General features: G+C 40.8%; 4 protein-coding genes across 5 annotated transcripts; 1 reads left to right on the top strand and 3 right to left on the bottom strand.

The window, feature by feature from the left end:
* The first annotated feature begins 15,009 nt into the window (after positions 1-15,009).
* Positions 15,010-71,643, top strand: slc1a7a (solute carrier family 1 member 7a). The gene is made up of 11 exons (XM_012861087.3): positions 15,010-15,601; positions 27,143-27,222; positions 49,557-49,772; positions 53,661-53,703; positions 54,975-55,206; positions 55,442-55,541; positions 58,682-58,915; positions 62,700-62,894; positions 66,173-66,307; positions 68,206-68,305; positions 70,359-71,643. The coding sequence occupies exons 1-11, from the start codon at positions 15,467-15,469 to the stop codon at positions 70,620-70,622; spliced, it is 1,734 nt and encodes a 577-aa protein (XP_012716541.2). The 5' UTR covers positions 15,010-15,466; the 3' UTR covers positions 70,623-71,643.
* A 10,056-nt stretch (positions 71,644-81,699) lies between these two features.
* On the bottom strand, positions 81,700-110,919 carry scp2a (sterol carrier protein 2a). The gene is made up of 16 exons (XM_012861016.3): positions 110,778-110,919; positions 106,888-106,945; positions 105,113-105,184; positions 104,789-104,920; positions 104,544-104,608; positions 101,320-101,446; positions 99,195-99,258; positions 98,997-99,083; positions 98,704-98,854; positions 98,477-98,624; positions 97,521-97,628; positions 93,426-93,579; positions 91,361-91,460; positions 87,900-88,029; positions 83,717-83,796; positions 81,700-82,163 (listed from the first exon to the last, which is right to left on the bottom strand). The coding sequence occupies exons 1-16, from the start codon at positions 110,829-110,831 to the stop codon at positions 82,068-82,070; spliced, it is 1,626 nt and encodes a 541-aa protein (XP_012716470.2). The 5' UTR covers positions 110,832-110,919; the 3' UTR covers positions 81,700-82,067.
* A 1,430-nt stretch (positions 110,920-112,349) lies between these two features.
* On the bottom strand, positions 112,350-119,071 carry czib (CXXC motif containing zinc binding protein). Its single transcript, XM_012861089.3, has 8 exons — positions 118,930-119,071; positions 118,747-118,830; positions 115,750-115,806; positions 115,586-115,667; positions 115,471-115,502; positions 114,210-114,287; positions 112,854-112,919; positions 112,350-112,670 (listed from the first exon to the last, which is right to left on the bottom strand). Exons 1-8 carry the CDS (start codon positions 118,933-118,935, stop codon positions 112,593-112,595), a joined length of 483 nt encoding a protein of 160 aa, XP_012716543.1. The 5' UTR covers positions 118,936-119,071; the 3' UTR covers positions 112,350-112,592.
* A 431-nt stretch (positions 119,072-119,502) lies between these two features.
* Positions 119,503-124,907, bottom strand: uck2b (uridine-cytidine kinase 2b). Of its 2 annotated transcripts, none has more exons than XM_012861062.3 (7): positions 124,768-124,907; positions 123,319-123,478; positions 123,064-123,160; positions 122,740-122,882; positions 122,454-122,551; positions 121,966-122,014; positions 119,503-120,685 (listed from the first exon to the last, which is right to left on the bottom strand). In XM_012861062.3, exons 1-7 carry the CDS (start codon positions 124,867-124,869, stop codon positions 120,549-120,551), a joined length of 786 nt encoding a protein of 261 aa, XP_012716516.2. In that variant the 5' UTR covers positions 124,870-124,907; the 3' UTR covers positions 119,503-120,548. The 2 variants fall into 2 exon arrangements, with proteins under 2 accessions (XP_012716516.2, XP_021171313.2); XM_021315638.2 differs by having other exon boundaries at positions 123,319-123,481.
* Between the last annotated feature and the right edge of the window lie 3,610 nt (positions 124,908-128,517).

The following is a 128,517-nucleotide window of genomic DNA, read 5'->3' on the forward strand; positions in this document are numbered from 1 at the left end:
AGATCATTTACGAGCCCACGGTGAGTTTTGTTCCAGTGTTCCTTTTCTGATTGACCTGTAGATGCAAACCCGAGTGCCTTTTGATTCTGAGCCAGCCTGATCCCTGAACCTGTTTTTCCTGCTCTGTCTGACTGATTTAGCCCTATCGGTACCTCTGCCTGTTTTGGACTGCTTTACCGGTTTTTGGACTGCCATTTTTGACCATTGAGCCTGCTTGTCCCTGTCTTGCTTGTCTGAAAGCAATAAAACGTCTGAACCTGAAGCCTCTGCTTGTTAGCCTGAATACTGAGTCCACCCGTTCAGTTCCCTTCATGACAATTCTTCTGTTGACCAGTAAGAAACATTAAATTGTATCAGGTAAAAACATCAAATATGTTGGTCAATGTTCCTGTTATTTTTGGCTGAAAGCAACTCTAAACAGGTGCGTTTTCAGTCTTGATTTAAAGGAGATCAGTGTTTTGGCCTATCTGCAGTTTTCTGGAAGTTTGTTCCAGATTTGTGGAGCATAGGACCAAACGCTGCTTCTCCATGTTTAGTTCTGGTTCTGGGTGTGCAGAGTCGACCAGAACCAGAAGATCACAAGTGGTCTGGAGGATTGATACAGCAACAACAGGTCTTTAAACCTTTCAGTGATTTATAGACCAACAGATATTTTTTAAGCTTAATCAAATGACATGTGCACCAAAAAAAAACAGCTTTGTAAAATTGACACCGATATGGAGGACAAACACTGACATATTAATTAAATACTTTAATAAATAAATGCTCAGCAAATAAATAAGCATGCAATTAAATGCACAAAAACTCAGCCAATAAATAAATCTAAGCGTTAGTTAAAGTATACAATGAGAATGTACATATCTCTTTTAATTAGGTTATTTAATCACCTTCGTAATAATTACCTTATTTAGAATCTGTTATAATTTTCAACTTTATTTAGTAATTGCTTATTTCTAAATCTATTTCTTTCTGTGCTTTAATATTTTTGTCAGTTTTATTTTTCCTTTGTATTTTTAATTCTATTTATTTCATCAACAATATTTCTACCTGTTCTTTTTACATTTCTGTATGCCATTCTGTCTGATTATGCAAATGCAGTGGGGCTGGACCAATGACACGGGTGACATTATCATCTTTGTGGACTGTTTCCACTGTTTCTAATGTGGGTATACAGGTGTGAAGTGATGTCAAAAAATACCAGGGTTTCTCCTGGAACCAGCTTCAATTTTTGAATTTTATTAGCGAAGTCCATGGAGTTCTGTATGAGATGTGGTGTGTTTCAAAAAAGACATGCTAAAACACCTGCAAGATGTTTTGCAGTCTTATATGTCACTGAGTCTATGGTGCTGAAAATGGGTCTGAGTTGTGTTCCTTCTTTGTGTATTGTGTGTAGTCCATATAGGCATGGAATATACAAACAGAAACATTCTGGACCTTACTTTACCAACATTACTTCACCCAGCTTACACCCAGGTACCCCTGTGCTTGTGTTGTTCCAGACTAAGTCCCCATGTCCCTTGGCTAATATCACTGAATTCTGAGTGTTTGTTGGTGAGGCTTCATTTTCCACCGAGCAGATGGCTGGTGAATAAGCTGCTAGACTTTTTATTATTTAAACTTTTCCAGTTAATAATAACGGAGGTGATTTGCACTTCAAGGCTGACAAGCAGCAGTCTGCTGATACACGAGCCCACATTTACAGACAGTGGTACGTTTGGAAACACCACTTACAGATTAAAAGCAGCTTACAGCAGATGTGCCAGCTGGGACTATAATTAGAGTAATATCTCCCATCATGTTAAAGCTTGTTATGATATCACGACTGAAGGGCTTCTGGTTCTCCTCATGTTGGGAATTATTACTTATGAAATGAGGCAGCTTCACTGCAAAGGAGTTCACTATAATTTCAGTGTTGGAAAATCTTTTTTTCTCAGCTGTAGTTGATTTCCATCCATCCATCCATCCATTTTCTGACTCGCTTATACCTCATGGGGTCGCAAGTGATTTCCAACAAGAGGTGAAATTAGTCTAATTTATTCATGGCTGTCATATTGTTTTTTCAATTAAATCAGATGTATATTTCCGTTACTTTCTGATTTCTTCTAAGTCTCGAGTTTGTGCCCTTTACACAGTCCTTTTTTACTGACAACAATACAAATCCTTTACTATTATTGGCATCCTACTAATGACAAGTACACAATTGTGGTTACAAATGACTGAAGATGCTAAATGAATCCAACACTGAGCAGGTTCTGCCTACCTCGTAATTATCCTTTCTGTGTGTGGCAAACAATGCTGATCAAAAGTCCAATCTTTTTTCAGGTTGGAATTAAAAAAACAATATACGACTCCTATGCAGTGTGTGTGTGTGTGTGTGTGTGTGTGTGAGAGAGAGAGAGAGTTCACATGCACCCTTACAGATGTTTTAATAAATATCCCTTTAGCTAGTCGTTTATAGATCGCTCACTTAAAAAGGTGAACACATGTTCACACATTGTTGAAATGGCACATTGTTGTGCCATTATGCTTGTTTTAAAGTTATTTAATGGTTATCAAATAACTCTCAGTCCAGTGAATATCAGCCCAATCAGCTAAAATTAGAACAATCGTTGAAAGGATGCTTTGAGCACTATCGTTCTTTTAACAGCTTTTAACTCTGCACACATGAAATAAACACACACTTGAATTTTCCTCCTTTTTTTTGAAAGAACTAGCAGCAATATCTTTGACCCGAGGACAGTAATTCAGGGTTCCCAGTCAGCAGGTGTGGTTATATTGGCCGACACCGAGCAGTTTATAGGCTGATGTGATAATGGTGTGTTTGTCTGTGTACTTTTCTAATTCTGTTAGTCCAGTATATAAAGTAATCTTGGTTTTATAAAAATCCCTCTCTGCACTATCATCTCCAGAGGTTCCTCAGTCGTCCCCAGAACAAAGCCTGCCTTTATCAGGTTGTTGAGCCTTTTTAGGTCCCTGGCTCTGACGCTGCTGCCCCAACGGATGAGGGCAGAAGAGATGAAGCTCTCAACAACAGAATTATAGAAAATATGCAGCACTTTGCTTCAAACCTTGAAGGACCTAAGCTTCCTCAAGAAGTACAGTAAAATCAACTCCTTTGTTTTGTTCACATTGTTTCCACACCATGCCACAAAGCAATCCACTAGATCTCTGTACTCAGCTTCTAGTCCATCTCTGATATACCCGACAAATGCAGAATCATCTGAGTGTTTCTTGTGCTGGAAATACTGAAGTGTACGGAGTGAAAAGGAACAGTGCGAGTACAGTCCTCTGTGGTGCTCCTGTGCTGCTGACCACCTGGTCAGACACACAGTCCTTCTGTCTCACAAACTGTGGTGTGTCAGCTCCATTGTCAGGTAGTCATTGCAGGTGATTGTTGAGTGACTGTCTTCTGGAGTTTCTGACAAAGCAAATGGAGAAAGAACATGATCCTCACAGTGCTGCCTGCTTTGTCCAGGTCACAGTGGGTTTGTTGAAGGAGGTGTATAACGGCGTCTTCAACAGTGTCTGAGCTCCATACAATTGTGGCAAGACAGGATGACGGACTGGACCAGTGACTCATTGAAAATCTTGGTGAATACCCCGGCCAGATGGTCTGTGCACTCTCTGAGGACCCTTCCTGTCACTCCATCTGGTTCGGCTGCCTTTCTTGGGTTCCCTGCTCTCAGTGTGTACCGTATGTCATGTTCCTTCACTGTGAGGTGTGGCTGCCTTGGGTTATTCCCTCAACCTTTCTTTTGTATGCTACCTTGACCCCTCTGATGCCAGTCAGAGGGGTCAAGAGCCTATTAAGGTCGGCTCTTGCTGCATTGTGTTGTACTCCATCCTCAGACCTGAAACTGACATAGCATTGCCTCTGCAGTAGCTTGACCTCTTTAGTCATCTAGACTTGCTGGTTGGACAACACAAAGAGACAGTTTATCAGCAGTGACGTTGATATAGGAGGGCACACATGTAGTATATTCCTCCAGGTCCTGCTGTTCCAACACTCTAATCTGTGCTCTCGAAACAGGCCTGCAGCTGGTGTAGCTGTTGATATAGACTTTCTTTGCAGTGTTTACACCCCATATTGCACATTTAACATGCTAAATAAATTTGAGGAGTACTGACTGCAGTTCAGCATGGCTCCTCTGGCTTTGTGCGGTTTCATCCTTACGCTCAAACATTTCTGCATGGATACAGTGTTCAGCTCCATGTGGCTACAACCTGAAGTGAAGGGTTTCTGAAGCCACATTTAGAGAATAACAATAAAGATAATTTTATTCAAATATTGACAAATTTGTCAGTTTCATTCAGTTCATGAAGAATTGCAAATGATTGATTTAAATGTTTTCCCAATCCTCTCTGCTAATGGCAAACGCTTTACTCTGTTGTTCATTGTTGTTTGCTGTCATTTAACGGATTGGGTGGTTGAAGTTGAAAGAGACAAGACGTTTTGACAGTTTAACAAGTATTTACTAATCATCAGGGGCCTCAGTAGTGTCTGAGACAACTGTACATCACGATGAGTCAACCAGTGTGGTATTGTTGGTCACTTTGGTACAAACAGCTGATCCCACAAGTGTTCAAAGGCTTTAAGTCCAGTTCTGCAGGCAGGTCATTCTGACCTCTTTGCTCCAAAATCCTCGAAGTAGTCTCACATAACCCCACCTTGGATAGAAGATAAAGTTTGGTCCCTAAAAGTGTTGATGTTGGTTTGCCATTGGTTACAGAATCTGATCCGCATAGCTCCCCTCACTGAGCTCCCCTGCATTCTTTGTTGTTTAAGCAAGCCTTGTTTTAACTAACTTTTATGTGCTACCTTATGTAGCGTTTTCCTGGTTTTATATCTTTATCTTCACACTTGCTGATGATCAGATGGTCAGTTGTATTAGATCAGCTGTAATGGGCTCCTGCTTGCCCCCTAACAACCTGTGGGAGCAGCAAGTGTAGAGAGTTTTATAGTATTTTATGTGGTTTTGTAAAACTCTTACTGTTTACAGAGTAAAGATACATCCCATTTCAAGTTTAAAGCCCTTGTATCTTTTTCAATACTAGTTGAAATTTAGGCTTTAGTGTGTCTATTGTACCTCCAGAGAGGAAAACCTTTATTGTAGTCATATTTGTCTTTGTTATTACATTTAAACTCTCAGGTTGCCCTTCCAGGATGACTTCAGAAAGAAAGTTCTGTCATAATTTTCATCACTGTCTGAGTTATGTTTTTATCCTAACTTGTAGATTGAAATATAGAGGTATTGTTTAGATAAGTAATAGCAGTCAGCGTAATTAAAATAAACAATAAAAAATATTTTAATCAGATCATGTTTGAAGCAGTTCTAATTAGCTTCTAATAACCTGACCCCAAGAGGAATAGATGCACTGTGAAAATCTAGGGGATATAAAGGTTCATAAATAAGCTTTGGGGAAATTTCGACTTTGTAATTTACTTTGTCTGCTCTGTATTTTTCTAAATGTTGTGTCTCCAGGGCTTTTTTTTTTTTGTTTACCATGGCCGGTTAATTTATTGGCTTGCATAACAGGTGGAACTGTATCAACATCCATCATCAGACAAATGGGAGTCTTTGAGAACAAAATAACTTTTGCCTAACGCTTTGCTTGTTGCCAGTTTACACTCTTTTAATTACTTCCTCTCTTCAGTTCTGCCCAAACTGTCTTATTCGTGATTTTATTAACATTTTAACCGTGATTTAAGAAGTAATGAGCTGCTAAGAGACTACCATTGTAAATGTATTCAGCACATTGTAGCGCTTCTGTAGTATTTTGGAATGTCTGATTTTTTGCTATCTTGTTTAATTCTAAGTTGAAATCAGGTATTTTTACCCAAGACTTGGCAAGTTGTTGTTCAATTTAACAAGCGATACACCTGACAGACGCTGTCAGACCGGGCCTGGAGTGTACAGGAGCACAGCAGTGCCGTGTGGCCATGCATAACCAACATGATTCAGAGCGGGAACAAAACAGCTCATTAGCTGCACATAAACAGTAAAGTTGAAGAAAGTGTGGTAAACAACCACGATGGTCCTGGAGGGCTTTTTCTTTGATTTAGTTCATGTCAGCAAGGGTGAGATAAATTGTATTTGTCTGTTTTATAGTCACATGTTGTTCATGGCAATCAATGCTGGCACTGTTTTACTAATGAAAACTTGTCTAAATAACACTATCATGCTAAAGACTTTACTTTAGCACACCAAAAGTTATGAACTCAATATTTTTTCTATATTTTGCATCTAAAGCAGTCACACTTTCTTGTAATCATTAGATTTGGCCTTTATCAGTAGTTCTCTTTGCTCTCTTGATGTCTAAAATATTGCATTTGACACAGCTGATCATTACACGCTGATCGCACCTCGCAAAACTGGCCTCATTTTTAACTCATATGTGTTATTTGTCAATTATCTATCTAACCAAACAAATCACATGAGGGGTTCCTCAAGGCTCCATTCTCGAGCCACTTTTAACCCTGATCTGTGTGATCCCACTCGGCCGGATTATGGAGTACTATCGTGTTTCCTGCATATCTACTTTAATGACATATACTTTGTATTTTTGTGTCACCACTTACCACATTGAGTCAATGTGTCCAAAATATCCATGAGTAGATGGGTCCGAATTTACTCCTGCTCATCGCAAAAAAAATAAACTGTTTCAAAAATGCACCGATGTTATGAGATGAGCCAAGATGAGCCGAGGCTCCGAAGCGTGTCTCAAGCAATTAAGGTTTGCTTCAATTAGGGGAGGAGCCAGAGTTGATGACGTCGAAGCCTCGCTACCCAGCAGTACCGTGTGACTGCTTCAGGAAGCGGCTCAGATTGCCTGCGAGTTTTGACAGGCATTTAATCGCCTCAGTATTCAGTCGAAATGTGGGTGTTTGTTGGAGAGTTCCCGTCAGTTCAGGTTTTGGATGGAGTTTTGATAGTTTGGAGATAGTTTAAACATTTTAGGTGAGGGAAGGAAGGACAGTTTGGAGAGCGAGGTGAGGATAGAGGAGGGGGGGGGGAGCCAGCTAGGAAGAGGAGGACTATGTGGGAATATTTTACTTGATTTACCCAATAAGGTAAGGTAAGTTTAAAACAGGGCTCCACAGTGGTGCAGTGGGTAACACTGCTGCCTTGGGTTCAAATCCAACCCTGGGCCTTTCTGCATGGAGTTTGCATGTCCTCCATGGGTTCTCTCTGGGTACTCCGGCTTCCTCCCACAGTCCAAAAACATGACTGTTAGATTAATTAGCTTCTCCAAATTGTCCTTAGGTGTGAATGGTTGTTTGTCCTGTCTGTCTCCGTGTTGCCCTGCGACAGACTAGCAACCTGTCCAGGGTGTACCCTACCTCTTGCCCAGTGAACGCTGGAGATAGGCACCAGCAACCCCCGTGATCCCATGAGGGACTAAGCGGGTCAGAAAATGGATGGACGGAAATCTAACATTCTCAGGATTCATTACATTTGCTTATCAAGAACTGTATTTTTCACTGATTCTTAATTAACTAATCTATTTATACGTGAGGGGTATGCAAGCTCTTTCCACATCAATTCAAAAAAAGTAAAAAACAAAGCAACTGGACTTGTTTTCCGTAGTTGAAGACGTTTCGCTTCCTCTCCCGGAAGCTTTCTCAATTCAAAAAGTCTGGAGTAATGATGAGTAACAAGCTTTATACCATTCCAAACAAAGGCCTGTAATGGCTTAGATAACATGCAAATTCAACCGAAACAGGACCACCCCTTAGTAATGGGCGGTCGTTAAAACCATTAAGCCAGCGGAATGGACCGAAACTGGTCCACTCCTCTGTAACGAGGAGTCGTTAGAGTTGTTATTGGCTTGGCTTAAAGGAACAATGTTTTAATCACCTGAATGAGGGTGAGAGTTAAGTTGACGATTGGCTGGAATTAATCCTATAGCTGTGTTGTAAGTTTTTGAGAGTTGGAACCTAAGGCCTCCTCCTCTGTTTAAGGTTGGTCTTTCTCTCTTGACGTAGATGGCTTCCTTCACACCCCTTTCAAACCATCTGTCTTCTTTGTCCAAAATGTGAACATTTTGGTCCTCAAAAGAGTGTCCTTTGTCCTTTAGGTGTAAGTGGACAGCAGAGTCTTGACCTGAGGAGGTAGCTCTCCTGTGTTGAGCCATGCGTCTGTGGAGAGGTTGTTTGGTTTCTCCAATATAAAGATCAGAACATTCCTCACTGCACTGAACTGCATACACCACTCCGCTCATCTTAGGTTTGGGGGTTTTGTCCTTGGGATGCACCAGCCTCTGTCTGAGGGTCCTGTTTGGTTTGAAATGTACTGGGATTTTATGTTTGGAGAAAATCCTCTTGAGTTTTTCAGAGACTCCAGCAACATATGGGATGACGATGTTTTTGCGTTTATTCTTCTCACCATTATGTTCTGCAGCGGGTCTTTTGGATTTTCTTGCTGATTTGACAAAAGCCCAGTTAGGGTACCCACAGGTTTGGAGGGCATCTCTGATGTGTTTCTGTTCCTTGTGCTTCCCTTCGGAACAGAAACACATCAGAGATGCCCTCCAAACCTGTGGGTACCCTAACTGGGCTTTTGTCAAATCAGCAAGAAAATCCAAAAGACCCGCTGCAGAACATAATGGTGAGAAGAATAAACGCAAAAACATCGTCATCCCATATGTTGCTGGAGTCTCTGAAAAACTCAAGAGGATTTTCTCCAAACATAAAATCCCAGTACATTTCAAACCAAACAGGACCCTCAGACAGAGGCTGGTGCATCCCAAGGACAAAACCCCCAAACCTAAGATGAGCGGAGTGGTGTATGCAGTTCAGTGCAGTGAGGAATGTTCTGATCTTTATATTGGAGAAACCAAACAACCTCTCCACAGACGCATGGCTCAACACAGGAGAGCTACCTCCTCAGGTCAAGACTCTGCTGTCCACTTACACCTAAAGGACAAAGGACACTCTTTTGAGGACCAAAATGTTCACATTTTGGACAAAGAAGACAGATGGTTTGAAAGGGGTGTGAAGGAAGCCATCTACGTCAAGAGAGAAAGACCAACCTTAAACAGAGGAGGAGGCCTTAGGTTCCAACTCTCAAAAACTTACAACACAGCTATAGGATTAATTCCAGCCAATCGTCAACTTAACTCTCACCCTCATTCAGGTGATTAAAACATTGTTCCTTTAAGCCAAGCCAATAACAACTCTAACGACTCCTCGTTACAGAGGAGTGGACCAGTTTCGGTCCATTCCGCTGGCTTAATGGTTTTAACGACCGCCCATTACTAAGGGGTGGTCCTGTTTCGGTTGAATTTGCATGTTATCTAAGCCATTACAGGCCTTTGTTTGGAATGGTATAAAGCTTGTTACTCATCATTACTCCAGACTTTTTGAATTGAGAAAGCTTCCGGGAGAGGAAGCGAAACGTCTTCAACTACGGAAAACAAGTCCAGTTGCTTTGTTTTTTACTTTTTTTGGAATGACCATGACCTGGATGACTGAGAATCTTCACCAACTTTCCACATCAACCACAACGGTGACCAACGTGCTTCACAAAATATAGTCACAGCCACAAAAAAATGCTCAATCACCTGTTTAGTGCAACTTTCCCATAAGATTACTTTATCAATTCATCAGTTCATATCTTGGCAATTTATTTGTTTTAAATAAGCAATTTCTTTTTTCTTTTTTTCTTTTTGCCTAAATTTTATTATTTTAATATATTCCTTCGGTTAATGTAATTGTTGTGATTTGTGGTCTCTAGTGCGGTACTGTCTCTGTTACGGAGGACCTGGTGTTTCATCCAGGTTGTGTCAAGAAGGGCATCTAACGTAAAATCTCTGCCAAGGGTGTGTGCAAATCAAAATGACTTGTTGTGGTGACCCCTGAATAATGGGGGCAGTCAAAAGGACTCACATAACATAATTGTGATGATTTGTGAGGTAGGAGCTGGACCAAAACACAGAGTGAAGAACGGAAGCAGTGGAAAAACTCTAAATTGACAAAAAATACACAAAGGAACTTGGGAGCTATGCACACTCAAAAAAAAAAAACATCTGGGGATTGTGATGGTAATTTTAATTATCTCTGTTGTTTGTTTTTTCCCTCTGTAAAGCAATCCAAATAACTTCTGTACAAGGCTCTATTTACATGTCAACGATCCACTGAAACTGGGATTTTTGTTGCTTTTCAGTTAAGACACGCACAGAGCTCTCGAGTTATAGTTCAGAGTGAGAATAATTATAAAATAATAGAGGAAAACAATTAAGAGAATCTCTATTTACATTTTGACTATTTGAATGATAGAAAACGTGGAATTTCTTAAGTAAATAGAGATCCAAATTTGCCATTTGTCATCTGCCCTGATAAATGCTGGTAAAATCCCCATATTCCCTATAGATCAGCGGCCTGATGAGGCACTGCTGAGGATGTGTCGGGTTGTGCTGAGTAACGCAATGACAAATGTTTAACTCCATCCACTTCATCAAGTAAGGTAAAAGCCAAATCAGCTAAAATTAGGGAGTATGACAACAGTTACATGAAGTTTGGCTTTATCGAGAATAAGGATCTAATCCCCACCAAATCTCTAATATGTGTATTTATATACATTTTTTAAAAACGTACATAATTCCTTATGTATTTAACAGTACAAAAGGATGTTTAAAAAATACTATCAGCATGAGGAATCTAAAGGGGTCCTTGGAAAAAGTTTAGCGCTGCTAAGGAGTCCTTGGCCACGAAAGGTTTGTTTTGTCTGCCAGCAGCAATTCAATTGTACACTGCTCCAAAAAATAAAGGGAACACTTCAACAACACAATGTAACTCTTAAGTCAATCAGACTTCTGTGAAATCAAACTGTCCACTTAAGAAGCAAAGCTGATTGACCATCAGTTTCACTGCTGTAGTGCAGATGGAATAGACACCAGGTGGAAACTAGAGGCAATTATCAAGACCCCCCCCCCCCAATAATAAAGGAGTGGTTCTGCAGGTTGTGACCACAGACCACTTCTCAGTTCCTCTGCTTTCTGCCTGATGAATGCGGTTCAGTGGTAGCATGAGACGGAGTCTACAACCCACACAAGTGGCTCAGGTAGTGCAGCTCATCCAGGATGGCACATCAATGAGAGCTGTGGCAAGAAGGTTTGCTGTGTCTGTCAGCATGGTGTCGCTACGAGGACACAGGCCAGTACATCAGGAGACGTGGAGGAGGCTGTAGGAGGACAACAACCCTGTAGCAGGACCACTACCTCTGCCTTTGTGCAAAGAGAACCAGGAGGAGCTCTGCCAGAGCCCTGCAATGACCTCCAGCACATGTCTGCTCAGACAATCAGAAACAGACTCTATGAGGGTGGTATGAGGGCCCAACGTCCACAGGTGAGGGTTATGCTCACAGCCCAACACCATGCAGGACGTTTGCCATTTACCAGAGAACACCAAGATTAGCAAATCCACCACTGGCTCCCTGTGATCTTCACAGATGATAGCAGGTTCACACTGAGCACATGTGACAGAGTCTGGAGATGCTGTGGAGAACGTTCTGCTGCCTGCAGCATCCTCCAGCATGACCGGTTTAGCAGTGGGTCAGTGATGGGGGTGCATACGTACAGCCCTCCATGAGCTCACCAGAGGTAGTCTGACTGCCATTAGGAACAGAGAGGAGATCCTCAGAGCCATTGTGAGACCATATGCTGGTGTGGTTGGCCCTGGGTTCCTCCTAATGCAGACAATTCTAGACCTCATGTGGCTGGAGTGAGTCAGCAGTTCCTGCTGAGGCATTGATGCTGTGGACCATCCCACCCGTTCCCCAGACCTGAATGCACCTGAGCACATCTGGGACAACTGAGCACATCTGGGACACCGTGTCTCCCTCCATCCACCAACGCCACGTTGCACCACAGACTGTCCAGGAGTTGGTGGATGTGTTAGTCCAGATCTGGGAGGAGATCCCTCAGGAGACCATCCACCACCTCATCAGGAGCATGACCAGGTGTTGTAGGTCACAGACGCTACTGAGCCTCATTTTGACTTGTTTTAAGGACATTACATCAAAGGTGGATCCACCTGTAGTGTGTATTTTCCACTTTAATAATGAGTGTGGCTCCCAATCCAGACCTCCATGGGTTAATAAATTTAATTTCCATTGATAATTGTTGTGTAATTTTGTTGTCAGCACATTCAACTATGCAAAGAACAAAGTATTTAATAAGAATATTTGATTCATTCAGATCTAGGATGTGTTATTTTAGTGTTCCCTTTATTTTTGAGCAGTTTATTATTACTTTGAATTTCTGTGGTGTGGCGTTATATAACACCCTCATACAATTAGACTTACCAACAATTATCAGCCTGATCTTCCTTTACCAATCACTCTTCCGTTGGCTTTCTCCAGGCACACAAGCACAACCCCTGAATAAGGCTCACTGCTTTAATTATTGGCAAAACATATGCTCATCTTACCAGATCTCCTTTAACGTACCTCTGTCTCCCAACAAACACAAACAATCACACGAGTCATGCAGTGAGTCACACACACTGCGGGTTTCATGTTACTCACTTCACCAATGCACAGTAAAGTCTCTCTATCACTCTTACCTGTTTGTAAAGGTGGAAATTTAAAATGTTTCACAGGTTTACAAAAAAAGATGGAAACAACTAGTTTATTTATGGCTGTTTTCAGTAACAAAGTGGCAACGACTCTACTTTAATGTTTCCAGAGTCCAGTGGTCTTCATTCACTTGAATGATTTATAGTTCAGCTATAACTGACTTTCACAAAACAAAAGTGTAAGACCTCCAGCCACAGAAATATTGCTTAAAGACACTTAAATATTACAAGCAAGTCTTTCAGTTTAAAAGCATCATCTATACTATATATGTTGCTTTTATTATATATTATTATATATTATATAGTGTCCCTGAAATTTATGGCCTCATGCTGGGAACCTGGGATTTGTGTAATAAATCAACACAAAGTTGTGCATAATTGTGAAGTTAGAGGAAAATAATGAACTGCGTTAAAAGTTTTACAATAAAAATCCAAAAAAAGCTGACAGTCATTGGTAGTCAGCTCCCCTGAGTCACCACTTCATAGGACCTTTTGTTGCAATCACAGGTGTAAGTATTTTGAGTTTGAAATTACATTATTTTCCTTTAATTTTCATTTCTCAGCAAAAATAACTCTAGCTTAATTAATTTAAATGATGAGCATCTTTCAATCTGATTTTTGATTCTCAATTGGACTTTGGTTTGGACTTGAAACAGACCAATTGAAACCATGAATGTGCTGAGATGTAAACAATCCCATGGCTGATCTGGCTGTACGTTAGTGTTGTAATGCTGGAAGGTGAACCTCGGCCGCAGTCTAAAGACTTTTGCAGCTACTTGCCCAGTATTTTAGCTCCATCCATGTTCTCATCAACTCTGACCAGTTTGCATTAGTGCTGGACAACATAGAAAAAGAGCATATTGATAACATAGAAACCATATTGCTTTATACCTAGAATTATCAAAAAATTCAAAACATATATATTTCAAGTGCAGCCCTGACCAGTTTATGCTGTTGCTTAATGACCTATCTTTAGACAAAGAACACACAAACACTGAATTTAAACTAAACTCTTTATTCAACCAACTTTTTACCAAAACTGCTAAATAAAAATAAAATAAAAAAGAATATGTGCTTTTTGAATTCTTTGAAGGCCCTTCATTGACCCATTTTTTCCTATCACACTACAGGTGTATCAGTCGATATGTATTGTTATTGAATTATTGTCCTGCTCTAGTTTTTTGTGAACCTTGTTAAAAAAAAAACATTCCCACAGGATGGTGAATTTATGGTGTATGATTCCTGGTGCCGTGCAGTGTTGTTACTTTTGGCACCAAGCCAAGCGGATATCAGTTTTGGTCTCTTCTGACCTCAGCATCTTCTTCCACGTGTTTGGTATGTCCTCTTCATTGCTTGTGACAAAGCGCCAACAGAACCTCTAACAGATTTCTTCTTTGCCACTCTGCTGTTAGTGTCCTATTTGCGGAGCGCTCAACCAATACTTGTACTGCTGACAGATTTTAACACCTAAACTGTGGATGTCAACAGCTCCTCCAGAGCTGTCATGTGCCCTTGAGGGTTATTTATTTTGTTTGGGTTTATACGATTATATGAGCTATAAGAAAATAGACAACACACATTTCTGTAAAAACGTTTGTCATTTGATTGGGACTTGCCGTTTATCTTTTACTTCAATATTTTGCAGTATTTCCGGTTGGTCTGTTACATAAACTACCATCACAAAACAATTTTCTGACTAATGTGAAAAACTTCCAATGGTATTAATACTTTTACAAGGCTAAGTGAAGACTAAGGTCTATAAATAAATATAGCTGGAACACATTTACAATCCCACTTGCATGTTTGGGCATAGTTACTTATTTCTCTGGTTTTACTGCTATATTTAGACCATCTAACCAACTTACCTTTAATACTCTTATGATAAACAAGAAAACGAAGTGAAAAAAATGACCCTTTTGTTGTTGCTGGGGTTGTAAGCAATGTTGCAATATGCCCAGTGGTGTTGCTGCCTAATGTACTGTGACTGTAATTATAGCTCTATAGCTGTACAGCCGACATCACATGTGTGAAGTATACTTCACACAGTACAAGCTGTGAGACTGGGGACTTAATGGACTGCTACCTACACAGTTCTGAGACAAATCCATACAATCTAAGTGCTTCTTATTTTGTTCATGTAGCTTCAGGTGTCTTTAAAATGTTCACTCTGCAAATGATCATTTGCCTTCCTTCCATCCCCCCCCCCCCCCCCCCCTTCAATATTTGGTGGCCTGGACCAATCTGCTGTCCAATTGTTCAGAGAGCTCTCTAATCCAGCCTTAGATCTGAGTTGTACTGCACGGTGCCTAATAGGATCGTAGTATTAACCCTAATGACAATACCACCAGCTGTCGCAGGGCCCTCTGTTGGCCGTCGGCAGAAATGTGGCCTGTGGGGGGGGGAGGGAGGGAGGGGAGAGGGCAGATGGATTGGAGGCAGACTCGGGCTGAGAGAGGGAGGATGTCTGTGGGATGCTGCTAGTTTGATTTTAAAGAATTGGAGGACGAAGCCCGGAGGGGGATGCACTCCTGAGCAGTTTTACTTTTGGATCTCTACCTTGTTCATTCACCTTTTTAATTGTTTTCCGTTGCTGAAATCACTTCTGTTTTTATTTTTATTTTCTAATTTTATTTTTCCGTTTTTTTTTTTCTGTCTCCTAAGCCCATTTTCTCCTTGATCAGTCTTCGTCCAACTAGTCCCCCCCCCACCCACCCGCTGCATCCACCCTCTGTTACGTCCTCCAGTGCATCAGCAGTCGTTGGTTGTCGACAGGATGCATTTGGCCGAATAGCAGATTAAAGACGGGTTCTTGCTCCGGTGGTTTTCTCTGAGGGTTGCAAAGTTGCAGTCAGGACCGGGACGAACAGCGGGAGGAGGCGGTGGATTAGGATGGCTCTGGAAGAAGTGTGGGGCCGAGTGAAGAATGTCTGCAAGCAGAACGGACTGCTCATCCTGTCTGTGCTGGCCGTGGTCATCGGCTGCCTGCTGGGCTTCTTCCTCAGAGGCAAGCAGCTCTCCGAGCAGGTCAGTTGGTCAGGACACCCCGTTCAGTGACGACTGTGACCCCCAACCGCCCACCTCCCCAATGCACAGACTCCATTTTCCTACCAGTCTACTGTTCCCCTTTCAGATGTGCCTCAGTGATGCCCCCATATCACTAAAGCATGGATTCAAACAAAACCACACTTCTGTAAAAGTTTCCATTACTTGGGCTCCAAATTTTTCTAAACACGAATATATGATAGAAATCCCTGAGGTCTGAGATCTACATCCAGTTCCCTCAGGCTTAACCACGCTGATTACAAGCCTAACCCTAATCTTTGCCCCAGTCTAAACAATCAACCTTTCCAGCACATTTTACCCTATAAGTTACTTAACAGATTTTTAGACTTAATTATCTTTTGTATCACACACGCATAAAGACAGGCAATAGGTCCGATACGACGATTTGGCGAGTTTGTTTTGGGCAGATGGAAATCGGGGCAGCGCTGGGATGATTGCTGATCTGTTTTGTTCAAGTGACTGACACTCGGCTCACTTGGCAATTGCGAAAGCATTTGAAAGCATTTATGTGTTACTTTGAGTCAGTGCATTTCCCAAAAGTCCCCGGGGGGTTGCTTGTTTTGATGGCGCTGGGAATAATAGCACCGTGATTGTTGTGAGCTGGCCCCTCAAACATCATTCAACTTCTGACTGATTTAAAATCCAATCTGTGTGCGGCAGCAGAGAGTGTCGCGATTGCAAAACAAATTCAACCCGTGAGAGGCATGTTTTCTGTTTTTTTTTTTTTTTTCTGAAACGTCAACTTGTCAATCCTTCGGAGGACATGGGTAGCTTAAAGAGAGATTATACCCACAGATACGTTAAGTCAGCCTTAACCATTTTGTTCTCACTGGATAAATTCTCACAAATGCTGCAACTAAAGACTTGTAATTGGACATGACTCCATTGACGGACAGTGCCTTGCAAGCATAGGATTTATTATGATTGTGCAGCATAAAGTCGCGCATAACTGCGAAGCAGACAGAGAAAGATTCATTGCTTTGATAAACCACTGGGCTGGGACCGAAACTTTTGTTATTTATCGCAACGACAAGCACTATAAGATCGGGATGGAGACACTTTGTGAACACCAATGCTCTGGTCGCATACTGCCATCACCCAGTTTTATTGTGTGGATAGTCTGTTGTAGATGAATATGGCCCACAATTATCAATTTTCATCTCATCTTCTCAAGAATCTATTCATTAATGTTATCTATTAGTGTTCTCCTTGTCTGGCCTGTAAATGCGGGTGGATGACCATGCCCTGCTAGCCTTGCTGCACCCTCTACTTTTGAATGAAATATTGAACAGTTCTCTATTAAAGTTCAAAACTTGGGATATTGCTTTGCAACCTAATCCTGCTTTCAACATCTCACTTTTCCCTTTGTGTTGTGATTCTAAACTTTCATATTGCTTGTTTGTTCATTAATGTTCTCTAAGAATTCACTTCGACCCTTCTAGAACAGCTACAGCTACAACAACAGGGTTTTTACACTGCAAAAAGGGAAAAATTTTCCTTTGATTTGAGCAGATAAATAAGACTATTGTCAATGGAATGAGAGTTTCGACCCCTAAAATTAGATAATTAGACATCCTGCACTTCAAATAAGATGATGGAGATGAATTGTTCTTGTTTTAAGTGCAAAAATCTTGTGCCATTGGCAAATAGTCAGATTTACCAGCTCAAATTAATGTAAAATGCACTAATTTCAAGAGGATTTTACCAACTTTTAGTTCCCTTTTTGCAGTGTACTGAAACCAAAGGCAGGTGGTTGCGTTGAAGTTTGTTGGGTGGTATTAAAGTAAAGGGAACAGAATACAAATTTATTCTACACGTCATAATTCTGCATTACTCTGTCACATAAAATCCGACCAAAGCACAGTGAGCTTTGTGGTTGGATCGTGGCAAAATGTGGTAAGGCTCAAGGGGTGCGAATACTTTAGCAAGGAACTGTAAATCGTCACTGCTGGGAAATTTCCGACCATTTGTTTCATCCTCTCACAAGGATTTGCACAGGAGTGTGTAGCAGTGAGGACGTCCGACAGTGGAGATGCGAATGACAGGGGTCTCAGTAGATGCTGCTTATTTTAGGTCACATAGGATGCTCTGCAGACGTCACCACAATAAGCTGCCATGGTGTTCTATGTTGCTGTGCGTTTAGTGGCTGTTACATGCACATTAAAAAAATCTATATCGGCATAGCAAATAAGAATGGATGCAAAGACCAAAACTTGCTTCACAGATCAGTGTTATTTTTTTATTTTAATCAAAAACAGCTTTCCAAAGAGGTCAGTGGAAAGATCAGACAATGATGTAAAAAAAAACTTTTGACAAAGTTTCAGGGATCCTGTGGAGCCACCTCTCAAAGGCATTTATGTTAGACAAGTATCTGACAGCATGATGCAGGTTGTTAGAGTAAAAAACAAGTTACTCAAGAGACTGTGCATTGAAAAACAAGGAATGGGAAGATATTGGTCTGACAGTGACTAACTGCACTTTACAAAGTAACAGAAAAAAGGTTGAAACAATTACTGTACATTATATGGCAAGAGAATAATATAGGAGGAACAGGCTTGTTCTATCTATGTTCAACACAGCTGATTCTGCTGGTGAATTCCACTCCTTAACATCTCATCCAGAGGTGCAGGAGTCTGCTCATAACCACTTCATTTGATTCAACTGTGCTGAACCAGGCAAACATGAAAACCTCACAGAAAATGGAACAGCTTGGGCGTGCTGCTCATTCCTGGACAAAGTCTGTCCAAAGAAATACCATTTGTTAACAAGAAGCATTGGTATAACAAAGGAAATGATCAAAAATACAAATTACATTTTTGTGCTATGTATAATACTTTAGAGTGATACGTAAGAGGTTAAAAACAGCTTGAAAGTCTTTTTTGGGAAAAAAAATGTGTGCTCAAGAAAATCCTTGTTTATGGTCTAGTTTCATAATCATTTGTTTGTATAATCGTAAAATGATGCAGGATTGATTTGGATCTAGTCCAATCAAATCATCTCTCTACCAACTTCTCATTAGCTGGCCTTTCACATTTAATACCAAACCCTGGATGGACATCCAGATGTACATAAAAGCCGGTCCCTTAAATCTGGTAAGGTTGAGGTCAGCAGAACCGACGCCGGCCCTGAGATCGCTGCCATGCGTTTTGTTCTCTGATGTGCTGGTCACAACTGTACCATACCTTTTGGCTCTAGATTGTAATGACACAAAGCTGGGGTTGTAAGCAATGTCAAACAGAGTTGTAATTTAGCTAAATTTTAGTTAGGTAGAACAAAATAAAAATTCATTTATTGGGATTTATTGGGATGCACTATATATATATATATATGTATATATATATATATATATATAATATAATATATAATATACATATAAAATATATATATCTATCTATCTATCTATCTATATATATATATATATATATATATATATATATTGTTTCAATTATTTATTTATCTGTCTTAAAGTAGGTAAGAACAGTGAACATTAAACAAGACACTACGGGAGAGAATGGAGTGGACACAAACAGATAAGATGCCAATAACAAAAAATCACAATAAAATTAGGTTAACAGGCCCATGGAAACAGATGAATTTACCTGTGAACACGTCTGGTTAGTTTTTAACCAATGTTTCCAGAAGATTTTAAAACTTATGTAGGCTGCACAGCCCCTAACATGAGCTGGCAGTGTGTTCCATAACTGTGCTCCTCTAATGGATGCAACCATTTGCCCAAATTTGGTCCTACGCCGCTGAACAGTACAGTCTCCTCTGGTTAAAGCTCTGGTGTTTATTCTAGTAATGTTTTTTTGCTTATAAAATCTGTTAGAGGCGGAGGAGCAAGTCCATTTAAAACTTTAAAAACAAGACACTCATCCAAAAATATCTGATGACGTTCAAAGTCTAAAATGCTGTACAATGTTACAATAATGATAATATAAAGGCTTTTTATCAAGAACATTCAGATTTTTCTTGAAGAGAGACTGTAGGGGTTTCAGAATGGCCTCTGAAGTGTGAGACCATGTGGTATGGCAGTAGTTTATATGGCTAAATATCATGGCATGCACTTAGGTTTTAGCTGATTCAGAAGTCAGAGAGGGTCTTATATGATTAAAGTTTGAACGATTAAACCTAATTATATTTGAGATTCTCTTTACATGCTGCTTGAAATTTAAATTAAAAGATAGACAGACAGACAGACAGACAGACAGACAGACAGACAGACAGACGATAGATAGATAGATAGATAGATAGATAGATAGATAGATAGATAGATAGATAGATAGATAGATAGATAGATAGATAGATAGATAGATAGATAGATAGATAGATAGATAGATAGATAGATAGATAGATAGATAGATAGATAGATAGATAGATAGATAGATAGATAGATAGATAGATAGATTACCCTACCCTTTTGACAGCATGAAACAATGACCACATGGCTGTTTGGTTTGGCTATGAACAACTATTGATATAAGCCAAGGACTATTATTAATATAGTTTGTACTTTTATTCAAATTACCAAGTCAAACCACCTCCTGATTAACAAAATCAATAGTCAACTATTTCTCAGCCTCTATCAGCCATTGCTTTATGAATACCTGCCTGGTGAGGTGTGGTAGTAGAGAACAACAGAGGAAGGACTACATTTGCATGCTGGCATTCTCAAACAGCAATAACTGCATATACAGAATAAACACAAGCAACCTCTCTCCAAAATAAAAGGATTTATTGAAAGAAAACTTCCCCTTCTGGTTGAAATACTTTGGGCTACAAATTGTTTAACTAGTATAGTAACCAACTAAACTGCAACGCATAAATGATAAGGAACAAATAAAACAAACTAATAACCAATTAACTGTTATGGTGATATCACAGTCTAAGTTTAAGAACCAAGCTTTTTGTTTTAAGGAGTTTGGATTAAGGCCAGGCTAGCTTTAAGAGATAACAGAGAGCAGCCGCTGCTATAGTTGCTCAAACAAGCAGTTCATGATGCAAAGAAGAAGGGAATAGAAAACACGGACTTGATCAAATAATAATAAAAAAAATGTTTTTTTGCTGAATTAGGAATCAATAACATTTTGAACAAGTGGATTCTGCTTCAGTTAAACACCCCACCACCCTCTGTCACTGTCGCGAGCCCAAACAAATATCATGTGGCCAACCCTTCCAGTAACACATAGACAAATGGCAGTGAGATGAAAATAAACAGAGGTTATTAATATTGGCCCAGTTTTCGTTATGGGACCAACTCTATGGGACTATGCTCATATATCTAGCATCCCCACCTATTAGTATCTGTTTTAAAAGTACAATTCTGTATTGCTAAATAGCAGCCAAGTGCTTCTCCTACAATCTCATTTGATGATAAAGTTCAGTTACTCTTCTAAAGTAAGTCATTTAAAGTTTGCCATAATGTGTAAAGTATTAGCAGTCCTGCCAAATTTCTTAATGAGCAAGCAACTTCATGATTGTGAGGACGTAGTCCTTGAGCACAAAAGAGTTTTGTTTCTGGATCTGCTAGTTAGTGCACAGTTTCAAGTCTAGGTTTTTTCAGGATAGTTTATCCACATATGTCAAAAAAATATTAACAGTGTACAAAGGAAGGAAAAGTAAAAGCATGCCATTTAAAAAGTAAACTTTTTTCTGTTTGAGGCACAGGTTCTTTTGAAACTGTCATTACGGTCCCTGCTGATGGAAATTTCAAAAATAACAAGACTGTACGCCGGCAGCTGCGTACCTGAGGCATGACGGCGCAGGAGACTATAAAGATTAGTGTCTTTAACAGCCATCCTGCTGATCTATCAACACAAAAGAAGATTAGTTTAGTCAATTTCAGCTCAATGCACAATTACTTCACAGGAATCTGTCAAAAAACAAACCGGCTGTAATTTGTGGACAAATCGTCACACAATCAACACCAGGCAGTGTTTTAACAAAAACTTTAACGCAACCTTTCAAAGAGAGACTTTAAGAATTGATATGTCTGCTGAGATGCTTTCCTGCTTTCCTCCTGTCCAGTTTGTCAGAACGTGTGGGACTACTGATCATCTGACACTGTTTGTTCCACTGGTGAACAGATGCCATGATATGTTGACAGCTGTGTCCTACACACACACATGCACGCACACACACAAACACACTTGTTTTATTTTTCAACCCTTTCTAAGGCCTATCTCTAACCTATTTGACACCTTAGTCTAGTCCTTAACCTAACCCCCAGACCATAAAGAAAGCAAGGACCAAAAAAGGTCTTCTGTTTACAAAAAAAGTCCTCACTTTAAAAGTGAAATGTGCTAAAACTGTTCTCACACAACTACAAGTACGACCACACACACATATACACATTAGAATATGCACACTCATTTTGCCCTAAAAGCTCTGCCACTCCGAAACACAAGCAGAAAGCTTTCATTGCTCCATCATCTCTTTGCACAGATGTCATGTTCTTACATTTCTGTTTTTGGCCCAAGCTTTAAGCTTTTAGTCTTCCTGACATCCATTAAAAAATATGTTTATGTTGCCCATTATCTAAAAGATAGAAGTGGTTTGCGTAGTTGCCGCAAAGCCCACTGTTGCCCGTAACGACTAAAACATCCTGTGAATCTTTTTTCAAGGTGAACAAATTCATTTGATTTTGGAATAAAGAGCAAGCCAAACTTCCCGAAGAGAACGCTGCGATTGTGGTAGTTTACCCTGAACAAGGACGCGTTCTAAACACGGTTCATCCAAGGCTAAAATTAATGGGATCATATTCGTAGCTCGAACCCTGAACAGTCTTAGCTGAGTTTGCAGCTCCATCATGAACTTGTTCTTGTTCAGTCGCCATATTTGTATCACAGCGCTGATGAGGAGAGCTGCACCGTGGCACTGCCTTGCAGCAAAAGGGTCCTGGGTTCAAACCCCAGCCTAGGGTCTTTCTGCATGCAGTTTGCATCTTCATCTTGTGCACGTGTCTCTCCAGGTACTCCAGCTTCCCCCTACAGTCTAAAAACATAAACAGATGAGGCATTCCCCAAAACACTGAGAACATAATCTGAATAGAGGAATAACATAAGAACGGTGGTTCCAAAAAGGTGATCCTGTAGATTGTGCGACGATGAAGTGATGTTTACCTTCAACTAATTCATTTAGAGGTGGGGAAAACTGACTAAAATGTTTACTGTATAAAATTTTGACAATTATGTTACATAGGCTAGACAAGAATAAAAAGAATAAAATCATAATATCTAAGACTAAAAAGAAATCATTGCACCCTTATAATTTCCCCTTATATCTTCAGGGAGAGGAAACCTCTGTTTACTTGTCTCAATTTTCTCAAAAAATAATCAGTTTAAACTGGACTGTGGCAAGTTCCATTGGATGCCTACCTTTGCACTGGCCTTTTTCTATTTTGTTTGTCGATTAAAAGCTCCAGCGATTGTAGTCTGTCTAGAAGACAGAGACGGCCCATTGGTGGTTGTTGCTTTCCCCAGCTGGGAACTGATGATTATGTTTTTGGTGCTGATGTTGAGAAATGTCCCTCAACATACATCCAGAACTGGAAGGGAATACTTTGGGTCAAAACATGTTCATTCTGTTAGACTTGCTGGCCTAGTTAAAGTACATGCCTACAGCAGCAAGAGGTGTTTTAAACGCCATTTATTACGGCTGCTCAAAGCTGCTGTAGTTAACTCTTGTAAGAACGTATTTTTGACAAATTTGTTAAAATGGTCCATATTTCCAGACAGTAAATATGGTACAGATAATCTGAGAAAAAATCAAGCTCGTCTTGTTCCTCCCAGTGGTCCTGCTGCCATTTGCAGAAACCGCTCCCGGTCAGAAACAACCAATCAGAGTCAGGAGGAATGTCTGGCTCTGATTGGTTGTTGGCAGTATCTATCACACTCGGATATGCTTTACAGGAAAACTGCCACTTTCTAGAGATTCACCTGCTCAGAAAACAGACAGGTAAACATTAAAGCAGCACAGCGAGCTCCACTGTGGGGGAGGAGCTGTGGAGGGAGGGCTGCAGTGCAGCAAAAAGCAAGGGGGAGGAACCTGGAAGGTGTGCTTGTTCAAAATTTCAGGCCAAGTCTACGCAGAATTCCCTACTGCAGCTTTAATGCAGTAACCCTTTTCTAAATTTTATCTGTAAAAGAAAATTAAAGACCATGTAACATTTTCACTTCAGTGCAAAATGATGCACTTCTTTGTCTTGGTCAAACACATAAAACTCCAAATACGACACTTTATAATTCAACATGTAACGTGACAGCATGAAAAATAAAAGTTCAAAGGCTATGCATGCAGTTATGTAATGAATACGCTATTATTTGCTGGGGTAACATTTATATTTTGTAAGGTCTACTCCATTTCGAACGTGAGTTTGAGTTTTCCAATAAAAGCACTATGCACATCTACAGACAAATGATTTTACCTTTCTATTTATTTATGAATGGTTGTTGTTGTTTTTTTTTTTTTTTACTATTACTATTAAATATTACTAACAATTAGTTTTGCTGACCCAAGATATTTGGACAGATTTAAAAAATTCAATGAGCTATATTTTATTCTCACATAGTAATGTAACTGCAAAAAAGAAGAAGAATGTGGTCTTTGTTGTATGTTTGGATAAAAAAACAAATAATAGCCTTTAGAAAATTCCATTACCTAAAATGTACTGCTTTGAATGAACTCAAAGGGATGAATTCAACAACTTACAATGAACATGTCCTTGCTGGTGTCAAGAGACCATGTAAAGGCATCCAGCTGATTGCATTCTGTAAACATGTGAACAATAACAAATGACTCACAGAAGTGGGATAGTTTCATCCAACTTACTCTAATTGCGGTTTTATAGCTGCACGATTTTCCTTCGAAAAAGGCGCTACTGGCAAAATATTGCAAGGAGAAATTTGGTGACCCCTTGTTTCAGTTTTCCCTGAATAAATATGCTTTAGTCTCTTTATTTTAATGTTTTAAAGCACTTATACAGTAGGAAGAAAGAACCAAGGGACATGACAGGTCAGTGTTCTCAGCAAGTTCTCAAAACGCAGCAAAAAAAAAGGGCTTTTTTATTTGCATCACATGTTGGTGTTTCACAACAGAAGCTCAAAGAATTGTACATTGACTCCACCCCCACCCCCTCCGTAAACTTTTCTGTCACAATCTACTGAATATATCATTTAGTTTTGAAAGGACCTAAATTCAAGGCTGGAACCATTTTTTGTGTTTGTCAGAACACACAGCTTAGCAAGGAATCATATTTTATTTGAATTTTTGTAGGTTTTTGTAGCTGTCCTTGGACAAGAGGCAGAGTGAACACTGGACAGTTTCCCGCTCTGAGACACACACTGCAAAAACAACCATGCACACAGACACTCACATATAAGGTGATTTAAAGAGACCAAATAACCTAACATGTTTCTGGACTGTGGGGGGAAGCCGGAATGCCTGGAGAGAAACTCCATGAGAAAATAAACCCAGGTGGGGATTCCAACCCAGGACCTTCTTCTTGCAACTGTTCTGTTGTGCAGTTCACATCATTTTAATTTACGGCTTCGTCAGGGTTTGGGCTAACATCCTACTTTTTATGGTTCTGAGGTCACATCGTTTTGGGATTTGCATATGAGGCAGCTGGCTATACTTTAAAACCTCCTATCTTCGAAACCCGGATTGATACACTGTAAATGACCGCATATTAACAGTGTGAAGAAAACCAACTATAATGCTGATTTAAAAAAAAAAAAAGACTCACCTGGCTTCACGGCAAATCTATTTAGTAGCAGGGTCAGTCTTCAACAAATAGATTAGAACAATCGCTGTATATGTTAGTTTTATTTTAGTCACTCTATGAATATGTCTCTGGGAAAGCTTTGTTTGGTGTTTAATGCCTTTAATTAGGTTTAAAATTTCACAACCTTTTAGATTCCCCTGTGAGACTAGTTTTTGTTTTGTTTTTACTCTGGAGGCTCTGTGGTGAATTTGCTGCCAGTTGCTTTTTCGGTGGAACAAGGGTTTGGGTAAAGAAACTACAGTATAGTATATTAAAATACATTTAGAAATTATTATGGATTATTATGTACTGTGTTTTACTATGAACCCCACCTGTGGCATAATAACCGCTGAGGATACACACCAGCAATAAACTGGATCAGCTGGTATAGAGTAGGATGGATGGATGGATGGATGGATGGATGGATGGATGGATGGATGGATGGATGGATGGATGGATGGATGGATGGATGGTCTCCCTCCACAAAGCTCTACACCAAAACTTTAAAGGGATTTTAAAAGTCCTTTATTCTAGTTTTCAAAATATTCACAATTTATCAGAGATTTGAATATATCATGATAAAATTGCTTGTTAATATTGTGAGTCGTTGCAAAGTGACGTCCAAAAATAGTCTTCCATTTGTCCATGGATTTGTCTTCATAAAGCTCGTATTTGGTAGTAGATGGAAATGGCAATTTAGAGAACAGTGTTACACAGGAAATACTCATTATTTGTCATTTGTTGTTCTGGTTTCTTGAATCCAAGCAGCCTTATTATCTCCAGGCCCACTCTTGTTTGCCTTGTGTCCTCGAAGAACTTCTTGATGATATACCCAATCTTCTTCCAGGAAAGTGTGCAGCCAGGACAGCGAAGGAACTGGTGTTCCTGAGTGTCGGGGTCTGAGAGAAAAGCTTCTCTGCCATTCTTTTCTGTTTTTCTATGTTTATTTTGGTGGAGAATGATGCCCGTAAAAATCCTCCTACATGGAAACTCAGTATTACCTGCCTGCTGGTGATTGAACTTAAATTGCCAGCTTTTCCACTGTTCAATAACCTGTTTGTTAGGAATGATTTGCAACGACTGTTTATGTTGTTATGGTTCATTTATATTTGATGAAATTAAAATATTATACCAGATTTAGTTTTTTTGTCTGTGTTTTTTACCCAGTGTAAGGTGGAAAATTGAAGGGTGTTGAGGAACAACCCCAGAAAAAGAACATGGTTTCTGCAAAATGTTTCAGTGTCTAAATCGTTTCCAGAAAAGTCACGAGAATTGTAGCTCAAGATTACTTTAACAGAATACAAAGTATGCTCCTTGGAAACAAAACAGGAAGTGAGGGTTCATCAAAACATTCATCAAAAGTATTGTCCTCAGAATTGTCTCTTATAAGTAAATGCGGTTGCCACCCAGGTTATTTAGTTGGGATTTCCTAGTTTTTTGTGAATGTCACTGAAAAACATTCGCTTAAGCTTCCTTGGTGGTCTTTCAATCTCAAACCGATAATAAAGAGATGCCAGTTAGAACTGAAAGGTAATAAGCCATGTGCTCTGAGAGAAGACGTCAGCCTATCAGCACTGCCATTGAGTCCATTCAGTGAGAAACACAGGAGAAAATGAGCCTCTCTGACTCAGATTCACTGAAGAAAACATTCTGTGGTATTTTGAATTTCTCAAACATAAGCACTGTGATTGGTCGTTATTGAATATCTACAAAAAAAAGATCCTTTTTCTTGCTTACAGGAGGTGAAGTACTTCCAGTTTCCCGGAGAGCTGCTAATGAGGATGCTGAAAATGTTGATCTTGCCTCTCGTTGTGTCAAGGTAAGAGAAGCAGCTCTGTGAGACAGTGACACGTAAACACACACACACCAGGCCCGACTGACTGGCATTGAACAGGATGGAAGAGTTACTCAGATGCACATATGGCTAGAAGTTTACTTACACTCATCCTGTTACATCAATTCTGGGTTTTAAATTATGTGACAGTGGCGTATGTCTGGCAGCACCGCTTCTGCCATCCCGCCCCAGATGTGGCTTTAATGTCGCTTACCACCGGCAGCATGTGGATGAATGCAGTATAAAGCGCTTTAAAGTCATAAGCTAAACAAGTACAGGCTTTTTACCATTTGAAATGTTTGTTTTTCAAGGTGAAGTGCTTGTTCAATTTAATTCTGTATAATGATCATAATAATTCCCAAAGGTCTCCTTATTTAAGTTCATTAAAAAGTCATTGAAGATGCGTGTCCACGTGAAGGAAATGTGAACATTAATCTAAATCACGTTGTTGCCTTACACAGACCCAGCTTTTAAGCATAAATTTCCCCTAGGACTGAGCAAAGGGCTTTGAGGGAAGCATTCAGAAAGCTAAGTTTAAGCCGTTCAAAACTAGTTTTGATGTGTTTTTCTTGGGATTTTGATCGTGGCGACCCAACCAGCTGTGTCAGAATAAAAGGAAATTGGTGAGGATGTTCAGGCACAACCAGTAGCCACGAAGTCTCAAGCCTATCATAATGTAACACTACTGAAAACCCTGTGGCACCGTCCACGGTGAAGCCTCTTTGGAATTAATTTGGTCTGAGAAGTGCAAAACAACAAACCGTTGCTCCAAATAAGTCAATTAACTGCCTGATCATTTAAAATGAGCTCCATATTTTCCCTTTGCATGCTTGTTTGTTTTCCTTGTGTCTCCCTCTCTTTCTACTAAAGAGACTGGATGACAAAAGGTTTCCCTCCGGTGCATCGTGTCACCTCCCCCCTCCCCTTCTAGTTTCCTTGGAAGTGTGGGGAGGAGTGCGGTCTTGGGTCAGGCACTTGGCCAGACGCATGGTTTTGTTTCGTACCTCAGAGTGCAGCATTAGAGCCTCTTGAGGAGTAACAAGCCAAAGAAACACTAGTTGAGATTTGGAAAAACAGAGAGGTAGTTGGTTTTTAAACCTGAATGCAACAGCTGCCACGTAGGAGAACTTTGGGCTCCAACAATATGGCCGTGGTGAACCGTTTCACCTGCGTGAGTCAGTATGTCGCATTTGTCTCAAAACTGTTGCAACTAAATGCGACAACGCAACAAACATGCATCAGCACCAAAAACATAATCACCAGTTCCCAGCTGGGGAAAACAACTGCAACAACTGTCTTCCAGACAGACGACAATCATTGGAGCTTTTAATCGACAAGCACCAGTGCAAAATGGTGCACACTCGCAGGTGGTGTAGTTTACGGATTCCCGACCTCTGGGTTGGAAAATCTTACTGGAACAATCCCTAAAGTCAGTATTACGAGTCGGAAACTTGGTGCAACAGGGTGATACCTGACTTCTGTATTCATGATAACTGCTACCTGCAGAAACATTGAGTAAAACCTCATACTTTCACTGTTTCTAGCAGTTCTCTATTATTTATGGAACATTTAGTCAGTCGTACAGGTGCTGCATTTCAGTGGTCCTCAGACGGGATGTTTAAGCTCATGTTTTAGTTTATTTGCACAAAATAACGGCTAGAACAGCTTTATTGTCAATGTTATTGTTTTTTTTTGCTACTGTCCGACAAGAGACACTGGAACGTAAAAAGGCATAGATGCAGTAATCTGCGACTCGTTAGTTCCGACCTCCGAGGCAAAAGGAACGCACCATTAGGGTGACCACTTGTCCCAGATTTCCGGGGACAGTCCCTGTTTTAGATGACTTGTCCCCTGCAAAAGCTGTCCCAATAAATATTCCAGATTTTAGAGTCTTATAATTGAGAGTAAAATGTTATTGTGGTAGCTGGTTGTGGTGTTGTTAGCCTTACAGACAGAGTAGTAGAAGAAGAGGCGAGCTCACTATTATTCCTGACATCTGTTTTTAGTTTAATAGTTTACAAAGGCATAAAACGAGTTAAGTGAGTTTACATAAATTAGTCAGATAGCAGAGACTGATCTTTTTTTAAAATCAAGGAACAAGACAATAGTTTGATAGCCCATTTCTAAAGCTGGGAGAGCAGTTGCTCCCCATTCAAATGATATATTTGAGCCTATTGGTGTCAATTTGACTCTGGAATCCACTGTAAATTCCAACTTGTGCACCCAGTTCTTACTTCTAAAAACAAATACTGAAGTTGTGTTTTCTAATCAGTTCACCACATAAAATAATATTTTAAAACACACATTAAAACACCAACTTAAACAAGATTTTCATTCCAATAATGACTAGATGTAAATTTTTGAGTAGAACCTTACGTGTAATTTTCTTAGTATTTCGAAAATAAATGAATGAAAGATTAAATGCAGAAAATCAAATAGGTATAGACTATTGCTTACTGCCCTAAAAGATGGTAATGCGTTATTAAAATGAAGCAGACTAAACTGATCTGTAAAGGATCCTGCCTCCGGATAAATAATGTTGTTGCTGCATTGTATTCCTATCAACACTTATACATATAAGAATAGAATAAGAGGAATAGAAAGATCATTTTCAAACGCGTTTCAGCTGTTCATTATGCTGCTTTTGCTTCGCTGCCTCTGGCAGTGATCATTATTGCCTCCGAGAAATCCGCTCAGCAGGTCTCCCTTCTTCCTCCAACTCAATGAAATATAAAAAGCTGTGCATTCTGGGAGGGAATATAGCCATTCTACTGTGAGCACATGTGCTGTATCAGGATGTGGTGTTTAACATTTAATTTGAGGTGGCTTCTTAGTTTTATTATTAACTATGATCTACTGAGAACAGCTGTTTATGGAAGCCATGTGTAAATTCATATGTGCTCATGAGAGTTACCTCTGCCTCTTTCCTGTACAAAACAGAGGAACAATCTTAACAATGCAGCCACGTCGCGCTGCAAACACCCAGTGCTTTGCAGAAGAATGCCCACCCCTTGAACCTCTGCACATCTTGTCACCTTAAAACCAAAAATATCAATGGATTTTATTAGGATTTTGCACCAAATAGTTCGTATTTGTGAAGTGGAAGGGAAAGGATGTGCGGTTTTCTAAATTTTTATTATTTGTATTCTGACATGTGTGTTATGTCTTGATGGAGTTTAAAAATGTGCTGTTCTGATAAATAAAGTCTGCGTGTACATAGTTTAGTCTCTTAGAGAACATAAGTGCACAAACAGCGTCATGATGAACGGTGATTGCCTCTGTTCAACCCATCATCCGAAAACACAAAGCATATGCAAATCTACCAAGCGATGGTGGTGAACAAGGACCAGAGCAGACAGAACATTGTGGAGAGGTGCGAGGCAGGGATGGGTTCTGAAACAGAATCCCATCTTACAGCTACATGGGATTCATTACCAAGAAAGAGCCACTGCACTACTACAAATGACAAGCTGGGAAAGCCTGAACTAGGGAGCAGCTCACACCCACAGCTTAGATGAGAATATCAGTTGACATGACGTTATAAGTCATGCACTCCATAGATCTAGTCTTTATAGACAAGTGGCAAGAAGAAAGCCATTGTTGAAAGAAAACTATCAGAAGGTTCTCAGGTCAGATGAGACCAGAATGTAACTTTTTTTTATTATGTGCTACGCTATGTGGGAGATGATTGCACATGGCCCTGACCACACCTGATGGAGGTGGAAGCACATTGCTGTGACGTTTCGACAGCAAAGAGCTGTCAAGAGTTAATAACAAAAGGAATTACGGTGAGTTCTAGGCCATCTGGGAAGATAAAAATCCAGGTGGAGGCTGATAAAGACAGGAGGCTGGGGTGGAGCAAGACAACAGCCCTAAACCCTCAGCCAGAGCTACTGTGGAATGGTTTTAATCAAAGGTTGCTCTAGGCTCAAACTCCACGCTGAAATCAAATTGATCATTTTTGGCCAAACTCCAAAAACTGATGCTCCCAAACTCTCCTTCCCAACTGTGATCTGGCAGTCTCTAAACTATTGACTCAGGGTTGCCGAATACAAATGCGTGCCACACTATTCAGATGTTTTACTCTTAAAGTAAAATATCTTAAGAATAATTTTAGAAAAAACATTTTTCCTTCCACTTAACAATTATGCACTATACATTGGTTTATCACATGCAATTTCAACAAAATACATTCAAGTTTTTGGTTTAACATGACTTATATTATGTTGCAGAGTTGCAAAGTAGTCTTCTAACTTTTTAAAGCTTCAGGGAAAGAAAAGTAACAGAGAGGGCTTCAGAGCAGCCAAAGCAGTCAGGGGTAAAAATACCAAATAACTCTGCAAAACCATGTTGCCGCAATAATATGAGATTCCGTGAACATCCAGCACGTAATTTTTCTTTCTAATTCTAATCCCTTTGTTGTGCTGGGCCTCCCGGGGTCTTTGTGCATGTCTGAATGATGATTAGGGTGGATGAGAAGCACAGACCTGTTGAGATTGTTCCTCTGCTCAATTACGTTTTGAAAAATACAGGATTAAAAAGTAATGTTTCTCTGAATGCGTATCGTGTGCCGGTTTCACGTGCATTTAATGCACAGGACAGCCTGCAAGACTCTCCGGTTTGATTATTCGGAGTCCAAAGCTCTTAGTTGCCTGCATGAGATCAGTGGTGTCTATCACATGCACACTCAAAACAAATCATGCAGGCGCATGGGTAACATGCAGACTGCTTTTTGCAATAAGCTACTTACAATCTATGCAAAAGCAAAGACTGGATGAGAAGTTAATCCCTCCCCCATCTCTCCCTCCCTCTCTCTCCCTGCCTCTCGCTGTCTGTCTCCCTCTTTGTCTTTATATCTGTCTGTTGCTATTTATGCACATGTCATTTAAATACTTGTAGTTTTTCCAACGTTGTGGAGCTCTGAAAAGAAACAGACCGGAGCATTGGTGTTCTACACATTGATGCATAGTTATCCATTCCCCCTAGTGTCATTCTTTTTCATCTGGTTGTTACTTTAGGGCATTTTTTTTGTGCCAAACATGGATCATGCGATAGAAAGAGACATTAACTACAACTAATCTAAAGCAGCCTCAGCAGGCAGCGGTGGGGGCAGCAACAGCAAGTTCAACAAATCAGTCCAACACATGGAAATGTATAAGCAATCAGGGTGATTATTTAACTCAACAAGTTGGAGCTGATGCTTTGAGTCTGCAGCGCTCCTAATGTCCCCTGTGCCTGCCAGCTTCATGATAGAGGCAATGAGGCATAATCAGGCTGGAAGGCGTTTCCGGTTTATGCAAAGTTGTTGTGCTTCGGCTAATCAGCCCACTCCACTTTGAGATTTATTTATGGAACATGTGTGAATATATCATTTTGTCAGACAACATGCATGCCAGTCCAGCTGCAGGCCCAGAAAGACGGAGGATATTCACCTTCTCTCCTCTGGAGGAGCATCCTGCTGGGATCCACAGACCGGCTGCTTGACATGATGCGCAGTACAGTAGGGCTTATCCAGGGGTGAATATCCTCTCTGGCCCTACGACATGTCTGTCCCCGTTTTCCCAATGCCATCTGTGCACCGACCAAAGCGGAAACCAGATTATCCAATGAATGTGTTATGCTGAATCAATGGCCACCATGCTTGGAGCCTTCTCATGCTTTCATTTTGCATGGAAGGCCTTTAAAAATTGTGTTTTGACATAGACAATTACTGAAAATAAATTAACAATAATGAGGTTTATTTTATATATATATATATATATATATATATATATATATATATATATATATATATATATATATATATATATATACACACACACACATATATACACATACACACACACACATAGATAGATAGATAGATAGATAGATAGATAGATAGATAGATAGATAGATAGATAGATAGATAGATAGATAGATAGATAGATAGATAGATAGATAGATAGATAGATAGATAGATAGATAGATAGATAGATAGATAGATAGATAGATAGATAGATAGATAGATAGATAGATAGATAGATAGAGAGTCATATTATGACTGACTTTATATATAGATATAAAGTCAGTCATAATATGACCTCCAGCAGACAGGGCCGTAAAGTCAGCATTGGGCTGGCCAGAGGTTGCCCCTCTTCCTGCCAAAAATATCTCACCACCACTGATTGCATTTCAATACAGATTTGGTGGAATCTGTGAGAGTGCAATTAAGTTTAATAGAATGAAGAGCATCAGTTGATAATAGGTTATTATTTGTTGAGATTTATTGCTGAACAAACACAAGCTCAAACACAACAAAGATTAAACTTGTGGTATCAGATTGTAACTATGTTATCAAGCAGTGAATATTATGGTTTGCACTTTGGCAAAGTAAACTCTCAAATTCCTTTAAATCTTAAATTAAAATGTTAAATATTTTTGTTTACCCATGCAGAATATGTCAAATCCAATTTAGTAGCATTCACATTCTCAATAAATAATTCTGGTGTGTTTATATCTATGGCCTGTCTTAAAAGTCAAGCATTTATTCGCCTCTCCTACTCGGCGCGCTCAGAGGAGCTGTGGATGGCCCTCAGTAGTGGCTGTCAAAAAGAACCTTTGGAGGTTTTTACTGTTGTGGACAAATAAAAACACAGGAAAGCACCATTTCACATGGAGTTACTGTATTCACTAGTAAAATGACACTGAACCTTTGAGCAAATGAAAAACAGCTCCACTTTGTCCCGTTTTCTGTCTCTCCTATTTGGAGCAGCTGTGGGCAGCGTCGCCCCTCAGTAGCGGCTAACAGGGAGAGAAACAAGGAATCTACAGAACCTATGGAGTTTATTTTGCTGTTGTTGATAAAAAAAAATGACGTAGCAAAGCATTGGAGTATTCACTACTGAAGCTAGACTTCAGGAAAAACATGAAAAATAATGCAAAAATGAAGCGCAACAGCAACAAGGCATGAAAACGATCCCATGTTCAGCCTTTTACCTCTGTCCTAATTTAAAGATTGTTTAGTCTTAACAGCGCTGTTTAGGTCTGTGAATCTGAAATAATATAAGGTGTATGCAAAACAAAGGATTTTTGGTTTTGATACATTTTTGCTCATGAATATTCCTCAGGAAAACAAAACTCGTCATGATCATCTGGGTCAGTCTCCTCTGTACAGTCAGGCCTTTTTGATGTTTTTGGGGTTTTGCATCAAACAAATAGAACATGTGAAAACAGAATAAAAATATGCATTTTTCTAACAGCTAATTTTAGGGAGTCCTGGTTCTTTATTGCACTACCCAAAATTGTTACATTTCATTTATTGTACTTTATTTATTTCCTTGTTTTAATCCTTCTTAAAATCTGCTGTCTGTTAATTTTCCCAATAGGCATTACAAAGACCGACAGATAGATAAATAGGTACTAGAGATGAAGGTTATCGATTAATAAGTTAATATAAAGTTCATTGATCTTATCGGTTGACTAACAATTAATTGATAAGTGGCCATTTTCTTAAAAAACCTAGTTTTCTCTAGTATCAAATTTAAAAGAAATTTAAAACAGGCACATCATTGTATTTTAACAGCTTATTGTGCTCCGTGTATTAAATGCTGACTGAATACACAAAAATTGGGAAATTGTTTGCGTAATCCCCTTGTAACGATTACGCACATGGTGAACCTGATAATTCATTTAAGAGTTTTATTTAAAACAGGTGATGGTGGCAGACGGGAGAGGCAGGGCAGGGCAGGAGACCAGGTGAATATTGACTTAACCAAGTAATGCAGGCAGGTGATGTTTGGCAGAACCAGACTTGACCAGGAGATGCAGGTAGTGTCTGATTTGACCAGGCGATGCATGCAAAACCAGGCTTGATGAGAAGCTGCATCATGAGTTTCCCAGTGAGGCAGAGCAAGACACAGAGAATCCAGGAGAAACCTTTACCAGGCGGTGTGCAAAAGCACTAGTAAAACAAACTAGTGAGGACAGGCGAGAGCAGGTCCAAGGAATAAACAGGCAGCGCGACAAGAAGACACTGGGGAACGACACATGCAGGCAGCGGGACAAGACGAGACGTTCTGGCAGGGAGATGATGATTGAGGCAGGTACATGTAGACAGAGCAACAGGTGGAATAACTTGAAGATGATTGGTATCAGCAGGTGGATCTGATTATGGCGCTGACTGGTGGCTGGGAGGGGACTGAGCTGAGTGCAGCATGGAGTGAATGGAGATAATCAGTCCAGAGTAGTCCCAACACAAACAAAAACCCAAAATCATGACACCCCCTGCTTTTCTTTCATCACATCCTTGCCTTCTGAGCAAATCTGTGAATTTTGGTTGAGAAGCAAACTCTGCTCCGCCAGGCAGCCTGGCCAAATGAGAGCTATTTAGCTGACACCGGACTCCGCTTGGACTGCTTCATGTGGTGTCCACCATTCTTTTTTTTCTTTTAATCAAGAAGGAATAAATAAATACTGTATTAATGTTCTCATTCTCTCTGTGTGGTTGGGGGGGGGGGGGGTACCACAAAGCATTTGCACTTAGGGCACGCAAATGGCTAGCACCGCCCCTGAGTTAATGTTATTTTGACTAGAGCACAATGCCTTGATTTTATTTAAGTTTTTTAATGTGATACAATATTTATTTGTGTGACTAAATATTTGCAAGACTGTCCTACTAAAATAGTGGTGTTATAAAAACACCCTGTGCCCTTGTAATCAGTTTTGTAAAGGGATTAAATATCCAATTCCCATTCATACATGCTTTTTACTAAAACTGCAGCAGAAGCTCACTGATGACCTCAATCAAGTTTACTTCACTCAATTTGATGAAAAAATACTTCACAGCTGGTTTGGATTGTATTTCCCATTTTTTTTTTTTTGCCGCCAGCTTTTTTTCAATAGCTCTGTTTAAAAACAAGGTTAAATCAGGCCGAACACACAGCTGTCTTTATATTTTACATTAACCTGTTCTGAAATCCCCAATCCCTCCTTATTGATCACTGTATTCCCATGACCTTTTAGTTGATCCAGAGGTGTAACAACATGTTGATCATCGAACAAAAGCAATATCTGTCTGAAAAGAATTATAATGATGGCTTTGGAACTCCACGTAGCCACTTGTTCTCTCCATTCTTTCAAATACAGCCACAGTTAAAGAATGCAGAAAACCTTCTCAGAAATAATGCATTGACAAGTCACCTATGAAGTCACAACTGAACCCATAATGACATCTACAGCACAGCAGGTGTCATATTTTCCTGTTAAGATCAGTGTTTGTGATGCAGCGATAAGAAAGATACTGGGGAAACAGTCCTTGGTGGGAAAGCTCCATTTTGTGCATCTCACATTTGACAACAAACATAATGATGATCCTCAATACATTTGGGAAGTTTTGGAGTGGCCTAGTCAAAGTCCGGGCTTCAATTTGACTGAACAGGCATGCTATGCACTTAAAAGGTCTGCCGTGCTAGGTATGGTTGGGTAAATTAGCACATGGGATTAGAGACCTAGAAGTAAGCACATCCACATGGATCGTAGTTTTCGCCTTGCTTTCATTAACCAAAAACCTCATAAAATCAAGTTATATCAAACTAACAAAGACAAAGGTGTTTCATAAGACTAAAGTAGCACCAAGTGCCCTCAAAATCTTTTAAGCATAATGTTTATTTGTTAATTAGGCACATATGGTTAAGACGAAAACCCCACATGGTTAGACACCCTAATGCCAAAGGTAAACTACTTCTCCTGGTCTAGACCTTCTTATCATTAATTGAAATCTTTCTCGTTGAGACCCCCTAACCCCTGCACTTAAAATGAACCCCTTTCCCCCTGCAATCCTCTCCAGCTCATATTGGCTGATTTTGGGGAACCTCGCTACTCTGCAAAGGACGTTCATTTCAGCTGCTTGTAAACAGACGTGTTATCCTGCATTAGAGTTTGCGTCATGTGTTTCTGTATGGGTCCTGTTGCCAGGCAACTATTGAAAGTGTCATCTCTGTTGACTGTTGAGATAGGCATGAAGCCCGCCTTGCAAACCTAGTAAGCCTACATGAACAACTGGCTACAACAGCAAAAAGTGACAAGGAGACAAAAAAATAGTAGAATTAGATGTATTGATGTAAGTGAGGAACCTGCCCAAGGCTCTCACCCAGGGCCTAAAGATTTAAACCATATGCTAAGGCTTATATAAAAAGGGATCATAGCGTGGTTTCAGGTTGCTTCGAGACCTTTTGTAAAAAAACAGCTTGCAAAGAGAATTCTTACCACCATACTACTCCTATGCTTCCTAGGGATTCCTATAGATCTGTGGACAAATAAACCAAGTTCACATTGTGTTGGTGAAACTAGCTTAGCAAATCAAAGGTAAGGTAAATGGTCACATTTCTTCAACATTAACTCCACCGGAGCTAAAAGTCACTTTAGCTGGCTTTAACAGGGTTTCTTAGCTGAGAATAGCCATTCTTGGTATAACTTTGGAGTCAGTGGAACTATACTTCAAAGGGACATGTGCTTTTCAATGCCTTCCTTTTCCCATTGAAATGTTATCCAGTTGTGGTCTATATAAAGTGCAACTGCAATGCTGTGGTCTGAATGCCTCGGTGTTGTTGACCCACAGCCCCTCTTTGTGTGGTCTCTTTAAATCTAAACGAGGCACTTCACACTCTGCCCCCCCCTCCAGGTGGCAAAGCGTTCCACCCATCCTGTTCGGCTGAAGGACATGTAATGAATTGTGTTGGTTAATACATCCGAAAACTGAAGATTTTCACTTATCCACTTGTAGCTTCGGCGACCTTGAGCTTGGACAACAAAATTTAACCAAAAACATTGAAAGAGCAGATTTGCAAAATTGTTAAGCAGGAAATCCATAACCTTATTTAGAACTTCAGCAGTAAGTACTGTGAAATTATTATTCTAAAAACATAACACATGAAAAATGTGAACCAAACAGAATGTAAAAATACCTAATCTTCTAATTTTCTGCATTCTCAGAGACTCAAAATGCACAAATGTATTTAAGTGCCAAAAAAAAGTGGATTTTGCAACATATTTCCCCCTTTATTATAGTTCAGATTACTTGAAGTGAGCTTCTTTTAAACAAACAGTATCTTACCTGCCCTCTTTTACTCTTCAGTTTGATGGGACTGGTTTTTCACGTATCAGCCGTGCCTCAGCCTAGCTTAAAGCATATTTCTGCAACTTTAAACAAGTCCACAGCAGTTTAAAGTAACACTACTGTTTAAACCTCTGAGTTTCCCTGAGGTTTATGATGAAATGTTTACTCTACCAACCTGTTTTGATTACTGCACTCTTGGCCTTCTCACGATCACGAGGTTGGTCACCTGAAATGGTTTTCCAACAGTCTTGAAGGAGTTCCCAGAGGTAGTAATAAAAGACAGACCTTTGAATGACAAGGCGAGTCCAAACTCTTGACTGGTAGTGTATGTACTGTACAATGAAAATTTTGGTAGGTCACAGTCAGTAGCAACGACCTTCCGAAGTAAAATTGCATTGCAAAGCCGGACATGTTGAGCAGATCCAGAAAAAGGCTACAATTTATTGACAAAGGTAGTCAGTGTAAAAGATAAACATAGTGACTTTCAGTCGCTCTAATATTTTATATATGTTTTTTAAAGGCTTTCATTATTTAGCAGATAGTTACTCAGTCCAGATTCATGTTCAGGTTTTGTTTGACAGTACACAATTTTCATTACGCAGGTTACTGTTATGGACCATGAAAATGTCTTGTTTGCATTTAACTACAGATGTCTGTATTATAACCATTTAATACACACAAGACAGAGGCTAAGGGGTTAGTAAAATTGTATTTACATTATACTGTGACCTTTTGAAACAAGAGTTGTTTTAACATGGTAGATGTCTGCTTTTGTCTTAAGCCCTGCTTTAAAAAGCTGTAGCTACTATAAGTAAACTCTTTCATGAAAGAGAAGTGTAAACCGTGCTCTCATTGTGGGCTCAGAAGTTGGATTTGCAGAGTTCACTGTTGAAAGTATATCATGAATGATCTTTAAAGTAAGAGTTCTGAACAGAAAAGTGAGTTTATTTTAAAATATGGCCGCCATGCATGTAGAACATAGTTATAGTGGCCCATGAAAACGGTTTATCAGCTCTTCAAACCGCGATTGGTTGTACCTCTCTCTAGCAGTGGCACACATGGTGTTGTAAAAATATGTATTTGTTTACACTTTTTCTGTGTTTGAACATATAAAGAATAGAGAGAAATATATTGTTTGCCTCGTGTCGCTAGTAATAGGAGTTTGCAAATAGACAAAAAGCAGTGTTTTTTCCTGCTAGAAAACACTCAACTCAGGCGTGACATAAATGACAAACAACCATGTATGCACACAGTCCTGTTTTATGACAGTGGGAGGAAGCTGGAGTACCCGGAGAGAAGGCATGCATTCAGAGGGAGAACATGCAAACTCCATGCAGAAAGACCCCAGGCTGGGATTCAAACCTAGGACCATATTCCTGCATGGAAATCATGCCACCAACTGTGCAGTTATTACATAGTCATATACATTTTAAAAATCATGTTTTGTCTTGCAAAAGACGTATTTTATCTCAACACGGGCTCCTAACAACGATATGGTGATAAATTTGAGTTATTTTGATAATTTTTTTTCAGCAGGCCGTGTGATAGACCTTATCTCTGCAGCCCAAAGATCACCTATTTTATGCTCTAAAAACTTGTCATAGACTTTTCTAGCCAAGCTTTACGGGGAGAATTCCCCTATAGCTCCAGCTCCAGCCCTTGGTCCTGATCAGCAGAGAAAAGTAAATCTACAGCTAAGACCTCAGCTGCATGATTCATACAGCAATTGGTTTGCTTGGTAGGTCAGGAAGCAGAGTTGGATGAACAAGAGGTTTATTGAAAATTGGTTTTCTTAATCTCAGCGTACAGAGAGACCGGATAAACAGCATGAGAATTCCTCTTCCTGACTCAGCCCGCTGCTCAGAAACCTGCCGTTCCCCCAGCGAAGGTCGAAGAACATCTGATAAACAAGGACAAAAACGGAGCCAGAATTAAACTTGATCTATCTTCCCCAAAAGCGGAACACACTTATTTTATTGATGGGCACGAAGCAACCAGGTTTGCGTCAGGAGGGGAGTGTGTCATGAGGCTCTTTACTCCATTATGCTATTATGTCAATTTTAATGAATGCTGGCAAAACCTGAAATAGACTGTATTCAAACAGTAGTCTTTTCCACGAGGGTGTTTTTGTGGACTGCCGTACTTCTTTGTACGAGGTTTGTGATGAGTCACAGTGTGGCATAGACCTGTTTGAAAAGGCAATAGCTACATGGTTTTCATCACCTAATGATGACATACAGTGGATGTGAGTGAGGCCCCTTCAGCTGTGGGAACTCCTGTGAATTTCCCCATCTGATAAATTGTTACGGTGTTCCAACTAGGAACCTGAAATAAAACCGCGAGACCAAATTTAGAAGCAGGCACTAAGTAGAGCGTTCGTGTGACCTATAATTATCAGAGCTGCTAAAGCAAAGGCCAGGGGTGTCAAGGCTGGATGTCAAGGATGACCCTCTTCCAAGGAGCGGCGGCTGTCTCTCTTTCATCTGGATGTGGGATTACTCTAATGCTCTTGCTCGGCAAAGGTGGAGCAGGGAGGGCTCTAAGCTCCATATGGCCCTGAACTCTTGTGGCAGATCGGCCGTGCATGTGCCCCGCACGGCGCGGTCAAGGAGGCTGGCCGTGGCAGGTGACACGCTGTAATCCCGCCCGGCTTCAGGGCTCCCGGCTGCAGGTATTCTTGGTCACAGAGCCTTGCCAAAGGAATTAGGATATTTGAACGTATTTGGTGATATAAGATTGTGAAAGGGAAATTATAACTGTTTTTTTGTGGTAAATGCGCTCACCGTTTGTCCCGGTGTGAAACCCAGTCCAAAGTCACATAATTACCGTCCACCTATTTGCAGTTTGATCTCCATATAAATAAGTAAATACAGCTGTTATGGGGGGTCACGATCCTCAGTCCTTTGCCTATTTCTAGATTTCTGGGGGTCGTGCAGCCTGTAAGTCTTTCACTTTCTAGTGTTGTCTATTTAGTCTGCAGATTCAGCCTCCTCCTTCTTGTTTCTTATCTTAGTTTAGTGTTCTGATGATTATGGATTTTGTTAGTTCATTCTTGTTTCTGTAAAATCTTTATTTTCTGCCTGCTTGTCATCTGTCTTCAGTTCAGACAATTGTGGGCTCATTTAGTCATAGAGGCTCTCTGTTGTGGTTTTCATACTCTTGTTTGGTTCTGTTTTCCTCCTGTCTCTGTCACATCATTGTCCTCCCTCGTCTAAGTCACCGTCATGTCGGCCACCTGTTAACGTCTCTCCCCTGCCTTCTCCTCTGTTTCCTCCCCTATACTGCTGGTGTCCTCTCCCTCCTTAGCAGATTCTCTGCTGCCACTGCTCTCGTCTGCTGCTTGTCATGTTCCCATCCCTGTTTTGCCAATAAATTATAATTTGCAGGGAATTTTGGCTATTTTTAGAGGGTGTGTTAAAAACAGCTCTCTTGGCTCCCAAGCGAGTGTGTCTTAAAATCAATAATCAAAAAATCAACCATAACTGTAACAACCAGAAGGTGAACGTGACTTGCTGTCAAAAGTGCACACATCCCTGATAAAGTGCCAGGTTTTTACCCCTGAAAGGGAAAAGCCCACACAGCGAGTCATGTGTCTCCCTCTCACCCTGTCTTCTGCTCCTTCTTCTTCTTCTCTCACCCCAGCTATCTTCATGGCGGTGTGGGAGGAAAATCAGACTCTGATTAAGCATTACAAACTTGTTTCCAAAATCAATTTGACATAATTACAATAATGTGTTCTTAGCTTGTGCAGTTCGGGGGAAAAACAAACAATTCTGTAGATGAAAATAAAGAAAGGAATAAAAAAAAACACCAATAACCTGGTTGCAAAGACAATCACTTTGTTGGAGCACGTTTGGATTCATTTTCCACAATCAGTCTTCTGGTTTTTACACCTCACATAAATTATAACATGACTTAGATTTGATTTGACATAACGTATCAGACAGACGCAAACTAAAGTTCAGCTCATATGCTTTCTTGACACTCATTTGCATACTTTAGCTAAATCCACAGTTTGTAGACTGGTTAGAAATATTTAAAGCGTACCTAGTACAAATGTACCACAGTGTGTGGTATCACATACATCGTGGTACCATGAGAGCAGCCACAAACACCTGTGAGTCAAGAAAATAGTATATAAATAAGTACATAAAGAAAGATACTAGATTTTTACCAATAGGCATTTTAAATGAAAATTTGACTGCATGTAAGTGAGTTTTAATCTGTCTTAATATTTGGATTTTGTAGCTTGAAGCTGATTATACATCCCTGTGTATGTATTGGGTCAGTCTGCCTTGTGTTGCGTTGACATGATGACGCTTGCTGTGATTTTTAACACCATGAGTTGAAATGTTCAGACAAAATCTAATGTATGTAGAACCTGCTTAGTAGGATCGGGTCACAGCGAGGACCAGATGACTTTTATTATGATCAAATGCGCAAAAGTTCATACATTTGACTTCACATTCAGACTGTGCATAGTGCTGTGCTGTTGATGCTGTTGGGCTCAGTGAGGTAATTAGGAGGACATGAATGCAGCAATTCGTTAATTAACTTTGGTTCATAATTCTCCACTTTATTCACTGCCGGGGGGCTACACTGCCTCTCATTAGTTGATCCGCTGCTCCACCTTTTCTTGCCCCCCTTTATTTGGTTAAAAAGTTAATATGTCACCTGTGCTCGATAGAAATCTGATCCAGATCATTTGGGTGTGTTACGTCACATTTTACGGCTGCGTTGGTCGCCTCAGTCTGACCTACAGCAGAACGGTGGAGTTTTTCTGCCGGAGCTTATCTTACCCGGCCAGGCTGAGGGAGAGTGCCATGGCTGTTGCCGCTGCCCCTCTTGTTGTCCAGAATACCAGAGGGCGAAAAGGTTATTCTCACAATCTGTGCATCAATCTATGATTATATGTAAATCCTGTCTGATCCTAACGTTCAGCCCAGGACATTTTAATTGTGTCTGGATGATACAGCAAGTCATCATGTTCAATTCTGTGTTTTATATGAGCAGTGTTGACAATGATTTTGCTGTTGGCTGCGTTCGAGTGACAGCCAAACCCCGGAGTTCTGAAAGAATGAGAACGTTTTAGCCCGAAATGTAAAACGCAAAACTTAAATGATGAAAAAAATTGTTTTAAACCTCCAAAAGGCAAAATTCTGTCAAAAAGTATTTGCCTCGTAACAAATTTCTTCTGTTTTCGTTCTTTAAACTTCAATGTTTCGGATAATCACAAAACTTAATGTCAGACTGGAGAACCAGAACAATAAGTAATTATTTATTTATTTAGGAAGGAAAGCTCTCCAAACCGATCAGGCCCTGTGTGAAAAGATGGATGCCAGCCTTGTTAAATCAGAAGTCACCAGGGTTTACCACATTTTTGGTTCAATTCCCCAAGCCACACTCAGGGCCTAATTACTGCCCGACCTGTGGAATCAAGAAATCACCTAAACAGAAACAATCGGACCACCTGAGCAAGGCTAAAAGATTTCACGGAGCAACAAATCATGCCCTGATCCAAAGAAATTAAAGAACAAACGAGAAAGCTATGTTTTACACTTTGTCAGAATCAAATATTTATTTGAGCATTGCAAAGTCTCAACTCGAGGTACATTTCTTAGGCAACTTTTCATTGTAGCAACCCTTCCCAGACTGATTGACGGTAATAATTGCTACGTTAAGGTCATCCTTGATGTTGTCTAAACTGCCAAAGCTCCTGCTTTTAAGAAGAGGTGGTCACATCTATTGATGACAAATTAATCAGATGCATTTAGCAGTTAACTACATTTCTGCTGAAATGCTATGGAAGCAGCGATGGTACAACCAAAATTCAAGTAAAGCCAGGTCAATATTTAATATACGTCACTGAGACTAGATAGAAATTTACTTATGTTCATCAGGGCTAACAAATATGCTTTAGCAATCTTGTTTTAATTGTTTATCTGGATGTTCCATGTGACTGGCCCAAATATCACAGGTCATCACTGAATGGATCACAGGCGGACACAACATGGATAAAACGTTCTGAGCGTTCCAGGACAGCACAGCTAACAGATACGGAGCAAGCTTTTGTAGAATGGGCTTTGGGAGTCAATAAGTGTTTTCTTCTTTAAGAGCACGTTGAACAGTTTTTACATAATACACAGCAGACAAAGCTTAAACAGAGTGATACACAACATCTGGAGGTTAGAATCAGCTGATCTCCCGTGAATGACATCACCACAGTCTAAGACAGAGGAGGAAATAGATTAGGACCAGTTAGGACTGGTTTTCTTGTAAAGAGAGAATGCAATTACTGTATCAGTATTGAAAATTTAATATAGTAGATTGAACTCCTCTCAACTGAAAGGATACCTCTACTTTTAAAATGAATGTTCCTACATTTGTAAACAACAACCATCAGGTCTTAAAACAATTTAGAGCCAGATTTAAATCATGGAAGCATCATGAAGAGTAATTAATGATGTCTGTAGACTTTGAACGGGAGAATAAATGAAGTCTTTATACTGTGTCATCAGTATAAAGACTTCATTTTGCACCTTTCTAATGAAGGTTTAATATACAGTGCCTTGCAAATGTATTTACCCCTTGGCTTTTAACCTATTTAGTTACATTCCAACATGTAACTTAAATCTTTTAAATCTCATTTTATGTGATGGATCTACACAACATAGTCAAACTTGATAATATGAAAGAAGAAAAAAAAATTTTTTAATTAAAAACTGAAAATTGCCATATAGCCCGCGTCCTCACTAAGACTAAGAAAGTAGAGCACATCACACCAGTTCTAAAGTCCTTACACTGGCTCCCTGTATCTCAGAGAATAGACTTTAAAATACTTCTGTTAGTCTAAAAAAATATAAAATGGTTTAGCACCTAAATACATCACGGACTTGTTATCAGTGTATCAACCATCCAGACCACTCAGGTCTTCTGGCTCCAGCCTGCTCTGCATACCTAGAACCAGAACCAAACACGGAGAAGCAGCATTTAGTTCCTATGCTCCACTTATCTGGAACAAACTTCCAGAAAACTGTAAAAGTGCTCAAAGCCTGAGTTCCTTTAAATTAAGATTAATAACACATTTGTTTAGGACTAATTGTTCTAGTTAAACTGTTTTACTGAAACATCACTAGTTCAACTTTGTAGTCCAGCTGTTTTTAATGTTCTATTTTTGTTTCTACATTTTATTCCTACTTGCTTTTATTTGGTTTTATTTTCCTATATTTTAATCATGTAAAGCACTTTGCATTGTCTCTGTACTAAATTGTGCTATATAAATAAATTTGCCTTGCCTTGCCTTGCCTTGCCTTGTAGCCTGCATCACAAAAAAAAGTTCTGGGCATGTTCCATGAATGAAACTGTGCACACACTCTTTAATTCCAGGCAACAAATCATGAAAAAGTTGCCAACTGAGTGAATATATTTGCAGCAGTAGGATGTTACCAGTGGGGTGACAGTGACACAAAGAGCTAGGAGTTTGTCCACCCAACAGGTGGGTTGCCGGTTCAAGCCCCTGTTATGAGCACAATGCAGAATTTTCAGAACTATGAGGAGATTGTGGTTTGTTATGAATTATCTGATGCATCATTGTTGCATTTCTTTAACAATAATTATCTATCTTCAGTGGTAATTGGACCTGAATGACTGACATTGCTTTCAGTACTGATGTTTCTATGTTGGAAAAATGTCAGTGTAGAAGCTAGTTACGCTGTGATAAGGTTACATATTTGCCTTTGATTGGTGTGTAACCTCCTTACTCTGTGAAAACCCATAAAGTCCTGACCCAGTGAACATATTCATGAGAATACTTGCCAAGTGGAAGCAGATTATGCTCTGATGGATAGATAATCTTGTCACACCAGCTCAACAGACGGCGCATGGATACAGTTGTGGACAAATTTGGTGGGACCCTCCCACAAAAAAACAGATGTATCTTTGGAATAACTTGGAACTAACATAAGTTTTATGGTACCTTTGCTGTTTAATCCATGTTGCCAATAAATCAGGCTTCGCTTGTCATTATTGCTTCAGCTGAATATTACGTAGAGTTGAAACAATTGCAGCTAGAAGGTCCTGGGTTCAATTTCCAGCCTGGGGTATGTCTGCTTTGAGTTTGCATATGTGGGTTCTTTCTGGTTACTGTGACTTTCCCCCCAAAACCAATCCAAAACCATGACTGTTGGGTTAACTAGTCTCTCCACATTTCCCTACGTGTGAGTGTGTGCATGCATGCTAGGCCTGTGTGTCTTTCTGTTTCTTTGTGATGGACTGGTGATGGGTGTACCCTGCCTTTTGCCCAATAACCGTGGAAGATAGGCTGCATATACTTTGGTCCATTGTCATCTGGTCAAGCTGTGTTAGATTTGACTGGTAGTCTTTCCACACTTTAATTTTTTTCCAGATCTTTTTGTTAAAAGGGTTTTTGCATCTTTTTTTAGCCTGTAAATAGAGGAGCTCTCCTTGGTTTAAATGTTTGTTTTTTTGTTTGTTTGTTTGTTTTTTTTAAATAAGAATCAGCGTTATTAGGCCATGATTATGTGCACAATCAAGGAATTTCACTTTGGTTTCAACATATATAGCGTTACAGACATTTGGTATACAATATAAAAACAGAATGTTTTTATTTTTTTATGTAGAAAGAAAGAAAAGGGGGAGGTTATGAGTTGTAGACGTACAGTACACTTACAAGGGCTTAAACAATTAATCGAATTAATAGTAATTAATTGATTACTGAAATAATTGCCAACTAATTTATTAATTGAATCAAATTAACTGGAGTCCACAGACTTTCTAATATGTAATTTGCTGAAAGAGCCACTCACTCAGAGCAGTAATTAAGCTAGGACTATACTATCTATCTATCTATCTATCTATCTATCTATCTATCTATCTATCTATCTATCTATCTATCTATCTATCTATCTATCTATCTATCTATCTATCTATCTGTCTGTCTGTCTGTCTGTCTGTCTGTCTGTCTGTCTGTCTGTCTGTCTGTCTGTCTGTCTGTCCTTCCTAAGATGTAAACCCATCTATGTTTGTAAATATGCTTTACACAGAACTCTTCAAGTGGTATAGTTTAAGGCTTCATCTGGTTGTGTAATAAAAAAATCCCTTTTTTGCTGTTTGATTATTAATCAGTTAATCAAAAAATAGTACAGAGATTAAACAATTGGCTAAATAATGGTTGCAGTCCTATTTATAATTGTCTACTGTTTTGCCAAGCATGGATAGGTAGAAAAGTACCCCTAATGCCTATTCTGTTCCTCAGCATTGTAGCTGGCATGTTGTGTTCATCAGGTTGACAGTCTGGGGGGCAAAACTGTCTCTGTGGCCTCTGGATTTTGCAAATATCATCCTGTAGGGTCAGCCTGAAGGTAAATGTCTGTGTGCAGTCTGTGTGCAGGATGTGTGGGGTCTACAGAGATGATGGCGGTCTTTTTCCTGACCCTAGACCTGTACAAGTCCCTGACAGTCTTGAGAGAGTTAGGCCCCCGGTGGTTCTGACTGCAGCAGTGGACCACCTGATACACTTCCTGTCTGTATGCCAACTCGTCACCATCAGTCAGGTTTCCTTGCTCACCACAGTACTAAGACTGCACTTGTCCAGGTGTTCAATGAAACTCCGGACAAATTAAGACCGTAGAAGAATCACAGTGCTGGTATTATTGGACCTCAGCAAAGCAATCGACACTGTTCATCATGGTTTATTACTGGACTGACTGGAGAACTGCGTGGATCTGTCTTGACCGCTTTGAGCCTCTCTTGAAAGGCAGATAATCATGTGTGTCAGTAGCTAACTTTACATCAGAGCAGATAAAACTCACTTGTGGGGTTGCCAAAGGTTCCATATTGGAGCCCCTCCTATTTAATATCTACCTGCTCCCCCTGCCTCAAATTATAACAAGATGAATTGGATAACTGTGTAGGTGCTGAGTAGATGCATTCAAGAGATGAATGTGTGGATGTGCCATCAGTTTCTTCAGTTGAAAACAAAACTTAAGTCGCTATTTTTGACCAAATGAGGAGCAATCAAGAGTCTTCAGGTATTACAGCAGGAAACCTGAGATATGTGTGTAGTGATGGAGCTTAACATTCAGAGGCACATATAGACAATTACAAAGTCGGCCTTCTATCACCTGATTAAAGGACCAATGTCCAAGCAATACCTTGAAAAACTCATTCTTGCCTATATCGTTAGTCAAATTGAGTATTGCAACTGTGTTTTCACAGGTCTGCCAAAAATGTCAATCAGACAGCCTCAGGTTGATCTAGAACGCTACTCCAACCGTCCTCACTAAGACTAAGAAAGTAGAGAACATCACTCCAGTTCTAAAGTACTTACACTGACTCCCTGTATCTCACAGAATAGACTTTAAAATACTTCTGTTAGTTCATAAATCCATGAATGGCTTAGCACCTAAATACATCACAGACTTGTTATCAGTGTATCAACCCTTCAGACCACTCAGGTCTTCTGGCTCAGGTTTACTCTGCAGACCTAGAACCAGAACTAAACACAAAGAAGCAGCATTTAGGTTTAGGTTTAGCACTTATGTTCCACTTATCTGGAACAATCTGCCTAAAAACTGAAAGAATGCTACCCAAAGTCCTTTTAAATCAAGGTTAGAAACCTTAACTAAAACGTAATTTATTTCAGTCTGTAGTCCAACTTTTCTTTCCTTTCTTTCATTATTCCAATTCAATATATACTTCTTTTTATGTTTTGATCATGTAAAGGACTTTGTACTGTCATGTTGCTGAAATGTGCTATACAAATAAATCTAACTTGCTTTGCCTTTCAAAGAGGCACATTCAGTTTTGTTAAGTGCTGCAATCATTTCTAAGTTGCACAGTCAGACGCTGAAAGTGGTTATGAAAGGCCTGCCTTTAGGAACGCATCAAGTATGTAGCATAATTATGGTGGAAATGTAACGTTGTTAAATACCAGCATGTGTGAACGGTTTTGTCACAGGACACAATGAGTTAGTTGAACATTTCAAACATAACTGAGCTTTCTTGCTTCTGCTTATCTCTCTTTGCAGGAAAACTCATTTTATTTCAAAGTATTCTCTTTGACAGTGAAGAAAAAAGTGCATAGCTCCTGGGAAAGCAGTTTATTCCAAGCTTGCCATGTGTAATAACTTTCTCCTCTTTTCTGTTTCCCTCTCTCTCTTTCTCTCTTGACCTTTTGTGCCCCCGTTTTCCCCCTGCACTTCAGTTTGATGTCAGGTCTGGCTGCCCTGGACGCCAAGTGCTCAAGTCGCTTGGGCATCATGACCATTTCCTACTACTTGTGGACCACCTTTGTTGCCGTGGTAGTAGGCATCCTCATGGTTTACATCATACATCCGGGCGGTGCCGCCCAGAAGGAGGACTCTGAGGACAGCAAGAAGCCGATGACCAGTTCTGCCGATGCTCTGCTGGACCTCATACGGTAAAAGGCTGTCATCGTGAAATGGTCATGTCATGTGGTTGACGTGAGACTTCATCATCACAGCAGGAGATAACACGGCATGTTGTAGAACTATAGATACTGCCTTAACTTTGGGAGCTTTTTCACACTCGATGTGGCCATCCACTTAAAGTGACAGGCCTTGCAGGGAGAGCCTTGATCAAAAAGTCAGCCAAGAGAACGATGGAAACCCTGGAACCGCAGAGAGCCACAGCTGGGACAATTTCTCGACAGGACTAGTGTTAAGTTGTTCATCTCACAAATCTGGCCTTTCTGGAAGAAGAAAATTAACACTCCACAACCCCAGACACCTCTCCCCCACTGCGAAACAAGGCGGTGGCAGCACCACGCTGTGCGTGTGATTTTCTTCAGAAGACAGTGAAGTTTGTTACACTTGGTGGAGCTGGATCTTCTATAAAGTCTTGTGCATTTTTAAATACAAACTAAACATTTAGGAATAAATTACATTTGAATGAGTAGTTGGGCACATGGAAAAATATATATCTAAAAAAAAAAAAGAAAACTGCATTTTGCTCTCATGAGAACCATCCTGCTCTGTTAGGACTGGAGTGGGCCTGTAGCCTTACGTGCTACTGGGTTACTGTGCCAAGCTAATTAGTGATGTTGAAGTCTGGCGGTTGTCTTGGAGGTAAACCTGGGTCAGGCCGGCTGAGAAAAAACACGGGCCATGTCATTCAGACAGTGGACTAAAGCCAACAGCCCGCAAAGCACATTTGTGATCTGGAGATCTGAAGGAATTGAAATAAAATTGTTGAAAATGTTCACAAAAACAGATAGCAGTTTAAGATAAGATAAGATAGGCTTTATTGATCTCACAATGGAGAAATTCACTTGCCACATCGGTTCATACAAGAAGGTGCAGAGTAGGAAAGGTGCATTCAGTTATATACAGTGAATCCTCATATATACAATGGATCAAAAAGGATACGAAAAAATACAAAAAGAAATAGGAATAAGCATATGATGTCTTATTTACATACATAGTGATCTATATGTAAATATAAACATATATACATATATACATATATATATGCCTACATACATACGTACCTACACGTATATATGTGCATATACATACATGCATACATTTGTACATACATACATACATACATACATGTGTACTGACATATGTTCAGGTGGTGATAGCAGCAGAAGTCACAACTTCAGGATTATTGCACGGCTTGTGGCCCAGTGTATTAATTAGATTATTTATGTTTTTATTTTTATTATTTATTATGTTTTATTTATGTTTATGTCATAAAAAGAGATTAATGGTTATTTAGGAATTTTAGCTTCAAGGTGTTTTTCTACACAAACCAGAATAAAAATACATTTTATTTGGACTTGCATTCGGCAGGAATTAAAAAAAAAAGAGGGTTATAAACTGGCCAAGCTCATAAATCCAGCTATGTACTGATCATGTGCAGTGGTGAAGCTTGGTCTATAACAGGCAGGAAGCTCCGTGTGTGTATGTGAGTGTGTGTGTGTTTACAGAGCACAGCTGTGCTTTGGATTTATTGTGCAAAGCTTCTTTACTGCTTTCATCTAACGTGCAGGCATGGTCCGCTATATCTGTACTCTCACAGAAGTGCCTGACCCTCTGCACTCGTGTGTTTGAATGTGAGCTGCGACATTATATAAATGAGCATGAATGGAAATGTGCAGTCATCATTCCAAACCCTGAGCTCACAGTGGCTTATTACCCAGCTTCCCTCTGTCTTAAACACAGGAGAGGCTACTGTTTTGCTTAGCGATTAAATCAGTTCAGAGGACTTTATGATGACTTTTTCAGAACCCCTTAATTTTCTCCGCCCTTTCTGTTCACTAAGCTTTCTGTACACTATGTCTCAGTCATGTTGCATTTTAAAAGATCAGATGATTTAAGCCCTCATTGGTGTGGGACATACAACCAGTTCTAATTATTCAGTTCAATTCAGTTTATTTACAGCACTGATGTACAATAAATGTTGTTTTGTTGGATGTACAAATGAGTTTACGTTGAAAAATGGGTTAGTTGTACTTAAACACAGGTGAAGAAAGTCAGATGGTTATAAATTGTTAGTCAAGATTTGCTTTGTTTCAGTAATTAAATTTTTTTATCTCTATATGAAGCTTCTATTTGATGCTTCATTTATTGTAATTACACAGAGTAATTACGCACGGTTATATTTTTCACATATTAATTTGTTGGTCATTTGATTATTACAGCTTAAAGCTAATGAAAATCCAAAAATTCAGTTTCTTAGACAATATGAGTATTATATAACATCCATAAATGGGCTTATCCCTTTTAAATGTGCATCTTCTATTAGAACATCTTTTTCTTCCACTCAACTTCTCAAGAATCAATGCAGTACTCTGTAAACAGCTAACGTCTTAAGCAATTACCAATTGGGGCTTATCTTTCTTGCAGTGGATGTCAGTGACTGTCTGCAAGACTCCCCAAGATTGTTTAGGCCTTAAAATAATGTTTCGTCATTAAAAATAATCTTCAATTTGCTCTTATTCTTATTCCAGTTTTATTATGTTGAGCTTCTCTGTGGCTGTAGATTCATTACTTGTTCAAGAGGAACAGATGAGGTTGTTTATTGGGCCACATACCAAATGTCTAACCCTACCAGTACCTCTTATCTGGACATAAGACCGGTGTCTTAAAAAAGACTAAATATGATTTATAGCAAAGTTTCAGAAATTGAAGCAATAATTGGCAAATTGCTAGGGAGTCTAGGTGCATCCTGAATCAGGGCTTACTGAGATATAGGGTACAGAAGAGTTCTGCATCCTCAAATTCAATCAACATCTTGACAGGTAACCCCTAGCAATAAATAAAACCACAAAATGTTCACGTTTCTAACCCAACCACAGTTAAGGCCAAAATTATTCATATCCCTGACAGATCATTGACCCCTCACACTGTCTGTTAGTAATGAGATAGACATCTCTATAAAGACAAAACAATTTAAAAGATGTATGAATATTAAAATGATAATTACTCTTTTGTTATTTAAATTTTTTATTATATATATCCTTCCTAATAACCTTTGAAAACGTTTTTGCTGGCATCACAGCATTGAAACCCTACTTATAAATGTTTTGCAGAGGTTGGCTTCTTTCCACTGGTATTTTAACTATTTATCTTTCACGGTAGTCTGTGTGGTTGGAAGGTCTACTTTTCATCACCCTAATTTCTAGCTCCCTTTACACATTCATGTCTGGATTAATATTCCAGACATGAATCTGACTCTCGCCAGATGGATGTAGTTCTGCCGAGCTCCACACGGCTCCACACATCCGGCTCTGAAGGCTTTTGTTTGTGGAAACGATGGTTTAATTTTTTTATGTGAGTGGCTGAAGTAGCAGATCAGTAAAGATGACAAACACGTGGTTTATCCAATCATATGTTAGGATTTTTTTTATTAACCCACTTCCGTTTGAGATCCATCTCCAATGGAGCAATCCCAGATGGATGTGTGCAGCATCTGGCGAGGCTAGTCAGGTTAAACAAAAAGTGGGTTAAATTAAACTATTACTTTATGAATAACGTTGAGCTTAATTTGCTGTGCACTCAAAATTTGATATACATTTTCTCTTTTGGCGTCTGGTATGGGTCTCGTCCTTTGATACACTTTAAGCTTTTTTTTAATAAACCTTCCCATTTTCTCTCAGTTACTGCTTTTAAAGTATGCATCCCCAGAAGTGTTGCTGTAGACAAGCTAGCTGGCTGTCCTTCCACATGAACTCAGCTACATTTTGTGACATCAAGTATTTTGTGACATTTCATTGTGAAATGAAACCAAATAATATGTGACCTGCCTCTCACTGATCAGTTATTACCATTTTTTCCCGCAGCAACATGTTTCCAGCCAACTTGGTCCAAGCTACATTTCAACAGGTAAGCTAAAGTTTTGAACACAAAGAACCAATAAACATATTTCTATCATCTGGAAAAAAATATTTTAAAAATTAGATCATACATCTTTAGTTTTAAGCTTTGGTCTAAACTATTCACCTTTTTTCAACAAAATGCAAGGCAGGAGATCAGATACTACAATGTTTGTGCTGAGGGAGCAGACAGTTAGATTACATCAAGATAACAAAATTACCATCCATCCATCCATCCATCCATTTTCCAAACCGCTTTATCCCTCATGGGGTCGCGGGGGTTGCTGGTGCCTATCTCCAGCGTTCACTGGGCGAGAGGCGGGGTACACCCTGGACAGTTCGCCAGTCTGTCGCAGGGCAACACAGAGACAAACAGGACAAACAACCATTCACGCACACACTCACACCTAAGGACAATTTGGAGAAGCCAATTAACCTAACAGTCATGTTTTTGGTCTGTGGGAGGAAGCCGGAGTACCCAGAGAGAACCCACGCATGCACAGGGAGAACATGCAAACTCCATGCAGAAAGACCCAGGGGTCAAAATTACCATATAAAACAAAATGCAAAGTTCTCTTATTAATATGTCTTGCCTTCAAAATTACATTAAAGACTAGACATTTCGAGAATAAGGCAAGCTTGTTTATTTGTTTTGCTTTTGTTTCATCCTATAATGAGCTCAGCTAACTAGCTGGTGGCTGTTTCCACCCCTGTGAAATGATGCATTAGTTCACACAGCTACAGTCTCATATCTGCCATAAACTGCAGAGGCCAAAAAATAAGTCAGCTGTCCTACCTCATCATTTGGTTGATCCATTTTAATTCCTCCTTTATGTCACACACACACACCTTGCTGATTGTTTCCCATGATTAGTGGATACTTATGTCTCTGCAAATTCTCAGTTATCCAGGTCACATCAACAGCAAACAGGCTTCAATTGGAGGCAATCAGTCATCCGCTCAGTTTTTCTGAGGCTCAGCTTTAAGCCTGTTTGTACTGGATGCCTATCTTGAACTGGAATGTCTGTTTCATTTGACTGCAAATAAGTTGAGGTGATGTTAGAAAACAAAACAGAGCTGGCTACATCCCAGTGTTACTTCTGACACCGGGTCACCTCTATTTGACGACGCAGTTGTTGCTGTTGTAGGTTATCATGAATTAGAAGCATTCCAGCGATGACGCACTGCCTGCTGCTTTAAAATGAGCCCACCTATTACTTTTTCGTCTTCGCCTCATTATTGTGCTGATGTAGAGGCCTCTGCTCTGTTTTTGGGTTCAAGTATCGAACACAGAGAGTGGCAGAGCTGATTCCCAAACCGACAGTGGCCCAGCTCCTGGATGAGACCACCACACGCCGGGTCTACATCTACGGCGTGCAGGATGACAACGGCACGGACATCCAGAACTTCTCCTTGGATCTCACGCCGCCTCCTGACGTCATCGTGAAAACCTCGCCCGGTACCAGCGAGGGCATGAACGTGCTGGGGATTGTTATTTTTTCTGCGACCATGGGTGAGCGCTTTGCAGGCGTCCTGCAAGCATGTGAAAACATGACACCCAGGCAACAGTTCTTATTGCCACCCTGGCGTGCTCACATTTCTAAATTATTCATTTAGAAATATGTGGTTCTCCCAGGAGAGCAATTATCACAGTTTGAAAGCTTTCCTGTAGTTGTGCCCAGGTAATTATAACATTTTCCCTGTCCACAGGCAACATAGTGATGTTCCTTTTATACCCCTCATTCCAGGAATAATGCTGGGAAGAATGGGACCCAACGGGAGCGCTCTGGTCAACTTTTGCCAGAGTTTGAATGAGGCGGTTCTGAAGATTGTTGCCATTGTCATTTGGTAAGAGTCAGAGTGCATCGCCATGTAAACTTCACATACAGTAACAGTACTTCTTACTCAGCCCAGTACAACACTGATGCTAACGTTTTTAGGAATTCTGAATTTTCAAAAGCAACAACTCAATGACTGAAGCATTTCAATGTGTATAAAGTGTGTATCTATCTAATCCACAGGGATGTGTGAAAAGCCTAAGAATACAAATCGAGTACCATAGATTACAGAGAAATGTTTAGCATAACCCAACCTTAGATTATAGTGCATTAATTAAGGAGGAAGGAGTTCTTTTATAAAGGAAAAAATATCATGGAACAAATATTGGGTACCTGTGCTGACAATGCTTTTTACAGCCTGCTATTGCCAATGGGTCAACCCTTTGGTCTTTTCCTATATGTTTCAGAAGGTTGGATCATACAGAGTAAGGGATACTTACACAGTCTCTCTACCATCCCAGCATGCTTGATTCCTCTTATGCCCTCTATGTTTTGGACTATCCTGCTCAAAGTCCCAATGATGACCAATTTTGCCTTTACTGCTATGCAGTTCGACAGTTCAATTCAATTAAATTTTATTTATATACCACCAATTCACAACACATGTCATCTCAAGGCACATTGCCAAGTCAAATACAAACAAATCATACAGACACATTGGTTAAACATTTTCTGTCTAAGGAAAGCCAGCAGATCAAGTCTCTCCAAGCAGCATTCATTCCTCCTGAAAGAGCGTAGAGCCACAGTGGACAGTCGTCTGCATTGTTGATGGCTTTGCAGCAATCCCTCATACCGAGCATGCATGTAGTGATGGTGGAGAGGAAAACTCCCCTTTAACAGGAAAGAAAACCTCCAGCAGAACAAAGCTCTATGTGACTGGCCATCTGCCATGACCGACATGAATCCTACAACCTTTGGAAAAAACAGGGGCACAGCATCACTACTCTTCCATCCTACCTAACAATGGTCATGAGTTGCTTTTCAGCACATTCATCTTTGTTTTACACCAAACCTGGAGTGTTTGTTGATGAAAAGCTCAGTCTTTTCACACCAGTAGCAGTTTTCTCCACTTTAACCCGACCAGACCAGAGATGGTTTGCTTTCACACCTGCTCATGTGTGAAGCCTAATTCAAACTCTGGTACGGACTGGACAAATAAACACTGATCTACCTGCGTCTTGGTTTCCTCGTAAGTGAATCATGTTGCATTTTTCTTACTAAAGGCAGGCAAACTGAGGATCCAGCAGACCAGGGACAGGAAGTGGTACCAGTTATACGTAGGATTTACAGACCTACATGGTGAAGGGAAAACTTTTAAGCTCATGTAACCATGGCAGCATTGTGTTTTTTCTCTCTCTACTGGATTCTTTTACCGATAGATTTGTCTCTAATACAGAGTAACGTGCAGAACAGCTCTCTGCCTCCCCTGCTCCTCATACAGGACAGCTTCCGGTGACCGCTGTTCTAACTGATCTGCTGTTAAAAGCGTTGTGTGAAAATGACCCGATTCAAATATAAATGTGAGAATTTCTGCCATTACTCATCCAGTTGAACCAAGTCCCGCAATCCATTTAGGAGTGAAAGGGCTTTTAGTCTCATCTGACCAGAGCACATGGTTCTAGGTAAAGTCCAAAGGGCATTTGGTAAACTGCAATTTCCTGTGTGAGGGAAGGACAGAAAAGACACTTTCTGACCTGGCTCCTAAACAACCTGTTTGCAGATAATGGCTGTTATTAAGACCTGGTGAGCCCAAGATGACCCTTTCTACTGCAGTTATCTAACAGAAGGACATGTAAACTCAGAGCCACTTTGTGCATGTGTACAACAGTGCTGGGCTTCAGCGCATAGCATCACCCGAACAATGCTGTCACTACAATAACAAAGCTAAAGGACTTTTCATCACATTTTCAAGAGCAGGCAATAGTAAAGAGTTTTGTATTGAGTTTTGAACCCAGTGCTGAATCCTCTAGGGTGAAGAAAATGCTATAATATAATTCTTTTTAGAAATGAAAAAAGAAATAAACAAAAACAACAATCTCAATAATCTCCATCATGTAAAACAGGAGGGTATCCTAGAGAAACCTTATTTTTACTCCGTATTATTTATTGTTTCATTATCATTGCACAGTACAGTGCTTCCAGCAATATTACAATATAGGATTATTACTTACATGCGCTTAAAATACTGGTGATTTGTAATACTTGGTTATTTTTTGGAGGATGTGGGTAGGTGGGATTGTTGAAACCAGTTATCTCAATTTCCATTATTTTCAATGAGGCGACATGTTTTCAAATATAAATTTCCATCAAAATGACGTCATATTAATTGTATATCTCAGGAAAATGGAAAGTTCTGGATTACTGATTAGAAGTTCCAAGGAACTGATCAACTTCAAAAAGTTACATATGCATTTAAAAAAGGCTTCAATCACATGAACAGCAAATTTATTGTTAGGTTCACCACTAATTGTCTCACCAGGGATTTTGGTGAAAACAATTATTTTCTCAAATGAAATGTCTTCCAAAGTGGGTCCAGGCCACTAATGGGTGTTTCAACAATGAAACAAATGTTGCCATCTTGCAGATGGATACTTTTTGTACTTTTCTATGATGAGATTTTTAATGATAAATTTCTTAAATGTAACATTTTAGGTAAAACACAGCATATTATTATGCTATTGGTTTATTTTTGTCACAAGAATTCAGACACACTTGATAACGATCGTTTACCTTATATTCAAATGATTCATTGAACAATAATCACACAAGAAAGGGGAACTCAATATAAAAAGGTGAAACACCTTGTGGCCAGTGGAAGCATATTGTACTTCTCTATTTTACTTAGATTTTGACCAATTAACTCTACAGATTGTACAATCATAAATTATCTGTTTGAACCGGTAGAAGGTTTGCAAATTGTAGTTTGTTTGTTTTTTTGTTTTGTTTTTTTGCATTACCACTTTATAAGGGGGATGATAGATTTTGGTAAATGTTAGGATGCTAAGATGCTAATTAAGTATAGTAAATGGGATTTTTGGATTTTGAGCATGATAACATGCAGACAAAAAAGATTTTTTGGGGGGGGGGGGGATTCCTTATTTTTTCAATCCAAGTGTCCAACCTTCCTTTTGTCTTTCCTCCTTTGCCCAGGTATTTTCCCTTTGGCATTGTTTTCCTTGTTGCCGGTAAGATCTTGGAGATGGATGACCCTTCAGCCATGGGGAAGAAATTGGGCTTTTACGCCATCACTGTGGTAATGGGCTTAGTGCTTCATGGCCTATTCATCCTCCCTGCCATGTACTTTTTCATCACCAAGAAGAGTCCCATTGTGTACATCAGAGGCATTCTGCAGGCTCTGCTCATCTCCTTAGCCACTTCCTCCAGGTAAACTGAAAAAAACAAATACTAATAATATATAGCATAACCCAACCTTAGTATATATATATATATATATATATATGTATGTATATATATATATATATATATATATATATATATATGTATGTATGTATGTATGTATATATATATATATATATATATATATATATATGTATGTATGTATGTATGTATGTATGTATATATATATATATATATATATATATATATATATATATATATATATATATATATATATATATATATATATATATATATATATATATATAGTTCAACAGGATTAGATACTGTCCTTAATTTATATTTGTTATCTACACTTTTTTATTTATCATTTTGTGAAGATATTGTCTTCTTGAATGCACCTGATATTGTGGATGTCCACCAAAAAAATTTACATTTTTGTTGTCCTTTATCCTGCCTACCGGTTTTTGTGTAATTTTAGCTCAGAATAGCACATTAATCACTAAAATAAACAAATCAAACTTCAGTAACAAAACAGCTTCAGTATATCTAAGTGTAACACTAATGGCTTTACATGGTTTAAAATTAACAGATATAAAACAACTAAGGAGGCATACACTAGAAATAATCAGACTAAGTAAACAGAAAATATTAAATATAATAAATAAATCAACTAATTATAATCAAGCTAATAAATCAATCATTTCTGGGGGATGAGAAAGTGAAGAAACCTAATGGTGAATGTTAAGTGTACTGTAAAAAAAAAGACATAAAATTTACAGACGCATTAGAATTATAGTAAAGACATAAATAGTAAATATACAACGAGCAAACAATTTGTAAGAAAATCTAAACTAATTCTTTTAAAAATCAATATTATCAAAATATATAGTACTTCCCAAAACTACACATTACTATGTAATGAAATGAAATAAGACATTCTAAAAAATAAATACCAATCAATTTCAATTAAAAGCTAAACTGAACGCCTTTCTTTTTCCAATTACATCCAAAACTTTAGCTGCCCTCAAGTCATTAGGAAGGCTGTTCCACGGTCACCGTACCATGTTTAATTACCAACAGGACATGAAGGAAAAACAGATTGGGTCAAGACTATTTAGAGTTTTAATTACTTAAGAGGTGCTTAAAATGAATTCTAAAATGGAAAAATAGCAATACAGAGACTTTAAGATTGATGTGATGGGAAACCTGGCCTTCTGGACCTCGTCAACTTTCTTGCACCTGGATTCTGAAATGCAGTAGCTGTAATGGACTTAGTGGAATAATGTGATGCAGAATACTTTATCTAGCATTCTTTATGTAGTTTGTGAAGTCTATTTGTTAATCAAATGTTAGTGTTTGAGGCTATGAGTTTCTCTCTCTGGATATTAGTGACAATATCTAAAAAGTAAATTTAAGATAAAACAAATTTTATGCCATTCAAAACTCTTGAATGAAGTTAAAATGCACCAATAGGTGCATTGGGAGACCTAGTAATGAAGAGCTGTGTGTCATCAGTGTAGCTGTGAAAATGTATGCCATGACTCCAGATGACACCATCAAACGATAGCATAAAAATATTACAAAGTGTTAGACCTAAAATTGAGCCTTGAGGAACACCACATTTTGACTATAATGTTCTGATGACAAAAAAAAAATTATTGTTGCTGAGTTCAACCACTTCAAGACAGCTCCAGAAATGGCAATCTTTCTGAGTCTGCTTTGTGTGGTGGTAGTCGGCAGTGTCAAAGCTGCACTGAGGACTTTTACCAGGACTGGTACCAGTGCAGAAGGTTTGTTCTGATCCATACTATATCTCAGGTTAATAAAAACATTTATAATGCAGTTTATGTATTGTGAAGGGATCTGAAACAGACTGGTAATTATCTGGATGCTGCAAGAATGGCAAATTATAAACCTTTTTGAATCTACATAATAAAATTGAGGTTTTTAGCTCATGATTCATTTAGTTTTGGCCTGAATGAGAAAGTTGAAAGTAAGGCAGGTTTATCCTGTTTCAACAACCCTGAACATTTTATTCTGTTTTCGTGTTCTTTGGACAGTGAGCGAAAGTTGTCTTACCCATACCTTTTAGCATTTAGCTCAAAATTTTGTGGTGGTTTGAGAAATAACTCACAGTCTAAATTCCAAGGCCTTTATTACATGACATTTTTAAAGGTTGTAATAAAAACACAGCTTTTATATCTTCTTCACACAATTTGACATACAACACCATCAGTGAATTGTTATTTTTTTGTCCATCATGTTACACAAAAGAAGGAACAACAAAGAGTGTATCGATGTCACTGTAGTCTTATTTTCTATTAGTCAGAGAGAAAAAGAGAGATAACAGAATTAGCTGGGAAATAAGTTTGAAAAAAAAAAAGAAGTTTGTGCGCTGCGTTGTGTTCCCATCCGATGATTGCAGATGTTCACATAACAAAGTTTTTAAAAAATGTGGGATATCGATAAAGTGTTAAATTCAGGTTGCCAGCTTGAATATCAGTTTGGCCTTTATTAATCACAGTTCTTCTGCTCAAGGGGAATAGTCGGAGAAAACATATATGTTTTGTAATTGGACTTCAATCATATATATATATATATATATATATATATATATATATATATATATATATATATATATATATATATGTATGTATGTATAAATAGGCTGATGCAGTAAAGTGCAGGCTGATAAAGACACTCCCTGACTTTTCTTTTTTACCCAATCACAGAAAGCGTGTGGCACAATTGCATTCCTACCAGACATGGGCATTCTTTAAAACAGGCTGATCAGGCTAGTAGAGCATTATTCAGAGACGCAGCCTAGAAGCCCAACGGTAACTCTGGACAGATGCACGGCTCAGACAGGGGATCTTTTAACTGTTGCCAGGACAACTATTCATTGTGCACTTCATAAATCTGACCTTTATAGAAGAATGGCCAAAAGACGAAAGGCCATAATAGTGAAGTTTGCCTCAGGCCATGTGGGATGTACAGCAAACCTGTGGAAAAATGGGCTCCAGTCAGATGAAACAAAAATATAAGTGTTTGGCCTACATGCAAGATGTAGACTATGTGTGGTGGTTAAAAAAAAAAAACTCTGCTCATCACCCTGAACTCACCATCCTTACTATGAAACCGTGTGATGCTGAGGGAGTGCTTTTCTTCAGCAGCATCAGGGAAGCAGGTCCGACCCAATGGGAAGGTCGATGCTAAACATAGGGCATTTTCTGGAAAAAAACCTGTTTGATGCTCCAAAAGACTTCAATAGCCTAACTTCAATAGTTCTAACAAAACAGCTTGAAGATTGTGGCTGGAATGAGCCAAAAAGCGAAAAAAAAAAAACTTAAGGGGCATGAATACCATTGCAGAGCACAATATAGGTATAGATATTATGTTGAATCTATTTGAGTTGTGGGTTTTTTATTGACATAGAAGGTAAATAATAGTGCTATTGAAATAAAACCAATAAACATATAACAAATATGCAAAAACAAGCCAAGTTAAGAGTGTGAAGAAAAAAACAGTGTACAAGAAAAAATATGTTTCTAAACAGGGGCGAATAAGAACAGTATGTACCTGGGGTCTCATTCAAAGGCATAATCTGGACTTTAAAAAGACACGGCCCTGCAATCACTTTTAAAAAATACAACATTTAGAAAGTCATGCATCAAACACATGCAAAACTCAGTTTTTAACATTCAGTTATTGCAACCAGGCCAAAGTAAGTCACAGTAACGCCACTAAATAATGTACAATGAAGGTAAGCCTGTGACCTTTCTGTCGCTCTCCCTTTTTCCTGCCACAGCTCTGCCACTCTGCCTATCACCTTCAAGTGCCTCCTAGAGAACAACCACATCGACAGGCGCATCATCCGCTTCGTGCTGCCGGTGGGAGCCACCATCAATATGGACGGCACTGCCCTCTACGAGGCGGTGGCGGCCATCTTCATTGCCCAAGTGAACAATTACGAGCTTGACTTCGGGCAGATCATCACCATCAGGTAAAGTGCAGGCTGACGAAAACACTCACCGACTTATCGATGAATGCTGTGCGAATAAATGTCAGCTTGTGGGGGAGGTGTGAAAAGGGATGTTAGCTCTGTTGGATGGAATCGCTTTGCCCTTCTTTCGCAAATATTTGAATGTTTCCTTACAGCAGGTCCTTTCAGTTTAAAGAGATGGAAAATACTTAATTAAATAGTTGTGCTGCGTGTTTTTGCACAAGTTCAAGTTCAGGTTAATGAATGCAGGATTTCTTTTTCAGCATGTTTAATGAAGCTGTGAGGTGTATTTTGTGGATTAAACGAAGCTTTCTAAAGACTTTACTCTTTATGGGCTGATACTTTTACTTCAAAGTCTGCTTGCAAATGAGAACGGGGAGTTTAAAAGTGCCTGATTTATACCTCCAGTAGCAATCCCATGTTGGATTTTTTTTCCTTTCCACATAGATGTAGGGAGTTTCCACTGGACAAACTAGTGCCTTGTTTCATTAAACTACAACTCTGGGGCTTAATGGATGTAGGCTACTAAATCCCTGCACAGAAAGGCCTGGGGACGCTTTTTGCTCTCATTTGTAGTAAAAGCCAGGAGAAATTTGTCCAAGTGTATCCTGTTAAATTATGAAGGAACAATTTCTCACTGCTTTATTGTGAATAAGGAAATGTTTGCCACATTTTTTCTATATAAAATTCATCTTCAGCAAAGTAACAGCTCTTTCCTTGCTGAGGTTTCTTACAGAAGTTGCAAAAGTATACTTCCTGCACATAATTCACTACTTCAGCAGCAATAAAAAAAAAAACCTCTTTTCAAATGAAGACATTTTGACTAGTTCTAAAATTCATTAGAACCTGAGGAATTTCCAGCCTCAAGTCAGCATAAGATGTTGTTCTGAGTGCTGCGTTTCCATGACTTTAGCATCACACATTAACTCCTGAATTATTAATACTATTATGGGATTGCCTAGATTCTCCTACATGTAAATGTCACACAGATTATAGCTCGTATGAGCCTCTTAGTCTGATCTGATCTCAGATGAATCAGATTCAAAGCTCGGTGCAAGCACAAAAAATCAACCCCTCTGCTCTGTCAGCCACGAGTAAAAGAGGCCCTCGCGTCAAGATAAATGTCCTGATCTTTACCTGATTTAATGACATGTTTGACTGAAATATCATTTGGAGCACACCTGTCCTCACGGCTGCAGTCTGCGCGCAGTCCCTTATTATAATCCCTCTGCAGTAAAACCCACATGACCTGTATTTCTCATCTCGCGTCACGACAGAATTATAATCATTTTGCTCTCTGCCCCTGCGCCGTTTGGCTCCGGACCATGAAGCTCCTCCATCTGTATGCTAACCCAGGCCCGAGCTCAGTATGCAGAGAGACATCCAAATCGACTGCTTTGGCACAAACAGCAGCAACTGCAGTTGAAACCAGACGTTTATATAAACTGGAAAAAAAATAAAAAATAAAAAGATACATGACCTTTTTTCTGACTGTCTAAGAATAAATAAGGATAAATGCTGTTATGTTTCCTGTTTTTATTATTACAAAAACTATTCTGTTCGCTAAATGCCGGAATAATAAGAAAGGAAACTTTTTATAATGGTATTCCAAGCCAGGCGTTTACGTGCAATATGATTAACATGCCTTTACCCTGGGAAAGCTCAGATGATGATGTCATGGCTTTGAAAGCCTCTGATAGGTTAACTCAGAACATTTGGACTTAGTTTGCGGTACACCTGGGTACAATTTCCAAGATGCATGGGAAGCATGGGAGCGACTATCTATCGTACTGTTCAGGAAGGCTGTGACTCAGAGATGAACATGTTTGGTCAGAAAACGTATGCTTCAAACACAAAAAAATTTAAGTTGTGAAAATGTTAGCAGAGGAGAGCATCGTTTTTCCTAGTTAAGTGACATTTAAGCCCAAAATGGGCAGAAATGTCAAATTGGTTGTCCATTACAGAACCCCCATGTATTTACTGTAAGATATTGGTGAGCAGAGCAAGAAGGTGTCCGTGAGCAAAGCAGACTAAAAACCTGACTGGGTAAATCCAGTTTTATCTGAAAGAAAGCACCAAGATTCCAGCAAACTACCATGAGAAGCTTGTGAGAAGTCATATAGTCTAACATTTTACTACGGAAATGTATTAAAATTTCGAAATTTTAGGAAAGTTAGAACAAACTCTGAAAAAACAAAAGTCTCTCATAATTCTGTCATTCAGCAAATAGAGATGTTTGTCATTCCTGACTGGACTTAAAGCAGAAAAAGTTTGGCCTGATTTAATGAGGGAAAATGTCATGTCTCTTTTAGTACAGTGAATGTAAGTACAGTATGAGGCTGTAACTATTTGAAGGCTCTAATGTTCTGATTGCAGGTGACCGATCGGTAACTTGCACCTTTAATCCAGCTAATAAAAAGAATACCTAATTTAATAAAGGACTAAAATTTTAAAAATAAGGAAGGAATTTGAGCCAAAGAAAATCCTATGGTGCAGCATACTGGTGGCAGCATTTTGCTGTTGAGATGTTTTCCATCTAAGAAGCCTGGTGACCCTCGTCTGACTGAGCAAATTACTTAAGGTGTTATAACGGGTTAAAAATGGCTTAACAGCAAAATCTCAAAACTGCTGGAAGGGCCTAGTCAAAGCCCAGCACTTATACTACACATTTTCAATTTATTGTAAAATTGAAAAGAAAGATTCTCATTAAATTGTAAATTTTGAAGAACTGCTTATTTAAAGAGTTTTGAACAACACTGAAAAAGCTTCTGAACTTCTGCCCCCTCACTGAAGGGTAAAGAATCTGGTAATGAAATTACTGAAAAGTGGACATGCTGCTTGTCATTGCTGCAAATTGCCTCAAGAAGTTACGGTTCTTGCTCCTTGTAAAAATACTGCCTTTAATTATGAGAAATTTTACTATACTTACAAAAGGGAATTGTAATTCTCCATTATCTATTAAAAGGAAACAAAATAAAGAAAAAAACATCACAGAATAATTCAAAACTTTATTAAGACCCTGCACTGACGTCACAGTTTGTTTCTGGCTGAAAAGACTAATTTAAAACAAACAAACAAACAAAAACTCCCCAGAACAGTAAATCAGAAAAGCAGGCTACCCTATAATAAAGAGAATATTACAGCACTGCCTCTGCTATCCCACTTTTCATTTATTTTATTTCGCCAATTTCTCACCGACAAATGTGCACCAATCCCCCACGCAGCTTTAGGGATGATTGAGTTCTTTTGACAACCTGCTCCTCTGGTTTCCTTCTCAGCATCACTGCCACGGCCGCCAGCATCGGTGCCGCTGGAATCCCACAGGCTGGACTTGTTACGATGGTGATCGTGCTGACCTCAGTGGGTCTACCCACCGATGACATCACTCTCATCATTGCCGTTGATTGGGCCCTGTAAGTAAAAGCTCTGTTTTTCACTTCAGAAAAGTGACAATGAAGTCAGGATTCAGGGACCCTATTACAAACAGTTCTGGCTTTCAGGCACTACTCTACGTATCCGTTTGGATAATAATGTTGAACCTCTAGTGTTGAGTAACGACAAGGTTTTAGGCCACCTTCACACTGGACTGTGACCGGCCGACACGGGTGAGAACCTCCACGGTTACTGGGACGTGGCTTCATTGAGGCAAATGTGGAAAGCCTCAGGTGTGAAGGCCAATCATGATGCTGCTATGCTTTTAGCATTTGTTAAATAGATTGTTTCCCCCCTGCTGCCTTTACCAACCGGTACCAACACTTCCATCACATCTGGATAGTCCCCTGACCAGTTTGCAGAATTTGCTTAGATTTCAGGCGGTTCCTATGCCTCCCTCGTCAGTTTCAGCCTCACTATGGAGGACAGAATCCATTGTTTTCATCAGCTTATCAGCAGCCTGAGAGGATGTAGGTGAAGGTGATTTCTGTGCAAAGCGCTGTGCACCATCAAGCCTGCTACGCTGTGCAATGATTTTAACCCAGCACACAGTGTGAGGACGTAGTGGTGGAAGCGTTCCCAAGTATTCATGCACAGAACCTCCAAAATGTATTTGCAATCATTCTAAAAATTAAACTCCGCTTTGCAAACTGCTCACCAGGCATTTTCCTCCTCCAGCTCCCTAATAACAAGAGTTAGGATATTTGTCTGGTTGAAAGCATGAGAGGTTCATGTTCCAGTTACTTTGACCTGAAGCCAGAAACACGCACGGCCTCGTTCAGTCTCCCAGTAACCAACAGAGGCCGGCATCGTTGAATGCTCCTCCTCACCTGAAACCCCTAACTCACAGTGGTGTTGCACGTTATTTATTGGTGTGGAGAGTATGGACGGTAGATGCTCAGAGACACACTTTATGTTAAAAGCTGAGCAGCACCTGGACGTGAAGACCACGGCGACTGCGGTGCAAAAGAGCGATATACTTACTTGCTTGGGTCCCTGCCAGCCTGGTGTGGGGATGATGAGATTGTAGCCTTGGTGTGAGGTTAGTGTGGCCGGTCCAACTTTAAATTATCTGACAACTGAGCCACGTAGATGTCTGCCAGCTCCACAGAAATCTTTAAACATTTCAGAAAATAAGGAATGGTTTTGCGTGCTTTGTAGGCCCTGTAGGGGAAAGAGTCCAGCCTTAAACATACATGGCAGAGTGGACTAAGTCTGCACAAACAAATCACTGGATTTAAATAACAGCATCCTTTAGGATATACAGGACTAAAGTGGAGACTCGGGGGCCGGGAAGCAGAGCACCCCATTCACAGAAAACCAGATAGCATTTCCGCACAAAGCTCTCATTGCAAGTGTACGTGTGGTGGTGCGGCAGGGCTTTGGGCTTTTGTTGCAGGACCTTACAGTCGGCGAGCCTTGGGCCAAACTGAGTCATGCAGCAGGACAACGACCCCGAACAAGCAGCACATCCACAACAGAGGGGCTGAACAGCAAGACAATCCGTGTGTTGCCATGGCCTACTCAAAGTGCAGAACAGTATTGCATCTTAATAGCAGAACCTTATAGTAGCTGTGTATAAACGAATGGCCGTGAATCAGTGAACTGGGGCAACACTGTAACAAAACTAAATCATATTGTGAGAGACTTTAAATGATTACTTCAGCCTTTTACCGCCTAATAGGTTTTCCAGCTTTTGAATCGGGTCCTACACGCTGCTCAGTTTTGTAATGTGGATCTTCGAAATAAAGCGGGGGTGTAATTCATTTTTTCCTATTATGGCTGCACCGACTCCCTCAAAGCAACAGTAGCGCCCAGTGATCACGAGCAATACCTTTTTAATAGCTCTAACAATGGGTGGCCTCCATCTGTTATGCAGGGATCGATTCAGGACCATGGTCAACGTGATGGGCGACGCTCTGGCCACGGGCATCATGGCTCACATCTGCAGAAAGGATTTCGTCAAAGAGGGCGAGCAGGTGAGCACAAAAAAGAGCTGCGTCGACGTGACTCAGATGGTACGAAAGCCTACACATCAGTCTGACTGTTCTTTAAAGAGAAAGTGTTGCATGGATGAGGGGGAAAAAAACGTCTCGTTTCTTCATGGCGAAAGGTACCTCTGTGGGATGCATGGTATAAAGACACAAATTGTTGATAGAAAGAGCAGAAGCAGCGGGAGGGCATAAAAACCGAGAAACTCTTTAATCACTTGCGGCCATGCTGTTTAGTGCCGCCATACAGCCTCGAGAAGAGGCTAGAATAATCTATGCAGCTCTGCATGAACAAACCTGTGGAAGGCTTCACATCTATTAGCAGTAAATCAAAGTCTATTCCATAAAATGCCTGTTTTTCTTTGATGAATCATTCCAGCGAAGAAAGGTCTGGAAGAATCGGAAATGTCTCTTTAGTGGAAAAGCCTCTTTAGTTCTTTTACATTTTGTAAATAAGGGGGGGGGGGGGGAATCAGGTTTCTTAAAGCCTGTTACTATAGTTTATATGTAAGATTTCTGTTTCACTGAAACGGGAACAATGTTAAGCAAGACTTTAACCTGTTGATGATGACCATAAACTGAGGTTTGGTTTCTCGCCGGATGGTTTCTATAGGTTTGTTCACTAATTAAAAGTATTTACTAGAGATTCATAGAGAGACTGGCTGATGATCCATCCAAATCAAACTATTTTAGGCTTGACCAGTCCTCGCTTGGTTGTAAAGTCAAAAAAACAAAAGTATTTTTCTGATCAATCAACATACCAAAACGTTCCACCGCTGTGAGTAATTTTCTATAGTTATTTTCTATATTTTCTATAGTTTGCCATGCAAATGTGGTTACGTGAATAGTTGATATCTGAAGGAGGAGATTGTTTAAAGTTGTTTTGGTTTGAGCAGGGGTTCATATCTGCTCCATTTCTGAAGAGTCTGACAGCAGGGATTAAAACCAAAATAAAATATACGAAGGAGTAATACCAAGTTTTATCCCAAAAAAAACCCCATTTTGATTATAAGTGGGATTCGAGCATTTCTATGGCTATTTATCTTCAATATTGATAATAAAACTTGACCACATAGAAAAATACAATTACATGCAATTGAGGTGAGGTACACGGGTAGAACAGGATTTGTTTATAGGTACAAAATGAAAGGTCATAGGTCCAGAATAGGGTACAAATTTATTAATTTATGTACGTAACTAACAGCCCAGCAGGGGACAGGCATTGCAAATTAGCCTAAGATGTAAATGTAAAAGTGTATAGTTATGGTATTTACAAACAAACCAATTAAATAAAGGAATTTAATTGTATTCAAGGTGCAAAACTTAGCAATTTTCATGGATGCATAAAAATGTGGCAAAGAAGGTGAAAAGGTGTTTGTTGGGGGGGGGGATTCTTTTGTTGTTGTTTTTTTTTTTTGGTTTTTAATTTGTATTTTCTAAGAAGACATGTTTGGCAGTCATTAAGGCTGCTTCTGAAAGAAAGAAAGAAAGAAAGAGTGAGACTTCAGCAGATAACAGGAAACGTGAAGGCATCACAGAAAAGTATTAGGCTTCTCAGATTCCACTCTTTGTGTCATTAACACTTCGTAAAGCTGACCATCGCTAATCTAAAATGATAATTAATTTAAAACAGCAATCATTTTACCTATTTTAGAATATTAGCTAAAGCCTGCTTAGCTAAAGTGACTGCTCTCTCACACACACCCTGAGATGTCACCTCTGCTCACAAAATGTCATTTTCTTTATTAAATGTTGTATTATTCTGTAATCATCCTATATAATTAATATCTTACTGTAACAATTCACCCTCAGAATCATAAAATACGTGCATTTTGAAGGGTGTTCAATATCCAGAGAAATCCATATAATCAGCTGGGTTAAAGCTTTACAGAAATGAGACATTAAAGATGGAATTTTGAAACTACATGATGTTAAATCATCAGAAACTTTCTGCTACATTGCAGTATTAATTGTAGACAGGTTTGACTTTTAAAGAAACGACTGATTGGGGCGTTTTTCTCTTCCCGCTCGGCTCCTCTAGGTGCCCCTGATATGTGAAACCAAACCTATGATCAGCATCCAGCAGATGATGACGTACCAGAACCAGAAGAACGGCTGCTACCAGCCGCCGCCGGGCAGCAGGCAGGACCACCTCTCTCCAGACGTGGCTCGCCTGATCCAGCTGGAGGAAGGCATTCGGCCGGTGGAGAAGAAGAAGCACGGCCACGGCCCCCATCACAAGAGAGAGCACAGAGACAAGGACCACTGTTCTGTTGACATGAACGGCCTGGAGACGAATGTCTAAAAGCAGGCGCTGATCCCGACAGCCGCCGGCCCGCCCGCCTCGCTGCCGCTGAACCACCGAGACAGACGGAGGCAGAGGGGACCGCTTCACGTTCCCACTCGCTTCCCATCCACGGAGGAGGAAAACCAAGAGTGGACCCAGAGGGGGAGGAAAAAAAAAAAAAACAGACTTCTTTTTCTACACAACATATATGATGACCCACATTATATTCTTGATGTTGATGTGTGTAAATATTTATCAAAGATGTAATATTTAGCAGCAGCAGCAGCAGGGAAAGCGTGCTGCTCTTTAAGCAAAGCGGGCCTCCTGGAGAAAGACTCTCAAAGAGCAGAGGAAGCAAGAATCATGAAAAAGGGAAACAGAAAAATGTGTTGGGTAGTAATAAAAGGCTGGATTCTTCTGAGGACATCAATCAAAAAAAGTCATTTCATAGATCTTTTTTATTTATCATGTATCTGGAGTAATACTAATAATAATAATATCATAACAACTGGATTTTATATAATGCTTTTATTCTTCCTCTGGCTCTTCATGGCCATTCTGGAAAATGTTCTCTCGTTAGCCACGTTGTGATTAAAGATGCAAACAAAAAAAGGACAGCGTGGTCCGACAGCAGGATCAAACAAACTGTGATGCCCATACGCAACAGCTTAGATCACCCGCCGGATGGCTGAAAAACACACTTGAAGGTTTTCCCTCTATTTCTCTGCCTTGTTGTCCCGAGCCTCGTGCATCCTCCGAATCCTCCCTGCAAAACAAAAGCTTGAACGCCACGCTTCCTTACATATCTCAGATTATCCTTTGCACCTCCCTCCAACCTCTCTTTGCCTTAAATGACCAAAGGAGAAGCGTTTGAGCCCCGGCGCATCTGCTACGGTTCGCTGCAACAGCTCCCACAGCCAGCAAACAGTCGCAGGCCGTGCTCTGCTCTGGTCTGATGTAGATTTTCATTTCAGTTTTCCTCAGCCTCCATTCAGCAGTGAGCAAAATAACAGTGGTCTGAGAGCACTAACCGGATGGATTTATTAGTAGACACTATATTTCTACGTAGCATATATGTTACTAGCAGGCGTAGCGGAGTGACAGAAAATCAACACATCCAACAGTCGTGCTATTCATGGTACTGACTCTGCGTTATGGAATCATCAGTCGAGAACGGTGTGGTAAAAATAGCAGCAGTGTGACGTTCAGTCTTTCATTCTGGGAAGGAGCCGATGTCAAACAGGCGGTTCCTATTTAAAGGCAGGATGCTTACATTGCATTTCGCTCGGAGCAAAATGGGTCGTTCCAAACTTTGTTCAAGGCGTGCGTTGATTTAAAATCCACCGTGATCGGGCAGAACATACAGAAGTGTGGAAAATTGCTGAGCTGCTCTGCTAAAAAGATCTGAGAAGTTTTCACACTGAAAGATGAAGACAACAACGGAAGAAAATCATTTGAAGTACTTAAAAACAACAAGAGGAAATGGCATGGGCTGAAGAGGTTGCACTATGTCAGCGAACGCGCTGACTCGACTAAAAAGAAATGATGCAGCACTGCGTGGGCTGATTACACCTGGATCATTGGTTTTGAGTCTGGGGCCATAGAGTTTGTCTGATGACCCTCAGACGCTGAATTCAAGCCATGTACAATGCAACATCATGATATGGGGATGCTTTTCATGCTACAGTGTTAGGCCTATTTATCATATAGCAGGAATCATTTTGGATACACAGCTATATTCAAAGCTGTCACGTTTGCTGATGAAGAGGAAATGGGTTTTTTGATAAGACTGCGACCCCAAACACACCATCCAGTCAGCTCAATCTCAGCTCCAGATCATCCAGATGATCATTATGGAGCCACCGGCCCACTGCCCTGGCCTTACTCTAGTGGAAAACTTGAGGGCTGACACCAAACACGCCGTTTCTGAGGGAAAACCAACAAATATAGATGGACTTTGTGAGGCAGTGCAATCGTGCTAATCTGGAAGGTCTATTTACGGCTTCCAGAAGTTAGTCGACTCCGTGCAACACAGATATGAAGCAGTTTTCAGAAACAATAGTTACAACCAAACAGAAGTTCAGTAATAAACTGGGTAATAAATCAAAGCTAAATCTTCTAGCATTTTTTTTCAGTTTAAGTTTGAAAAGGAAAGCGCTGACACTGTTATTTTGCAACAACCCTAACATTATGTTTTCCTCCCTTTTTGTGGTGCGAGAACAAATTTGGTCATTTTTATCTCCAGGTTTGGATTTGAAATGTTATGCGGAGACTTCTCAACGTTTTTGCATTTATGTAAATCAAAGCTGCTCTACGGATTTTGAGCATCACTCACTTGTTAAAACACACTGCTTTTAATTTGAACACGAGTGTAGCAGCGCCATCATGGCAAAGAAATGACAAATATTGATGCAGAAATACTGTTTAAAGGCGGACAGGTGTACCATGAGCAACTGATGCAGTTTGTGTATTGCAAAGGATGCTAATAAAATATGTTCACATTTGTTTAATTAAAAGAAGCAAAATATTTAACATTGAATCTTTTTGATTCTTTCGGTGTCTTTGTAACTGTGTGGAGTGACCTGATTTAAGTGCGATGCCATTAGCTGCTTGGAACCCTTCAGGACGCGGGAAACATGTTTCATTTGAGAACACATTAAGCTTTCAAGTAACAATGTTAGACATGCCCACACAGTTTTTAAAGTCAGATGTGTTTTATTCAGGCCTTCAAGCTGTGTACTGACAGCAAACAGGGCAGCCATTTTCACTTCTGGCTCTGGCTCTGCAAATGTTCTCCAAAGAATGTAACATTTCAGTTTCACACTCACCAGTCATGTCCTGTGAAGGAGATGTCGGATGTTGGTGAAGCTTCATTCAGCAGCAAGAGGTCCGTACAGACGACAACTGCATGTTAGACCTGCACCTGGGATTTACTGATGTTCTTCATATTTAGACATTCCTCCACATTTATTTTTCTTTACATCTTTTTTTGTTCTCTTAATAATGAAATCCACTAATGAATTTAATTGTGAGAAACAGATTTTAAGCATTTGAGCTCCATTCCCCCTGTGATGAAATACTGGTTTAACATCTGAATATCAGTCCTATTACTATCGCCAACTGTTGTTCAACCACCTGATCTAATTACAGTCCCTAATATTCTTTAAACATTTTTATATTGTGTGCCTTACAGTCACAAACATCAATGTATTTTGTTGTACGTGACTCGCCAACACAACGTAACACATAACTGTGTTGTGGTACAAATATTAAACATGGTTTCTGCATGTACTTTGTAAAATAACTCAAGCTCTTTCAAAATGGATTGAGGGTGTCTGTGAACAATTAGTTTCTAAGTCTTGTCTAAGATTCTCAGATTTAGGCCTGGACATTGACCAGGACCTCCTACAGCATTACCATGCTCTGATCTGAGCCTTTCCGTTGTGGCTCCGGCTGCATGTTCAGGTTGCTTGGCCTGCTGGAGGGACGAACCTCTGCTCTAGTCTGAAGACTTCAGCAACTTCTAACAGGTTTTCTTCCAGGATTGTCAGCTCTGACCCACATCCCTGGCCCTGCTAAAGAGAAGAATCCAAAGGCAATATGGTGCCATCTCCCAACACAGTGGGTTTGTGTAATGTGAATGCCACTCTTCCAAAAAGGCCAAAACAGTGGGCTATCAACAGGATCACCCACCTGAGCCGTGAATCTCTGCAGCTCCTCCAGAGATCCCATGGGCTTCTTGCCTGCTTCTCTGATCTCTGCTCTCCTTGGCCGGCCTGTCAGTTTAGGCAGGCGGCCATGTGTGGTTAGATTTGCAGCTGTGTCATACGCTTTCTGTTTTAAGATGACGGACTGCACTTCCTCCCCCGGGCCGTCTGCTGTGTTCCTTAGTCTTCGTGATGCCGTTTGTTCATTAACGTTCTCTAACAAACCTCTGAGCTCTTCGTAAAACACCTGGATTTGTACCGACATTAAATCACACACTGGTGGTCCCTGTTTTGCTAATTGGGTGAGTTCTTAATTAGTTGCACTGGATCTTGTTTAGAAGAGAATCAAGGGACAGAATACAAATATGAAGCAAACTTTTCAATTTTAAGAAAAACAAATGAAAACACTTCAGATCTATGTTCCAATTTGTGTTGGTTTATGACATGAAATCCCCCAAAATACAGTTACATTTGTGGTTGGAATACGGCGAGATGTGAAAAGCTTCAACAGGAATAAATCCTATTTTCTTTTTATGTATAAAAGGCCACCCTATCCCCATAGATTCTGTTCAGTGTTTCATATCCTATGTTGTTTTCCTAGAGTTGACCTCTGTAAGAGATGCTTTTGATTAAACATGTTACCAAAAATGCAACATACACTATATTGCCAGAAGTATTTGCTCCCTTGCCTCGACTTTATTAAGTGACCTCCCATTCTTAATCCACATGGTTCAACATGACGTTGGTCCACTACAACAGCTTCAAGGTTTTGAAGTATTTATGGGAACTTTTGACCATTCCTCCTGAAGCACCTTTATAATGTCACACGCTGATGTTGAACAAGAAGGTCTGGCTCTCAGTCTCCGCTCTAATTCATCCCAGAGGAGGTCAGGACTCTGCAGGCCAGTCAAGATCTTCCACATCAAACTCTCTAATCCATGTCTTTATGGACATGGCCTTTGTGCTCTGGTCCAAAGTCTTGTTGGAAGGGGAAGGGGCCATCTCCAAACTCTCTCAGCCTGTTATCTCTTGAAAAACCACCCCACACCAGAACGACACAAGAAGTCGGCAGTGATTGACTGCAGGAACCTGGCAACCTCTGCGTACAAACCACCTTAGCCCCCGTTGATGTCGTTCCCGATGCTTCCATTTTGTTAATAACACCACTGACAGTCGGTAGAGCAACATTTAGGAGCGAGGAAATTTCAGGGCTATACTTGCTGCACAGGTGGCATCCTGTCACAGAACCACGTTGGGATTCACTGAGCTGACGGCGACCCATTCTTACACAAGGTGGTAGAAAAGGTCTACACCTGTGGTCATGAAAGTGATTGGTAGATCTGATTTTGATTGTTTGGATGGGTGAGTGAATACTTTTGGCAATTTGTATAAATGTGGTTAAAAAGAAAATCATGTCTTAGTTTTAACGGTCCAAGTAATCTTGTCTTTTTAAACTGAACTATAGTGATCCAGAGACCTGAACTACATAATTGTGAGTCACAGTACGCTAGATTAACATTGATATAAATCATGTCGCGTCTGAGATTGTAAAAACAGAAACCTCTAATAGGTTTTGCAAATTTAAAAACCTCTTCCATTTGTTTAACATGTTTTAATGAAGATACACGATCATCCTCAGAGAATCATTCTCACCATGGCAACATTGCACGGCAAATTATGCTCACTCAGTCTCTTGTCGGAAATAAGGTGGACATAATTTATTCGGTTCCCAGAGTCCAGAAATTGGAGATGAGATATTTGGTTTCCAGAAGCACATATATGCTGTTTGCCTATTCTATTGTAATAATAGTATTTGAGTTGTCACACCCACATAACTTCTGCTGGCTCGATATAATATAATCCAATGTGGATTGACAAACTATCTTTAGGATATAAACTGATTGCTTGGTTTATGAGGCATTGATTGTATTTCTGTTAAAACTATCAGCCGGCCGTTTCTGTAAAACCAGTCAAACTCATTTTAGATGTAGTTTGTCAATTACAGAGCAGTACGTGAAGCAAAGTTTTAATATTTGTTTAGCTATTTTGTTTGAAATTATCAAATCCATCCTCCAAAAAGACATCCTATAAGGCAACTAATTGAACTTTGAGATCTTTAAAGCGCTAAAAATCAATCAACAATTGTGTGTTGTTTATCTAAGAACAAAAAATTCTGGCTCAGACACTGTTTGATATGAGAATGCAACATTCATTTCAGGAAACTCTGACATGCTTAGTCAAGGCCTGGCAGGAGGCTCATTAGTCTGTTTGCCTGGCTGGCGTCGATGACACCATGTGGTTTACAGAAACCCTACCCACAACATGTGGGCAAACCTCACCGATTATTTAAAAAATAAAAAAAATGTGTCTTAAATGAAGCCCAAGGAAACTCAGAGGACCAGAGTAAAATGCAAAGGCAAGGTTTTATTTTGTTTACCCACATATTGTGGGTGGCGTTTCTGTAAACTACATGGTCTGATCAATGACAGGCAGGCAGACTGACCGATTAATGAGCCTCCTACCAGCTACCTAAGCATGCCATCGCAGCACGGCCCCATCATTCCTCAACGGTTCCTCCTGCTCAGCATTCCCAAAGAGAGAAGCTGAAGAAAAATCAGTTCGGACTGAAAGCAGAGTCACCGACCTGGCAAATCACCTCACTTTAAAGGGAGATACAAGCTGACTACACCATTCATTTTACAGCTATCCATGGAGACCGGAAACCTGCCTGCAAGCTGAATTCTCGCGGTATTTGTGCGTTCACAAACACACGAGAATCCATCTTGTCCCGTTACTGCCTTAAACATTTAGAACCGAACCAAAAACCATCCGGGCCAATCACGTTACAGTACTACGGCGGGACATACCGCTGTGACAAAAGCAAGAGCCGCCGAGCCCACAGCCGCACTAACATATACGTTCCAGCGCAGGAAGCATACATAACTGCTGCTATCACATCTGTTTTGTCTAAATCCTTGATTTCATCTTTAAAAGAAGAACAGCAAGAAGATTAACCTGACCCTAGCCAAATGAATTTTGCTCCGCCTACTTCCACTCATCCATCTGGAACAGATCCATAGGAATGCCTTTTTAGAAGGCTGGGACTTATCAAAAATCCTTACATATGATTGGATAAGGCACTTGTCTGTCATCTTTATCGACGCGCTATTTCAACCACTCACACCGAAGCCAACCCGTGACGCTGATGAGAGCGACGCAGGAAAAAACAAAACAGAACAGCCAACAAAAGCCTTCAGAGGCGTTCTCTGATGTTCTTTTAATGAAACAATATTAGGTAGATTGGACAACACGGAAGAAATAGCATCATCAATGTTAACGCTTGCTTCCTCAACGAGCCGCCATTGTTTTTTTTCACGGTCACTTCTCCACTACGTCACATCTATGGAACTCCAGCCCTGCGTCCTGATTGGCTGGACAATAAAATGGGTTGAAGAAATCACTCTCTATGGGAGAGGTCCCAGATGGATGTGAGTGAAGCTAGGCGGAGCTAAGCGGAACGAAATTCATCTGGCTCATCAGGTTACAAGAAGATACCATGATCGTCCAAAACCAAACTTTGGTAGGTGGGCACTTGGAGTCACTTGACCTTTCCCTGAGTGGATTCAATGGGAGCAGGCCCAGATAGATTATGTGCAGAACAGAGAGTGCTACACATTATCAATCTGGTTTACCAGGGCATGGAAACCGCTCAGACGGAAGGGTTCACACAAGAATATAGACAGATTTGAAACAGTTAAATTTCTGAAAACCATCATCATAATCCACGGCCGGGTCCAACGTGGCTTGGGTGCCATCGGAGTCCAACATGCAAGGTGGAACCCCTGGCAACTCAAATGCAACTTAAATGCTTCAGAATCAGGGGGACAACTTTCAGAAGTTGCTTGTCCCCGACCACTGCTTATGCCGGCTCATTACTGAGCCTCTTGTGATGTCATGAACCTCAATTCACACAAAGCCGAATTAGATGGGGGCGGGAGTTCAGTGGGAGTTTTAAAAACTATGGATTTTGTGAAACCCTGCGGTGGAGATCCAGACATTATTACCTAGCTGTGCTTTTGCTGTTGCCACACATTTGTTAACAACACCTGGGCAGTATCTTTAAAAGTACTTGTTTCTGTGAATGCATCTGATACAGATCAGGTCACCAGAGATGTGATGAAGGGGCTTTATTACTCATCAAGGAGGCGTTGAAGGCAATAGATGGTGGCGGTGATGTAGTCTTAGCGAGGAGTAAAGTGGTAAAAGGTTCCCATGAGGAACGTCTGTGCTGTAGCCTGTATGAGACTTAGCTGTCTTACTGATCATTCAGATAATCCTGTGAACAGAGCACTGGAAACAATAGATCTGCCTCCAGGAGTCCAACTTTTAAACAGTCACACAAGAGAGAAAAGGTCAACCTGCTGCCATTGGGAGCTAACATCACAACCATATTAGAATGATGGCTTCCCTCTTCTTACTGCTTATGTATTTTCTAAATCATTATAATGTGAAACTGTGTAAAAACAAAAATCACAACATGTCACTGAACACAATTTTGTATCCCCTCTGTATGTTCTTTTCATGCCGTGAAATAAAAGCTAAACTTTTAAATGGACAGAAACTTCACGTGCGGCATCAAAGGAAAAATCTTGAGTTAATGCTCTTTTTGCTTTCAGAGCAGAACCTTTCAAAGTTTACTTGGGAAAAAGCAGACGGAAATATTCTAAAAAATAAGCACCTTCCCACTCACTCGCACTGCCTGTATAAATAAAGCCCCATTAGCCCGCCGGTCCGCTTTGGAGCTGCTGATTAACATTTGACCAGCCAACACCACGAGAGCTCGATTTAAGCGAGGGTGTCAAATATGAACAATTAGAGAATCCAGATGGAATATGGCAGAAGGCGCGCAGCAGGGGGCAGAGGGGAGGAGGGTTCAGCAGAGAATTGAGGGGGTCAGCATGAACTTGGAAAATAATTGGACAGCAAAATGGGAGCCGGAGAACAGAGGAACTAGAACGAAAAACTACAAAATGCTGAGAAAAATCAGTTAAAATCAACAGTTACCCTATGGATGTCAGTACTGTAGAAATGTATGACCTGGATGTTGTTATGCCATCAACCCTCGTTCACTGATATAAAAAAAATATACACATTTATACACTAACCGGACACTTTATTAAGCACACCTCTTCGTTCACCAAACAAGTTGTGAATCAGCATCTCAATGCAGAGAATGAATGGACATGAGAAGATATGGAGTGACCAGCAGCTTTCTGGATGAAAAAGCCTTGCTGATGTCAGAGGGCAATGGGCAGGCTGGTTTGAGATGACAGAAAGGCAACAGTAAATTAAATAACCTCCCATTACAGCCAAGGTAAGCAGAATACCCTCTTTAAAAGGCCCAGAAAGGCTCCATCCTAAAACATTTAATAATAGCTTCTAGCTCCTTGACCCTTTCATGGGGTCAACTATAAGAACTCCATCATGGGGAGGAAAGGAGATTCGAACCTCTGAGCCATTTTCAGACAGCCTTTAACCCTGATGTCATTACGTAACGGGAACGGTCATCTGATGACTACTTCCAGTACAACATTGAGCCACATCACAAATCTTCAATTATCTTAAAATGGCTTCTTGAATATGACGACGTCATTATGGTGGAACAGGATATTTGCATCATGGGTGTGCGACCGACACATCTGCAGCAACTGTGGCATGTCAATGTGGACTATATATATACACTGGTGGTAAAATATATATTGAACATATTATTTGGTCAATTCAAATATTTCTAAAAGTGTCATTGACATGAAATCTTCTCCAGATGATGGAAACAACCCATCCAGTCCAAAATGCTAAGTAATCAAACCATAGCTGCTCATACATTATGTGTAATAAAATGGAATGACGCAGGGAAGAAATTATTAACACATTAAGAAGAACATGTGCAAATAAGCTTTGGGAAGTCATTAATGGCCCCTAAAAGGACCAAGGTGTCACAAAAAACATCCCATGGTGGATAATCCAGTGAGTTCTCTTAAATCGTTTGTAACCATATTGTTGGCATAGGTTAAAGAGGAGCTCCTAAACAAGTGGATGTTCCAGTGAGCAATGACACTATAAACTGTCTGGGAGCAGGGCACGGAGGATTGAAAAGAATTACCAGAACCATCCAAGAATGACCGCAAGAAAGATCCTTGACAATAGATACATTGTCTAAAAGGAAGTAATAAGTAGTACGCTCAGCCGGCATTCCCAGGATGCACGCTAACCACGCAAGACTCCACTGCTGAAGAAAAAACACGCTGAAGCGCTTTTTAATTCAGACTAGCCTGTAAAATACTGGAAGAAAATGGTCTGTTCACATGAGACCAAAACGTGCCTCTTTGAAAGCCAGAATACGAGCTATGTTTGGAGGTCAGAGGACACTGCATCTCACCTGAAGAAAAAAAAAAATCATATTATATATCTCAACAGCAAAGTTTGGAGGTGGGAACATCATAGAGTTGGGTTGTTTTCCAGCATAGGGCATCAGCAGAGTTCATACAACTCAAGGATAGGAAAACAAATGTACCAGGACATTCTTTCAGCCATTTACAAAGATGATGAGGATGAGCTTGGATCTCTCAGTAAAACAATGATCCCAATATAGTGACGTTTTTTTCTGCCATTCTTAACCAATTTCCTTTCACCTGAGGGTGACAGTTGGGGTCAGATGTTAGAAAATCGGACCCAAAAGGGTACCGCAACCACAGAGCACTGCAGAAAGTGTGTTTGTCCTTGATTTTTTTGATCTCCCAGTGTAATAAGATCTTTGCACTTAAAATAGGAACAACTCATCTCTGTCTTCTTATTTCAAGTGCAGAATATCTAATCATTTTAGGAGTCATTATGCTCATTCCATTGGCAGATCATCTTATTTACCTGCTCAAATTAAGCACAAATACACTAATTTCAAGAAATATTGCTCACTTTTAGTTCCCTTTTTGCAGAGTGATTCCAAGCACACATCCTAATTGGTTTTGGTTCTGATGAACGTAGGCTAACAACCAAACCCTACTGAAAATGTATGGGCCGCGTTGCGTCAGGAACCCAACCAATTTAAAGCAGTTTTGCTGTTTTTAATAAAAACTTATTAAAGTTCTACTCTGTACTTGGAGGTCATCGTGAATTCAGGATGGTCCATGTCTACAGTGACTGTATGCAAACCCATTTCTGTGGCTTTCAGGATGGATTCTTTTCTGTTAGTGTAACAATAACACATTACTTTTACTGCTATTCATACTTTGTTTTCCATACAAAGGGCAAAAAATTCCCTTTTAGACACAATAAGTCCAAATGTTGTTAATCAGAAAAACATGAATGGAGGAAACACCCACGGACATTCAGAGAGTTAAACATTTTATTTTACAAACGTTAGAGCTTTTATTTTCACATTCTTAGAATAATTATGTATCAAAAAGTCGAGGTCAAGCCCAGCCTAGAATTGCTTAATTTCACAGACAAATTAAAGCTTTTCTAACTACAAGATCAGTAGAGACATGTTGTGGTGTGTAATCCACTCTGACATTTGATCATTTCTGCAGGACAGGCAGCATTAATAACAGCTCTGTTTGCTAATTAATAGGAAAAAACACACGTGGGAGCAGCTTCAGTGAGCTGAGCACATAATCAAAGCCATTAATTCAGTTTTCAGCTAATTCAACATGAACCTAGTTGTAATTATCAGGGCTGAACAAAGAGCTCTTCCAACGCCTCACAACCTGGCTTTGACTGGCGTCACCTGGAGGTTCTGCAGCTTCATGGCCATGCCCATGTTCCCAGTGATCTTCAGCTTCCCTTTGAAGAACGCCTGATGCAACCAGAGATAAAAAAGGGACAAAGATGAAAAGTCGATCTCGAGATTTCCTGTAGCAATAGGCCTGAAATGTGGAGCTTTTGATAAAAACAGCAGGTGACCGATAAAACCCAAATGGAAAAAAGTTTTATATTTTTTACTAAGATATATTTAAAATGAAAGCTTTTATCCCTCCCCATTTCTCTCCATCACGTTTGCCTTCAGCTACTTTTTGTCATGGAGCACAACGAGGAGTTTGTGATATCAGGCTTCCTCTGTGTGATTCCTGGAAGCACACGTTCTCTACAGACAGTGGAAGATCACACACTCCTGGTAAAACTCAAGGTTTCAGAGAAAAGGTGTGAACAAAATTCTCTACCTTTAATGTGACATTTATCTTGTGCAATTTTCCTGTGTGTCTAGGCTTCATTATAACTTCGAAACATTGACTAGGTTTTCCCGTTTGGAAGACCCATTTGTGGCCAAGCTTCAACTTCCTGGCTGATGTCTCGTCTTACTCTTCCCTGACATTGGGTCATGAGGGCAACAGGTCCAGGAGGGAAACCCAGACACCCCCGCTGCCCAGTGACATCCTCCAGCTCATTCTGGGGGACACCAAGGCGTCCTCAGGCCAGATGGGACATATAGTTCCTCCAGTGAGTTCTAGGTCTTCTCCTAGTGGGACGGGCCCGTAGAACCTCCAATGCCCAAGATTCTGGACACGACTCGTTTTACTGTGAATACTGACCATCTCACCCGCTTCTGCCAACACTTTCTGGTCTTCTGCTTTGTTCTGTAGCTCTTAGACCCGGCCAGAAGGTCTCGCTATCGAAGAGTGCGCTGCCGGGACACCCATGGTGTTTATTCTAGCGTATAGTTGTTTAAAACAGATGAAAGTGACACCCTCAGGTACCTGTACCCAAGGATGAATTAAGACACATGGAGGTCCAAATTTCTCCTCCTGACAGCCTGGGCTGATTTCTTTGGCTTTTTACCCCCCAACACCTCACACAAGGAAGCAGGGTGTTAGAGGTGTTGCCTTAAAAAAAAAGTGTGTCTCCAAATAAATCAAATACAATGAAATTAATCAATCAGATGCTTCTGTCCTTTAAAGACCTTTAAATGGATTTAATCTCACATAATCCTTTTTATACAGTGGCTGCAAATGTGTGGTTTCCACTGTAGGTCAGGGTTTATCATTGACCCGTTTGTTTTTTTTTTTACATGACTAAAACCAGCCGTTTAACCAGGTGTACGGAGACTTTTTATCCACTGTAGTAAAAAAGGCACAAATGTCACACTGCTGCTCTAAAATGTCAGCTGTGGTGTGAACGCAGCAGTCTGGCGGGCTCTCAGCCAGCCCTACAATCACAGCAGGTCGGTGTTTAAGGTCACTTCAGCTCAATTCTTCTCTGTTAACTGGGAGATTGCTTTTATCATTCCCCCTTTCCTATCATATCGGCAGGGACACTCAGTCCAAGTCGGCAAACAGAGGCATCGGGCAGACCTTGGTGTATTCAGACCGTCTCATAGTGTAGATAAATATACAGGACAGCAAGTGCACGCACCGTTTGTGGGTTCAGCTTTCCCGTCATCAGATCCAGTAGATCCTCGTCAGCAATGGACAACGTGCAGTCTGCCGTTTTGCCTAAAAACAAAAAAAATTTACAGTAAAACTGATCAGCTTCAGCACATATGCACTGCAGGATACAAAGCCACATTCAGAAAGAGCCCTCCGCTGCCATTTGACAAGCAGATTACGTTTCGTATCGGAGATCCAGCCACGGAAAGCTCATCCCCGTCCCTTTTACCCAACGTGCGCCGAGCGAAAGGTTCCGATTTGCATTTTGATGAGTTTCGGCTCAATGAAAAGCCACACATGTTCAAGTCCATTCTCCTAAATTACTTGGAGAAGGGCAAGCCAGAGTTTGTGACTCATCCTCCGGGTTCCAGCCGAAAACGCCGTTTCTGCTCAAGTCCTGCTGCCTTCCGGGTCAAACGCCTAAAAAGACCCAACGGGTTCATTAGGTTTAATCAAACAAACAGACATTTTGTGGTGCAGCGGTGAAGTCCACTTGAGGATTTCTGCCACCTGAAAAATGTTAAACGAGTTTCTGAAAGCGGAGCTGAACATACCAGCTCTGACGGATCTGATTGCAACCACTTAAATAGCACTTAAGGCCAACATCTTCCTCCCTCATATCCACACACGTCCCTGTATGTCAGCTGGGTTTTAGTGATCACACCGACACAAACTGCAGCGTCGACGTGAAGCAGAGAAGTCAGCTTGTTTGGGGAGGGTCCCAGATAATCCCCCCGTTCAGGTCGTGGATTGAGGTCACGTCTTTGACATGAACGCGACACGAGCTAAAAGCCTCCATTGTAGCTTTTGCAGCAACAAACGGATGCAGGTGCGTCGTGCGTCATATGCAACAGAAGGTCTGTCAACATGACGCGGGAGTGTTAGACGTCGCCTAATGTTTATCACATCTCCTCTGCTTCCCTTTTGCCTCCTCTGCTCGCCTCACAGGTGGGAGAGACTGAAACCTCAGCAGAGGCGGGAGGAAAAAAAATAAAAGCTATGAAACGAGATGAGAGGCATGTCTGGGACAGAGAGAAAAACACACTGTGTCCCGTCTAACTTCCTTTCTCTCCGCTTTTAATCTTTTCTGGTGCTGCAAGATTGCATTTCATTAAAAAAAAAAAAAAAAAAATACAATGAAAATAAGCTGATCTTCTGAACTCTGAAAGACGGCTGATGACTGCTGGTAAACAATTAACTGTGCCAAAGCAGATTTCTCCGAAATTATGCAATACAGATTTAGAGCAAATATGATCGTTATGACTAGAAACAAGCAAGTGGATAAAACGTTAGCCATCTAAGCTGCAGCTATGCCGGCAGTGCACTTAGTGAGCTTTAACTATTGCGGAGGCCAACCAGGAACGTGTGGGGCACTTACTTTTCTTTTTTCTTTTTTTTTGCCCCCAAGGTAGATCTATGCTACATATGATGCTGGGTTTGCTGGGGGGAGGCGGTGCTTATTCCCTTTCCATGTCAAAAGGGGATAATACGTAGAGGGATTTAGTATAATACATCCTCTTTGAGGCCGTAACAGTGGTGGCCACGTCACTGATGACTCTCTCAAGTCAGCTGCATGAAAGACGTCATGGTTGCAACCAACAGAGAGCCAATGGGAGGAGCCATCACATAAGACGCTGTGAACGTGTTGCTAGGTAAGGTACGGAAGAGGCCTGGTCGGTTGGCTATTTGGAAATAGAGAAATGTATTCGTGGTTTTCATACCAAAGGACGAATGGTGAGTGGCTGCTTAATCAGTTTATGCTCTGACCAGAGGACTCATCCCTCACATCCTTCTTCCCCTTCAACCTCTTTCTGAGGGATCCCAGGGTGTTCTCAGCTCAACAGGGATACAGCGTCGGCCACATTTAATGGCAACCCTGATGAAGATGTGTGTTTATTGCAGCAGCACACATTCATAAAGAAATATTTGTTTCCCCGTTTTTGTTTTGGAGCTAAATTCTCAAGACAGACCCACCGATGACCCAGTTTCAGTTTTTAATGGTAGAGACCACCAGATTTTTCTGTAAAACCTTCTGGTATTTCTAAGATTTTACAATGCCAGGCCTTTGAACGAGGGTCCAGGGGCCTTTTGAAGACAAATAGGCCCACAGCATCACAGATGACTTAACAGAGGGAATGAGGTGTTTTTTGTTGAAAAGCTCCCCCCTAGTCTTATCTGGCCCAAGCACACAGTTCCAGCTCCAGTAATTTTGTGATTGTAGGAAAGAGAAGGCTTTTTTCTTGGCATGCCTCCTGAACAACCGGCTGGCGCGTAGATAGAGTCTAAAGCTACAGTCCTTAATGGCTGCTATGGAGACTCAGCGACCAGCGGACGCTGCTCTTTGCTGTAGTTTTCTAACGGATGGCTAATAATAAGTTCTGATCATCCTAAACAAAAATGACAAAAAATGATCCCGTTATGTGCACGTTAAAGGGCTTAATCTAACGGGTGAAAGCTGGAATGTAGACGGAGCAGTAAAGCTCAAACCCTTCTTCACCGCAGCTGATGGGAGCTACAGACAGGGTTTTTTTTTTTTTTTCTTACAGATATGCCCCCGAAACATCAATCGTCTCTAGAGTTTTGAAAATCGTTTAATAGGTGAACCTGGACCACAGGAGCTTTTATAAGCTTTCCGAACATTTCACTCTATTTTGAAGGACAGGGCAGAGCTCAGAAATAATGGCTCAGATGCAGGAAGTATAACTGGGGAGTCCATCTAATGGAAGGGTTTGGAGGCCAATTAGGAGGTGGAGCTTTTGTGTGCGTGGGTCCAGCACACATTCAGCTTATACAAGCAGCGTACTGCAATGGCTTCCTCTGCACTTACAAAGGCATGAAGTGGATGGCAAGATACGTTTTGGGCAGATTCCATTCCCTTCAATTTGGACCTTTCTTGATGTTGTCTTGTTTCACGTGCAATGCAGGAGATTCACTGTTCCTACGATTCATCAGATGAGCCACTTAAGGAGCGTTGTGTTAAAAAGGTCTGCTCTGTGTCTCAGTTACGTCACTGGAGAGTTTTGTTGTGGTTCGTTTGAACTCCAGCTGTCAAACAAAAGCTGAAACAGCCACGCCTGATGCCTGAACAGACCTCGTCTTATACTCTTAAACTCCAGTGCCAACAAAGAAACTCCTGATACTGCTGTAATAAAGAGAGATCAATAGAAACTAAATGCTCAATCAAATCCTGCAGCGCTGGATATCTATACAGTCTGAAGAGATAAAACAAAAACAAAAAAAAAAATAGATAAAACAATCTTTCAAACCAGTTCATCCAGCTGATTTTAGAACAACATTTACCTCAGTGATCAAGCCTATAAAAAAAGAGAGTTTAGGAGTGTGAAGTCCAAACTCTTTTATAGCCAGCCAATGCAACGGTGCGTCGCATGGATTTGCCTGCAAAAGCAAATCCTTGCCACGCACCGTTGCATTGGCTGGGTTTCGGCGAGGTACATGTTCTGACTACTGATGCCGTCAGGCCAATTTCACGCAATTTTGATCATTACCATCTCTATCGCCCTGTTAACGTCCCACAGCATTCAGTCAAGCATTGGTTCCTTTTGTGTTATTTGGCATTATGCCTCAGTTGGTCGTTTCTATGGCAGTGACAGACAGCCTCTCTGTGGTGCTTGAGAGTGAAATCAAACGGAGGTATTACAGTTTTCTCGCAGTTTTGCATTATGTTATTACAGCAATTCTCTTCAACCTGACAGGACGTAAGCAGAATATGGTTGCTGCAACTGGACAATGTCATTCACCGTAATGTTTAGGTTTGCTAAATGAGCTTATTCTGCTTGTAAGCACTTTGTTTGTACTACTGTGACCAGAACCTCGGTTAGACGTTTGAAAGTTTCACCTGGGGACAGCATTCATAGTCTGTTTTAGTAACCCATTGAAAACCCACCGAGCCCTGCATGTCCTAGAGCAAGTAATGTGAAAGTTCATAACCGGCAGGATGAAACGGAAAAGTTACTGACAATCAGAAAGAGAGGAGAAGCATTAGGTGCAGCTCAAGAGATAGTTTCCCTTTGTTCATCTCTCTCATTGAGAAAAAAATGTTTTTATATGACCTAAAAATCAACTAAAACTGGGTTCTGCTTTCTTACAGCTCAGTAGTGCCCACATTGTTCTGCTAATGTCTTTAATAATTCACAAAGGTCTGTACATACCTGGGTCATTTGTGACAGACCCGTTGCCGTTTTTCACGTCCACCACCCAGGTCGCCTCTTTCCCGTCAGGGCCGTCCTTCACCTTGAAAGCAAACACCCCTCCGACCTTCTTCACGAGCTTCTCGCCTTCCTGAAAGAAACCCGCAGGGAGTTTTTACATCTCGGCGACACGTCTGTCGACCCGCAGCGAGTGCTGGCAGACACACAATCTAAAAATCAGAACCAGTGAAAATGCACCGCTCTGCCAACAATCAGCGCCGAGGTGTCAGACACAGACCGACACGGCTTCAAACCGAAACCGCGAGGGGCCGGCCGAGTCGCTCCGTTTCTCAAACACGCTATCTGACAAGCGCAACACGTCTGCGTCTGTCGGGATATGAAAAGGGCTTGTAGAAGACGTGACTCTGCGAGCGCCTCGTCATTCAGAGACGTTATGGCCCATTTCCATTCTGAACGGCGTAAAGGTTTCAAGCACAAACAGGCCAGACAAGCAGTCATTAAGTGATTTGTTTTTATTACCCTTCAAACCAGCAGCTGTGTGGTTAAAATCCACATCATGCAAGTTCCTTTCTCAACATCCCAGCTATTTAGTTTTTCCTTTACCCCTCATTAAAAAAAAGACAGGGTGCAGGAAAACCACCCACATGTTTTAGGCCTAGTGAGGCCTTCACAGTACAGCTGCATTTATGCTGAGATTAATTACAAACTAATTACATGTCCTCTGGATGGATTTGGCTGCACTGGATTGTAATTACAGGTATCAAAAGGAGCTGAATAGAAATGCCCGCCACATTTTCATAATTTTTTAGTCTAAAGCAAATTGAAAAGCATGCATCCTTTTCCTTCCACTTCACTATTACGCGCTACTTTACGTTCTTCTATCACACAAAATCTGGCCGAAATACAAAGATGTTTGTGGCTGGCAAAGTAAAAATGTCCAAGAGGTAAAAAGACTGCTTTTGCGAGGCCACATAGCTTGAATTCCTGGGCTGGTATTCTAATGTCTAAAGAACTGGGAGCTTGATTAATAACGCTTTCAGCCAACAGCCTCTACATCGCCCTCAAATTCCTCCTGCAACCGCCTTTTCCGCTCAAACTCAAATATAAAAACTACTGGTCACTATCTGACAGACGTCACAGTGGTAAAAAAAAAAAATTCTTCATACAACTAGAAGGCACACTGGTGCTGATGCTGCGTTCACGATGAAGCGTATATAGACAGCCGTCAGCTCCAAGGACCGACTCACTCCTCAGGATGTTTCATGGCCAACTTTAATCTGCTATCCATCATTTTTGACAGCCAATTCTCCCAACGCAGGTCACAGACGTCCCCCTCGTCTTACCAGCTCCTGGCTGTGATCTCCTCCAGCCATCTCAGACATGCAACTAGAGCTACTGAGATTTTAGACTGTCTAGTCTAGCATTCAAAACTACAGGCCAGTTTCTGAAGCGTTTTTAGCGATCTTATCAGACAACTCGACGACCCACTGCGTGACACGGACTTAATAAACTTTGGTACCACGTCAGGTTTGATGTGTGCACATTGTGCGATCACCCTTTACTACTAAATGGCTTACAGCGTACGACAATAAGCAACTTTATCAGCGTCTGACATCCACCTAGATTTAATACAAACAGAAATAAAATCAGCTGGTCAGCCGAACGCTCTACGCTTCAATCCCAGATCCATCAGAAACAAAAACACAATCAAGTAAGTTTAATAAATAACGGTGCAGTAATAATTTAAAGAGTTCTCTTTGGATGAATCCGTTTAATATAACGTCAATGGCTTCTCATAAATAATAAAAAAAGACGTTTGGCAAAATGTCCCAGTTCAGGTCATCTTTGACGGCCGTACTAGAACCTGTCTCACTGTGCGACGCTGGACTGCCGGATTTAGACCCACGACCAAAGATTTCTCCACAGTTTGCCTTCAGTTCTTTTATCTGCGACGGTCCATACTGGTACCGGGCATGAAGGGAAAACGTTGAGCTTTGAAGTGACTAAAAGAAAATGACAGACGGTGAAGAGCTCCGTCCAGCTGACTTTTATAACCTAATACCCAGCAAATCTTAACTTAAAATCAGGACTGGGTGAAATAACGAATATATTCAACTTATCACAATTTGTGCACCGTCTAAAATGACAAGTGTGACGGTTTGAGTATAAATTTCCAAAGCAATCCCTGCCCGTCTGCATCTAACCTGGAGAGACCTCAGTGTGAGGAAGCCTGGCGCCTCTGTGAGGAATGTAAGGAGACATTCAGGAGTTCCAGAGGTTTTCATCTCTGAGATGTTTGGTTATTGGATGGATGACTTGTTTATAAAAGAAACAGCTCCGGTTCCAGTAGAGGTGACCAGCAAGAGATGACAAACCAACAGGACTTAGTGCCGCATCATCCTGGGTGACAAATTTCAAACCTATTTGGCTTTAATGGACGCCAGGGTTTGTCTGATAAACTAACAAAACGATGCTGAACTTTAATAGTCGCCTTTGTCAAAGGGTGAGTAATTGGGTCGTAAGTAATTTTCTCAGCCGTGTAAAATTGCTTTTATTCTTATCTCTGCCCTGCTGCTTCTTTAAACTGATCATTTTTAAACAGTCATTATGAGTCACGTTGCTTTAATACTGATTATTTATCAAAGTTCCCATTCCAGTTGTAAAGTATTTATTTTAAACCTGAATAGTTGTGTATTGTGTAACAGACCATGCTGTGCTACGAGGCTAATGTGCTAATAGCAGCTCTCTGAGCAGCTCTGTGTTGGTGCTGGCCTTTATCTGCCATGTACTGCTGTCTCCTGTTGATTCACCTGTTGTTTGGCAGGTTTTATAGAACAGCCCATAATAATCATCAACTTTGTGCTGCTCTCTTCTAGTCTTGGTCAGCGTTCATTTGTAACGGTCAATATACGACACAACACTGTAAAGATGGATCGTTTTAAAGTTTTCCTGTCAGACTGTACTGTATTTATTTCTAAACAGTCTGCAAGTGAGTTGTGTCTTGTTTTTTTTTCCCAGACATGCGTCAGTTGAATGTTGTTTTTTTTTTAAAAACCAAGCAACAATCAACTGCTGGATTATGATGAAAAACAGCTGCTAAATCTGTCGCTATTGTCTGGCTGTTGAAAGGAAGGTAAGAGTGTGACTCAATGTTTGCGACTGCAATACAGATGATAATGAAGTGATGGAGAACGTACCCTAAATATCAGGATATCTACATCAAACCCATATATTTGATATAATTTTAACGTCAAATCGACCAGTCCTACGTTAAATGAGAGCCATTCAGAGTGCAGCAGAAGTTGTAACCCATGAGTGTTTTTAACTGGATTTAATCTATCATTTTGATCCAATAATAACCAAAATAAGTTATTAGCACAAGAAAAAAAAAAAAGGTAGTGTGTGACAGCATAGATTTAGATTTCTTTTAAAGAAGCAAAAATACATAAAGCAAAAATAACCTGCAGTAGATGGTTCTGGATCTCTCTGAAGACGGGGTAAGCTTTAAACGCTTCCAGACCACTGCTGCCTGAGCTGTTAGCCGCTGAACCCGTGACCAACCTGGGGGCAGAAGAAAATGAAAAATGTGATGTTCTATAGGTCGGGACGGTTCTGTCCAGATAATAAGCTGGAAATCACAACTTAAACAAAAAAAATAAAAAAGCATCCTGGGTGATTATGTAAGCAATTCTTAGCGCAGCACTGCTAATGTTAATTAACGCTGAAGAGCTCCTCTTGTGTGATCTGTGTAACACAACGCCCTCCATGCCCCGCTTCGCTCACAGAAAACATCTCCCGCCTCCTTTGTGTGACAGTCGACTTAACGGGCATCGGTGCAGAGTTGAAGCAATGAACCAAAGAAGCGTGGACTGAGCTGCACGACTCAATTAAAATTCTCCCCATTCAACTCAAGGCAGCATTTATGACCAAATCTCACTTAAAATGCAAATAGACATTGGGCTACAACTGTGGGCGATAAACAAGACAATATGTCGCTAATGTTTCAGGAAAATGGCACAGAGAGCTTATCTGATAATAAAATATGCAGAAAGGAACATGCTTCAGACTAAATACAGCATGAACACAAAGAAAACGTTAGACCTAATGTAAATAAGCTACAGACATGGGGGGGAAAATGGAGCTTTAGGGTGAAGGATTAAACCGTGGTTTCAGGGAACTACTGGGAAGAGTAGAAACTTTAGGACTGCACTCTTGGCTTTTTTTTCTTAAGCATTGCTGCAGAAATACATACACAGAAAATTCATAACACAAATACTGACTGTGGATGCAATGTGTCAACAGGGGATTTGAAGGTTTCAAACTGTTGAGAGAAATAAGAGACAGCCTTGCAAAAGTATTCGTGCACCATTTTACAAGCAGAAGTCTAAACAGAGTGGGGTCAATTTCTATTCAGCCCCCAAAGTCAGGACTTTAGGAAGAGCCTTTTGTTTGCATTACATGTGCAGGTTTCTTGTATGTTTCTACCAGCTTTGCACATCTACAGACTAAAATGTTTATTCATTCTTTACTAAATAGCTTTGGCCTCAGAGACGGAGTGGAAGAAAAACATTCGTGACCAAATCCTTTCACGTTTCGACAAAGATTCTCATCTGCATTTAGGCGAGGACTTCAGGGTCGTTGCCCTGGTGGAAGGCGAACCCCCACCTCCGCTGTCAAGTCTTTCACAGCCTCTAACGCGCTGTCTTCCAAGGTTGTTCTGCGTTTAGCCTCCTCCGTCACCCAATCAACTCTGATCGCAGCACCTTCGCTCCCATAATCCACCTGCCAATCAAGCAGGTAGATTGGATTTGCAGAGAATACGGCTAAAAGTCAACAGATTCCTTTTAACCTGAGCTGTGGATGATGATGATAATAATAATAATAATAATAATAATAATAATAATAATAATAATAATAATAATAATAATAATAATAATAATAATTTAACTTTATTGATCTCATAATGGAGAAATTCACTTCTGCATCTTAACCCATCCCCTTGGGGAGCAGTGGGCTGCCACTGTGCGGCGCCTGGGGAGCAATCGGGGGTTAAGGGTCTTGCTCAGGGACCCAGAATGGCAGCTTGTGGGAGTTGAACTCAGAACCTCTGGGACCGAAGCTCTGTGCTCTAACCACTAGGCCACCACTCCCCTACAGGATCCCTGTAGCTCCTCCACAGTTACAAGTGGCCTACTGTCTGTTGTGTCTCTGGGTCTTCCTGATGCCTTTCGTTCACCAATGCTCTCTCTCAAACCCCTGAGGCTTTCATAGAAAAACTGCATTTATCCTGAGACAAATTACAAAGCCCTCCGATAAGGGACCTTCTGAAGGCTGAATACAAATGCGGGCCACATCTTTCAGGTCGCTCTCCTTCCACCTCCCGTTTAAGCTCAGTGTTGGTCTACTGGTTACAACCTGCATTATACCTTGTAGTTGTGATGTGTCAAGGAGCAGAAAAGGTTCGGTGGGCACAAATCATTTTGCAGGGCGCAGGAGTAATGTCGCAAAGTGGCTCTAAGTGGTCACCTGGACTCTTGTGGGAAACCCATCTTGTAAAGTGCGACGACGGCGGCTCCCCCCAGGCCGATGTTGTGCTGCAGAGCCACTTTGGCTCCGGGGACCTGCCTCCTGCCAGCCTGTCCTCGCAGCTGCCAGCACAGCTCTGCACACTGGGCCAGACCTGGGAGGACATGAACGAGACAGACTGATGACGACGACGACGGTGCAGAAAGCAATAAACATCATCCTCATCAGCCCGACCAGATGCAGGGGAGATAAATGAGAGAAGAAAAAGCACCTCTCCCAGATCTCTTATTATATTGATTTTTTCCCCCCCTTTGAAATACAAATAAAAGCATATTCTGCAAGAAAGGGAGTCTAAAAGGAACCACTCTGAAGTGGAGACAAAGTGAACTTAAGGCAGAAAGCCTCGACTCTCGTTTGATTTCAGAACGCACACAGTGACAGCCTGCTAAACCCATCTTCCTTCTCTTTCTTGCTTTCTGAACAGCGTGAAAGCAGAGAAAAAGCAGCAGAAATGCAGCGATAGGTTCAGCTGGGGAAAAGACACTGTGTTGGTATATGAACTCCTACATCAAGGTTCGCCACAGAACTTCAATTCATTCAGGCGCAGGAGTGAAAATCTCCAACACGACGCAAACTAAAAGTCCCAGATCTCACGAGGCAGCGGTGCCGGTCAGGACCGAGCCGTATAAAAAAAAAAACTACATCTGCTCTCCAATGTTGTTCGCAACATCCCGCCATCATCACTGCCGCCTCTTTCAAGTATCCAATTATAATTCTGGCTTAGCTGCGAGAACTATAATACAGCTGATCAATTTTTTACCTCAGTGTGGGCATGTTTGTGCTGCTACTGGAGAAAAGACTATAAAGTATTTAGGAGTTTAATTAAGAAACCAGAAAGTAGGACTGAGGAACAAACCAAAATCAAAGGGAGTGTGGAGCGATGACGACGACTGATCTGATAACGCAATCCATAATCTCACCAGCGGGTGCAACTGTGCTGCCCTAACATCACAGCTAAGCATTTCATCCCATCTTAATTAGCTTTCTCAAGTGTTTTTCATTCAGCAGCTGTCAACTAATAATCTGCCCGGGCGTTTATCTGTTAGAACGCCAATTAGAAGATCCACAGATGGCTCCACTGGGAAGATGGTTTAAACACAGTGCCGGAGGGTCAGTTTTTCCTGTTAGGCGTCGACAGCATAGCATTACAACCACAGTGTTGTGGAGATTCTTATGATATCATAATTTTGTGTAAAAAATAAAACGATTTCATGGCATCTCAACAAAAATGTAACATCACCATCAAACATGATATAAATTCTTTCAGCAATTAGTACCATCGGCACAAAAAAAACAATATCACATATTACAATAATAATAATAATTAACTTTTTACTTGCATACATTTTCATATATTGATAAACAAACACCAATGCAGAAGTTGTGCTTATTGCAGAAAATAGCTGTTCTTTGTTCAGTCTAAAAAAAATTATTATCTAGCTAATAGATACAAATAATGACTAAAAGGATTAAATATAATGAAATCCTTATTTAAAAAAAAATATTGGTTAAAAGAGGTGGGGAGGGGATTGGTCATGTCTAAAAGGCAAGCCTGCAATTGGCTACTTTGTTGACTGTTGCTCACCAACATAGCCTTAAGATAGATTTACCTTCATGGGCCTGATGGGTGGCACTTCTTTTGTTTCCACACCATAAAGGGCCCCATTTGTTGCAAAAAGTAAAATTTTCTAGAAGCTAAAGCTGTATTATTGTAAGCTGGGTAAATCTCTTTCAGCCAGCTGACCTGGAGGGTGCAGCAACAGCTGGTGGTGGGGAAACGCTGTGCTGCTCTGGGCTCCATACAGCAGGAGATAAAACTCTGGTGTCTGGTTTCAGAATTTTAACCGCATCCGTCATGCTGCGTGTTAACTGATGCAAAAGATTGATGCATAGAAAAACAACTTTCAAAAGGTCTGGCATTTCTGTTTGAGTCACATATTTTTAATTGATCTTATGAAATATTTTATCCTTTTCAGAGTAATTGATTTTTGTGTTTTTCTTATTTGTAAGCCAAAGTTACAGAAAATAAAGGCTTGAAATATTTCACTGAGTGCAATTAATCTGTATAAGCTTTTCTTTGTGAAATGAATGGGGGGGATAATCTTGAACTTTTTCACAAAATATATATATATATATATATTTATTTATTTTTTAGATATACAGGACTAGTCAAAAGTTTGGGCTCAACTTTGTCATTCAATGTCTATTCCTTATTTTTGTGACTTTCTAATAAAGCTGCATGATGTCTCGCTTCAGCATCATCATCAGGATGTACATGTGTGCAATACGCCCACCGCATGAGGTCCTGTGATGTGGGAGGCAAATGGATTTCAAGGGTAGCTGCAGTTATCCACCAATTACAAGTGCTCTTAAACAAAATATTCTTGACTCCTGATCAGTTTGGTGAACCAGACCAGGCCTCTGCCACAGACGAGAACGCTGCAGTGGGGGTGAGAGCAGCTTGGCCAGATGCAGATGTCCTGGAATCAATCAGCAGGGATCACTGCGGGACTTTACTGATGCACTTCCAGGAGAAAACAATGTAAGCGTTTCCTACGTGAAGCCTCCTCTTCACCTCCTAAACAACTCAATCCTGGTTGTGCAGGAGGAAGACACAGACCTAACAAAGCAGGTGAGGGGGGAGATGTCGAACTAGGATGAAGCCACACAAGAGCTTCTTCCCAGCTTCTTGCTTGGACCCCAGATTTAAGATTGATTTCGTCAGTGCAGACAACAAGTCCAAATCCACTACCAGAGTGATATCAGATGACGACAACCCAGGAGACACCAGACTTCAGCTCTGAGGTGGAACCCAGAGTTGCTGCCACACCTCAGGAACAGAACGCTAACAGGTCCTTGGGCACGGAGCAGAGCTGCAGCAAATGGGGATTCCTCGCTACCCCTTAAGGATGCTGTGGAGGCAGAGCTTAACTATCTGCTAACACCTTCCAACGTGTTGCGCTGATCTAAAGGATTAATTTTGTCATCTGTTTAATCTTATTACAAGTTGTAATAAGATAAAATGATAAGATGTTTTGAACCCCCCCTTATTTTTGGATTACTGCTTTGGTCACCCTTGGCCTTCGCTTGATGAGCTTCATGAAGTTATTCCCCTTTAATGGTTTTCCAGCTGTCCTGAAGGAGTTCCCAGAGGTGGGAAAGAAAATAAAGACAAACCATCAGATGAGAAGGCGAGTCCAAACTTTTGACTGGTAGTGTACCCGTAGAGCTGTAAAGGGAAATGTGACAAACTCTCCTTTTCCCCCTAAATCAATCTGACAGAATCAAACATCAGTGGCTGATCAGAAGCATTATTAGCCTCTTTATGATGTATGGGATAATAGTACGGAGTAATCCATAGAAAAGAAATCTAGTCTTTACCTGACGAAAACCCTAAACCCTGCATGTTATGTGAATAGTTTAACAGGATTCCTGTGGTGGATTTTCCCCACAGAGCTGCCAGTAGACAAGCTAAAAGCTCTTTGTGGAATAAGTCAGTTTGAGCTCTGGCAGGAGGAGGGAAACACCGATAACCTGGTCTGGGAATTCATTGGGGGGGGGGAAAAAAAAAATCAATGAGGTGTAAACATATAGAGAAACAGGAGGATAAATAAGAGGGAAAATAAAGTTATGAGTGTTGATGGCAGCCGGACGCTGCAGAAGCACGGTGAACCAGTGGCCCAGTCCACTTGTTCTCCTGATTTCAAATGTGAGGAGATTACAGGAGAGGCGTGCCAGGATCTTAGCCAGCTGCCTCTCACATGCAGGCTAAAGACTACTTTAACCCAGTTCCCGTCTGAATGGCCGTCAGTGAAAGACCAACGCCCTCCGGTGGCCACTGTAGGAACTTCTTAGAAAAGTCTGAATTTAAACCTTTTGGTTTTTAAGATTTTTCACTTTACTAGCAATTTAGGAAAAGCATATCATTAAATTATAAAATAGAGTCAGATGTTTGAAACTGATAAGCATCGTAAAAGGAAGACTCAACAACGTTGTGGATTCTCTGCTCTCATACAAACAGTTTGCTCTGCATACCTGTGGCGCCGAGAGGGTGTCCTTTAGAGATGAGACCACCGCTGGGGTTGATCACAAACTTGCCTCCATATGTGTTGTCCCCTCTGTCAACCAGTTCTCCTGCTTTACCTGCAAACACAGCATACGGTCAAATTTACTGGAAACCACCATAAACTGTCCCAATCTAATTGCCATGTGCGCAGTAATCAAGTCTGTTTATATATAAAGACCATGTCCACATCCAGCTATATAAGAAATCACATTTTAAATTTACAAATACCACACCACAGAAACCTGTGAAAAACTGATACAGTGATGGGAAAAAGTGAAACATTTTCACATTTTGTCATGTGCCACCAGCCTAAATGTGGATTCTGTGTGATATACCAAAAAAAAAAAGCACATAATATAAAGAGAAAGGAAAAAGATATATCGTAAGGCCTTCACGTTATTCTACAAACTCTGTAAAGTTTGTTGTGCATTTTTATTTACAAATGGGTGATAAAGGTTAAGTAACCCTAACTACTGGCTCCTACAGTAGCTGCGGCAATGGATGCCATCTTGCTTTCTGATATCTCTGCGGTACTGCCGGCCAAACAATGTTTGTGTCTGCTGATCGCACCCGGTGCAAAGTTCTTTTTGAAGAATTTTTTATTTGAAGATGAAAATGTGTTTTTTGTGCTTTCTTTTCATGGTCAAAATACGTGACTAGGCCCCTTTTAAAAAGCGGAAATATCTCACAGCACAAAAAACAAAACTGTAAAAGAAAATGCTTCTAACAGACACCAAGACTGTTTGAAAACTAATAAAAAAAATAAAAACCCAAAGTACATACTTTAAAACATAGGAAAAATGACAGCACAGATCTGTTAGTACCTGCATCTGATCGGTAAGTTTCATGTCGTTTATTGTTTGGTAGAACAAGCATGCATTCAACAACTTTTCCAGATTGAAAATATCCGCAGTCCACGGCTTACCCTCTTCACACAAGCCCAAAGCCTCATAGGTGATGAGCTCATTGGCTGAGAAGCAGTCGTGCAGCTCGACCACGTCAACATCGCTTGGCTTTAGTCCCGCAGCCTCAAAGCACTTCTTAGCCGCCAGCCGAGACATGTCGTATCCCACCTACACGCAGATATGAACACATCCATGGACCTCAAACTGTCCGTTTAGTTTCAGAAGGAGGCAATTTGACGTGTCCTACCATCTTAATGCAGCTGTTTTCACTGAACGTGGAAGGAAAGTCAGTCGCCATCTCCTGAGCCACAATCTCCACCGCCTGGTTTTCAAGATGGTGCTTCCTAACAAAGGCCTCACTGGCCAAAACCGCTGCTCCAGCGCCATCTGAAGTTGGGCTTTTCAGAGAAGAAAACCAGGACAAACAGGCATAAGTTTGTCAAGATGTAAAATCCAAATGTTGGCCAAGTAGAAACGACACTCTCCTGCTAATTTCTACCCATCTAGCTAACAGTCAATGCTAATGACTGAGATTCTTACCAGCACTGCAGAAGTGTCAGAAAGTCAAACACCTTCCGGGATTTCATCACCTGCTCCAAACTGTACTCATCCTGGAATTGGGAATAGCTGCAGTAGACAATACGCGATTTAACACAGATCAGACCGTCTCATGGTGTTCAAGTATTAACAGACAAAAGTAAAAAGCAAAGTCATCCTGCAGCTTCGGTTGTCTCTTACGGGTTATTGGTTGAATGCTTGTGGTTTTTCCAGGCAATCTTAGCGAAGTGTTCTGGTTTTGTGCCTAAAAAGGAGAGGGGGGAAAAAACTGAAATCAAACATAAAAATGAACAAGTCTACAATTTTTGCAACATTTTCAAGAAGAGGTAATTGACAGTTCTGTCATGTCCATGTTTAAAAAGTAGGTAATCACCACATACAACAGTGATACGGTCGTTGTGAAGTTCAAAAGGGTTTACATCAAACCTCAAACATAGAATTACAGATTACATCCTGTCACTATTTATGAACCCAAACTGAAAAACTAAGATCACTCATGGTGGTTCCATATAATAAAGCTAGATGCTTCCAGTCAAATAGTAGGTTTCCTTTAGGATGTTCTTAAACCGTGTTGGTGTTTTGTTGTTGTTGACATCATCTCGTTTACATATTAGTTCATACGTTTGTGACCTAGGCCGTAGGAGAGCTTTTGCCAAGACAAAAAAAAATTATTAAAAATAATTATTAAATGTGTTTGGAACTAAAAATTACCTTAATAAATTGATTAATGAATTTTAATACATTGTCTGAATCCACACTACGTAACAACAAACTGTTCCAAAAAGACGGCTATCTATTGCACACAAAGTGAATGAGGTGAATAAGTGAGTGAAGCTGTGTGTGAATCAAATTCAGGGAATTAATTTAGTGCAAGAGTTTCAGAGACAGAAACGACTACTTTAGAAACTTTATTTACGTATTCACCTTACAACGCACCACAAACGGCCAAACACGCTGCAGGCACATAGAAGATGGAAATTTCACAAGCACAAAAAAAAAAAAAAAAAAAACACAAATTCAAAAGAAAAATGCTGTATTCACAAAAAAAAAAAAAAAAAAACATAGAAGCAAAATGAAAAAAAAAAATGCTGCCAATACCAAAAACAGCAGCAAGTGAGAAAGAGCTGCAAACTCTCTAAAGGGAATCAACCCTCCAGTCAAATGGGACCAGAACCTCATTTAACTCTAAGACAATAACGTGATGCCCAGAAGTAGTTGGAGGGAAGAGAGAGAAGGTGCATGCACGCTGTAATCTTTTATAATATTGTTGAACATCAGCACATTTACTATTAGCGGCTTGTTGTGATTGAAGGTCTGGTCCTGTATGACTTGAATTTGACTCCCCCTAGTGGCTGGGTGCACTTCTGTTTCATAAAAAGAGATTGCAGCTTTTTTAACTCGCTGTTTTTGTTGCCTACAGCATGTTTCCTGTGATCGCAGCATTTTTTTTAATTTTATTGCATTTGATTTTTTATGTTTGTGTGTTTGGTAGTTTGCGTCATTCATGATGTCTTCAGCACGTTTGGCCATTGTAGTAGTTCGCTGCCCGTTTGCACCAGTCGGCCACCGTACCCAAGAGCTCCATCTTCATGCTTCACTCAGTGAGCATGTTACATTTTAAAAGTAGAAACAATGCCCCTTGAACAAATGTCCTTTGTACAGAGGAGAGGCAAGTAGAGCTGCTTGACCATGATATACAGCACCGTGCTTAAAGAAAGTCAAGCACAGCACACAAACATGTCATACCAACACTTAGACGGTGGTGCAGGGCTGATTATTTAGCCTTTTTGGGCCCCCATAAGATCTGGGCACATTACAGTCATTGAGTGGCCAACAAACTCCTCTGTATAACAAACTACTGTAGGGACAAATGGGAGACAGCTAAATCTGGACTGAGGTTGGGTCACCAACAGGACAATGGTCCTAAAGACAACAGCAGATTTACACAGAGAGGCAAATAAAGAGAAAAGAATTACCCTGTCAATGTTCAGACCTCGACAAGACTGGCCTTAACGGACCTGTGCAGAAGTTACTGAAAACCTCAATGAACTCGAGTCCTTTTTGTGAAGAAGAGTGAACCATAATTCTGTGAGAGACTGACAAATTAAGACTGAAAATGATCATATAATCATCCCATAATAATTACTGCTGAATCTATTGTTTGTTTAGGTACATTTGAGGTTTGCTTTAAATAATTTTAAACCCTGATCAAGACTTCTTCATTGCCATTTCTTCCCGATATGTCAAATGATAAAAATTTTATGTTTTTCTACAGTCAGTCCACAAATCTAACTTGAAAAAGTACCATATTTCTCCATATGCTCCCTGCCAGCGTTGCCAAACATCTGTGGTGCTCCTGGCGCTGCCGCCATCCCGTAACGGTTGATCATCACCTCCATGTGCTTGTCCATTGGATTGGTTCTATCCATGTACTAAAAAACAAACAAACATCTGTTTAACAAAGCTCAGTATGCAGCTTAATAATATACATCATATCCTGAAAAAGATGTTTTTGGGGGAGTGGTGACCTAGTGGTTAGAGCAGCGGTTTTGCATTCTGAGAAGGCTGCAAGTCCCCAGTTCCAAACCCGCAGACTGCCCAGTGTGGTACCCGGGCGCAGTAAAAGACGTGTTAAATGCAGAAAACTAATTTCATTGGAATGTACAAGTACAATGACAAATAAAGATTTTTTTTTAAAAAGAATAATTTATGTAAAATTTCATTAAGTTTTCTTCAGTCCTAGTGCTGTTTGAAAATATAAAATGCAAATAATCATTCAAATGGGAGGATGGAATGAAGGATTGGAGGCAAGACACAGGAAAGAAGGGGAAAATAAACCAAAAGGACAGAAAGATGTAGGAAACAATGGCGGAAGAAAGTAAGGACACAGAAGGAAAGACAATAAGGAAGGAAGAAACGGAAGAAGGAAGGACACAATGAAAGGAAGAAAGAAGGATGAAAGGATGGGAAGATGTAACTCAGGGAAAGAAACTGATACTAGGGCTTAAGGAAAAGATGAAGGAAAGGGAAGAAAAAAGTAAGACAGACAAGAAGGAAGGAAGGAAGGAAGGAAGGAAGGAAGGAAGGAAGGAAGGAAGGAAGGAAGGAAGGAAGGAAGGAAGGAAGGAAGGAAGGAAGGAAGGAAGGAAGGAAGGAAGGAAGGAAGGAAGGAAGGAAGGAAGGAAGGAAGGAAGAAGCTAGGCCAGACACAAAGTAGAACAGTAAAATATAAAATATTTTCCATACTCTATGTTTCTTTTTCAGACCTGTAAAATAATGAAAAATATCTATTCTATTATTTTTTCAATCGTCTAGAAACCCTGAAAGAGAAATTTAACCAAAGCCAACTTTTAAAAACTGGACAAACTCAATATCCTGCCCTACTATTTCCTCAACAAAACTGTCAACAAAAACCTAACAAGAAAATCAAGGTTATTTCTTCAATATTAGGCGGAAAGAACTCAACTATGTGTTTCAATCTGGTTTTAAATTCTTGTCACAATTAGTTTTGAAAAAGCAATGCTGACGCCAATTGGTTATTCTCAACAAGGACCGTCGGTAACAAAAGCTGTGCCTGATGAACACAGCAGCAATGACACGTCCAAAGGTCCACATTAAGAATGTGTGAAAAATTGTTTCTGCATTACCTTCATATTTATAATGTGAGTTGTTTGGTTTATCTCAATAAGAATCTTCATTATTTATAATATTTTAGTCTTCAGAGAGTATCTCACTGTGGGGTTTTACTTTGATTTTGTACCACAACAGTATACAGCTAACAGTGACACCAAGTGGTCAAAGAATCATTAGCTGACTCAAAGTCAGTCAGGCTGTCATTAGATGAAGCCGCTCCAATCATTCAGCATGCCGAGGTGAGTGAATCCTCAACAAGGCTTCACAATTTAAAAATATTTAACTGTGATACTATTGCTACAAATTGTGAAAACAAACTGTAGCGAGTTCAACACTTTTCTTTCTTATCAATTACACAATGTCCTCACCTCTATCCATAAGCTCTAGCATCTGAGTCACTAAAGAAATATTCCTGGTGTGGGCATTAAATACAATGCGAATACAATGTGAATACAAGACACTTTAAATGTTACAGCCTTGTAAACATTGCATCCAAATAGTCCCTTTAACACCTGATATTGCATACAAAAATATTGCAGCTATGACTGACATTCATTATATTGTGCTGCACTAATTTTCATCAGTGCAGCATATGCATAGCATAGTGCACTGCAAAAACAGATCTAAAAATAAGTAAAATGTTCTTAAAGTTAGTGTATTTGTCCTTGATTTGAGCAGGTAAATAAGATTTTTTGCCAATGGAATGAGTATTTTGACCCCTAATATAAGATAATTAGACATCCTGCACTTGAAATAAGATGATGGAGATGAGTTGTTCCTATTTTAAGTGCAAAAATCTTATTCCATTGGCAAATTACCTTTTTTACCTGCTCAAATCAAGGACAAATGCATTAATTTTAAGAACATTTTGCTTTTTTTAAGTTCCGTTTTTGCAGTGTGTGAGATGATGATGTAGTGCTATTTAGTCGAAGCAGCATATTTTACCCAAGCCACGACCTTAATTTGAATGGACTTTAGAGATACAGATCTGCATTCATGAACTGGGCTCTGGGGGCACAGCGTGGTCTTTTTCCCCTCCCACTCCATAAAATGCCGGTGTGGCAGGGTTTGGGGGCTTCTGCGCTCCGCCCTGTGTCTCGTTGTCATGGGGGCTGCTGCTCCTGTGATTCACTGACGACCTGCCTCTGTGGCGATGCCTTGTGCCTGTCTGCCTGGGTCTGCTGCAGTCTTCTGGAGCCAAGTCCACCTGGCCTTTACTTTTGAGTGCCGTGGGTTGGGAGCTTTCTCCTGTTCGTGCCGCTCTAAGAACTGTTCACCTTCAGTACACAAACTCGCTCATATATACACCTGCTTAACACAAACACACTTGTTCTTAAATACACGCTCACCCACCCACCGACACACAAATAGTTCCAGTGATAGATGGTGATGAAACCACTGGTTACCATTTAATTAACATGGCCTGCCTAACTTGATGCTGGATTGAGTCGGAATTTAACAACATCAATCACAATAAGGATGCCGTCCTGAGATATCAGGACCAAACTGCCCTGGTAAAGGGTGGGCAAGCAGCATCTCTATATATGGTATGCCTAAAATTGCTGCAATACTGAACTACTTCTAATGGATAAGAGATTGCTGCAAAGCCATCAACAATGCAGACGACTGTCCACTGTGGCTCTACACTCTTTCAGGAGGAGTGAATGCTGCTTGGAGAGACTTGATGCAACCTGCTGGCTTTCCTTAGAGAGGAAACTTTTTAACCAATCTGTATGCTTTGATTGAATTTGACTTTGTAAAGTGCCTTGAGATGAGATGTATCATGAATAGGCGCTATATAAATAAAATTGAATTGAATGTATACAAGCATATTTACTACTTCTTTGAAATGCAAGGTAGATACAAAATAATATGAAAGAGGAATAAGAGTCATACCTTAGAGGTCAAGGAGCCCCTTTCCATCTTTTCAAAACCAAGGGCGAGAACACAGTCAGCAAGGCCTGCAAAACATTAACAAGATATTTATTAAAGGAGGGGTTTGGTGCAATGAGTTTACTTACATTTTTTTTAAACTGTCATTATCATAATAAAGCGATCCAGGATAAGTTCTATTTATTCAAGGGGGAAACTCTCGTCTTGTTCACAGGAAAAAGTCTGGCACCTTATACAGCTGGACTCACCTCCCTGAATCAGCTGGCGGGCCATGAAGAGAGCAGTGGAGCCAGTGGAGCAGTTGTTGTTCACATTGATAATGGGGATTCCAGTCAGACCCAAGCTGTGGTAAATAGCTCTCTGGCCACATGTGGAGTCCCCTGAGGCAATGAAATGGGGGTTAGATATAAGTTCTCCTTACATAAAAGTGTACATCAGAGAGATGTACAGTGTTGTAATTATATATGACAGGGATAAAATGTAGTTCTCTTTATTCCATTTAAATAAAGGAATATTAGTTTTGACATTAATTTGAGGCCAATATACAGAACATATTTCACTGAGGGTCTTACCATAAACATACCCTACACAGGCTTGTTCAATGGCTGAATACGGGATCCCCGCATCTGTTAGAGCTTTTTCACCTGTAACACAATCAGACCAACAGTGATCAAACACGGTTTTATTTCACATAACAGCCACAAAGGCCGGTAACACCATACTTTAGATTTTGACTGGGAATGTCACTGAATGTGTCATTGCATCCCTGACAAATGACAAATACTCATACGTATGTTCCTCTTTTGTCTTCTGTTCTTACTTGGAGCCTTGCAACAAAATACCAGCCAAATGTGCATTGTGGATGTGTAGTTGATCGACAATAAAGCATGTCTATGCGACTTTTTGAAGCAGAACAGTACACAGGGCCAAAGCAGAGTTTATAATAAACACCAGATGATTTCATGCACTATAGAAAGCAACAAAAACACTGTGATATTAAAAGGAGCAATGAGTAATAACGACACCTTGTGTCTCACGTCGGTACAGCAGCCTGCCAATGGCGATTATCCAATATGCCGTTTCTAAACACCACTTGATTTTTACTTCCAAGGGACAGGTATATGATGTTGTATTTTGTTTCATTTCTGGTCCACTTCTCTTACTGGCATCCATGTTTGCAGGCTGCTGCTCTTTTGCCAAGATAAAATCTGTTGTGCTCCGTTTTGGGAACCCTGGGAACTCTCATATGATTGGCTGAGGAACTAGGAAGTAAACACGAGCTACACTCTGAACTGAAGTCGTTCCGGACAGTACCTCTAGGTGTGAAAGGAGAAAAACGTGACAAAGGCATTGTTGATGGAGAGGACTGATTGTTTACAGGGAATGTTACTTCCATCCCAGGTGACAGATGAAAATGCCTGTGCAAACAACTAACAAGCTTAAATCGAAGGCACTGTGACTTTTGTTCCGTTCTTTCTGGAAAGTTTTGACACCTATCCAGGAGTCTTTGTCAGTTCTGGTTGAACTTGAATGACCTGCAGTTGGTGCATGGCTGTCTTTAAAGGACATGGAGGCCCATCCTCCTAGGTGCATTCTAAGTCAGATGCAAATCAATGGCCCACCCTCCACTGTCCTGGGTTAGAAGCTGGTGCTTGGTGTGAGTGGAGTACTTGGTCACCTGAATCCTGATGAGACTGCTGATGTAATCTCTTTGGAATGAGTTGGAGGCCTAGCTGTACAGACTGTGGAGTTGGAAGCACAATCCTCCCCCTCTGTTTAGTGATCGCTTTTCTCTTTTCACCAAAATGGCTTCTTTTACCCCTCTTTCAAACCATCTGTTCTCCATGTCCAAATTCTGGACATCATTGTCATCAAAAGTGTGCCCTTTGTTCTTGAGGTGCAAGTGGACTGCTGAATCTTGCCCCGAGGTGCTGGCCCTCCTGTGTTGTGCCATGCGTTAATGTAGCTGTTGTTTAGTTTCTCCGATGTAGTAGTCTGAGCAGCCCTCACTGCATTGGACCGTGGCGTTGTGCATGTGGTCCAATGGCAGAAGGTAAGCTAGCCCAGGCAGTTTTTGTTGTTCTACTATCAAAGAATAAATTGTGGATTCTGACAAAACAGCTGTGATAGCTGCAGGTATGCATGCATCCTCCTGCGCTGCCATGGTTATGTTGGTTCATCTGTGGGCTCAGCAGAACCGGTATGTCCCGCCTTGAACCACAATACTGCAACATGATTGGCTCAAACCGTTTTTGTTTTAGTCACAAACGGCTGAAGCCGGAGCGGTACAAGATGGATTCTTGTGTGTTTGTGAAAGTAAGATCCACATGGTTGCAACAATAATCACCTGCTTCTTTGGCCATATCAGGGTAGTCATAGTCATCTCTGGCTCCAGGCTTGTCGAACTGCAGGAAAGCACAGAAAAGCCAAAGCATTTAGTGAACATCACAAGGGTTTACCTGGAATTTACTACTCTCTCTCCTAAAGATTAGATTTTTTTTCTCCTAATTCAATCATTTGATTAGGCAAATGTATCCTTTAATGCAGCTGAACCAAAAATATATATAATTCTGCAACAGTGGGTCTTACAGGGTTAATTGTATGTTTGCTATTGTCCACAAACAAAAAGTCCATCTTGCACCATGGCCACCCATGCAAACAAAAAAAATAAATCAAAATAACTATGAGCTGTTCAGAGAGGAATGTTTAATACAAATTATGGGTATATTTCATGTATTAAGCATATACTTTACCATAGTTTTAATTTCTGCTATTAACACATTAAGAGATCTAATTTTTCGTCCGGTTCTTTAAAGTTTAATGAGCTGCAAATTCAGCAGAATCCTTCTAGCTGTTAAAATTATAGCATTTAACATTTTGTTGCAAATTTTGTTACTTTTTATTCAGCTGTACTCTGTGTCATGGCCTGCTACAAAAACTATTAAAAGAAGCCACATTTTACTTAATCCATCAAATATTTGAGAACTCTAACCAATGAATCATCAGCAATATCCTAAAAGGCGACCTTCAACAGATAGCATGACGCAACGTAAGCTGGCCAGCAAACTTTTTTAACGTCTTTATTTTTTTTCTAACAATGTTTGCCTGAAAGCGGTGCTGACAGCACTTTGAATCGTCTTGTTACTGAAAAGTGCTTTATAAATACCCTTGCTTTGCCTTGAAATAAACTCATTTACAAACAAAAATAGTGGAAGAAGCTGGTGTTCATGTGCAGCAGCGCATGGCTGAGAGGCAGGATGCACCCTGACAGGCTGCCAATCACAGAGACCACACACATGAGCCGTTTAAGGAGACTTAACTTATAATTAGTATGCTTGGTGGAGAAAGACGTTGCAGCAGCAGAGGATCTAAGTGTGCACCAGGAAAACCTGCAAACTCCATGCAAGTCCTGAGTCTAAAGTCCCCCAGTGAAGCCAGGTTTTGCAATGGCCCAGTCAAAGCCCAGCCTTTGCCCTGACTGAAAGAGCAGGCCTAATATGGCAGATTAGAGTTGGAATTAAACTCATTTTTCTTATATCAGAGAAACATGACTTCTAAAAGGGTGCAATCTGTGATCCTTTTCCCCACCTTGTTCAAGTCAATTTATAAAAAATAAAATAAAAATAAAAAAACTTTGCCTTGGATAAAAAGGGTGATATAAAAAAGAAAAACAGAATGAATGTTTCTGATTCCACTTGAGGTGGTGCTGCTATCCCTTGATCTAATAACCATTTATTTACTTCTCATTTAGGCTAAGGTAGTTATAGTCAGTGATTCTTTAAACACAAGTTTAAGGAAAAATCCACAATTGTACTTGAACTGCTGGTAAATATGGTTCTCATCTGCAGAACCAGGGAAGGAGGTGTGACCTTTCAGCTTAATGAAGCCTTAGGTGGGTCATGTCAAGCGATGGGTAGCCTTAGAGCTTTAAGCGAAGGCCTGGACCGCTCTAGCCCAGGACATTACTGATAATTAAACAAAAAAACGCCTTTCAGAGGTTTGAAAAAATGTTTTACTATGGTACTTAATTGTAAAACATAAATGCAACCCTGTTTAATAGTTCTGGAAGGAAGAAAATTAATTAATCCCAATGCAAGCCAAAACTTCTTTTTTAGGCAACGGTGACACACAGCTCAGAGTTTACATGGACTGAAATGGTGCAGCGGCTGAATCGATCCATTTTGTATCCTAAAATATCCACGTGCACAATTTTGCTATTGCAAAATGTTGGGAATCCAATATTTATTGGTTATTGTATTAATGGTGTGGAATAAATTCACGTCGCTCAAGATGATTTTTTTTTTATTTGAACTTTATTTTACCAGTCTCATTGAGCTTAAACACTTGTTTTTCCAGGGACTCCTAGGCAAGGAGCAGCAACAAAAACTATTAAAAGCAGGCACATTATATTAAATCAACCTCAAGAACTTTCAGTTTGGTGGCAAATATGCCAAATGAGATCAATTCGGAAACTTTCAAAGCCGTTTTTTTTTTTTTTTTTTTTTTTGCAATTTCCAAGTTGGAGAGCTGAGTGAACAAAAGTATTCACACCCAATTCAGCCCGAGCAAAATGGACAGAAAGATGCAGAAAATTAATTGTTTGAGCGAAAAGTACATGAGTCGACATTCCTCGGTGCAACTGCAATACAGATATAAGCCGCCAGAAGTCCAAGTAATGCCTGGTGAATTAAAGAAAACCTACGGGTGGCCAAACCTGGCCATCCCACCCGTTAATATAAATCCCAACGCTGTGTCGACAACTTGCAGTTCGTCGTGAACCTGAGAGAAGTCAAGCATCCAGAGAAGCAGACATATACAGGAGATCTCCACAAAAGTTACAGCCACAAGCCACTTTTTGGCAGTATATGAAAAGACAACTCAAACCTTTTCACAACATTTTCCATGTGAGGTTTAAAAGACAGGGAGTCATCGATGAAGATGCCCAGATGTGTGTGAACCAGCTGTGAACCAGCTGCATTTGGTTTCCCCCAGAGGAGAACACTGAAAGGCTCTTCTGAGGCCCCCTGGATCTGGAAAAATAGGCCAACTTGGTCTTATCTCTGTTAAGAACACGTTTCAAACTTAGCAAAGAGAACCGAAGGCATTCTCCAATCGTTCCACTAGATGTGAACAGAGTTTTACTGCCATTGAAGCTTACACCGGACTCTGACAACAGGCTCCAAGATGCTAAAGGTCACACTCGTAGGAAGGTGGAAGAATTGTAATGAAGGATGAGAGAGAGAGAGAGAAGCTGGGGAAGTGGATTTGTCGCAGACATTCAATCATACGGGATAATGCATGACTGAGTGGATGTACTTGTCTTATTATAAATCCAAAATTATTAGATTAATGGGACTGACGGATTCCTCTCAGCTGATTAAATTAGGTCTGTTGATTAAAAAACAAAAAATATGCGAGAAAAACTTTTCACATTTCCAATAGTTAACAGTCTTCTAAAATAAATCCGTGTGTTTGCTGCCACTTCTTCCAGATTTAAAACCAGACCCAGACTGGGTTAAAGGTCAGGCTAACTCACCCCTCCCAGGGAGAGACGAACTGTGGCCCGCTTTAAAGCTTTCTGGACCCTGGACTATGATCCACTAGAGCCCACACAGAAAACACGCACTGTCATGTCACTCCTCCAAAAGCCAGCCAGCATTTCGCCCCTGGGTGCGCCTTACTCGCCATGAACCTAAATGCTGGTAGTTCTGTTTCATCCAGATCAGCCTGGGCTCCCAGCTGGCGCACATGCAGTCGCTGGTGACAGCGATCCGGGCTAGAAAGTGATGACAGGCGGCGTGAAATGTAAAGACAATGTAAGCAATGTAAACCTTACTGCATATTTGTTTACATTGCTTACATTGTCTTTACATTTCAATCTGCCTACTGCTCACTGCTGCACTTTATCCGAAAGTTAAATTGAAAGTTATCCTGTATTTGACTGTGATTTACCACTGCATTTTTCTTATCCTGTACTGTAAATTCACTGCAAGGTATCCTGTAGAGTTACTGCAATCTTTCTGAGCTGTATGAAAAAACGAAATTTCGTTCTGTATGCACTCTGTGCTACAAAATGACAATAAAGAAAGTCTCTCTCTCTCTAAGTGTAAACTTTCCGATCAGGGCAGGTTTGTAGTGCGGAGTTAGCCAACAGCGCTAAGGTCCAAAGCTGGCAGCGCCTGGCCGGAAGTGCCACTGTGGAAGCAGCTAAGAAGCAGGAACAAACTGAGGCAGTACCTTCGTCATGCCCACGCCGATGACAAACACTCTGTTCCTGCTCACAGGTGCCATGGTTGCTCCTTTCTTCAGCAGCAGCCCTGCTCACACAGAAGAGTCTGAGGGAAAACGGAGAGCCTCCTCCTCCCTGCAGGAAGAACAGGACGACGCCTACCGGCAGAGATCGTCTATTATATGCTGGATGTGTCACTTCGCTGGAAAAACGTTGCTTGACTTTTGACTTTTCTCAAATCTTATACTATTCCGAAAAATATCACCTGTGTATTTAAAACCTTCTTCTGTTAGCTTATTTCCCTGCAATACCAGCTGTCTTAGTAACGAAACGTACTTGTACACAGACTGATCTGTAGTTATTACCACGGGTTTGGGTTGACCAGTCAATCTCTGATTATATGCTTTGAGTATAGCTATGTATTTCAAATTAAAAAACTGTCCTTGTCAATTGTTTTTTCTTTTCATGACACAAAATCTACCAGTTGTTTAAGGTGCTAATTAATTTTAAACCACTGATCAATTGGAAAAACAAAAGTAATACTGTTACATTAAAAACAAATTAGTCCTAATTTAAATTGAATTATATATATATATATATATGTAAAATTCCTTCAAGTCCCTGTATGTGTGGAGCATTGTTTCAATATCACTCCACTAGAGTTCAACAGAGCACCATAAATTCAATTAAAATTAAGTTTTAGGTCTGTCAACCAGCAGCTACTTAAAAGTTCCTAAATCCAAGCGGAAACCTATAAGAGATCATGCCTTCGCAGTAGCTGCTCCAAAGTTGTGGGATGATCCGTCATTGCATGTGAGGCAGGCCTCCTCTGTTTCAGAATGTAAGACTCTTCTTAAAACACATTAATTAAAAGACATTAATATGCCAAAGCCTTTGTGCATCCTGGGAGGCTGACTCTTAACTATCTTGTGTCTATTTTAGTTGATGTTTTTAAAGCACTAGCTAAAAAAAAGTGTCTACTTTAATGTTACTGTTATTTTCAGTTGTATATGTACAGCACTTTGTTGGCCTAATTTGTTTTAAAGTACTAGGTACTAAAAAATCTAAAAATGGCATGACAAAATCCCACCGCTATTTGTTTCTTAATTGACCCTGACATCTGACTGGCTGATGGGCACAGAAAGTTTTAACAAATCATGCTTGTCATTTATAAGTAAAATCCTAATCTATTTAATTGTTGTTTACAGCCCCTCGTATAAACAATATCTAGAAATAATACGAATATCTCTTTCAACTACAAGATTTGACGGGAGGTAAAATGTAATTTGAAAAATCTAACAAGTGAGACCTCTTTCGTTATATTTGTTAAACAACAAAAAAATCTCACTTAAAACAGCTTAATCTCACTTGAACAATAATATTACTTTTATAGTATTCTTTATCAACTAAATGCATGTTTAGTTCTCCGAGAGAACTAAACTCTGATTGGAAAGCCAGTCGTCTGCCTTTGTGCCAAGAATGCAAAGTTCTAAAGTCGTTAAATCATGATTGATACATATTAAAGGAAATGTATCTAAAGGGAACTATGGTGAGGAAACAAAAATAAAAAAACAAACACCTGAGACCCCCTCATCTTCACCTTTATTGACACAATGCGTAAGGGTCATGTCTATTGAGCATAGTGATCCATCCAAGAAACACGAACGAATGGCTCGTGGTGTTGACCATCTCTCATTGTTCATCTTGAACAAAACCACACCTCCTCGGGGGGGCAAAGCATCCTGATTGGCAGCAGCCAGGACTGAGGATATCCAACCATAGTGTCCCATCTGTCCTGCTCCAAGGCTCTTCACAGAACGACTTCAACACTTGATGAATCGGTGCGTGACCTCGTAGATTCCCACAGACTCTTTGGCTTTCTCGTCGTAGTCCGTCCAGTCCTAAAATGTGCAACATAAGGGAATTTTTTTTTTTTTTTATCAGATCGCACATATGCAGAAACAAAAGTAACACTGCTGGGAGCAGGCTGAGCAGAGGGTGAATTTATATCTAGCAAAATAACTAACTGGGAATAACTGTGTGGACCGGCAGTGTCTGGAACAGGGGATCCACTATGTTCTTACTTTTTCTAGCAGGTTGACTTCAGGAAATGGCGTTCCAGTCTCTGCTCCTTCTGCAGCAAAGCCGGCCTGCAGGACGACAGTAGCTGTTATACTGTGATGCAGAGCTGAAGAGCAAAAACATTTCAGGTAAATCCCAAAAACTGAGCCTCAACGTGCATGTTTTATTTGTTTTACCTAGGATCTCTAATTTAACAGCTTTAAAAGTCTGAGTGTGTTGATTTCATATTTTTATATTTACAAGAATAAATACAAACCCAATTATTTACAATGTGAAATAAAGCAAATGCAAAAACACAGATTTTGCTTGTAATTTTAAAAGCTAGATAAGCTGATAAGAAAAGCCAGCTGGGTCGGTTTTATAACCATCACTGCCCCCAACACAATAGGTTGTTTACACCCTGCTGTTCTTGCAGTTTTTTCCATTTTCGTACATAGTTAGTTGGTGTTTCTTTACCATAAAAATGCATATATGTTTTGTACACGTCTTTAAATTCCCCAAATCAGTGGCACTTTTCTCATGCTAATTCTGATTTAATAACTGTACAGTATTTTTTCTTATGTTGCAGTTTTGCCCTTAATACAAGCAGTCTATTGTTTCCTATGTTTTGCTCCTATATTTTTACTTGACGTCGCTGCTAGAAAAAGGAGATTTTCCCACTGAGGGACAATAAAAGGTCATTTCTATTCTAATTTGTGATCATTAAACAATCTAGAGAGCTTCACAAAAGAATTCAAAGTGCAATCCTAGTAGCATAAGGATTTGAGCGAGTTTGTCAAGGACCAAATTGTGATGGTTAGACGACTGGGTCAGAACCTCTGAGACTGCAGCTCCAGTGAGGTGTTCCCAATCTGCAGTGGTCAGGATCTATGATAAGCGGCTGACATTAATGCTTATTCTCATGGAAAGTGTTGGAATACAGAGGTAGTACCACGCTGACTCTAGCCAATGGTGGGAACACGAGCATTAGAACTGAGCCGGGGGGGGGGGATATAATAGTATATAGTATAATAAGAAGGTGGTCATAATGTTATGCCTGACTGATGTATTTATTTTATACAAAAATCCAATGAATCCATCAACTGCCATAAAATAAGGAAGAAAATGTATTCTATTCCAGGAGATGTATTTCCATTTAAATCATACTTATGGTTTTTAACCTAGTCCAGGCAGCAAGTTAAAGCCAGTTCTACTAAACTCTTAAAGTGCTTACCCTGTCATAGAAAAGGTTTTTCATTAATCTGAAGAATAAAGCCACCAAACTGAGAATTAAATAAAGACAAATTAGAGCGGTTGTAAGCTGTAGGAGCTCCGAGCGCCTCGTAAAAAGCAACACACAGGACCCAAAAGAGTCTCACCTGTGGCTGGAAATCAACAGGCTCCAGGCCCCGGCACTCGAACTGCACCATCGTCTTGAACGTCTCGTTGTCCGCCGCCTTCGTTCCAGAGAGAGCACGGCGCCGTGAGGAAGAGACACACACATTTATTCACTCTACATATTACACCACGTTAAAAAGCAGACAATGCAAAAAGGAAATATTAAAAAGTTATTTAAGAAAACTGTATCATCCAGAAAGAACACGGGAAAGTTTCTACAAACAATGAATATCTGGTTAAATGATATTCCACATTTACAGAGGATACAGTAAAATGTGTGTGCAGAACTATCTGCTGCGGTCCTGAGGGACTCCAGCTGGCATCAGCCTGCTCCCGTACCAACCTACAGCTCACGCCTCCCTCCCTCTAATGGCACCCCAGGTCGAGACGTGTAGACAGGCATTAAAAGAAATGGTTGTCACAGAGACGAGAAGGCAACACGCTCTGCTGCAGATCTCCTGTAGTGAACTCTGGACACTCTGTTTTTACTAGAAAAATCAGCTGGGCTCCACGTCCCGTCTTCACTGTCACAGTCGATTTCTGGGCGCGTTTGGGCCAGCAGCTATTTTCTGCTGCCGTCTCCTGGCACATGAAGATCAACATACCTAAATGTTATGTTCTCTACTCTTTCCCATTTTGAAGCATGGCTCAGGGAAATGGTCATCTGAGTTGGAGATTACTAAAAAGCTTCTGGAGATTGCTAGTTATCTAGAAGAATAAAGTAAAATTGACGACAAAGCTTCAGTATTTTATAGAAAATATTTCTCATGATGACCCCCCACCCCCCCTCTCTACCAACATGGATTTTCAGGACTTCTCAGTGTCAGATTACGCTACTCCAGGCATCAGGGGTGCCAATAATTGTAGAGGGCCCAGCATGAACTTTGACCCTGCAGATTGGGAGCTGGTCTATCTGCAGCAGAGGCCTAGCCGCCTCCGTCTTATATCGGATAGAGCCGAGCGTGTGAGGAGGAGCAGTTTGTTCATATCTTGTTGTGCGTGTCTGCAAACATTCTGGGATGCGGTGTGGCCAAAAGAAGACTCAGTGCAGAAACTTGCAGTTTTTCATAAAAGTAGCAACAATGAATTCAAGGACAAAACAGGAAAGCCGAGGGAGTTTAGAAAAAAATGGAGGGGGGGTGGGGTGACACCATGTGAAGCAGTAGAAATGCATGCTGGGAAAACGTTGAGCCAAGGCAGGCGATCTTTAACATAGCATCTGGAACCGGAGTGTCTGCTTACATTATAGGGGGTAATGGTGTCCCTCAGGATATCTGCAGAGGGTAGAGTTGGCGTCTGATGAGTTCAAACATTACACACACAGGTAGCTGAAACATGAAATGGCACTGATGCCCACCGATTGAATTCTCCCGTGCACAAAGCTTGCATTTCTGCACCATACTGGCACTCCCTCTGCCTCCTTTCAGGGGAACGTTCTCCTGTGAACGCAGAGACCAGACAGACGTTGGCCGACTGAGGACGGCAAAATTCAAAACCAAGCTGAGCGACGGTCATGCTTACCACCAGAGTCACATACTGCCACTTATCTGGGATCTCCCCGCAGTTCCCACACTTCAGCTGAAAGAGGGTGGAGAAAAGGCAGATTGCTTGTGTGAGCAGGGCAACGAGGTCCGACACATCCAAGGAGAACATCAGATGCTTCTGGTGGTTGCCGTTCATGTTTTAGCACACATTTTCCCAGCAGCACCTACCCTACACTGACATTTTTAATCTTCAGAAATAGCAGGTTTGTCCATTTTACGGTTGCACGTTGGTTTTTAATAAACCGTCAAGCCAGTTTTATATTGTCGTTTTTTTAAAGCAACAACATAAAATCGGATTATCAGGAAATCTCAGCGTGGTCTTAAACTACTTCTATTGAACATGGAATGCCTTGCAAAAAAATATTGATCCAACCATTTGCCATTTTGTGTTGCTACCATCGCAAACTTCAATTTATTTTGAGATTTTGTGCGATAGGTCGACACAAAGTAGTGTGTGACTGTAAAGCAAAGGGAGAATGACACTCGGTTTACAAATATTTTACATCTAAAACCATGAAAAGCGTGGCATCCATTGGTCAGATAGGAAGCAGAGTCCACCAACAGCCATGATGTTGCCGCGGCTGTGTCTCATCATGGGGATGATGCGATGGCGGAGATGTGAGGCTGCCGTGTACCCTTCATGGCCTGTGGGAAAACAGGACTTCTTCTGGCTTCCTGTCAATCGCGCTCCGTATGTTTCAAAACCTAACCCTGCTTTACACTTTCCCCCCCTCGACCTGTCTGCTGCGTTCCTTGGTCTTCACGATGCCGTTTGTTCACTGATGTTCTCCAATAAACCTCAGAGGCCTTGGCATAAAGGAGGCTGAATGAAAACACATGCCATACTTTACAGATTTTCATCTGCAAAAGAAAAACGCAGATTTTTTTGAGACAGGAAATCTAAACGCTAAAACTTCCACGTGGCAAAAAAAAAAAAAGAAGTTTGACGTGTGGGAATACTTTTGCAAGGCATTTTATAGTTTGAACAAAACAAATGGCAAAACAGCATGATGGTGCTAACAGTAACATTGCTTAAGAGTTAGCATCAGCGGTCATCTAAGCCACTGTAAACCCGACCTGTGGCTGTTACTCTCCGTTGGACTGGATATTAAGATGGACAGTGTTATCATTAAAATATGTATAGTTCAAAGATGTTGCAGTTTAATAGTGTCATGTTTAAAACCTGTGTCTCATCAGCTGTCAGTCAGAATGCAGTATAGAAATTGTCTAATTTTTATTATCTAATAAAACTGTAAGCTACAACAAAAATGCAACTCTGCAGTGGTCAAGACTGTTCTTTAGGGAGTACCGAACAAAAAAAGTTGGTATTTTCATAACACACGTTATATTGTTTTTGTAGTTATTTTATGCATACATAATCCAGTGTATGAGGCACGCTTAAATGCACCACGAGGTTTTTCAGAAGCACAATGGGCGCGGGGCAGAGCTGGTCTGGAAACAGCAACGGTGGACCTCGACTTCTCACACCTGCTAGAAGTCATCCGAAGACAGCGGGTGTGGAAGCACCCCTCGGTCCGCATCGTGAGCTCACATAAATACTATTTTCATGCTTCAGTGTTTCCTGGTTTCACTCGCTCACGCATGAAGCTCCTTACTTCCAGCAAAATCTTCTTATTTCTCATGGCCGTTTGTATAAAATCAATGCTGACCAGAACGCACGGCGACCCGGCCCGGCATCACTCCTGTTCTGGGAAACCTCGTCAAGCTGACACAGAACCCGCCGTCAATCACACAACCCAGCAGTCATCATATTGGATGGAAAAATTATGCAGATAGAATAAAAATTATATACTAAATAAAAGTTTAAGAACGGAAAAAAGAACCACAGGAGACGTACGGAGAGTTTATTCCGTTCCACATCACAACGCAACAGAACATATTTCCATAAACTGTGTTACTCTTTTTATAACAGTGGAGAGAAATCTATGAGGATTCAGTCCAGGATAAATCTGTTTGTGTCAGATGAACGATCCAAAAGGTCTCATGAATAAGTGGCTTCCTTAAATCAAATCAAATCAACCCGTCCACATTTTCTTTTATCCTAAAATTAAGTCAGAGCTGCAAAGAACCATTATCCTGCGGCGTCTCAGTATGTACAAAATAAACTTAATTGTCGAAGCACATTAAAAGTGGCTTTCTTGAAAGTAATGGAGACAGATACCGGGCCAGATCATCTTTAAACGGTTTAACTTTATAGTTTTACTGTCAGCTGTAATGTTCCATTTCTCATTCCTTTTTTTCCTCATATAAACCTATATTTTAGATTGAAATATTTAGAGGATTTACTGATTGGTGGAGGGTTGTTGGTTCAGTCAGCTTGTTAAAGGTAACACAGAACAGGGCTTCATGCCACATCAGCCAGTAATCCTGATGAAGGCCGAGCTTGGTACCAATGTGCTTGTCCGGACCAATTTCACTGGAACTCCCATGAGGTTAAAAAAAATCCCAATATTCTCTTCGATCATTTGTTATTATAGCCATCTCTTTTCAACTGTAAGCAAGAAGCCCCACGGATCACCAAAAGAAACCTTTTATAAAGTTGCATCGCGATAACTCAGAGTATGGTTGGGAAATGTCAGTCATAAATGTTCATTCACGAGTGATATAAAACATTTATCCATGTTCTTTAGGATTATTGCGGTTTAAAGGCAATAAAAATCTAGATTGCGACATCAGATCAGTTTTAAAGAACAGAAATGTTAGGACCACCGCTGACCAGGCGTGGCTCAGCGTGGACCCCTCCTCCTCCCCGCAGGATTGTTTTTAGCATGGCTGGTGCTGGATCCGAGACAGCTGCACAGCTCGCTCCGCATTACGTGCACCAGCGTAACCCAAATACATCCCCAACTTGCTCTGTGAATGAATGTGATGAGTGAGCGCTGGACACGGACCCGTCTTTAATTCAAAAAGAGCGCATTAAGACCAAGCGTGCTAGCCCCGCCAGCCATCCTACCTTCAGAAACCAGCGGAAGTCTTCCCCCAGCGGCCGCACGTTGCTCACGTTTTCCAGGGTGGCTTTGAACTGCAGCCCGAATTTCTGCCGTGCAGTGGACAACAGAGACATGTTAGAACCGAGGCCGAACAGGCCGGACGGCAGCATTTTAGGTCAGGCACATGCAGCGAGAGCAACACATACCACCATCTTGACGCCACAACGGTGACAGCCGTCCCTGCTGCGTTCATGAATCCTTGTAAATTCCAACTTCTACTTCGCTTCTGTGTTACCAGTACCAGACTGTGGCAATGGTTTCACGTTTTGCCGCATTGTACCCTAGCATACTGAGATTCGTCTATACATTTCATAAACAAAACCTATTTTCCTTTGTTTCTTTTTTTTTTTTTCCCAACCTACAAGCATTGTGGGGCCAAACATTCTAATCTGGATGTAAACGTATCCAAATCTTTTTCAACGTAAACAATGTAAAACAGTATAGAAATAAACACTAGGGAATTCTGATTTGGGTGAATTTTATTTACAAGTATTTCACCTTTTAATGGAGATTCCAAAACAATTCTTTACGGTTTTAAACTTTTTTTTTTTTTTCCATATTTTAAAAGTATTTCTGCCAGTTAGACAGCAATCCTACACTAGCGCTCCCCCTAGCGGCCAACGTAAGGGACCATTTTGGACCATTTTACTATCAGTACAAAGCTCTTGAATCTTGCTCCAAACCTAAAACAAAAAAAAAAAATGACGAAACACGCCAGACAAAATTCATCTGCATCACTTTATTTACCATTGGGCAATTTTAATTACAACTCACCAATCAGTCTCTTACTCCACAGCCATACACAATCCATTCATTCAATTGCACAACTTCACAAATACATGACTTGGCATTTAAAAAAAGAAAAGAAAATCTGCATGTTATTGAAACCCTATCTAGAGATCGGTTTCTAGTGTTGAGAACCTGAGGCAACTTCACCGAGGCATTATGGTGCTTGTTTGCCACACAACCTGGAATGACTGCTATTGCTGTGGCAATGAACACCCACCATCACCCATTCATGTGGCATTTTAGGCCAACTGGATTACCCTGAGTCTGTCCATGTCATCATGACGTCACAGCTGATTTGGCTATAAGAGTGTGAGCAAAAGCACCTCAGTTTAGAAATGAGACAATATGGTTTAAAATAAAACACTAATGGACAGGCCATGTTGGTTCCAGAAATTAAATTTCAATAAATTCATATTTAGACGAGAAAGAATTATTTTTTCCTTTCCTGGATTATTTCAACTTTCTATCATTTGCATTTGATGTGTGACATGTGACCAGAAGCAGATAAATAATCTTACACAAACCGGGAAACTAATCTTTGACACTCCCGAGATTGTCAACACGGGCCAACTTTAAACCGCGTTTAGTTTCGAATATACATTTATAGGGTGCCCCAAACATCAGGGCTTCAAGTTTTACCAGAGAAAAAAAAGAAAGAAAAATGACTTTATTTTATATCAGCAAAAGAATTTCCATTGTTTATCGAGGGGGGGGGGGGGGGGACATAAAAAAATAAAGCAGGGAGAAAACCTGGTTTAAAAAGCAACCAAGGTTTCAATAACGGGACCCTTTATTATCCTCCAAACAAAAACCTAAATCCAGGTTTGACAAAAACAACCAAACGGAGTCACAACGCGAGGCGCTTACATTATATTTCTGCATCTCTTCCTTGTTAAATACAGCGCAGCCAGGGTGGCGTTATTTACACTGCGGCAGCCGCAGCCCTCTGCGCCCTGTGGACAGAGCAGCGACGACGTCAGTGAGGACGGCTGCTCGACTCAGAGGTCCTCCGCTGCCGAGGGGCACCGTGTCCGTTCACGAAGCCGTTTTGACGCTTGGTCTGTCCGCCGTTAAGGATGTCCTGAATGTGCTGAACTATCAAGTTGATGGCCACTGCAAAATACAGATGATGGTTACCAAAGGATGCCGGAAATTGCTTTGGACAGTCTGTGAGAAGTGTCGTCAGGGCTTCAAATGGTAAAAACTTGTACATCGCTTTAAGTAGTCCAACAAATTAAAGCTCTAACACTATCAGTCATTCACACTCTGACGGTGGTGAGCTACGTTAGTAGCCACAGCTGCCCTGGGGCAGACTGACAGAGGCGAGGCTGCCGTACATCTGCGCCACCAGGTGACCACCGCTAGCAGGCAGTTTGGGTGAAATGTCATGCCTAAGGACAGTAAGACGGTCAGAGTCTCCCTAAATCCTGCACCACAGTCGCAGTGCGATTCATTTGGTTGCTCCTGATTAAAAACTATTAAATTAAGTTAGTTTATTTTTAGATTGCACTGGTGCATCTTCTATGCAAATGTGTTTTTGTTCTGCTCACACTAATGTGGCAACACACACCAGCCCCAATACCCAGATGTGCATGTTGCAAAGGACCAACATGCACATCTGGGTATTTACTGACAGTGTTTTCAGAGAGGACACCAAATGTGGCAAAGCACAACAGCTGACCCGTCCTGGTTTTTGTTTCAGCTCAACTAAAGTCAGCCCAAAGCGAGAGGTAGAGGACGACAGCCCCCCTTCCAGCTGCTGCCGACAGCTTTTCACGGCTTTCTTCCAAGAGACTCAAATGTCCAACAAGAAAACGTCTGTCCACTTCCTGAACACATGCCCCAAGTCCTTGCGTCTGCAACTGGAAACTAAATGGTTCATCGTTACATTTTACTAACCTACAATCCTTACATTACCTGGCCCTCTCCATTCTTCTGCCAACCACTGCAGGGTATATGCACGGGAAAGCAGGAAGTAATTAAACATGAGTATTGATTAGTAAATTCTGATCATTTCTGATGACGTATGCAAGTTATGCTTGTGAAGAAACTCAAGTGGGGCTTTTTTCCTGACGGTATTAAAGTAAACATATTTAGGACCCTCATCTGTCAAACACTGTTTATCTGGCCAGTAAGGGTGCTTCGCTGTCAGAGTATCAACAACCGGCACCGAGTTACACACTGCCTGATAGAGAACAACTGGCTAAAAACAAAGTCAGATGCATCAGTGTGAGATCTAAGCCAGGATCCTCGGTTATTATCTTATTTGGTTAAAACATGAGCTTCAGGGAACCGCAAACTAACCCGGAGGATGTTTATGTTTTCGTTGTTGGGGGACAGTGAACACACTGCGTCATTCAAGTTTATTCACATGACAGTCGGCGTCGTCTTACCAAGGTTATTTGCTCCTTTGGGAATAATCAAATCAGCGTACTTCTTTGTCTAGGAGAGAACAGAAGGAAAGGAGGTTTTAGTCAAAGCAAGTCTAAACATTTTTCAGTGCAGCTCAAATTAAAGCCATAAAAAACCCTCTATTTATAATTGCACATGCCAAAAACAATAGACAAAATTGTGGGCAAATAGCACCCCCTGGTGGACCACCTCTGCAACTGCAGCACCGATTTCTCACAAATCTTTGCATACAAACACACTAAACTCAGCAGACCATCAGAAGTTGGTTTATCAAAGCATTTTCAACACAAGCTCTAAATATACCATTAAGATATACTTTGTGATATTTAAGCATTGTGACCATCAAGATCTATAATTCTCAACAAAAAAAAAATCTGTTTTATTAAATGGGTACAAAACATGAGGCAGTTGAAATTAAATGGTGGGACAAACTGTCAAAAAGCAGAGAAATACTGCCAGCTTCACCTACCGGCAAGCAGAACTCCTCAAACGCCGGTTTCACAAAAGTAATATACTGACTCAGCACTTGCTCCAGTTCTCTGCCACGCTCATTGATGTCCCTCAGAACTGGAAAGAGAGAAAGCACACAGGTAAGACATTTCCAGGAATCCGGCCCATAGAACGCCACACCTCTCTGCTGCAGGTTGCCTGACAGTCAATTAAACGTATGAACAACGTTTAGATGACTTTCAATCAAGCGCAGGTGATCAGAGCATGTGGCAGCGGCGTGTGTCCTCTCAGATCTGTCTATACACCTCGACGCGAGAGCCGCGTGTCTGCGTCTGTGTCAACAAACAGCTTCATCTGGAACAGGTCCCTGATTTCCTGAGAGTAGAACATGAGGATGCCCTCGACCAGGACCACATCGGCAGGATACACCGTAACAAACTCCTCTTTCCTGGAACAACACACAGAAAAGTTTCCCTTCCTCTGTGGCTCACACCCTTCAGACAGTCAAGACCAATCACAAAAGAGATGCTCTGAAGCCAAATAGAGTCGCTTCAGGAACCCGTTTGTGATGAATAGTCGGTGAAAAGCACAATAATGGGAGCAGGTGAAAGGGCGTTGGAGACGCTTACCTGGAATGAGTGACAAAGTCGTAGACGGGGATCTGCACAGCCTCTCCCTGAAGTATCTGCCGGAGCGTTTGCATGATGAGCGCGTTGTCGAAGGCATCTACAGCCGACAAAAAAAAAACACCCGGTCAGTTCCGATCGCTTCGTTCAGCGTTGGACCGTTCGGTTTCTGTCACTGCCAGGAGCCGACGTGCCACGTAAAACAAAGACGGCACGACAGAGTTTGAGGAGCGCCCGGCGGCTGAGCGCTCTCCGTACCTGGATGATCAAAGTTGAACTGGCCCTTCAGGGCTTTGGCTTTCTGCTCTGCGGTCAGCTCCTTGTAGAAGCTGTCCTGGCTGAGGACGGCCACACGCCGCTGGCGGTTTTCCACTTCATTCTGGCCCAGCTTCTCCACGATCCTCTCGCACACAGACGACTGCTCAAACAGAACCGATGGGACACAGAAAACAGTCAGAGGGGCCAAACAAATCCCATTTCGCACACTTTTTTTTTTTGTAACTGCAAACTATCGGCCGTGTCACACTTCCCCTTTAACGACGCACATATCAATAAAAGCTGCGCCGTGAACCATCAAGAGCGCCCTCGCTAACCCCAGCAGCCCGTTGCTGACTGGGCACCCCCACCCCTCCTGAGGACGAGGTGTCTTTGTGCCAATAAATGTGTGCAGCAGCATGTTTTGTTGGGCCCGGTTGGAGCCATTTTGGCCAGATGCAGCAGTTTTGAGACAAGATGGTCAGACTGTCAATACACCCTGGAATCAGACCAGCAACACCATCTGCACAGTCGATATAGTCATCTTCTCAACATCGGTGCCTTGAGACTAATCTCTCCAATTCCATGATCATTTCAGATTAAAACAATGTGTTGATTTAGGCTTTTTTCCCCCCATTGTAAACCTGATAGATGATGGGGAGGATAACAGCTAAGAAACTTTACACCAGCCAAACCTGCGCTACCAAACAGGGATATGACATCATCCATATGATAAGGAACCACAAAGCAATGGGGGCGTTTGAGTTCTGATGGACTTAACTTCAGACTAAAATCTGGATTAATTTAAAACTGTGATCTGCTAAAAGCATCATCCTGTCTGGGCTGAGGTTACCTTGTAATTAATATTCACTGATCCTTATTATTCTTAACCTCTTTAGGCTGTGTGGACACAGGATCCGAGTCCTAGATCCTGAAGCATCTCTGTTCTGATGCTAGTCTTCTAGCACTGCCCACGTTGCAGCTGCATCCCACCCACATGAAGGGACGTGGGCCAGATCCATCATGCGGCACTTTATTCCCCTCATCAGCCTCCAAGTAATCCATTTTTAACACGGATTGTCCCAACGGTGTCGTTAAACGCGCATGGAAAGTCTCCCTCTCCCTGATGTTTACAAACTGTTAGCATTAGCTATTGTTTGGCCGAACCGGCGACCATGTGTCGGAATCCAGCACGCGCCAGCGGCATGGCCGACAGGAGAGCCGCCGCCTTCCGGCCACGGCTCAGGAAAATAAGCACCACGGTGGATAAACGTCGGTGGACCCGGCGGGTTGTCGGCATCGTTTATTATGAATGGACGATGAAGCAGCGACGTTGCGTCACTAAAGTAGCCACGCGGTCCGATTAGCGTTAGCATCCGGTTTGTATGTCAACGCCACCTGAGCTTTGGGAAGGTAGAAGGAAATAACAGGATATTTTCAGAGAAGGCCGACCTTGCCACTGGCGGTGCCCCCGGAGACACCGATGAGGAAAGGTTGTCGAGCGGCGGTGTTTTCATCCTGCTGGCTGAGATGCGCTTCGCTGTCCCCGGCCATGCTTGCAATGTGTGGTTAGAGGCAGCTGACGCGCTGTGACGTCACGGCGACGGAGCTCCTCCCATTTCATCATTACGCCTGCAGCCTCACGTCCACGCTGCGTTTACGTTCCACACTGACTCGAATTTGGCAAAATTACTTTAATTTCGTTTAAATTTTGAGAATATTTCCTTTGACGTTGTATGTTGGTGGCCACTGGCGAATAGCGATCCCCGCTTTTAGCTTAATCTGTTACCCAGTTCTTTTGTTGGCAGCTCCAAGAAGAGTCAGAAAGCCAACGTCTAATTTATTTAGGCCACATTTAAAGTTGTACAGTTGGACTCTTTTCCGTAGATAGAGAGATCGTGAACAATCGTGCTCTGCTCCTCAGCCCTGGGAAGAGGGTTTCTATACAAAATAATATGATGCTGAATACAAAGTTTCCATGAAGTCTAAAACAAATAAACCAAATTATATCACACAGACTAACCAGTATATGTCTAACATCAATTCAAACACAGTTAATAACAATTATATAGTTTTAAACACAACAGGCCAGCTTTCCTTTTCACACCAGGTGAGAAGAACAAACATGTTTTCAGGGCCGAATTTAGGAGGATATGGGCCCCTGGGCTTGAATTAATTTGGGGGCCCTGTTTGCGATAACTACACACACACACACACATACGCATACACACACACACACACACACACACATACATACAAACGGACTAAATACTGAAAATTACTTTTAAAAAGTTTTCATCTACATTTTTATTACACCAAATGTACAAATTACCCTGAATTGTTTTGCAGTTTCTTGAAAAGAAAAGCAACTAAGGCATCCAAAATAGAGTGTGTTATCTGTGTCACAATGCTCGAATGGTTGCATGAACCTCAAGACAAAGCAAAAAACCATTTCAGCACAATAACATGCAAAATAATAAATTGCGTATTTATTACTTTTACAAAGCAACATGGTGTTTTATAATACATACATGCATGTGAGGGCTGCGCATGGAGCATGTTCCCCACACTTCCCATATCTGTGCCTGCTATCCCCTGCACTTTTTTCCACCCTTTAATTTAAGATGTGGTAACATGTCATTCCAAGGTATCTTTCAAAGCACCAGGGGCATACGGTGGATCGCCGAGAGGAGCTCTGCTATGCGGCAGTTCTGCACAGCGTATGTCAGAATTACATTCAGCAAACCAGCCAGAGCCAGCCAGAAAACATTGCAGTTTCTTCCAAACTACTGTCAAAGTTGAGTAATGCTGTTGAATGCTGAACAATTAACATGAAGATCAAATCTTGCTACACAGTATTTTATGATGTGCATGAGTGTATGAGACAATGGAGCATTAATATGATGCACTCATGCCACCACACAGTAATCTTTATCATCAGTAAAGGAGCTGCTGTCTGACTTTGTGACTTGACAATGAGTCTTATGGCTAAGTAGTATTTGCACACTTTACACTTTTCAGGAATGGTAAAATGGTAAATGGTCTGTATTTGTTTATAGTGCTTTGTCAATCCAGAGGACCCCAAAGCGCTTTACACTACCTTCAGTCATTCACATACTGATGGTGGTGAGCTACATTGTAGCCACAGCTGTACTGGGGCAGACTGACTGAAGTGAGGCTACTATACATCAGTGCCACTGGGCCCTCTGACAACTGCCAAAAGACAAAGTGTCTTCCCCAAGGACACAACAACTGAGACGGTTGGTGCGGGGGATCAAACCAGCATCTTAACAGTTACAGGACAAACTCCCTAGCTCCTGCGTCACTGTAGCCAAAAATTGGACTCAAGCTCAAGGAGCATTACTTCAATATATTTATACTCAAGTATAAGTAAAAAGTTGTGAACCAAGAAATTACTTGAGTAAAAAAAGTATTCAGTAAGAAAGGTACTCGAGTACTGAGTAAGTAATCATAACAGCTGTGACCTCAGGTACGGCTTCTAAACCCTCAACCCTCTTTGTTCCAGACCACCAAAGGAGTTTGTAAGGATTAACAGAGGCGCTGATTCAAATGGAATACATTTTATTAAATTGACAGGTTCCGAGAAACAAAGATCAATTTATTTTATCGTGCAAAAGAAATTACCACTTTAAAAAGTAGGATTTGATCTCAATGATCTACTCCCCTTTAAATGGAAAGGCTGATTACCTGCCTCGTTAACCACCAGCCGTGCGCTGTCACAGTATCCTCCATATATGGGCAGGAGGAAGGGTGTGCAGCACCATACTTCAGGGACAGAATGCCCCGGCTACACAGCTAATGATTTAATATTTAAAAAAAATATGTAATTGGATTGACAAGAATGAGGTTAAGTACAAATTCTGGTATTTACAGACGAGATACACTAAAGACAAAATAAACGCTTTCCTGAATAATCTTTGTCACAGCAAAACTTGAAAACAATACTTAGAGCAGTTAATGTAAATACACCATGTTAGAACAAAGTACTTCCAATGGCAATATCTACTGTATGTTCATATGACCTCCAAATGGCTCAATGAGCTCAGATAGAAAATATTGAAACAAAGCTTCACTTTAACTACATTTTGTCTGCTGCATTTTTGGTTAAAACATGTTCTTGACTCACTGCAGTTAGTAGCGATGTGAGGAATAAGTAAAGCTACTCCTAGAAGTACAGTTTAAAAATATACTCAAGTAAATTTAACTAATGAGCGAATCTCATTTCACTGATGAGGGCTTGTTCCATTCTTGCACTCAACTGGACGCCATGTTCATTAATATCACCTGTACTCAGTATAAATCAGCCAGCCTTTCAGAAACAGGGCCCCGGGCCCCGTTCGTGGCTTAAAACATCTGAGATCAAATGACACATCCAGCTAATCATGATCTGGCTAATTGGGTTCTTTGAACACCCGTTTGTGATTAGTATGGCTGGATTGTTATGAGATAACAGCGCCTCAATGAGTTTGTTTAAAAAGGGGAAATTTATCGATAGAAACCATCAGCAACGCTGCTATTGGCTGTTCAGCATGGCCAAAGAACAGTTTTTCCTCCCTAGCAAAACACGAGCTTTTATCTGCGCTAAAGGGTCCCGTCTACTGCGCAAAACGCAATTCATTCATAAAGCTCTAAAATTCTTGCACCTTCCACGACAGGTTGCAGTCATAAAGATGGACAAGAGATGGCTACGACAGACTTTCCCATCTCCTCCGCTTAAAGCTACGATCTAATCCCGTTTGCATGAAATAAGCCGGCTCGCGAGCAGGTTTAAGATCATGCCAGATTGTCACTCAAATCCAGTTAGCGATGTATGAAGAACGGACCCCTGAGAGATATGGGGCCCCATCCCAACCAGGAAGCCTTTTATCCTTGAAACTGTTCCCATAATTAGGAGACAACAATTAATGCTCTCAAAATATTTTTAATAAAAATTGTGGCGGTTGTGGGCGGCGTCACTTGACACGTTGTGGGCGGCGTCACTTGACACGTTGTGGGCGGCGTCACTTGACACGTTGTGGGCGGCGTCACTTGACACGTTGTGGGCGGCGTCACTTGACACGTTGTGGGCGGCGTCACTTGACACGTTGTGGGCGGCGTCACTTGACACGTTGTGGGCGGCGTCACTTGACACGTTGTGGGCGGCGTCACTTGACACGTTGTGGGCGGCGTCACTTGACACGT

Source organism: Fundulus heteroclitus, chromosome 6, assembly GCF_011125445.2.
Source record: "Fundulus heteroclitus isolate FHET01 chromosome 6, MU-UCD_Fhet_4.1, whole genome shotgun sequence".
Lineage (NCBI taxonomy): Eukaryota > Metazoa > Chordata > Actinopteri > Cyprinodontiformes > Fundulidae > Fundulus > Fundulus heteroclitus.

What these genes read in the sequence shown, in the direction of transcription:
- slc1a7a (XM_012861087.3), top strand. Translation starts at nt 15,467, where the DNA reads ATGGCTCTGGAAGAAGTGTGGGGCCGAGTGAAGAATGTCTGCAAGCAG. An exon ending in ATTGTTGCCATTGTCATTTG is followed by an intron (nt 55,542 to 58,681) that starts GTAAGAGTCAGA and finishes TCCTTTGCCCAG; the next exon opens with GTATTTTCCCTTTGGCATTG. An exon ending in TCGTCAAAGAGGGCGAGCAG is followed by an intron (nt 68,306 to 70,358) that starts GTGAGCACAAAA and finishes CGGCTCCTCTAG; the next exon opens with GTGCCCCTGATATGTGAAAC.
- scp2a (XM_012861016.3), bottom strand. Translation starts at nt 110,831, where the DNA reads ATGGCACCTGTGAGCAGGAACAGAGTGTTTGTCATCGGCGTGGGCATG. An exon ending in TCGGCGTGGGCATGACGAAG is followed by an intron (nt 106,946 to 110,777) that starts GTACTGCCTCAG and finishes GCTTTCCTGCAG; the next exon opens with TTCGACAAGCCTGGAGCCAG. An exon ending in CTGACACTTCTGCAGTGCTG is followed by an intron (nt 98,855 to 98,996) that starts GTAAGAATCTCA and finishes TTCTCTGAAAAG; the next exon opens with CCCAACTTCAGATGGCGCTG.
- czib (XM_012861089.3), bottom strand. An exon ending in ACACCATTACCCCCTATAAT is followed by an intron (nt 114,288 to 115,470) that starts GTAAGCAGACAC and finishes TCTGGAACGAAG; the next exon opens with GCGGCGGACAACGAGACGTT. An exon ending in AAGTCAACCTGCTAGAAAAA is followed by an intron (nt 112,671 to 112,853) that starts GTAAGAACATAG and finishes TGCACATTTTAG; the next exon opens with GACTGGACGGACTACGACGA.
- uck2b (XM_021315638.2), bottom strand. Translation starts at nt 124,869, where the DNA reads ATGGCCGGGGACAGCGAAGCGCATCTCAGCCAGCAGGATGAAAACACC. An exon ending in GGGGCACCGCCAGTGGCAAG is followed by an intron (nt 123,482 to 124,767) that starts GTCGGCCTTCTC and finishes GTTCTGTTTGAG; the next exon opens with CAGTCGTCTGTGTGCGAGAG. An exon ending in TTGAGGAGTTCTGCTTGCCG is followed by an intron (nt 122,015 to 122,453) that starts GTAGGTGAAGCT and finishes GTTCTCTCCTAG; the next exon opens with ACAAAGAAGTACGCTGATTT.